At 34.1% G+C, this 120,135-nt stretch overlaps 2 protein-coding genes and 1 long non-coding RNA gene across 6 annotated transcripts; 1 reads left to right on the top strand and 2 right to left on the bottom strand.

Moving 5' to 3' along the window:
• Nucleotides 1-8,447: 8,447 nt before the first annotated feature.
• LOC129254710 (diacylglycerol kinase theta-like) lies at nucleotides 8,448-39,236 on the bottom strand. Of its 4 annotated transcripts, none has more exons than XM_054893224.2 (21): nucleotides 39,103-39,236; nucleotides 34,922-35,134; nucleotides 31,387-32,472; nucleotides 28,007-28,075; nucleotides 27,075-27,175; nucleotides 26,017-26,098; nucleotides 24,731-24,831; nucleotides 23,389-23,444; nucleotides 22,680-22,770; nucleotides 22,079-22,192; nucleotides 21,580-21,733; nucleotides 21,013-21,060; nucleotides 18,837-18,952; nucleotides 17,343-17,494; nucleotides 16,562-16,710; nucleotides 15,538-15,646; nucleotides 14,383-14,595; nucleotides 13,126-13,281; nucleotides 12,436-12,604; nucleotides 11,780-11,878; nucleotides 8,448-10,991 (listed from the first exon to the last, which is right to left on the bottom strand). In XM_054893224.2, the coding sequence occupies exons 1-21, from the start codon at nucleotides 39,212-39,214 to the stop codon at nucleotides 10,836-10,838; spliced, it is 3,546 nt and encodes a 1,181-aa protein (XP_054749199.2). In that variant the 5' UTR covers nucleotides 39,215-39,236; the 3' UTR covers nucleotides 8,448-10,835. The 4 variants fall into 4 exon arrangements, with proteins under 4 accessions (XP_054749199.2, XP_063951068.1, XP_063951062.1 ...); XM_064094998.1 differs by having other exon boundaries at nucleotides 31,942-32,472; XM_064094992.1 differs by lacking the exon at nucleotides 34,922-35,134.
• A 10,741-nt stretch (nucleotides 39,237-49,977) lies between these two features.
• On the bottom strand, nucleotides 49,978-73,431 carry LOC135153175 (diacylglycerol kinase theta-like). The gene is made up of 6 exons (XM_064095418.1): nucleotides 73,398-73,431; nucleotides 70,221-70,300; nucleotides 55,526-55,628; nucleotides 54,138-54,226; nucleotides 52,357-52,488; nucleotides 49,978-50,004 (listed from the first exon to the last, which is right to left on the bottom strand). Exons 1-6 carry the CDS (start codon nucleotides 73,429-73,431, stop codon nucleotides 49,978-49,980), a joined length of 465 nt encoding a protein of 154 aa, XP_063951488.1.
• Nucleotides 73,432-87,507: 14,076 nt separating this feature from the next.
• Nucleotides 87,508-94,299, top strand: LOC135153133 (uncharacterized). The gene is made up of 4 exons (XR_010292635.1): nucleotides 87,508-87,680; nucleotides 89,967-90,233; nucleotides 91,008-91,923; nucleotides 92,084-94,299. It is a non-coding gene; the product is annotated as an uncharacterized LOC135153133 (long non-coding RNA).
• The last annotated feature ends 25,836 nt before the right edge of the window (nucleotides 94,300-120,135 follow it).

Genomic DNA, 120,135 nt, shown 5'->3' with positions numbered 1-120,135 from the left:
CCGTTTCGTATTTCCAGCATCAAAACAGCTTTCCAAATCGAACTCATGTTCGCAAAGAAAGAAATTTGATGTTTCATCGAATGGCGATGATATGAGAGAGAAAATAAAACCCGGAAGTCAAATCTCGCAAAACTCGATATTTTCAAGATGGCAACTTTTTGGGGGATGTACGACTACGAGTGACAAGATCGTCTCTGTAAAATGGATTATTATGGACCGGCTCAGTACACGATGTAAGTTTTAAATGTAATAATTTTGTGTAGGCCTAGGCCTAGTACAAATATTATTTTCTTGTGCATGTCTTTTTTATCTTATAAAAAGTTTGATTGTAGAAATCATGTGCTTGATCTCGCCAATTTAACATGGTGACAGATACGAGAATGTCTTAAAGTCGAACCGGCTGTGATAGCTACTATCACTCTAGGCGACACCCCAATACTTACCCGTGTTAATAAACTGGGACTCCACTCACGCACATTTGGGCCGCCCTAGCTTAGAACTAAGCATCAATATCAATTTAAAATATATATCTACAAGTTATGTATAACCTATTTACTACTTTGATAATGTTTAATCGGTACTCACCAGTTCTTTTGATGTATTTTCTCAAGAATTCCCACGGATTTGTCCCAAATCTTGCGACAAACGACGTCGCGGTAGACAGCTGTACATTCTTTTTTATTTATAAATAGAGCGCCCCTTACGATAGTTGTTAAGAACGCGGCCAAATTGTTAGGTTTTTTGCACTGTGTCCAAGGCGTTTTTATTTTGTTTGATTTTTTATTTTTTAATAAATATTTTGTTAAATAGCGATTTTTACGTCAAATATTAAATTCGTATCACAAAATATTTTTAATTGTAGATATATATAATATCATGCAATTATTTATTCTATATATATTTTATAATAAAATTTATAATTGTTGCGGTCTTTAAAAAAGGATAGTCGATCGATCAGGTGATGACTACTCGTATCACGTGATCTGAAAATCAACTTCGTACCGCTTTGATCGCACTCGACGGGACCGGACTGACTGCCAAGAAAAGATCGAAAAAGGACTCAAATGTAAGTTTCCCTTTATTTTATAACATTTAAAGTATGAGTAGGATTTATAGTTAGGCCCTAATGGGTAATTTTTTAATAAATGCTAAACAAATGAGGACAAAGCTTGCATTTTTCGAGTAATAATCACTAATATCATAAAAATACTTGGGTGCAGGACTTCTAACCTGTTTTTAACGCATTGTCGCCTATGAGGTCCATACATGTTAATGTTTGGACCTCATTGGTACTAGGAGTGGCTACTATCAGTATCACATCTCATGATCTACAGCTCTACAGTCTTACATTTTACAGACACAGTTTTCTATGTTTGGGACTATAATTAAGAAAAGGTTATCTTGGCCGGGTGAATTTTGCGTAAACAAGAGACTTTCATGAAAGAGAAAAACTTTTCTTACGCTTATTCGAAAATCAATGTGTTCTTGAGCAAACACGATCAAAAAATGCCTCATAGCTGCCATATTTTGTAGAAGTTTCATTCCTCTTCTCCAGACCTCCACTCCGTCTCCAGTCCAGTGGCCGTTAAGACAGAAGACGCCGCAGCACAGGCTATGGGCGACCGGCCAGAAATCGAAGCCGGCTAGGCGCGCCGGCCGACGCGGCCGGCCGGGCGTACACCTTCGTACCGGTATGAAAGGGCATGAAGACCGGTGCGACAGAGTAGTGTGAGCAAAGTGAGAGAGTCTGGTGAGATCGAAGAAAGAAGTGTGAGAGAGAGAATTATGTAGGAGACAGCATCGTGTGCATTGAGTGGGAGATGAGTACGTGAGAGGGGCGTGGGTGAGGGAGGATGCATGAATTTTCTTTTCTGATTTCTATCGGGCGATCTTCTTTACTATATGTTGGAAAAGCATTAACATTATCCTGGAGAATTTATAAATTCCCTTAAGTTTGTACGTATATAATCTTATTTATGCATGTGATACGCGGGTGACAGTAATGCTTTATTACAAATGTATATGTGAGCAAAACGAATTTCCATAGGATGGACAATAAAATGAAATTGAATTGAAAGTGTGAGAGAGGTGCAAAAGAGAATAGTGTGTGAGAGAGGTCAGTAGTGTGTGAGGGTTAAGTGAGTCTTGAGTTGTGTGTAAGAGAGAATATAGTGTGTGAGGGAGCCTTGAGAGGAGTGTGAGAGATAATGGTGTGTGAGAACGAACATTGTGTTGGAAAGAAGTGTGAGAGAGGGAAGTGTGTGAGAGAGAATAGTGTGTATAAGTGAAAAGTGGGCGAGAGAATAGTATGAATAAGAGAGAAGTGTGTACAAGAGAGAGAATAGTGTGAATAAGAGAGAAGTGTGCGAGAGAATAGTGTGTATAAGAGAGAACTGTTAGAGAGATAAAATGGTATGAGTGTGATAGAGAAGTCTGAGAGGATAGATAGTGTGTGAGGGAGAAGTGACAGAGAGCAGTGTGTATAGGAGAATAGTGTGAGATGGAATGATGTATGAGAGAGAATGTGATTGAGAATAGTGTGTGAGAGGGAGAGAGTGAATTATGTTGGAGATCGACGAGAGAACTGTGTGTGAAAGAGATGTGCAAGAGAGAGAATAGGGAGGGAGAGACTTGTGTGGGTGAAAGGATTGTGTCTGTAATAGAACTGTGTGTGTGAGGGAGAATTGCGTGGGAGTGCCGATGAGAATTTGGAGAATAGTGAATTAGAGAGAATGATAATTTATGTGTGAGATATATTTGTATATCTGATTTATGACTTTATGCAATATTGTGATTTTCCTTTTAATGTTACTCCATTTATTATATCTCTTACTTTGACTGATTTTTTTTTTTTAATCATGGCAAATCATCATTTCAAATCTAGCTTATTTCTTACCATCTTATGTCGTTTGATCACTCTGGCGAGGTCTCATTGCATTTTTTGTTTAATTGACCCCGTTATTTCAGTTTACTGAGAGAAAGAATGTCTACAATCAAAGTCAATATATCATTTTCAAATGATCAGCTTTCAGGATTTTTATTGATGTCATTCCAACCCTTTAAAAAAATTGAAATTTTCATACACACACATCACAATATATCATCATCACAAAGACAGCTTGCAAAGTTGCAAGTATTCAGAAATCACAAGTATATTAACACATTCATATTTCTATTGTTAGCAATTCAGTTTTATTTCATGTTTGAAAGAAACAGAAGAAACAGGAGACACACACAGAGAAAAATGCTTTTAGATATTTTTTTTAATCTGTTATGTCATTAAACATGTGTGGTATACTTTATAGCAGTCAGCTTGCCTTGCACTGGTGAGAGTGAGTGCAGGAAAGAGAGTAAGATCATAATTATATATATGATCATCCTACTCCTTCTCTACAATAATTATATACAAGTTATACACCGAGGGGGCTAAAAAAAGATATGTTACTTCATGTGTGTGGGTACAATCTACTTACAAAAACAAAAGACATGACATCATAATAAATTAACTTAACTACCCAAATTTAAACATTACATTGTAAAGGGGATATAGGATAATTTAAACAAAGAATTTATCGGATGGTTCACTGATGTTGAATTACAATATATATTTAAATGCAAGGATCTGTAAATTGATATTTAAAAAAAACTGCTGTAATTAGGAAGGATATTGTCAAATCAACGGCAAAGCTAAGAACCAATTAAAGGCCTTGCAAATTCACACATAGTTATTAAGAACTCTGTCAACAGTTTAAGTGGAAACTATTTTGCATATTGACTGATAATTAATTCTTTTCTTTGAAAATATTTAAGAACCACTTTCTACTAACTGCAGAGCAATGTAAATGAAAAGATAATGTAGGACTGTACTAACCAACTTTGATAAAATATTGAAAAATATAATTAATTATATGGGGATAATGGGAAAATGCCATTCACTCTAACTCAACTGCTGATTTAATAAATGGCTATTGTCTTTATTTTTAAGGGTTAGCTGTAACTGAACTTGATTGAAAAATGTTTTTCTTCTGTAGATTTGGCAAACAAAAGAGTAAATAAATAAATAAAGAATAGTAGATTTAATCATTCATGAGGGATTTTTTCTGTATAATGATATTCATAATATAGATATTTTTAATATACCATTGAATTACAAATTGCCTATAAGCAGTTGGATAGGCCTTGTGTAATAAAATCCCCCATGATAGTTATCAGTACAAAAAGGATTGGGATAATTACTATAATGAACACACACTCATACACACACATGTTAAATAGTTTTTAAAAGTTATTTAGAATAGTTCATTTACTTTCTTTCCATGTACTAAACTATATCAACATGTAAACAAAAATGAAAGTGCCTGAAATTGAAATTAAATTTGTGATAAATGTGATCATACTATAGAGTAAAATAGAGATAAAGGCAAATTAAGGGTTCATTATTTCAATGAAATATAATGAACATCCTTGGGTCATTTTATTTTTAAACTTAAATTTGTTATACTTAATCATTAAATAAAACCCCATAATCGATAATAGCATGTTCCTTTGTAATGTTCTTCCACATTACTTACTGTATTAAAAAATAAAATATCATGAAACCAGAATTGAATTACTAAATATTTGAGATTATTCTGAGGGAAAAGATAGCATCGACGCTAAGTCATCATTTATACAGAGAAAATTACCACAAAATTAATGTTTCAATGAAGATAATTGAATATGAATTTTATCAAACCTTCAATATCATGAAATCTGCATCATATGGATAACATTTCTTTGATCAGTAGTGATTATTTTGAAATCACTTTGCAATCGTAGCTTCGATATCAATTTCAGTTTCCACAATTGAAATTACAACTTTCAGAATTATCCTTGCCATTTTTCAAAAACTCTGTAAAATCAGCTGAATGACCTTAATCAACAATTACATAATTTTCTGTATAAATTGAATTAGGGAAAACATAGGTGTCACACAAAATGGTCAAATTCCTTCTACATACATGTATCTAAAACCAATTCTTGAATTGATAAAAAAAAATAGACCCCAATGTTCTTCTTAACATTCAACCAGGCCTTTCTCCTTTATTATGGACATGAAAGGAGGAGATTCTTTTAAATAAGCTTGAAATAATGAACAATATCATATCTTTGTTCTTAGATCACATCTCCACATCATTATTTAGGACATTTTTGTTTACAACTATTATAGTGCAGTTCTACTTTCATATAGCTTGTTTTACTTTTCCCAATGAGCAGCATTTTAAAAAGGTTTGAATGAGTTACAAATGGCAGCGTATTGTGTTTAGCAGTGTCTGTGCCAATCTAGATGAAAGGTACTTGATTCTAAATATCACACTAATCACATATCTACTGAATGAATGGGTAACTAGTATACAACATGTGTCCGTGACAAGTCCAATATTTGCCTGGAAAAAAAGAAGTGTTAAACACCAATATTAATTTTTTTCTGTGTTAAGACTAGGCTCTTGCTTCAGTGAAGAATGGAATTTAAGCTTGCAAGAAATAATTACAACAAGTGTTGGGGGAAAATTTGAGCTGTTCTGACCATGCGGCTCACTACATCGCAAGCTTGAAAAAAAATTGAAGATAATACTGGTATATATATATAAATCACAAATTTTTCCTTTTTTTCTCAAGAAAACAATATTTGCACCATGAGGGTTCTTATTTGTTCCCTTACTCAATGGTGACAAAGTCTTACAACAAACAAATTAGCGGGACCAGCCCATGGATTCTATATTGTATGATATATATATATGTATATATTTATATATTAAGCATCAAGCATCTCTTGTTCTTGTGTCCAATCGACAAAATTTATCCTTAAGCATCAATCAATTTACGATATCTTCAACAAAGAAACAATATCTGCTTCATATTCTGCTTGTCCTACTCTAAATATAGGCAGTAACAAAATCAAAGAAAGTTTTGTTCATCAAAACAAGAGGTCAGAGGTCAAAAGTAGATACTCTTACAATTCTGAAAATTATACATGATAACATCCATTCTTACTGCACTATCTGATAAGCACAATGACATGACACATCACATCTAAATGATGCAATGTGAAAAGGGACTTGAAAAGAAGTATTCCTACTTACAATAATCAATTAAAGCATACTTTCACATGGTTAGAATGAAATAAACAAAGTTAACATAAATAGAGATGCAATCCTGATTAAACAATATAAACTAAAAAGATAATTACACCAATATCAATATTTTAGAATTGAGATCAATAAATAACAGAAACAAAAAAATATTGTTGAGAAGAAAAAGTGAGCACACACTATTCCAAGCTAACTTCAAATGACTGTAGAAAATAGATTATATACAAAGCTTCATTTCAATTTCTGGCCTAAAGGTAGATATGTACTACTTTCAGCTCAATGTTAACAGTAAGATTAATACATGTATATATAAGAATGTGACTTTTATATATATATATATATATATATAAGTATATATATATATTTTTTCATATATTTATATAGGATTAAAAAAAATACACAATACGTGTTCCTTACACTAGGTTCTACCAGAATGTACCAAATACAATGATGTACATCGTAGAAGTGCTGCAATTTCTTCATCAACAAGAGATGAAGGACATTTTATCATTGAATTGTGCAGAGATTCTTCTGAAAGTCATATATATGTTACTACAGCAAACTAACACAAGTCTAAATATTCTACATGCCTTATATAATCATTGCCACTTTTGTATTCAATATATTAGTCTACCTCCAGCCCTCCACATATTCATATCTTCTTTTTTTAATCATATATGCATAGAAAACCTTGTGAATTGTAAAATATCTTCTGAAATTTGGGAGAGCTAATCAATGCTGATGTAAGGGAATTCATCTTTTTTATATGATAAATCTCAATCCAGTTAATTGATTTACATAAGATTAAATTCCTGAAGGGTGGAGTGAGGCTACTAGATGAATGAGAAAAGTGTCAAAGTCATACATTGTACATGACTCAAACTGCAGGCAGAGGTTTCATACATTACTATTATGAACAGTTTTAAAAAAGAATAAATTTGGAAGGGGTGAGGCAAAATTCAGCCCCTAGATATATTTTTGCAATAATTTCTTTTACTCTCCCATATCTATTGAGACTTAATTTGCAATGGCCAGAAACATGAATGTGAATATATGCCAAATTTTAATCACAAATGTAGGATTATTTGTTGTACTTCTGTTTAAAACAAATTTGTTTTAAGACCTCATAATAATATAAAAATTTCAGCAACAAAAAAAACACAGAATTAAAACAACAAATACATGATGAATCTAAATAGAAATCAAAATATGTAAGAATTTTAAAACTGCATTATAAATGACAGTTAAAAGTTGGAAAAAGAATGCATGACCAAACTCATGACATGTTAATGAAATAGGTTTATTTCAAAATGATTAATGAGGGAACTACCATAAACAATTAGGAAACCTCTAGCTGCAGTTAATTCTAAACTAGAAAAAAATATAAAGCAATAGATTACTTGATATCTGAGAAAAGCATATATGAAAAAAGAAATGCCCCCTTATTGAAAGCAAGAGATAAATACATTCACTAGCTTAATTAATATTAAGTTTTTCTTAAGAATAGTTCTCAGCCATTGCTACTAGTACTGCACGGTTCTTCAAAGACGTGCAATTTTTAAATAAATTTCAATAAAATATAATTTTAGTCACTGGCAGTACACAGTGGTCAAGAACGTAAAGGTCTGATCAATAATGTGTGAGTCCAAATATCATACACTTGTCCTGTCTTGTTTCTTTAGTTTTCTTGTTCTTTTGTCTTGTCAGGAGACAACAGTAGTTGCTCCAGTTCAAAAAAAGATTCTTCAAAAAGTCTATGACGTGTCTAGACCTGTTATCAAGGAGGTTAATATGACAGGGAAAACTGTAAAGCCAATTTTTTTGTCATTTTTAAATTTTTTTTTTTTAATATTAATTGCAGATATCTGTTTTAATTCATTGTAGCTACTCAAGATATCAATGATTGGTGATAGATTGAATAATATTGAGTGGTTTCTGGCTGATTAATCACTTACCCAAAATCAAAAGACAAACATCTTTTTTATCATTCCAATCCAATTAAAGAAACCCCCAAACAGAAATTCCTTATACTAGATTGTGTGAGATAAGAGAAGGCAGCTATATTCAAATCAACACTGTGGTAGATCTGGAAACAAGAATATTGAGTTTTGGTGAGATTTTAGACAACAGGCTAGTCAGCGTCCTATACTCTTTTAAGTTCAAGTAAACATTGCAATTTGGATATTTACAAACAAATAATTCATTATATATTCCTTCACCAAGGAAATATGAATCTTCAAAATCTTGAATCACAAAGTGACATAGTGCTAGTATCTATATAATGTTGATCAGCTAGTAAAGTAACTCGAGAATCCCTTTTCATGTTATTCTGCACATCTTTTATTCACTCAATAATATTCAGCTAGTATCTCTCTTTTTTAATGTAAAGACCCTGTTTTTTAAATAGAAATGCAGTTTGCATTCAATTATATACAATTTGCAGCCACACAGTGTTTATGACATTCGTTTGAATTTCAAGAACAAAATATAAGCTGTTTCTCTCCTATATTGAACTAACTCAGACAAAGAGAACACACGATAAACACAAACTGCCTTGCTCTTACTCCTTTCAAATAACAAAGAATGATTTGCAAGGCAAAAATAATAGCTGTTCTGACATGCTCTTTTATCGACCAAACACTTTAGCATAATGAGATTGCGCTCCAAATTTTTTAATTTTTATTTTACAGGAGTTATATGAATATTAAAAAATCTCTGGCATCTAATCTATACAAATTTTAGTGTAATTGCATCAGTGTGTTAAACATGAATACATAAATATGTAAGACAGTGACATTGTACAGAAAGAAATGGTAATATTTTTTTTGTCAATTTTGTATTCAAACTGACAGTAAGCACACACAAAATGTCTTCATTTCTCTCTCAGTGACAATCTTTAAATGATTGTTTCTATTACATTAGTTTGATCATAAAGTCAAGTATAGAAATGAAAGATTTCTGGGAAATGATCCAAGTTTAAAACTCAACCAAGATAACCTTTTTTATCATCCCTCTGTCCGATATACTCTCAGATGTGTAAATGCTATTGAATGATGTCTCATCTTAATATAACCCTTAACTCAGCTCATTAAGAAGTTGTAATAAACTCTTTTAAATCACTAAACAATAAAGAGTTGATTCTCTTCTTTAATTAAAACTTGAATCATTTCCTTATCTTTTCATTTTGAGTTGGGCAGGACATATATATTGTGCTGTGCAGAGCATTCTAAGATACACACATCACACTAGTATTGCACATCATCATAGTCATATCAAAACTGTCAAATATTCTCATCATTTGCCAGAACTCGATCACATGGTTTGTTAAGCTATCCCCATAGGGATATATACAACACAAAGTAGGCATATGTTAATAGAGAAAGAAACGAGTCAATACACAGTAATGATGAGAGAATTACACCGCTACTCCAAACAGAATATCCTTTCTGCATGAATTACTCATTATCATTCTCAAATTCTTAAAAATATACAAGTTGCAGTATTGTTTGTAAGTCATTTCATTTGCACACTGCACAACAGTGGCATATATATGAAAAATGTATCAATTATTTGTCATCGCATTAGAATAAAAGCTCACACGTCTCATTTAATTCTCTTTTATACACAAGTCATACTTCTTCTCTCACTCTTGTCACTTATAAGAATCGTAAATTTATAGAAAAGCAATAATGAATGACTTAAAGCTACGCATTATGGTGCAAATATCCAAGACAAACGAACCCAGAAGATCAGCTTGTGACTCTAAGCAATTCTACCATAGGGACTACTATGTCTACATTGTTCATATCAATCAAAGTGAGGATATTATGAATGGAGGAACCTTTTTCATACCTTCTACTAAACTCTACATCAAAGGTTGTATAGGGACAGTGTTCAATACCCCATCATGGTCTAATATCTCTTTAGGTCATACCTAAATCACACCCGAGTCATTGGCTCTGAAAACAGCTTCATTAAAGAAAGACAGTCTAGACAATGACGAGATAGGTGTCACCAAGGTCAATCATTCAATGTGGAGAGAACAAAGAATCTCCTTCGTAACCATAATGCAATGTCAAATGTGAAAGACAGTCTTTCTCTGTTCTCCGATTAGAACCACAGGAAACTTTGATTATCATAATCACAAACTCATAGCAGTCTACAAAACCGCAATTATACCAATTTCTTGGTGGCAGAAGATCTCAGTTAGCTTCCTGGGCATTCATTCAAACTTCTTCATTCAAGCCTCATCAAATTTATTCACTCCATCTCCAAATGATGTTAGAAGATTGCATCTTTGTGTCTTCATGGTAACCACCATTCAATATTATGAGAATAATTGTGACATCATCATGGCTCATCAAGAGCTCACATAAAGGCTTCATTAAAAAAAACTTACTACTGTCTACATAGGCAGAATGATTTATACTTTATCTTACAGTACTTTTGTCTAACAGGAGAAATAAACATCTTATTATGACTACAAGGAAAGAAAGATGTCTGAGGTGACACAACTCCTCACCATCTATGCCTAACTCATCTAGTCTCCCAATATAATTCAGACTTAATCCAACTTGGAATTCTTTATGTTGGTAATCAACACTACTTTCAACAATGATGCAAGCATATTATAGCGAGGAATGGATTCTACCATAATCTGAGGAAAAGGGAATAAAATAAAAGGGATCTAAAATATGGAGCTGCTCAAACTTGGTTCGTCGTCTCGTCACTCTTCATTGCTGTCAGACGACCCTGCTGATCTCGTTTCTGGCCAGCAGCGCCACCTTCCTGACTGTTTGGGAGTGCCGGTTCAGTGTTCCGACGTTTGATCTTTGATTTTGATTTCTTTAGCATGGTAGCCTGAAAAAGAAGAGTGAAAGAAATATTCATGAATATAGGTGAAAAATATACAAGTGAAATGAACAACCATACACTTTGTATAAACACAACTGATTTTGAGGTACAAAAAAACATTTAGTTAGTTGAGAAGTAAATGTAGGCATAGGATGAACTCTACAATTAATTGTCTTTGGATCCAGCAGGTCAGTATGCAAATGAGGAGACTGATGACGTCGTCCACTCACTATTTCTTTTGTATTTTATTATATGAAATATGAAATATTGTAATTTTCTCCTCATTGTCAAGTGAAACAGTGATTAATTCCTCCCTATACATGTGGAATTAGCATTGTTTAATACTATATGTTTAAGTCAAGTCGGTCCCTACGGTCAAATCTGGAAAAATTAAATATTGTATAATTCAGACAATAAAAAACAAATGAAATAGTGAGTGATGGACATCATCGACTGACTCATTTGCATGTCACTGAGTTGTGCATATCACTGTTTTGTGAAAAATAAGCGAAACTTTAAAATGCCCTAACTTTCTTATTTTACATCCGATTTTGGTGAAATTTTCAGTGTTATGCTAGTATAATTTTTCTCTTTTTATTCATATCAACATTTTGCTGGGGTGAACTTGACCTTTAAGTAAAATACATTTACTGCAAAATGACAGAGGTAAATGTAATGTCCTTTGTATAAGGCAATGACTGTAAGAATCAACTTTTCATAATTGATTTTTCAAAACATTAACTCCCTTGAGAGAAAAGAGACATCTACAGATGTTAATGCTGACAATATTTTACCTGTAAGGCTGACCGACATACCACTACTTGACCAGCAAGCTGCATCCATGGTTCTCCATCTACCTGTACTGGCATGTCAGTGTTCATAGTGATCCGAATCTGAGTAATCAATTGGAAATCATTATAATTCAAGATATCTCATAGAATCAATATCTTCTGGTTTTGAATAAAGATAATAAACTTCAATTCTGTTTGTCCAAATGGAGTAAACATTGGCTTAGCTTGGGTTGACTTGGAAATAAAGTGAATGATATACAAGCCTTATCTGTATACACACTGGCTTAAAATTGTGACCTTGAAATTAATGTTCATCTTCAGATCTGACTTTAACTCAGATCAAATTTTTTGTGTTGAGAAGTTCCTCTTACCTTTCAATTACCTTTTAATACAATAACGTTACCTACGTAGCCAAGTTTAAATTCCTAATGATAAAAAATACAAATTTTACAACTACGAAAAAATACATCATGTTCTTACTGTTAGTTTGATTACGTTCAATAATTTACGAATCAGCTAAACTCTATATTTCTCTTTTTTCTTATAAAATATGTTTCAATATGGGTTGGATTCCCCCCCCCCCCCCCCCCAATTAACAACATGTGAAATGCCAACTCTTCTTTTCTATTTCTATGAGCAGTAATTTTGACTCCAGTTACCTGTGCTCCTTGAGCAAGACGAACCCCTGACCGAAGACCACTCTGGATCTGACCCAAATGGACCACACCTGTTAGTCCTACCAGCTCTAGCATACCATCGTCATGACGACACTTACTAAATGAGTTGTCCTGTCCATCTATTCCCCAGGCATCTGCACCTGATCCCCAGCTGAAAGAGACATCATCTCATTTTAATTTCAGTAAAAAATACATCACAAATAGCTTATTGATCTGAAATCAACATTATTTTACAAATAAGAATGATTCAGCTTTATGAATTATGAAATAAATTCCCTAGCACACTTACAATAGACCTACACATGTCAGACAAGTGTAATTTTCAATGAATTTTCATAAATAATTGAATTGCACCTTATTGAAATGAAACCTTCATGTAATTGAGCAAAAACTCTATATTCTATAGCTTATTTTACATCCTTTAGTTTATGATAATAAAAATAATATGAACATTTTTAACGTGCCGGCATCCATCATGTAGAGATGCTCACGACATGTCAAAGAAAAAAAAAGGAAATGGAAACATATTACTTAAGAGATCCTTAACTGACAAATAAATGATATTTGGAACATACACTGCTCAAATATATAGATTGGTGTTGATAATAATTATAAACAATTCTTGTAATTTTATGAGCTTTATAACATGCTTTACGCGTTATACTAATATACCTTGATATATTCAAGATGAGTATGCCCTCTAGTGTTGGTAAGGAAACAGGTTTACCATCGACCTCAATCTTTATCTCTTTGTTGAGCTCTTTGCAAGAGGTCCTCCTACCTAGCTTCTGCATACCAAGTCTGAAGTACACACTCTTGTTGTGCAATCTAAAAGAAAATAACAGGCAGACAATGGTTCACATTCCTTAGCATCTAAATAAAAAATATTACCTGTACTTATTCTCATCTTTACTAAAACTATTCATACAAACTAGTATCGCCATTACCCCCACCACCACCATCATCATCATCACCAGCATCACCACTGCCACCACCATCATCACCACCACGATTATCATCACCACCATCATCATCATCATTATCACCACCACCATCACGATCACCACCACCACTACAACCACCACCATCATCACCACCATCATGTTAATAATTACCACTCTGAGTGGGCAATTCAGCAATTCATAATGTATTCATTGTGTATTTAATGCTGTGATTATAACTGATTTAACTTTTGTTTGTATTTTTATGTGTTTGTTATGCATGGAATATACATGACGAAAAACTTCCATTTGAGAACACTATACCACAGTTTCCCTTCTCATCAATTCTCTTCTCCAAGTACGACAAACCCTAACTGCCCCAAGCAAGCAATTTAAGTATCAAAACACCTGTTTCTTGACGTCGGTCCGAAGATAACACAACAGCCCGGCATATACAGTCACAGCAGGGGGCCACACACGATGGGATGCATGCGCAGCGCTGAGCTCGGTCCCTGCAAAACATGGCGTCATTTTTATTCGCTTACTTTCCTTATTTCGAGGTCGATTTTCTTCGTTCGTAATTGAAAATGGACTAACGTTGGATTACTGAATACAATATGCCTTTGAAAACGTGATTAAATATCGAATACAATAATTTCATTTCGAAGGTCCTACTACAGGCAGAGAAGTCTTACGTAATAGCACAGCTGTTGTTTATCTTTTCGTCCTTTGCTCAACGCTCATATACTGGCCTGTGGAGGTGAAATTGAGACAGCGGGGATTACCCCCGGATTACCTGGCCAAGCGCGGTTGATAAGGGCTTGGAAATGATTTTTGGGAGATCCAAATGGAAAATGGGGTATAACACCGCAGTTTGCAATCTGAACTGCGGTCTTTCTCCAAACGGGGGTTTGACGTAATGCATATACAATACAACACAATCATCACTACCACCACCGCCAGCATTATCACTATCACACCAACTAACCTGCTATTAAACTTCTCTGGCTTTTCTTCTCTGGCCAGATGAAATCCTAGGCACAAATCGGCATCAATGCCCAAACTAAAGTAGTTATTCATGACAAACATATTGGGCATTTCATCATTGCTAGAGCTGCTGTTGGATGAGTTGGATTTGTTGTCTGCATCAATGTATTTGCCTCCTGGACCTTGTTCACTTGGCTCAAAGATTACTGTCCATCTATAAGAATAGGTATATAGTTAACAAGATAAGAAATCGAATAGTATTACTAGGAAAAACGTTTCCAGTAAATATTTCATTTTCCTTGCTCATGTCACGCATAGTATATACTTTACCCACGAAAGAAGAGAATTATTTGCTTATCTGACCCCCAGCCCCCCCCCCCATACGTGCACTGCGCTCAAAGTCATATTGTCCGCATCTCACCGTTGCCCCTAACTGGGCTCTGCCTGTCAAGCTAGAGAGCCAAAAAGTTAGATGAAAATTCTCAATTTGTGATGAACTTTTTTATCCATTATTTCTAATACGATGTGATGAAGAATGATGCAGGCGGAAGGGAAATAAAACAAATATGACTTATTCTCGAAATAAGCTATAACTATTTACACTCAAGAGCAACAATAGAAGGGTATTAGTGATTTTCCTTCGATGTGAATGGTTTTAGCCAGATCCTCAAGCATCATTGTATAATAATCCCAGCTATGCTATATAAATATTATCACTCATTATTATCATCTCAATGTCAGTTAACACTGTTTCAGATTGTGAGGAATACATTAATCATAGGACAATTTGTTCAATCATAGTCAATGGGGGGGGGTCATTCCTGGGGATGTTTCACAAAGATTTTAAGTATAACTTAGAGTCGCACTTAAATGTATAGTTGCGTGCGGTATAATAGACATCACCACATTGGTCAGATCATGCCAAGAGGACGCACTACTGTCTATTGAGCAATAAGATTGAATGTTGTGTATCATGTACGCTTGGGCTTTATGTACGAATCTGTGAAACACCCCCCCCCCCCCTGGTCTGAAATAATCCCATACGTTACATTCGGTTTAAACAAGGTCACCATATGGCTAACATTTATTTGCCCATTTATCAGTTACTGTTGTTACAAAAAACAGTATTGTATTATGGAAAGTGAAATGTTTTTACCTGTCTAGTTTGACTTCTTCAGCCTCTAACACACAGTTGAGCATAGCAAACAGGTCTTCTCCTTGCTGGTAACCACCACCCCACTTCAGCACTCTCGCTAGATCATTACCTATATTGTTATAGAAATCATACATTGTTGTTCTCATTTATCATTCATTAATTACATTTTATTGCATCTTTGATAAACACACATGTCAGAAACAGGTATATGTAAGAAGTGCACAACCAACATACAATTATATCAATCATAAAGAAAGCAGAGACCAATTAATATATATTGTAAGATTGTATTAGACTTGATCAGATAATTTTAAAATAAAGTAACTTGGAAACTATATTCAAACTTACAGATTTGAAAAAAGTGGATGTTTATGTGCATGTAATAATAAAATCCTTGTTCACCCAGAAAGGGAGAGGGTGACAATTATAACAAGTTTGAATTCTGATGATATTTTCATTTTTTATGACATTTAAGAGACAATTCCATTCAATATTCCACAAAATTTGTTTAAAAAGAAGATCATAATATGTAATATTTGAAATCTAATGGGTGGTACCGTATTCCCATAGCAAATTTAAACCAAGATTATCTTTTACTACACTTTCATTGAATATCAATGGAAAATCCATTCACCAATGAAAAATTATTTCAAACCATTGGTGAAAGTTTGTCAAAAAAATGTTATTATGGACTGAGAAGAGAGAGAGAGATAGTATGAGTATAATATGAATCTCACAGAATTATATGGGAAATCATCATGAAGATGATATCAAGGAGTCTATAGAAGTGTGGTCTAAAATTCCTGTTGGTCAGAACTTGGCTTTGATTATCAGAATATCACTTAATACGTTTACATGAAGCAATTATCAAGAATACATTTCATTCAATTCATTGATTCAACCATTTAAAAATATTCAAATGTGCGATACAACTAAACTTCCTATTGAGTAAACAAGGTTACAGAGGTTAGAAGAAACATAAGCTAGTAGGAAAGGGTTCCCTACAAGTAAATAAGATACTGACCTGTTCCTAATGGCAGTATTGCGATAGCTGGTGAGCTACAGACTGATTCTTGACCGATATCATCTAGACATTGAAGTACCCAACCAACTGTACCATCACCACCACAGATTAAGATACGATACTCCCTCAAATGACTGTAAACATGGAGGCTAAATCAGAAAAGGGCTTTCATTTAATAATTCTTCCTCTTATCGCAAACAAACATGTATAGGCGGAAACATTTCAATAAAAAAAATTTGTTTGGCATTACTTGTGCCTCCGAGGTGAGAAGCGAATTGAATCACTGTGACTCACAGGACACTCCTCCAGATTGACTGTCTTGATTAACCAAAGACAAGTGATTTATGGCCGAGAAAATGTTTAAATTCACAATAGTAATATGAGGATTTGCATTAATGCTTGGATTGGGATTTGTTTTACGTTTGGTTTAAAGTGCAGATTTGTCATGGGGTTAAGTACCCTTGCAGCACATTTCATGCAACCAATACTTCATGGTACTGGATCAAACAAACATTTCTTCATCTTCTTCCTAGACTGTAATTAAGTAGGGCAACCTAAGTACAATACAATAAATAACAATGCACTTATTCTTCATGTTCATATGAGTGCTTCATTGACAGAAAGCAGTAATTGAGAATCTTATTGGGTGTGGGGAAATTAATTCATAATGGGTTGAGGACATGCTGCATATGTCTATCAAATTTCAGGAATAAATTTAGGTGTCTTCTGTTAACTTGTATAGATCTGCCCCCTAGGGTGCCCCCCCATTGCTTTGACCTACCCTGGGAGAGGTCCTCCCTGGTCAAGATCAAAGACCTGGAGTGGATTGAGCATCTTCTTGAAGCAGTCCATCACCTCAGCTCCTTGACAACCACCACTCTTAACGTTAACAAAGACTAGTAATGGGATGGCATCCTCACTTAGCGCCTCACACTGTGGAAAAAAGAAAAAATAATGATACACAACAATCTTCAAGCTAGATATAATGATAACGGTGATGACAACAACAACAATAATACTTTACTTACTTTACTCCAATGATGTAGTAGGACTAAGCCTGTTCATCGATCAATAAATAATGTGACTAATAAACCACCAAATCCACACTACAGAGTGATCAAGGCACATAAATAATTTAATATAAATTGGTTTTGTGATACTCAACATAGATATAATTATGGAAATCTTTAAGAAGGCTATTCCACAATGGGGCCCACATGAGCAAAACCCCTCCTCCCATTTTTTAAACAATAACCAATAACCAGAGTAAGAGCAAAACAGTAGATAATAGTAATAAAAAAATTATCAGATCAATCATATAAGGCAATAACTAGTCTTCAGATTTCATGTACCACTTAAGAGCAGACGTTTTCTCATAATAAAGCTTCATGCTTGATTAAAACAATTGTCAATGAACTGACAAAAGAAGTCTGCTCACAGCCATTAACACCTCCATCCCCTCTCCCTATTCATCAAAACCTAAAATTTTCTAGAATCTCTTACAACTTTTTCATTGTGCTATTTCACAAATTATATTTTTCTTGAACAACTGAACATGAAGAATCCTATATCCCTTTCATGTTCACTATGGATTGAGACAAACATCAATGAATATTATGAAAGGGTACATAACAAAACAAGGCAAAAGCGATTTTGTGTTTGCCCACTTTTGAAATAACCAGAAATATTGTGATTTGCGAGGGCATGCAACAGAATTGTATTGAAACTTCATTGTGAAATGACTGGGATGGAATAACACTTGTCATAAGAGTCTTGCACGTAGACTTTAATGTTGACCTCAAAATGAACTTTGGCCATACCATGTGACCTCCTAACACAATAGCAATCCAGGTCCCCTAAGTTCATCTACCATCTAAGTTTGGTTGAAAAGTGATTTACGGTTGCAGAGTTATGTGTCATAAGAGAGTCTTGCACAGAAACTTTAACGTTGACCTGAAAATGATCTTTGACCTACCTCCGACTGCAGCATAACAGGATTAATTCCTTGAATGCATGAGCGCTGAAAGGCAGCTCGAGCTAAAGCCAGGGTAATAATAACAACGCGCCTCGGAATAGAATATTTCTAGATAGATGGCGCTATATAAATGCCTATTATTATTATTATTATTATTATAACATGCAGGTCTCATAAATACATCGACAATCCAAGTTTTGGATCAAAATGAATAGCAAGGTAACTGATTGCAAAAATCTTTAATGATATAACAAGGCATGACATGTTTTCTGGTCTTGATAGTCTTTGCTCAAGTCTTACATGAATTTCTGGAATGAAGAGGACTGTGAGTGGCCTGTCATCATATGACTGATCCTTGAGAACATAGAAGGCTTTCATCGCTACTTCAGGGTCTTTGAAACAGACTATTGCTGCTCCTGTATCAGAAAAAGAGGATATGCTACAATGAGGAAATGAAAGTTTATGCAGAGTAGGCAAGGTGCCACGGCGGAGTGGTCTGAGGCGCATGACTACATCATGGAAGACTGGGGTTCAATTCCCTGCATGGTCCTTGAGCAATGCATTTTATCATAATTGGCCTTTTATCTGGTATCAAATAAATGAAAATACCATGAGCATTATTGATACCAACATGTATATGTGTACAAAAAAAGAAAAGGCGCAGCCAAATACCTATTCCTAGGGATTAATAAAAAAACAAGTGGAATGCCTCTGGCGGTCTCACCTGCATCACGCGATTCAATATAGCAGCAGTGCTGACTTTGAAAACTACTATGAAATAATTATTCACAAAAAACATTCATATAATGATACAATACTACGTTCATTGACATTTGATCTTGATCATGTGACCTAAAACTTGTCAGTGAAACTTGATTACCCCTACATCCACATTTTATACACTATATCTATAAACTTTGAAAGTTATGGCATCAATCTAATAATTACCTCTAAAATGGCCAAAGTTCAATGACCTTAAATGACCTTTGACTTTGGTCATGTGACCTGAAACTCGGACGAAATGTTCAAAGATACTTGATTACTCTTATGTCCAAGTTTCATGAATCAGATCCATAAACTTTCAAAGTTATGATGGTAATTCAACAGATATCCCCCACATGGCCAAAGTTCATTGACCTTTGACATTGGTCATGTGACCTAAAATTTGCACAGGATGTTAAGTGATACTTGATTACTCTTATGTCCAAGTTTCATGAATCAGATCCATAAACTTTCAAAGTTATGATGGTAATTCAACAGATATCCCCCACATGGCCAAAGTTCATTGACATTTGATCTTGATCATGTGACCTAAAACTTGTCAGTGAAACTTGATTACCCCTACATCCACATTTTATACACTATATCTATAAACTTTGAAAGTTATGGCATCAATCTAATAATTACCTCTAAAATGGCCAAAGTTCAATGACCTTAAATGACCTTTGACTTTGGTCATGTGACCTGAAACTCGGACGAAATGTTCAAAGATACTTGATTACTCTTATGTCCACGTTTTATGAACTAGACCAATAAACTTTTAAAGTTATGATGGTAATTCAACAAATACCCCCAACTTGGCCAAAGTTCATTGACCTTAAATGACCTTTGACCTTAACCATGTGACCTGAAACTTGCACAGGATGTTCGTGATACTTGATTAACCTTATGTCCAAGTTTCATGAACTAGGTCCATATATTTTCTAAGTTATGATGACATTTCAAAAACTTAACCTTAGGTGAAGATTTTGATGTTGATTCCCCCAACATGGTCTAAGTTCATTGACCCTAAATGACCTTGGTCATGTGACGTGAAACTCAAGCAGGATGTTCAGTAATACTTGATTACCATATGGCCAAGTTTCATGAACTAGGTCCTTATACTTTTTAAGTTATGCTGTCATTTCAAAAACTTAACCTTCGGTTAAGATTTGGTGTTGACGCCGCCGCCGTCGGAAAAGCGGCGCCTATATAGTCTCACTCTGCTATGCAGGTGAGACAAAAAACCTATTCCTAGATTTTGGTTAATATTTCTATAGCACAAATCAGAAAGATCTTGCAAAGATCAACATATTCACATGAATATAATATGTTTTCTTCAAGAAAGAATCAAATATGGTATCCAACTCATGATGTACTGGATTAGCAGCCTCTTAAAATGAAGGAAATACACTTTTTTGATCTATCTGGCTTTGTGATAAAAAATTTTATTGCACATCATCTGTGCAAACAACAAATGATCATTAAATTAGACAATTAATTGCAACTTTCATGACTGGTATGTAACATCGATTACATATTATTTTGGGGGGAAAACCATACAAATGACACGTGTCAATTAGCTGTCTTTCAAATATGGAACAAATTTAAATAAATAATCTGTAAGTGATTTTGCAATCAACAAGATAAAGTAAACATTTTCCTTTTCAGTCATTATTTTCTCTTCAAATCATTATCCATGATTGACAGCACTTACCATATTGCTCATATACACTGTTCACTGCATTGAAGACCTTGCAATTGGCTGAAATAAAAGCAAAAACACCTTGAAACATGATAATGTGATGTGAGTGTGGGCTTTAGAAAATATAACTCAAGCCTTTACAGTGATCAAAGCTTTGAAAAATCATAATACCTAACATTACATACAGGAAGGCTGTTAAAATACTGTTGTATCACAAGTTCAAGAATTTTGAGGACAGTTCTGGAAAAGCTTTATATTAGATTCATGACATAATCAGCAAACTTCTTTTGCCTACAAAGAGTTCTCTACAGGAATTGGGAATATGTGACATATCATCTGATATTCTGCTCATGAATGTAAATTTTTAACAAAATAATTCAAGTGATAACCTTCTCAGTCCACCTATTGCTCCAGTCATTTCAGGGGAAGCTACCATTATTGATAGTGCATATCATACAGAAATCACATTGATTCTATACACAAGTGGCTCTTTAAAATACATACCCTTTTTACAATTTGTTTATATTCAATTGTCCCCCTGGGATTCAGTGTGCATAAGCCTTAGAATAATGTACTAACCTTCTTCTAGCAGGTGCCTGATGATGTGTGCATACTTATGTTCTGATAGATTGATTGGTAGGTTACCAACAAACATTTGAGCTCCTTGATGACATGCACACTTATCCTTCTTATGTAGGTAGTATCGAGTCTTCTGCATCCTCCGTAGAGAGTTCTGGCAGAAAAAAGAAAGAAATCAACTTAGATTTTATACAAAACTATACCATATCACTAAGAGGGGCACTACACAAGAATAGCAAATTATTTGTAATGTCAAGATGGTTACATACAAATTTGCAAAGGGGAAGTCTACTGTGACATCTAAAATGACTTGTACACCTTTATATAAAACTGAACCCCCTACTCACCCTCCCCCCTCCCAACAAAAAGTGGCAAAATTCATTTAAAAAATAATAATCGCTGTATAAAAATGTTGACTCATTTTGTGCAGCAATGATTCAATGAAGACCCATTTTGTAGTTAGGAAAATAAAGCAGATTCATCACAACTCTGTACTGACCTTGCGTGCTTTGAGAAGTTGAGTCCATGGACATTCATCTCTTTCCATAGCTCTTTCTTGTAATTCATGATCCATGATCATCTCAACTAAAGAGTACTGAACTGGTTCTTCATCCTGAAAAAAAGATAAAGGAAGGTATGAATGACTGCATCATGCATGAGTGACACTACACTTTAAACTTGTTTTCTCCTCATTCTTTGAAGTTCTCGCTGAATGTCTTCAATCAAGTACTTGTGTGGGTCGACTATGCTTTGACAAGTATTATCTCACATATCATATATCTAATCATATAAAGCCAGGGTAATAATATCCAAGTCCTTTGGAAGCGCATAGGGACGTTATGACATAATGTGATATGCGCTATGCAAGAACTGCGTTATTATTATTATATCACAATATTGAGCCTATATTCAAGCTCAATAAAAATCTAAACAATTATTTGGGTTGACTTATTGTTGGTTTTGGGGTGGCAAGTCACATTTATTCATATTGCCAAAGTTTAAAATGAAGAATTATAAATGGATTTGTATAGACAATAAAAATACATGTTGTTACTTCCTTAAAATAAAATGTGAAATATACATGTTGCAAGAATCCATACCTCAAGGCCAAATTTATGCAAGGACATATCAATGATCTCCTCCACTGAAATATAACTGGTGATAGAGATTGATGTAAACTCAACAGGCACTCTGGGGGAAAAAAAGAAGGAAACACAACATGGGTTATTGAGATTGAGTCAACTAGTTACAAAGTTTCATGAAAATAAGTCAGTCTATTAGGTTTCATGATCACAGGCTATTTTTAGCAATGACCTGCGACCTTTGTTCCTATAATCTCAAATCTAATTAGAGCTGGGGGTGTTATACCAAATGGTATACTTTAATATTTACAATTTCATACAGGTAAAGTTGTATCCCACTGCTGCCAACATGTTGTAATATGTTTATTACTTGGATGAATCAGACTCTGTCTTGGAGGATATATAAATAAATCTCAGTGGAGTCAGTCTTGAGGCGGCCTTTACAAATGGCCATGTTAATTGTTACAAAGTCTTCCACAACGTATCATTTCTTCTGCATTACAATAAAGTTTGGGTATATCTCAACAAATTTTATCTTACATATTACATCTCAAATCAAACACTGTGTACTTCATTAAAATATGGCAAAGCATCATGCATTTATTATAACGACTTTTGAATAGGATGACTCCTATGGAATCTTCAATTTTGATTGGTTACCAAGCTATGTTACCATGGTAGTTACCATTATAGCAAAATGATTGACTGTTTAGAAGGATTAACTTACGGAGAATCTAAATTGCCAGGATACACCTTGATTATACCCTTCTTTGCGTCACCTCCCTGAAAAAAAAGACAAACAACAAAATAATGAAAAATAGTAACATTAATGGACAAGAGATGTTGAAAACACTGGGTGATTTCAAGTTGTGTTGGTGTTGAAGCACCATTAAGATTGTCTTTCCCATCCCAAACACCTAAAAATCCAAAGCACAATATTGATAGCTGAACACCTGGAGAGAGGAACAACCTCAGTTATAACTTTGGTGCTCTGCTGATCTAACAATCAGCGCGACATCAACAACAAAAGGTCCATGCCAAATTTGAAATCTCCCTATTTTTCAGCATATAAACATATGATACCAAAATTCAAGCTTCAATTCTCAGAGAAAATTACTATTGATACAGCCATGGTAATAATAACAAGGCAAAAGCGATTTTGTGTCTCACCCACTTATGAAAATAACCAGAAATATAGTGATTTGCGAGGGTACGCAACAGAATTGTATCGAAACTTCATTGTGAAATGACTGGGATGGAAAAAGAGCCTTGCACGTAAACTTTAACGTTGACCTGAAAATGACCTTTGACCTTACCATGTGACCTCCCACTGCAGCATAACATGCAGGTCCCCCAAGTCCATCTACAATGCAAGTTTGGTTGAAAAGTGACTTATGGTTGCGGAGTTAGGTGTCATAAGAGAGTCTTGCATGTAAAATTTAACGTTGACCTGAAAATGACCTTTGACCTTACCATGTGACCTCCAACTGCAGCCTAACATGCAGGTCCCCCAAGTCCACCTACCATCCAAGTTTGGAGAAAAAAGTGACTTAGGGTTGCTGAGTTAGGTGTCATAAGAGAGTCTTGCATGTAAACTTTAACGTTGACCTGAAAATGACCTTTGACCTTAACCTGTGACCTCCGACTGCAGCATAACATGCAGGTCCCCCAAGTCCATCTACCATCCAAGTTTGGTTGAAAAGCGACTTACGGTTGTGGAGTTATGTGTCATAAGGTTTGTGATGGACGGATGACATTTGGATCCCTAAGTCTCGCCTTCACCTCTGGTGGGCGAGACAATAATAATGATTGGGGCATTGAGTTCTCTGCATGCTTGATATGAGCAGTAAAGTTGCTTTATCATTATTATTATTCATCATATATCAAGCTATGTAACAATATTGAATATTCTGCTACAGAGTTGAAAGCATTCTTTTTTTAATAACACAAACAACATGCATCAATGGATTCCCTTCATGTGTCTGAACTCAGTGGATATTTGACTCGTGAGAGGTTGACATATATGCATCTATTGAATTCTCAGTCACTGCAGAGCTGTAATGTCTTACCTGGTATTTGAGTATGAATGATGGAATCTTAGTAGGATGATGTTTACAGAGTTGATGAACTGTCTCATTGTCCCTGGGTCTTCTCTCAATAGTCTGGGAACCTACATCAATCATACATATGAAAAATAGCCCCTTCCTTTTTATCAATAGTCCACTGTACAATGCCAGCTACATAAAAGCTTGTTACTGTAGGGTTTAAAAATACTGGTCCTGATTTGCCACATGGAGCATAAAATGCCCTATTGGACTAATTATGGTACAAAGCATCCTATGGCCACAGTAAATTGTATTTTGAAATGAGCTTTTTAAAATATTGCCTTGTTATGAAGGTTAGCTAAAATGGCTTTTAACTTGTCAGGGTCTAGAGCTGTAACAAGAAATCTTGAGCATTAGTACAATAGAAAACATACTGAAATGAACCATTTTACTGCCACGTATGTCACAATTTGACTGCTGTGTATTCAGCTCAGCGCTTGCCAACCGCAACTCTGAGAGGGTTAAATTATTTGTTTGGTTTATTTTGTGACAAACTTTGCGCGAACTTGCGAAATAAAATTGGACTTTCAGGTCATCCATGTAAAAGTTACAGTATCAGCAAAGTTTTTTAGTATAATCAGGAATTCTTTTCAACCTTATAAGATTTCAACTTGTCCTTTTCGTGAATATCTAAATTTCTGAGATGTTGTACAACACAAATAGCAAGTACTTTCTTGTAATGGCTTGAAATTTTACATTAGGTGAGACAAACGGACATTTTTTTTAACGCACTTCACATCATAGAACAGATAAATTACTTTCTCACCCAAGATAAATTTCATGCCACTGCACTCATGTCTCTTTGCAATTTTATCCTAAATTATGAGAAAATTTTCCACGTTTTGCATGACTTACATATGGTGCGTTGTGGCTTAGTGAATTAGTCTCCAGACTTTGAAAGTAGGATCATGGGTTTAAATCCCATGGCGTAATTTCCTTCAGCAAGAAATTGATCCACACTGTACCGCACTCAAGCAAGGTGAGTGCACTGAGCACTGCTGATAAATCAATGGTACTAACAGTTGTGTTTGGTATCCTATGGCAAAAAGTGCTATATTAATCCAACTATAGTAGTATCACATGATATTCAGAATCCAATAGGGTACATGTACTTATCATTTTTTCTTAACACATGGTACACATTTTCAAAACATTACTGAAGAATGGTGAAAAATTCGGAGGGAAGGAGGGGGGGTAGGAGGTACACAGACGGTGGATAGAGTTTGAGTGTTACATGTACATGTATTTACCGTTTTGACCTGATTCTGCTACTTCTGTGAGGTAGTATAGAGCAGCATTGTCAGCAATGTAAAATGACCTCATTGCCGTTTCCTGAATAAAAAAAATGAAAATAATCATTGTTGTTTTCATTGAATACGATAAGGGCAACACAGACAAGACTACAACATAAACAATTGTTCAAGAGTACATATCATTTTAATAGATCAGTCAATTAGATAATCAATAACTCTCTATTTCTTTCAAGGCATCAAGGTTTTAGGATTCACTCATTTTGAATTTTGTATATATGACAGTAATATCTGCTCTCTGGAAGAGAAATTTAGATAATCAAATTGAATAAAGATGTTGAAAGAAGGTATGATTAGTTATCTAGTGCATAAGTAGTAAAAATCTAAACATGATTAGGTTAATACTTTGTGGTATGCTTAACAATCTAATAATTATAGCCTCCTCCTCACATGGCTTCTGCACAAGAATACAAGTGATTATCATCATGACCAAAAATGGCTTCTTCTTTCTTCTAAAGAAAGTCCATCCAAACAGCAACTTTATCATGTGATTACCATGTGATACAATAGCCTTAGAAGGTACTAGCAATCAAATGCAAGTCAAAATGGCTGCATCTGAGTGGGGAAAAAAAATTGTTTTGCTTGATTTTTTTAGTTGCCTTTAACTCTTTTCGCGCTGATGTTGCAATTTTGCACATTTGTACAATTGAAATGAACAATCGTAACAATTACTTTTCTCCCCTAACTTCAAATTAGAGAAGCTAATAAAAGGCAATTCTTGGATAACATCTATATAATGATCACAAGTATCAATTGTGCGATATGGAAATCTTGATTTAAAGAAAATAACATGGAAACAATTGTCATTATTATCCCCACAAATTTAATTCAGCATGCAAAGAGTCAATAAGAGCTCTTTCTGCAACAAACCCAGTTCATAATGATAACAACAGCCAAAATCATCATTTTTGACAGACAAGTACTGCAAAGTCCCAGATGAATTCGTTGTTCTCAGAATTTTGGGGTTGCCAACACATTGAATAGTGTAATGATCTTACTGTCAGCTGTTTCATGGTGGTATCCTTGGCAACACAGATGAGATGATATGAACCTTTCTCTAGAGAGGCTGGTCCATCAAACAATCGAACTAAATGACCATCTGAAAGATAGAATATACGTATAATTCAACAAATTTATTTATTTATTTCATTTTTATTTTTTTTATTTATTTATTTCATTTCCAGGCAAGAAAACATGACAGCAATAGAAACATTACAAAAGAAATGTAAAATTGAGCACCAGCCAATGCCTGGGGATCACCTAAAAGAATTGAAAATTCTGTCGAGAGGTTCTCCACATTGGCTGGTGTAATCTGAATGTGGTACAAAGATTGCTTTTCTCATAGAAAGTTAACTTGATATTAATTAAGACTACGCTTTTATAGATTGCCATGTGCTAACCAATTCACCAAGTAGACATCCTATTAATACTGAGGGCCATTTCATAAACTCTTTTAAGTTACTCACAATATTTTACAAAAAAACTGGTTACATTTCATGTAATATACAAGATACCCCAAATATTTTGTTTTAACATAATGGAGGTCAGTTCTATAACTCTACTCAAATCTTGACATGTTAGCACAGAGAATTTAATCTAAAAATATTGGATTTCATCTATAGTTGATTGGAATATGACTTAATGATAATCTGATCTGATAGGCTATACATATATGTAAGTCTGACAAGAGGCCTGTAGAGAGGTGCAACACTGGTAAATTTGCCATTTAGACAATGATCATGTTAGCAGGACTCAGCAGCCAATTACAATCAAGACTTCAATGGTAGCAACAATAATGACAGAATTAGAATAATTGTAAGTCTAAATGATACAGGCTCAAGAGCTGCATTTTTAACACTTCAGTTTCTAATCTAAATTTTGATTTTGTTTTAATCATAAATTCTTGAATACTGTTTAGAATCCCACCCACCTTCTGAACCATATTCCTCCTTGAGTCTAAGATCAGAGTTTCCATCTTGTGCAGATGAACCTATAAAGTCTGTAAACACACAAAATATTCATAAATTAATATCAACTTTCATCAAGAAAACCCATATATTCATTTGAGTCAGTGCTAATAATTATTCTTATAATTATTATGAGAATTATTCTTTGGATGTACACGTATTATTTGAAATTATACTATATATATCACATTCAAAGTATATCAAGAATAAGGGTCTATGTTGATACATGTAAATTAATATTCCTGTGATTATTATATTTTTTCAAATCTATCACCAACAGTGAAATACTATATGGTTTTGGGAAAGAAAAAGAATCATAAGATCCTCAATCTTTAAGAGACACAAGAATAACAATTGAAACCTAGCCATAAAATACACTTTAATATATCTTAAAATATGGAAAAGACTTAAAATAATAATATAATTCTACAGAACTTATAAAGAAATTTGTAATTGCTGATCATTTTGGAAAATCATGTTCTAGATTGTTAACAATTGTAGAATATATTTAAAGAATTACAATGGCGCATACTGAAATCAATGCATGAAAGATTTTGTAAATCAAATCATTATTCTAGTTCAAAATTCATAGCGGAATATCATGATATAAAAGTGTAATAAAGAGTATCAGCATGTAAAGTGTAGAGTAGCTCTTAAAACATTCTTTGGCATTTATAATGAATGCAGTTATAAAAACCATATGTAAAATGATAACATTTGTGAACATCATTGACAAACTGAATCAAATGAAAGAAAAATTTGTAATGTTATTGAAAAGAAAAAAAAGTTAATGGTTAGGAAAATAATAACAGATTATACATGTATATGTGATTATTTTCAAGAAAATGAAATAATAATACATTATCCTTGATTTTTCTCCCAACAAATGAATTAAGCAATAAACATGGATATCACTTACAATATGAATTCTGCTCTTGTGAAAGACAATGTTAAATAAACAATGGTAATAATACACCCAAACTACTGATCACGGAGGAGTGAAATGATGTAACACCCAATTGATAAAATACTCATACATATCCCAATAATGCAGCAAGCTTTCCTGTATTTTGTCAATTCTTTGAATACTCTCTCTATATGCCCCTGTATCTTGATGTCAATGTAAGCTGTACAGTGCTCTTAATTGTAATGTAACTATGGATATCATTTTGGAAATGAGGAAAATATTTAGATTTGGAGAGAAAATGTTATTCTTTCTTTATAACATATTCTCAATATCAACAAGTATTCTTAAGTTAGCACTGTCTAATATTTCTCCATCTTCCCTTTGTTGTCAATACTTGTGAGTTCATGTGTATAATAGCAAGATCATTTCCAAAATCTGAATCAGCCAAAATCACATGTACACTTTATAGAATGATACAATTATTAAACCCATAGTGATGGTATATGAATTTCATAAGCCTTATACAGTTTGAAATGAATATGACAAGGAGCTACAACAACAATAACAAAAATAATTATGAGATAAACCAGAAAGAAAGAAAAAAAGAGAAGTGGTAAGTTATTTATTTCAGGTTAGTGAGATTAATTTTTTTTTCATTATACTGCAACAACACAGATTTTTTCATATTCTAAAATGCAATTTTGTTAATAATCTGCATGAAACATTAAAGCATTAGTGTGGAAAACAAAGAAAAATAAAGCATAACATTATATGCGATTGAAACCAAATTTAAATATACAAGCAAACTGGATATAAATAAACAAACTCATAACCATAGAGACACCTAAAAAATAATGTGTAAATAAATTTAAATGCAATATGAAATGACAGTTGTCCACCAAATGCATCAAAGCAATAATAAAAACGCATTACACATGAGAGAAACTCAAAATGAAATATGAAAAATCAATATGAATATGAGAACGCAAACATTATATAGAACCAGCTGACAGAAAATAAAAAAAACAAATGAATACAAGGCCATGAGAAGCTGAACAAAAGATGTATAGCATGCAAATATTATGACAACTCCACCCAGTCTCAAACTCATTCTGAATATACATTCAAATGACAAGTGACCGATAAAACACCAGGCAGGAAGTTTATAGGACTGAACATTTCATGTACATGTACTTCAGACAAAGAAATCAATTATGATGTAATTTATTTTTGCTTTACATCATTTTTCTTATCCATCTCTGTCTCTACTTACTATTATAACTTGGGTCAAGACCATGAATGAAATTCCTAAACCATCAAACAGGCTTTAAAACAATAAAGATTCATATAGTTTATTCACCGATTTAGAATTAGTGTTCAAGAGAAGTAAAACAGCTTTTAATATTATTCAATTTCAATGCAAATATGTACATCTTCAAGGTCACTTGATCATACTGATGGGAGTGACATATTCTATAATATATTTTTTTCAATATATGCAAATTCAACAAGTAAGATTTTCTAAGGGGATTTCTGTTAAAAAGTAACCAATCCAATCATCTTCAGTTCTTATATTACATGATTCAGTCTGAATAATCATATTCACATGATTTTTCTCTTTTTAAAAATAATTTCTGTCAAAATATAGAATAAATTCTCAGAAAATTTTGGATCCAAAGCTAATGGACCATGCCAAGATTTTTCATGAAAAATTACATTTCAACATAAAGGCCAATGTTTATTTTTTTTCTTAAATAAATTACTTAATATTTCATACCATGTAAACTGCATATTTTCAAGTTTTCGTCGTAAATATTAAATTACAATAATAAAGAAACAGTGAGCATTATCCCAGCTATTTCATTCAGGGTCTTGATATATACTGGTATATTGAATTTCTTTTATTCCCTTCAACATAAACTGGATGGCACCTTGAATGCACCTGCATAATTTCTTTTTTTCAAAGCAGCAATTGGAATGATGAAAAACAATAAAGATTATATCATTAAGAACTTATGAGCATATAAAACATAATTCATAAATGACATGGTTATGAGTAGGTAACTTGCATCATGTTTTCAGACCTGAGCTGGTTGAGAGATACTACAAGAGGGTATTACAGTGAAATGGGGGAATGAAGTCAAAGAAAGAAACAACAAAATATGAAAACAATTACAGAGAGAGGGGATACATTAACAAAGGAGAGTAGAATGTATCCACAAACACAAAATGAGAAAACAAAATATAAATGCAGGTAATTTCATAATAAATGTGACTGTGCAATGGAGCAAGAATATAAAATGATAGCAAGAGCATTTTCTTTCCTTGTGAAATGGTCATGCAATAAGTGTACTGAATGAGGATTGTACAGGATGAAATCATGCATGCATGCTAAAGGTAATTGAAACGTATGAAAGGGAAGAAAATTGTAAAGACCTGAACAGATAATTTGAGTAGACAGGGGCCTGCCCCGCACTGCTCCATTCCGTTGCAGTAGGCATGCATCACCATCATCATCACTATCACCATCACCAAAATCAGGGGTGCTTGGGTCGAAACCAGACTCGGAGGCAGATCGCTGCCCCTTGGATCGATACATTGACACAGATGTACGGGTAAGAGGGGGGTGGGTTGGTATAGGTGCTATGGTCGGGGTGGGAGGGGGGCTAGGGTTAGAGATGGAGGAAGGAGAAAGAACCATCATCCCAGGAGAAAAACATGCTTCTGATGGGGTTACAGAATCAGAGATCCCTATGCCATTAGTAGGTCTGGAGGAAGGGTCAAGTGTTTCCATGGTTTGGGAATCTTGACTACCTGGGGTGTGTGAACATGACATACTACCCATGTTTGAAGTGACAGGGGCTGCAGCATTTGAAGCAGAGTGTGCACTTGTATTAGTCATAATACCACCTGATAATGAGCTTTGATTGTTGTTTGATATTTGGTTTTTGGTCATGGCTGAACTGTTCAAATCCTCAGAATCATTCTCACCAGTTTTGTGTTTATTCAGCAAGGGTAAGGCTTGTGAGAGTAACGTGGGCTTAACAGAGCCTGCCTCCTCATGGGTTGGTTCAGACAAGTGAGGATTAGACAGGGAGGTAGGCTTAGAGGAGAAGAAGACATCAGGAGAGGTAAGACCTCCATCAAAAGATTTAGATGGCTTCATCTTGCCACTGGATCCCTTAGAGGATGATTGCATGCAAGGGACAGCTGATTTCGGTCTCGGCCCCTTAGTGGGTGAGGAGGACTTGGGAAGATAGATGCTTGGGGACAGGGTTCTAGGAGATGTCGGAGATGACCCTTGGGATTTACTGACAGGATTTAGGTGGGGGAGTGTCAACTTTGAACGGTGGGTGGGGGATGGATCTAATGATCGAGAAGAGGAGGGGCTACCTGACGATGGGACTGGGGATTTAGTGTAAGAGATAGAAGGGGCTGTACTGAGGGTTAGGGAGTCTAGACTATGACGGGAGTTTTTTAGATTCTGGTAGTTTTTATTCCTTTGTGTAGTGGCCAACAAATCTGAGGAGTGTGAAAGAAATAATGAAAAAATGCAGACATTCACATAAACAATTAATAAAATACCACTTAAAGTTGTTATCTCCAACATTAGACAATACTACAACTTCACAAGAATGATGACAAAAAACTGTGTTTTGGTTACATATTTGAGTGCAGAATATTACAATCCATCCAGGCCATACATTTGAAGCACTTATGGAATTCTATTTACTAATACATTAAAAAAGTCAATAAATTCTTCACAAGCTTTTTTTAGATGTTTCTTTAAGATAAAAGCTATGAAGTAGTAGCATTCTCTCAAGGCAAGACAAGTCAAATGTGTGAGAAAAAAACAAATACTGTAAAAAGAATACAAAGAGCTAACAAATACAGGTGTATATGTGCCTGTGTATGTGCAACGGGATATTAAAAAAAAAAAAAAAAAATATGTTTTGAAATTTAAACTATATTGAAAGGTTATATGTCTAATTTTTCTATATCATGGAACAAAATTTACAAGGAAAGCCAGAGACACATACTTTGAAAAACACAGTAAAAAATTGAGAGATTGCTTAAAACACATTTTAAAAGAGATAAAGGATGCAAATATAGATAAGGTGGTGATAATTGTACTAACAGTAGTTTATTAAATAGTGAACATTCCTTATAACATTACAGAAACACTTCAATGTCAAGAAAACTGTCAAGCAAATACTAATTATAATCCCTGTTAACTAAAATAAAATTCAAACAAATACAAAATTACATTAATATAAGCAATGGCATGCAATTGCTATTCAACTTTGAATGTGTCTCTCAATGTTGCATGAGAGAATAAAGAGTTGAAATATGAAACACTGTAAAAAAAAAGAAATGTAGGACAGAGATCTGAAGAGGTATGACAAATATATATTTTTTTTATGACATACAGTATATATATATGTAGTAGATATTTTTGTCCATGCAGGGTATTAGTTTATTACAATTTCTCCCTCTAGGAGGAATTGGTGGAGAGTGTTTAAGTTCTGATGGTTATCAAAGTCTGACTATTGAAATATGTCACTGAACATAAAAAAAACTTCTAATCGTAAAGAGTTAGTGTTTAATATTTAAAAAATGTGAAATTTCATGCCAAAAAAATATTTGAAATCTAAAATTGTTGGGGGTAAACTTAATACATAGATGAAAAGAGAAACTCATATCAATAAACATGTATCATAATTCAAATCAGGCTTTTTTTTTTTTTTTTACATTTGAAAATCATTTACGAAAGGAACACTTAAATTAGAATATGATTGTGTCTTCTATTGTTAATAATAGTCAAGAAGAATTCTGAAAAATAAAACTGCATAGCAAAAAAAAAATCAATGAAAAAAAAAACAATGGAAAGCACCATGCATGCAAGAAGAGAGTCGCAGACGACTCTGTTCTGTTAGTGACATTGCCAATTTGCAACAATGAATAAGAACACGAAGAGGACAGTGCAGTTGCCCTCCTTCCATTTCTAAGAAACCCTCAGTCATTTAAGGACAATGTCCCATCCCTCTATACCTTCTAATCAAGTTGTGACACCCTCTCTATGTGTATACATAAGGGGTGGATTAAAGCAGGACATGACATACAGTGTGTGGGTCCACACGATTAAAATAGCAAATGAGTGTTGGGGGAAAGGGGGTAGCTACTGGCTAATCAGCTAGCAAATATGTTTTATAGCCATATTTTAAACATCATTTTCATAACTAATTATCATTATCAACCTTTATTTGCTTTTTTTAATTTGAAATAAAGAAGATTTGTTATTTATTCATCCTATAGCCAAGTTCATCTCATACTATTACACTTTTTTATTTACTGTATCCAAACGCAATTGACACTAACAAATAAAACCTTACAAAACAATGGATATGAAGATGAAATGAGGAGACAAAGGTATGGATTAGTGATCGGTTTTGAAAACAATTAGAGTCACTGTATACTGCAAACACAGCAAGTGTGTGAAAATGAGTTGAAATTTCTTGAAAGTAAAAAGGGGGGACCTACAACCTATAACACAGGAATTCTCCCCCTCCTTGAAAAATCAAGACTAAATTTTGATAAAAGATTGAAGTCTTTATAAAGCATATCCCCCGTAATGATTTATAAACATTGAATTAAAATGAATACCAATTTCAAAATTTTATTCTTTAAAACTACATTCAAAGAGGGAAAGAGAAATTTGAAACTCTTTGTTTCTTTGTGTCTAACTAACTTGATATAACAATATTCTTGTATGAAATGTTGAGTTGAAGTTGTCAAAAGGTATATTTTTAGTTACAAGTTCTACTTCGGCTAAAAAAGTGATATTTATAACTCTAAACATGAGGGGCATCAGCACATCAAATTCTTGAATACAAAAACAACAACAACAAGAATTATTAGTAAGAAAAAAAAAATAACCAAAAGTTAGTTGATTTAGAGCATTCTTTCATACTTGATAAGGATTCGCTCCGTTTGAGTTTGACTTTTAATCTGGATAAGACCGGTGATGCACTGCTAGACCTTTGAGTTAATCTTGGCACAAGATACTGCTTCTGACCGGAAGCGGAGTGCGCCTCTCTCCTAGCTCCATTGGGAGTCGTCGTCGTTGGTGGTGTCAGGCGACGCCGCCGCTCTGTTAGCTGATTGTGCAGGTCAGTTTTAAGAGCTTTGGTTTTTGTCAATGTTTGAGAAGCATTGATAAATGACAATGAGAAGTTAATAATGAGAGCATGCATGAACATGAGATGTGAACATCACTCAATAGTAATATTAACAAATTTAGTAACCAGACAATACCAATAACATGCCTACATTAGGAAATAGAGAATGTGTTCTGAACTCTACTTTAACTTAAGCCATTGCACAAGTCCATGCTTTTCACCGAATATTTCTTATGCTTCCAGGGCTCTTTTCTAGAGGGGACAACTACCTTATTCCTAGACAATTTTAATTCAATTAATTGGTAAATGTAGTAATAATACATGAAGGGACTTGTCTGCTTTTGATACCATAAACATAGCTGGAAACTGCAGTATAAGTTAAATGTGAGTTCAGATTAAGGACAACGGGTTAAAACAGTATCACAATTTTCACATCATGCCACATAGTCAGAAGCACCTCACATCTGAGTTGGAAAAAAAACTTAACTAAACAATCCCAAATTTAATGGAAAATTAATTGTACATGTATTCTTTATATTTTTCATTTTCCTTTTGCAAAATAAATATATGTGGCATATGCCCCTATCCTTAAAGGACAAGTCCACCCCAACAAAAAGTTGATTTGAATAAAAAGAGAAAAATCCAACAAATATAACACTGAAAATTTCATGAAAATCGGATATGAATTAAGAAAGTTATGACATTTTAAAGTTTTGCTTAATTTCACAAAAAAAGTTATATGCACATCCTGGTCGGTATGCAAATGAGGAGACTGATGACATCATCCACTCACTATTTCTTTTGTATTTTATTATATGAAATATTCTGAATTTCTCCTCATTGTCAAGTGAAACAACAATAATTCCTCCCTTAACATATGGAATTAGCATTGTTAAATAATATATTGTTCAGTCAAGTTGGTCCATATTGTCAAATTTGTAAAAAATGAAATATTGTATAATTCGAACAATAAAAAAACAAAAGAAATAGTAAGGGACATCATCGACTGTCTCATTTGCATGTCACTGAGTCGTGCATATCACTGTTTTTTGAAAAATAAGCGAAACTTCAAAATGCCATAACTTTCTTATTTTACATCCGATTCTGATGAAATTTTCAGTGTTATGCTAGTTTGATTTTTTTCTCTATTTATTCAAATCAAAATTTTCCTGTTGTGGACTTGACCTTTAAAAGTACTTGAACTGAACTGATATCTAAAAATATATATTCAAAGTTCCAAGTTCCAGGGATTATTATCCTATCTCTAATGGAGATTATTTTCAAACCAAGACTACAAAAAATATTCTTTCATGAGCAATGGATAAACTACAATAAAAAAAAAAAAGTTTATTTGAGTGGCTGCTCACACTTATAAAGTTATTATTAAAAATTTTATTCATATTGAAAGTTAAAACTAAAACTAAACAATAAAAAAAAAAACAATGGAAAGCCATAAAAGGAAAATCACTTTTCCAGTCTTAACTCTCAACATTAACATTCAAATCATAATGGCTCACACAAAACCCTAGATTCCACCATAAAAAAAAGAAATTAACATAATCAGAAGACAATGAAATCACACTGTAAGAGCATTGTTCAGTTTATTAGAAGTTGATATAAAAGAGAACTAAAAATACTAATGGAAAGAATTGTCAATTTTGCAGTAAGTTCAGTCCTAATTTCTTTTAGGAAATTTTGATTAGGGTTTCAATTACATACTAGTACTTAAAATGAGACAATGACTTTGTCAAAGTGCACAATAAAACCAAGAAACATTTTAAGACTCTGATTTCTACATGATTTCTGATTTCTACACACCCCTTTGCTATTACCATTCAACTATTCTCATGCAAGTCTTCCATACTACCATCAAGATTTAAAGGGGTAACTTCTACATCAAGGACTGGGCCATGCCAAGTCCTTCAAAAGTAATATCATAACCCATGTTAGACCAGCCTACTTTCTATCTCTGCTCACACCAGTTAAGTTGACAACCTCTTTGCACAGACGGCCTAAATTTGAAAAAAAAAATTAATTGCTTTCACACCAAGATTTAAAGGTCAAGTCCATCCCAGAAAAATTTCATCAAAATCGGATGCAAAATAAGAAAGTTACAACATTTTAAAGTTTCACTTATTTTTCACAGAGCAGTGATATGCACAACTCAGTGTCATGCGAATGAGTCAGTCGATGATGTCCATCACTCACTACATGTATTTCTTTTGTTTATTATAGTTTGAATTATACAATATTTCATTTTTTACAGATTTGAAAATAAGGACCAAGTTGACTGAACCATATAGCATTAAACAATGCTAATTCCACATGTTCAGGGAGGAATTAATCGTTGTTTCACTTGACAATAAGGAGAATATTAGGATATTTCATATTTCATATAATAAAATACAAAAAAATAGTGAGTGGATGACGTCATCAGTCTCCTCATCTGCATACCGACCAGGATGTGCATATAACTGTTTTGTGAAATAAAGCGAAACTTTAAAATGTCATAATATTTTACAGCCGATTTTGATGAAATTTTCAATGTTATGCTTGTTTGATTTTTCTGTTTTTATTACAATCAACTTTTTGTTGGGGTGGACTTGTCCTTTAAGCTTGTCCTGAACTGGTGAGCTTGGTCAACTTGTTCGGGTTCAGTCAGTTCCCCTTGGACCAGTCAGCACACTCTTTTTATATTAAGTGGGCTGGTTTGGTTATGGGAGAAGATATACCTCCTGCTCCTCATATGGGTATTCTTATCATCCTATAGCAAAATTACTAGTTACCACCCTCATTTGCTTTTTAATAATCTTCAGAATTCAACTACAAGATAAAAACATGCTTGGTGTACATTTTAGAAAGACTAACATGCATTTCCTGTAAGCATATACCTCTGTATTCAGTGTTTTCATAACACTACACCATTTAGATGTAAAAAAAGAAAGCATCTAAAAAAATAATAAACCTCATAATTAAATACCAAATTCCTATGCTGCTTGAACTACACTTAAGAATTCTTGGTAATTCCTTTTCAAACGCAATAAATGCATGTATAAGTAGTGCTGAACTAAATTTTAAACGAGGGTCACTCTATAATATTCATGACACCAATTTATACACAGTGGGATTGATGGTGGAAGGGGGAGTGGAGACATGTACTTTGACGGTTAATTTGATAACAGCTGTTGGTAGAGGTAAAAGGTGTGAGATCTAACACTCATTCTATCGCTACAGGGTTAAGGCTATGAATGATAAAAGGAGGACCCTCAGATCTTATGGTTGTTATGCATTATCATTAAAGTATGCTTAGAATATCAAGTATATAAGCTTTAGTGGGAGCTGATATGCAGGTTGGAAAACAAACCAATATGTTCATCATCATGCAAATGGGTAAGGAATATTTACATGTATGTTAAACTTGCTTTATAGGAGGTTATAGAAAAAAAAATATTTCGAATCAAGGGGTTATTATCAATGAACTAAAACAGATGAATTCTACATTAAGGATAAGCTTAAGAAAGAATAAATATTTTTAAAAAAATGAAGAGGCTATAACTATACATCATTAATGCACAACAATTGATTAATTTTATACAATTAAAGGATTTTATAGGAAACAAGTAATAAAAACTGGAAATAAAGAATAATGAAACATTTCAACAGCAAGCATGCTTGCCTGATTGTATTTATATACATACATCAAGAAAGTGCACTTCAATTTTTGAAAATGCAATGAAAAACACTTACAAAAGCAAAAGATAAAAATACAACAGTCATCTTACCTAAATAGTGGTGATGTAGCATCATTGTGCATGAATTCATCACTTTTGTAAAACTAAAACCTACTAGCAACAGGAGGAAAGATTATTCCATCATCGGTATTAAAGAAACATAATGATTTAGTGATGGATCAGTACACTGATTGGTCAATTAACCATTAGTCAGGCCTGTGATTGGTCAGTTTGAATCTTACCTTGTATCCTGGATACAATGTCTCCTTTAACCATGTTCATAGTAACAGGCATGGATACAGCCCATGGGGGTATAATAAGCTCACGGATTGGACCCATATCACACTCCCTCATTAGAGATTTGTAACATCCCGAATGTGCCTAAAAAAGAAAGAAAATACAAATGTTTTTAAATTTCAAATGAAAAAGAACAAAGAAACCAAAAGAACACTTATCATATCTGTATGACATACCCTAAATGTAGAGGTACTTTCAGTTTATAGACTGTTATCAAATTCATATGTGACCCTCCGCCCTTAAACTAAAAATAAGTCTTCTAAAATGAATATTGATATTTTGATTAGTTTCAAAAGAAGATCCTAAGCTTTAAAATTAATGATAACCCATAAAAGTGCTTGATTGAATGTAGAAAAAAATTCAGTGGGAGATACAGAGAATTAGAAAATAAGATTTGAAGTTTGGGGTTCACTCAAGCATGAGGTGTTCTGCACAATGTGCAATCTTGGCGAAACTCTCAAGTTGTCCAGGGAAAATGGTGTCAGATAAACAAATTTTTACTCTTTGAATCAACTTACTATCATGGCCATTCAAAGAGAAACTTGTTCTAATATACCTATCAACTCCATGGAGGGCAATTCCTACTACGTATCATCAGCGGTCATCCATTGTTTTAATTCATTGTAATGATGCATTGTGCATGTGTTGCTTTAAGTGAAAGGACCACAGAAAAAGAACAATGGGTTATCTGCCATACTATGTACAAACTATTTAATCATGTATATTTATGTTTTCACATGAAATGAATTCAAATAATCTCTCAATGTGTAATCATTTTGATGGATGGAGTATGAACATACTAGAGAAAGTATCAGGTGATGATTTGAACACTAACTAGTGCTCTTAATAGTCTCCTTTGACATACTATACTATCAAAGAGCCTGCCTGTAACCTCACTGTATTTTATCTAGGCCTCTATATAGATCTGTAAATAAACATGCTGTAGCAGCTACTACTTAACAATTGGATTTCAGCTCATATAGTCTATTTCTTATAATGGTGTCTAAAAGTCATCTTACAAGTGGAAAACATTATATATAATTAATAATCATTTTATTCACTTTTTAATGGTGATCTCAAGGGGGTGTGAGGGGTGATCCACTAAAAAAACACCCTAACTTAAAAAAAATTACTGAATGCTAGAAATATCATAAAGACATTAATAAGGCTGTAATTATCCTTAAATTGTTTTCATCAAACTTTCATATGTTTCTGCATTCATTGAAGAAGCAATAGTCACTGCGGCTTTTCCCTTAGAAAAGTTTATTTCCCAACTACTCTAACCCTTAACCGAGATAAAGCAAAATGCTTCAAACAGAGAGTATCACCATGCAGCAAAAGATAAATTATCTTGCTGTCAAAATACTGATCTATCTTGAAAAGAAAATGCTCACTTGAAACTTTCTGCTCACTTCGGATTAAGCTTACTTTGGATGGGAATAAACATTTTGGTTTCACTGTCTATACAACCGATAAGTGATCAAATTGAATGAGAAAGATAATTATTTAGAACTTCCTTAATTACTGGAGTGTATTCCCAATCTATAGAAAGTGAAAATGAACCTATACCTACCATACATATAACTAGTTTTAATTTGGTATTAACATTGATTTACATCAGTTCTTATGGCTAATGACTGTAACGATTGCATTGGAACAGGAAAACATGATAGATGTAAGCAGGAAGCGGATCCTGGCTTGGGGTGAGTGGAAACTTCTGGTTGTGGGAGCCGCTTTGTACTTTGCTTCAGCTATTTAACTTTAGAGAAAACATTAAAGTTGAATTAAGAAGACGATTCCAAATATTGAGATATTTACATTAATAGCAACCTTACAACCCCCCAAACACTAATAGGTGATTCGACCCCCCATTTTCTTTTTTCAAAATAGTGAATTTGAACGATTTATCCCTACCCATTTTCCCTGAGTTCGCTCCTGCAATGCCTACCGAGACGGGTGTTCTTTGAGTGTGACGTCACCGGGGGGTATTCGGTCCCGGTGGCAGTGCCGTTTTGTGTACTATGCACGTACTCCTTCATATGGAATAACTGCAGTTGAAGTTGTATCTGCGAGCCATAGAACTTGCAAAGAGGAAATGATTAAAATATTTGTGGCCGTACTATTATTCCAAATATGTTAATTCCCTCAGAATGATACCATAGACCCTAAAGGAATAATTTCAAGGTGAATAATATGAAATTTGATCGAGATCTTCTCACCAGTCGATAACGTAGCAGACGTGTTATTATGACATATTTATCCGCGTGTGACGCGGCTCTTGCAAAAAAACACAGTTGGTTGCGGAATTGCTTTGTGCCGACCGGCCGCCCGCTCCGGCGCAGCTATATAGCTGTCGAGCTAGCTACCGTACCGTTCTTGTTGTCTTCAACCATAGAGATGTATACTAATTACTATATATCTTTCTGTCTTCAACTCACTTCCGAATTGCGTTTGTATGTGTGACGGTGACCCCTAGCGTAATTAAATATAGAAAACAACTCAGAAGGCCGAGAAAGAATACTATACGTTTGGTTCAAGATTGTTCTGTGGAATGAGCTATGAGTGGAAATGATCCAGAGGATATAAAAGTGGAGTCAAAGACAAAAGAAAAGAAGAAAAAACGCCAGGGGATCGCTGCACGGCCATGAACTAAGTCGACATTCCAGACCATAACAGTACACTCAATGCCTGGGTGTTGTGTGTACTAGTATTATGCGTTCAGCGCGCGCTGAGCTAGCCGCCGGAATTACTTTCCAGCTACTCACTTGATTGAACATCGTGATAAAATAAATGAGAAATAGTGAAAATATCATTCAATAACTCACTGTTTGCTATCTTACATCATGATTGAAGAGTTCATGGTGGTTATTCATACTGTTTTTTATACAGGGAAAGTAAAGATTTGTACATATCAGTCCTATTTGTTTGATTTGAGTTGCTTTGAAAAAAAATTGTAAAATATCTTTCTCTCTCTGCATAGCATTTCTGTATGACATTCAGGCACCTCTTATATTAAATTCCCCCCGGTGACGTCACACTCCGAGTGACTTTTCTGTACACTCGTCTCTCGGGCTCTGACAGGTGGCTAATTTCATAGACTTTCAAAGCAAAATATCGAGAAGGCAGAGGATTATTGTGACATGCTATGTGTTTGAACAACTTATATATACTATATATTGTATGTAGAACCTATATTTATGGAAACTCACCCCCTTCTTAATTCAACTTTAACTAATTCAGAAGCACAGAGACTGCTTTTGAACAGTCAAAGAAATTGAAATTTAGGCCTCCACCAACTGCAACTTTGGATCATCACTACAGAACTATGCATACATTCAACTTTGAATTATTTTTGTTTGCCATAAAGATCTAGACCAAAAAATGATAATAAATATTGGTGAGAATCAAATAAAACATTTCAATTATTTACCCCAATGACACTTGCTTGACCTCTCCTTTGAATCTGTGACCCCTCCAAATCTGACCAGAACATCATCAATTCAATTGAAAATATTACGACAATAGACCATTTTCATATGCACTTTGACCTCTATCTACGACTATTGATAAACTGACCCTAAATTATCACCTGGGTGAAATTTCATAAAGCTGTTTTAAGTTAAAAGGGAATCCAGCCTTGGTAATAAATTAATGTGTAGGAAAGGAGAAAAATAAACAAAACAAAATGGTGAAAGCAGGGCTCCACACTAACCCTTTTTTCTACTGGTCCAACCTATTCATGTCGGACCAGTAGATACCCAGTTTTTCAATTTTTTACTGGTCCGAACCTAAAATCTACTGGTCCCAAAAAATAAAGAAAACATAAGAAAAAGGCGTGAGTTTATTTTGCTGTCCTTTCTTGTTACCCCCCCCCCCCAAAAAAAAAATGAAGGAATGAATGAATGAAAGACAAAAAGAAAGAAAGGAAGAAAGAATAAAAGAAAGGAAGGAAGGAAGAAAAAAGCAAAGGTAAAGAAAGGATAGATGTGAAGGAAGGAAAAAAAGAAAGAACTAAAGAAAGAAAGAAGGAAAGGAAGGAAAGAAAGAACAAAAATAAGAAAGAAAGAACGAAAGAAAAAAGGAAGGAAAGAAAGAAAGAAAGAAAGAAAAAAAAAAAAAGAAGGAAAGAAATGATGCAAGCAATAAAGAAAGAAAAAACAAAAGACAGAAAGTAATGAAGAAAGAAGGAAAGAAAGGAAGGGAGGAAGAAAAAAGCAAAGGTAAAGAAAGGATAGATGTGAAGGAAGGAAAAAAAGAAAGAACTAAAGAAAGAAAGAAGGAAAGGAAGGAAAGAAAGAACAAAAATAAGAAAGAAAGAACGAAAGAAAAAAGGAAGGAAAGAAAGAAAGAAAGAAAGAAAGAAAGAAAGAAAGAAAGAAAGAAAGAAAGAAAGAAAGAAAGAAAGAAAGAAAGAAAGAAAGAAAGAAAGAAAGAAAAAAAAGAAGGAAAGAAATGATGCAAGCAATAAAGAAAGAAAAAACAAAAGACAGAAAGTAATGAAGAAAGAAGGAAAGAAGCAAGAAAGAAAGGGTAAAAGGAGAGATGGAAAGAAGGAAAAAAGAAAGAATAAAAGAAACGAAGGAAGAAAAAAGTAAAGAAAAAATGTGAAGGAAGGAAAAAAAAACAAAGAAGGAAAGGAAGGAAAGAAAGAATAAAAGAAAAAAAGAATGAAGGAAAGAAGGAAAGAAATGAAGCAAGCAATATAGAAAGAAAGAACAAAAGACAAAGTATTGAAAGAAAGAAGGAAAGAAGGAATAAAAAAAGAAAGAAAGGGTAAAAGGAGAGATGGAAAGAAGGAAAACAGAAAGAAAGGATTGAAAGAAGGAAGAAATCAAGAAAAGGGAAAATGATAGAAGGAAAAAGGAATGTTGGGAAGGAATAAAGAAGGAAGGAAGCAAGCAAGCAATATAAAAAAAAAAAGAAAATGTAAAAGAATAAATGAAAGGAAGAACAAAAAAGAAAGACCAAACTTCAAAGAAAGAAAGGAAAGGAAGCAAGCAGTAAATAAAAGGAAGAAAGAAAAGGTAAAAGGATAGATGGAACAAAGGGGAAAAAGAAAGAACAAAAGACAAAGAAGAAAGGAAGGAATGAAAGAGAGAAAGGGCTGCAAGAAGGAATAAAAACAAGAAAGGGTAAAGAAAGGATGGATGGAATGAGGAAAGAAAGAAAGTAACAAAGAATGAAGGAAAGAAAGGGGAAAAGAAGGAAGGAAATGAAGAAAGAAAGAAGAGATAAATATAGGATGGATGGACTCAAGAATTAAAGAAAGAAGGAAATAAAAAAAGAAAGAGCATTAGAAATAGAGAAAAATATTAACAGGACAGAAAGAATGAAAGAACAAAAGACAAAGAAAAAGGGAAAATTAAAAAAGAAAGACAGTAAAAGAAGAGAGGGAAGAAACAAAGAAAGAAGGAAAGAAAGATTGAAAGAAAACAAAGGAAGAAAGCTAAAACTATCATCATAAATAAATTATCAGTTTCTTTTTGGCTCAATTAAAATATACTAGTACTAGCTACGAAAGAAACCAAGTGTATCAACACACACACAAAGGCATATGTGGGGCTATCATGTATTCAGACAATATCACTCGAAACCCGATCTCTTTGAACTAAAACAGAAGTGAAAATTTCTCCTTTTACTGCTTTCAAATGACAGAGTTACCCCAATTTTGGCAAATTTTTAGGAAATATGGACATTATAAGAGCTTTTCATTAGTGTGAAATGTGAATTTTGACAGTTCTGTGAGAGATTTCTGGCAGAGGTTAGCCAAGCTTCGTTAGCAGCCAGTAGGAAATTTACCATGTGGGCTGTGTGGCTGGCTAGCCACGTGTACACTGTATGTTACCCTATCAAAAATTGCATGCGATTCATTCTGTGTGTGTTCTGTGTGTGAATGCCAGAATTTAACGGGAGGAAAATGGTTCGCAATTTGAGTCATGGAATATTTTTCATGTTTATGTTGGACTAGCGAATTTGACCATTTCTGAAAAAGTTACTGGCCCAACAATAGTTTTTATTACTGTTTATGTCGGACCCATAAAGCTTGCTATTTTTGGAAAAATTACTGGCCCGACAATGATATTTTTTACTGGTCATGTCGGACCAGTAAATCTTGCTATTTCTGAAAATCTACTGGTCCGACAGTGATTTTTACCGGTCTGGGACCGTCGGACCGGCGCTAGTGTCGAGCCCTGGTGAAAGTTTGAAAAAAAATCGGACAAGCAATAAGAAAGTTATGGCTGCTTTAAAACTGAGATCCCTAAGACTATGTAGATTTCAAATTGGCAACTGGGTAAGTAAATTATGACAAGAGGCAAAAAAAAAACTTTCTCATAGGCCATGTACTTAATTATAAGGGATTTGTGTTTTCTCCTAAGTACCCATTCCCCAGAGGCAGTAATCTAAATATAACCCAGGTATTATATTGTTTTATGTCCTCATGAAAGAAATAAAACTTTTGAAAAAAAAAGAAATTTTATGTCGTTTTATGTATTGGTAATACATGGAAGAGTATTCCTTGCCTTACAGGGTCATTCTCAGAAAAATGCTACAATTGATGGGGGGAAAAATCGTAAAAATGAAATCTACAAAATGGGTTGAAAAATACAGATTGTGAAAGTACCATGTATGAGAAAGTGGCAACAGAAAAGGGGCATGTCGCTGTTGCGTCAATTTGAAGTACTGACCGGATTAACTCAAGCACTGTATATCAACGTTACGGAGGTTAATCGTTAGCATTGTTCACTTATGTTACTCAATTAAATCACCTTTGAAATGATTGAAATAGAAATGCACACCATTAAGTTTCAGTGTGGTATCAACAATTTTATTTACTGAAGCAAAAATGTTTGCAAGATAGAAAAAATATTCAATATTCTTTTTCAGAAGCAGGATTTTACCAAATAACATTTAACAAAAAGAACCATAAAAATCATTGCACATCTTTCGTTCAGTTTAATGTTCATAATTTGAATGAGGCAACCTTGAAATAAATTCCATCCATAACCTGAGATCCTAAGCAATGCTTGACCAATGCTGGGAATCAAAAGATAGTTTACCATTAAATCCTCTCGATGGCATTTAACCATGTCAACCTTCGTTACGGAAGTTAAAATCAAGTTACAAATTGCACTACTTATTATGTTACCTTAGGAACATCCATATTAAGGTATTGGTATAACATTTTTTTAAAAACTTATTGAAGATGAATGTGGAACGCATTGCTTAATTTTCCCACCCCCCCCCCCCCAAATAAAAAATGTTAAAAACAGAACAGGAAACGGACAACTGTCATTTTTGTTGTCGTTCTTGTTCACAGTTGGAATAAGAAAACCGAATAACCGGGCCACAGAATTGCAGTTCATCTTAAAAGTTTCTGGCACTAAGTAATCCTAAGCAAGATCCTAAGCAATGCATGACCAATTCTGGGAATCCCAAGATACTTTACCATCAAATCCTCGAGTGGCATTTACCCTTGTCAATCTTCGTTACGGAAGTTAAATGAAGTTACAAATTGCAGTATTTATTTGTTAGCTTAGGAAAATCCATATTTAGGTATTCGTATAACCTTTTATTAATAAATAAAGATAAATATGGAACGCATAGCTTAATTTGCCAATCCCCCCCCCCTTAAAAAATGTAAAAAACATAAACAGGAAACGGAAACTGTAATTTTATTGTCGTTCTTGTTCAAAGTTGGAATGAGAAAACCGAATAACCGGGCAACAGAATTACAGTTTATCTTTAAAGTTTCTGGCAATAAACAAAATATAACAATCGCAGTCCCGTTACCAGGATGAGTTCTCTGGGTTACGAGGAATCCCGCCGCCTGCCAATAGCCAAAAAAGATAGAAAAAGAGGGAAAAACATTTAAAAAAGGACATGGGGAAATGAATAATAAAAAAGTAAGGTGAATGAAACAAGAGGCTAAAAAATCACAAATACATAAATTATTAATGGAATCTATATTATCTAATCGCGATTTTATTTTCATCAGTTTGTTATATCGAGATACACAATTACGCATTCTATTCGTGATTTTAAAAAATGATGAATAGCCAAAATGTTTGATTATCGAAATACGTATTTCATTTATAAATTCCAACAAACCGTGAGAGTTTGAAATACCCCTTTCCATGTGTTCATGTAAGTAGGCCTATATCGATTATTCAAGCGCTTTTTATGCACGTTAAAGGGGTCATCCAGGCTGAAAAATATGATCTGAACAGATAATAAGCAGACAAACAAAATACTGCAAATAAGATCAAAATTGAACAAGGAATAGCGGAGTTATGCCATTTTAAAGATTTGCATTATTTTAGTGAAACAATATAGTCTATGCATATCTTCATGAATATTAAAAGAGTTGATTGATGGTGTACATACATGTAATCCCCACTTGTTTTTGTTTGTATTCTATTGCATGAAATTATTTTTTATTCAATTTATATCCTCTTTATTTGAAAGCGTGCTTAAGATGTCTGGTTTTCATATTGGAATGACACATATTTTCAGCTAGCGCTTCGCACTCACTGCGCATCATTTCCTTAGCAAGACACCCATCCTTTTTATGATTACAAAAAGTTAGTAGAATGTCCCGTTTTGGGGACTAAACCTAAAAAAGCGCGCGTTTTACCTTTGCAATAATTGTTTATTGGATATATATCTTGTTCTCAAATTACAACGTCAAAAAATTATTGTTTTCAGATCAACATATAAAAAATTTACAGTCGCATCAATTAAGATACCCATCCTTGTAATTGGTACAAAGAGTGTTTAGAATGTCAAGCTTTCGGTCAGAATACGAAAAACAAATCAGCTAGCACTTTGTACTCGCATTAATAGTTTATTCAGATAACATCCTGATCATTTCTACAAAAAAATGCTAGAATTTCAAGTTTTCAGGTTAGACTATTCACAAGTTTTAGCTCGCGCTTTGCGCTCACATTTTTGATCGGTGATACATTAACCCTCCTCATGAGTCATTGCAAACAGTTTTTCTGTCTCTTTCCTTGTCCATGAAAGCTTAATTGTTTCTCCTTCTTCCCTTTCTCTATACCATTTCTGCCGACTACAGCATTAGACAAAGCCATGTCACCTATTCTGGAACTAGAATCGTGCTATCAATCTTAGCAAAGTACAGCAAAGAAGTGTATTAACTTCCGTAACAGTAATTGTTACGGAAGTTAATGCACTTTATATAGCAAAGGAAATTAGAAATCTTAAGTTCTAAAGAAGATGCCAATATTTAAAATTTGTAGTATGTATTATTCAAAATTCTAAAAGCATTAAATATCATATATAATTCTCGGGAAATTGTTTTCGCTGGCAATTTTCCCTCTTTTCAAAGTGATGTTAAAAATAAGGTGTGTAATAATAATTTGACAAGGATGAATAGCTATCATTTTTATGGGTAAGTAGGTGGACGGTACCTTATATGATTTATATCTGTATGATCCGGAGTGATTCAGTATAGCACAAATTTGTAGCATATTCAAGAAAAAATGTTACGGAAGTTAATGCGTTACGGAAGTTAATGTCTTTATGCTTTATGGTCCAACGTGGTCCTTATTTAGCAGTCATACCTTTGAAAATTGTATTTATTATGAAAGGTGTCTCTTATCCTATAAGATACTGAATCCTTAACAGAACTGCCAAAGTGCACATTTTCTTAAGGTGCGTTACGGATGTTAAAGCTGTTTAGTCATACATTTTATTTTTTAAGAATAGTCCTTTATTTCCGTGTAATACAGGAAACACATATGATAATTCCCTATCAATTATTTATTAATGAATATCACTCTACTTGTAGACACATTATCATATAATATCATTCAGTTTGAATGGGAAAAAAAACTTGTGGCAGTATTCGTTACGGAGGTTAAAATGAATTTGGGACAAAGTTAAAAGTGAAATTAATCACAAAGGGATCATCAAATACTAGGATAAGCGCAGTATGTCGGACGTTTACACCAAGCTGCCCTAACCAGACATTAATGTAGGTAAGAAATACAGACTACTTAGGAAAGAGAATGATAGTAAAATCTAAAACTGACCCGAGACAGCGTCGATTCTAACAAAAAGCAAAAATAAAAGGCTTTTGTAATAAAATTAGAGCTTTATTAGTCACTTGTCGTTTATGCTTTGTGGAGCTAGTCTATTATTGTAATTCTCTTGATAATATTTTTGTAGAAAATGTTCAGGGTTGTGAAGCTAGCGGCCATAAGATAGTCGAGACACGTTTTTTGTGAATTGTAACATTTTTTTGAGAATGACCCTACATCATATGACATCACATATGCGGACAATTTGAAGTCTCCATGGGTACAGTGATTACCAATATTTACAACTTTTACAAATTCATAACTTTTGTATTGTTTGTCCGATATTTTTCAAACTTTCGCCTAACCACTTGTCTTATTTTTCTCTTTCCTTTAAAAACAAGTTTTTATTTGGGTTAGATTCCCCTTCAAGAGTGACTTTAAGAACGACCGGTGAACCATTCTTACAATGCAGGTGCTAAACCATTGCAAATGAACATTTTGGTGTATACCATTTACCAAAAGAAAGGATCACCAGTAATTTTTAAAGTCGCTCTTAACTTAAGAACAGCGTTATGAAACACTAACCAGGTTTCAGTGTTTGCAATCAATCACTACAGAATAATGACCAAATAAAAGATCATTAAAGCGTGCAAATTTTGTTTAGAACAGACCTTCATGGTATAGAACGAGTTCGTAAGATATGAATTTGCTGGAACCTTGACATGAGTCCCCATTGCATTAAAATTAACTTAATCATTAAATCTTAACTACAATTGGTTACAAATTTTGACCGCCATTAAAAACCTAGGATTACATGGCAGTTATAAAAAAAGGAATATGAAGATGCAAATGGAAATTCAAAATATTCTTTTCTTGCATCATTTGGGGAAAAGAGGTACTTATTTGATACACTGAATATTGCATGAATGTGCATTTATATTTGATCTAAATTATTATATTTTTTTTGGACATTTATTAAACATAATTATACCACAGATATTAACACATGCAAGATGAATCCAAAGCCAGCTAAAATAGGGCCTACATGATGTACAAATGTATAGTAACTGCATAGGAAAAAAAGAGCTGAAATTATTGGAACATACATTTTACAATGTAACAGTGCTGGGCGATAATAAGATATTATCAAAATTATATGATATTGAAAAAAAAATGAATACATATGATTATGTCAATATATTGCAGTAACACGATATGACTAAAATATGTTGATAAAAATGAATCACTATTTTAGTGAATACTGCTATGTATTGTTTTACACAAACTAAGAACTTCATATTCAAATTGGTACCCAAATTACTGTTTTTCATGGACAAGCCTTACTTCCATTTCCGCCTTCCCTGCTCTCACAGAATTGCAGCTCATAATGAAAGTAAAATGGATTTTCAGACTCTGCAATATATCGTGTTATCTGCAATATTTCGCTGGTGATAATCAATCAACTACCATTGAAATCGACCAGCACTACAATGTAAGCCAAAGTCCTTTCTTCTAAACAACTGAATCAAATTACTTCTTAACAAATCCAATTAAGCTAGATCAGGATGATGCAATAACCCATGTGATTTACCTTTTGATAAAACATGTTAACTATAAATTCAAGTTTACAATATCCTCCAAAGTAGTGTGTTATGATTAAATAGGAAAGAATACATGTAGTTCTTGGATGAGAATGTCATAAATCATTGACTTTCACTAAAAATAAAAACCTACCCCCCCCCCCCTGCCACTCTCTCAAAAAGACTCATAGAAAATGCATTTATTATAGCTAGGAACACCCAAGTCACACACCCACCCAGCCAGAGAGACTGTATGCAGAGAAAGCCTATAGATGGTACACCACCTTTTACAATCCACACTCTACTAGCACATCTAATATGCCTCTTACTTAGCCTCATAAGCTGAAACGCAACCCGACTCTCATTTCTCCAGGCAATTTGAGCTAAAAATAGACATGGGGGCCAGATCTCGGAAGCTCACAAGAAACAAACTAAGCGCCATGGCAGAAAAGAAGGTCAGGATTGGCAACGAGGAATAAGGAGGAGGATGAGGAGGAGGAAAGGAAGGAGAGAGATGAAGAGAGAGAATAAATGGTCTGCTTGTTTGATTTTGTCAAGATCGATTTTATAGCTGGCATTCATCTTTCTATACCATTCAGATGGGTTACTATGACAACCACTCACAAGGTGCAGTCTGAGGCTATATGTATATCAAGATGGCTTCCTATGACTTAATTTATTAAAAGGCAACCTGTTTCTTTCTTTAAGAATATGCTTGCATCTCACCCCTGGACAGCTCAGCAATAACTGGGAAAAGCATGAAATTACTATCCTTTTATAACACAGTGTCAGACTCTAGTTTTTAATTTCATTTTCTAATGCACCATGGTTGATATGATGTAATATTAACCTTGTACATGTGTTTGCAACATAGAAAAAGAAACCATTTTAATTTGAAGAAGAAGAAAAATAAATCAAGCATCTACATGTAGTTGGTAGTCAATTCAATAGCATTTGAAATTATTACTTTAATAACATCTTTACTTTGATAAAATAATTTTTCCAATGTTCACTTACAAGGTGCATGTGAGTTGTGATTTTCGCAATGTATTTCACACAGAAGTTAAGTTATGTTTTGTATGCAACTTCCGGAGCTGCACAAAACAAAAATGTAACACTATATTTTGTGATGTCAGAGTGATGTCACAATACTTCTCAATTTCAGTTTCATGTTATAGAGCATCATATGAATATGAATTAAGCAAATTCTAAGCAAAGCATGTTGGTGTTTATAGAGCCATGGACATGTATGTTTTAGCGATGTGTATGAAATGTAATGTAGAAATATATTCCTGTCATAGTTTACATAATCCCATTACATATATAAGAAAGTATGCTATTTACATACAGGTACATTGGTACTTATTCATAAAAAACATTATTACCTCTCCTAGCAATTTTGAAGTTGAGAAATTTGTTGGAGTAGGTGGATTTATTTCAAAGAATGACAAGAAGTTCTCTTTGGGGGGATGTAGGTGGGGATAAGAATAAGATTGTACACATATCGTATGTGAGGAATAAGATGTTTTCATCCATCAAAATGAAATAAAAAATAAGTAATATTATAAGGACGTACCGTTGCCCAACACCATTCACACTTCATACTAGCCAGACACTCATGGGTTGCACAAGACTTCTTGCATACAAGACATCGGCTGTTGGTTGGTAGATTGCCTTCCCGCCAATGGTGATATACTGTGATTTTATCCTGTAAAAGACAAATGAAAAGAGTCCATGACTTTCTTAGTTAGGAATTGATATGTTTTCTCTTTTCATGAGATACAGTCTTACAATATTAACAATTATCATTTATATAGAGCGTTTAAGCCATACATTAAAACACATATTTTGGTCTGCATCAGTTGCATGTGCAGTATCAGAGTGTATCCCTAAAATAACCGAAATCCGACGAATATCCCATAGGCTCCTGCACAAAATTAACCATTGAGTATGAGACCATATTCAACAGTCTAGTGCTCATGCGCGAATGCATTAAAGGGATGGTCCGGGCTGAAAGTATTTATAGCTTAATAAATAGAGTACAATTCACTGAGCAAAATGCCAAAAATTTCATCAAAATCGGATAACAAAGTTATTAAATTTTAAAGTTTAGCAATATTTTGTGAAAACAGTCGTCATGAATATTCATTAAGTGAGCTGATGATGTCACATCCCCACTTGTTCTTTTGTATTTTATTATATGAAATTAGATTTAATCTTTTTTTTTCCTCCAAGAACTAGAAAAACTGGCTTGACAACTGATCTAGTGCATTAGATATTCATTGCTGCAACTTATTTCATTATAAGGGAGACATATTATTCACAGAAGTATGAAATAGTGAAAAAATTATGATTTTATGTAATAACATAAGAAAACGGAAAGTGGGGATGTGACATGATCAGCCCACCTAATGAATATTCATGACGACTGTTTTCACAAAATATTGCTAAACTTTAAACTTTAAACTTCAAAGTGGGGATGTGACATGATCAGCCCACCTAATGAATATTCATGACGACTGTTTTCACAAAATATTGCTAAACTTTAAACTTCAATAACTTTATTATTTGTTATCCGATTTTGATGAAATTTTCGGCATTTTGCTCAGTGAATTCTACTCTATTTATTAAGCTCTAAATACTTTCAGCCTGGAACATCCCTTTAACTATACAACGCATACAAGAATGAAAACAATGCGATCTGCAGCATAACTATCACAATTCCGCTCAATGAAGTCATAATGAACTACATGTAAGTCGCATGTCAATGACTAAAATTGATCCTAACGTGATGATGCACTAATGTGATAAGTGATATGACTTGTTAAATCAAATTTCTCCCTCTTTTTTTTTGGGGGGGGGGGTTGTATAGATGATAATAATTATACTGGATGGCTTTATTTCATGAAATACCAGAAATATTCCACTTGTTAGGGACTTTTAATTCATTGAACTCAAAATGGAATTACATTATATTGGATGGCTCAGAATGGAATACCAGAAATATTCCAAGAGTTTGGGAAAATATTTCACGAAGCAGATTCGTGGAATATTTTCCCAAACTCTTGGAATATTTCTGGTATTCCATTCTGAGCCATCCAATATAATGTAATTCCATTTTGAGTTCAATGAATTAAAAGTCAATAATCATGATGTATGTAACATCTATGTTTCTTTAATATGGGGAACTATACATGGACAAAGTAATAAAATGAAACAATAAAATCAAGTAAGCATTGTTTTGTCTCAGTGTGTTAAGTATAATACTGAGCTAGCCTTATGCACTGAGGAGCTCTAAAGCTATACAGATATTTCAAAAATCCTACATGAAATTAAAAGAGCATCATATTGTCTTACCAGTTCTTTACTTTCGTCATAAGCAATGAAACGTATGCAGTTGCTTACAACAAAATCTAAACAACCAAGGTGTGTATAGTATTCACAGGCTAAAGGGAAAAAAAGAAAGAACAATAAAAATACATGAAAATAAATTAGAATTCATGATCATATCAATAAATATAATCACAGGAATTGAATTAACAAACAATCCCTTATTTATAGAACTTTTGTAGATCAGGCTTGCTATAGATTCCATAGAAATTGAACAAGAAAATGATGATTACATCAGTGAACACATACATATTCAAATTAATATGATTAGTGTATAAAACCCATTAAACTTGGCAATGTAAATGCATTATCATACTTTATCCATTCCAAGTTTACACATTAATGGAGTTTCACAGACCTGTTAAAAACAAGGTCAGCAATGGAAAAAGACAAACTTTCAGAGTAATAACATTACTGTAATCCTATCGTTCAGGCAAAGCGATACCGGCAAAGTACATTAAAAGATTTTTTATAGGATAGGCCAGAAAGAGTGTGCATCATTTGCTAAGAATGTTAAAGTCTTGTTGCATATTCAGAAACTACAAAAATTCTTCAAGTTAAGGGAAGGTGTGAATGCACAGATATTAATATTAATGTGTCTGATAAATAGATGTCTTCTTTTAAGCATACTATTACCAGCAAAATTACATTATATATGTGAGGCGAGGCCAGAAGGAGTGCATATCATTTGCTAGAGGAATAAGAAAGGCTTGTTGCATGTTCAGAAACTACATGAACTTTTCTAGTTCAGGCAGGTATGAATGTATGCGTTATCAGGAATCTAGGACATTCACATTTATAGGTATTTTTGCCAAATGGGGGGTGTGTAAACAGAGCTCTAGACCCAACCCAGGGGGTGTTTCACAAAGATTTAATTATGACTTAAATCGCACTTAAATGCTGACGCGCATCTGAAATACAAAGCGCAATCTAATTGATCATTACGCAGTAGTGCGCACCCTCTTGCATGATCTGGGCCCCGTCTTACAAAGAGTTGCGATTGATCCAATCAATCACAACTATGGAAAGCCAGCAAAGTCAACATATAAAATGCTTTAAAATTTTTTTTAAATCTAGATATGAATGCATATCAATAAATTCATTGATTTCTTGACAATTTGGTGTGATCTCCTTTGTTTACAAAGGACATTTTGTGAATTTCCTGTAGAAAAGGTTAAGACACTCATGGATTTTAATAGAGATACCCTTGATTGGATCAATCACAACTCTTTGTAAGAGGGGGCCCTAACCAATGCGGTTATGCCTTTTATAACGCACGCAACTACATGTAGGTATTTAAGTATGACTCTAAGTCATACTTAAATCTATGTGAAACACCCCCCGATGTAGCTTACCTTCACAGTGAAGTGACAAGGCATCATCTAATCTTCTCCTACAAACATTGCAGAACTTCTTCCTGAAGTGCCCTGGATCTGACCATGTATGTGGTACAGGATCCTATTAGGGAGAGGGAGAAAGAGAGAGAGAGAGAGAGAAAGTAATGGAAACAAAGTGTAACTATAATATTTCATATTATCATCCAAGTATAGCTTCCTGTATGAGCCGCAATAAGGATTACTTCATCAAGTATCAAGTACACGTTTACACTACATTTTATATGATACATTTCAAATTCCATAAAAATCCCTTTCAACAATTCTCAACAGAATACATGTAATTTGTTGCTGATTAATGTATGATATTGACTACCAGCAAGCAAGGCTACACCACAGAAAAAAATGATTGCAACTACATGTACAAAGGCCAAATGATCATTTTGCATTGTAAGTTGCATATTGAAGGGCCCAGCAATTCCTATTTTTCATTATTAAAATTGTAATAAAATTATAATAGCAAGTGGAAAACCTCTGTCAGTCTCGCCTGCATTACACGGTTGAATATAACAGCAGTGCTGACTTTGAAAATAACCAAGATGAATTACAAAAAAAAAAACATTCATATGATAATGAAATACTAAGTTCATCAACCATAAATGACCTATGACCTTGATCATGTGACCTAAGGCTTATGCAAGACTTTACTTGATTACACTAAAAGCCAAGTTCATACACTAGATCCATTAACTTTTCAGATTAAAAAGGCATTTTAAAAAAGAGTTCTTGGTTAAGATTTCAATGCCACCGCCATTGGAAAAGCAGCGCATATAGTCTCATTCTACTATGCAAGCGAGACAAAAATATGATTTGCATTCAAAAAATTTAATATTCAATAAGAAAATAATAATGAAATATAATATTAACATCTTCAAATAAATTGTATGCATACCGGTACAGTACTTTACACATATTTTTCTTCTAAATTGTTCTATGTACATGTATGGTATTTCATATTACACCTGTATATCCTTATGTGATATTTTCTCTTATTGCTACATTTTTTCTGTCATTTTTTAAATTTCATTTTAATAATAGAGGTATGTACAGATTGGTGGAGAATCTTTACAAGGTAAACAATTTGAATTTGCATCAAACTGTGAGTTTTGAAATTTTATCAATTTTTTAAGTGACTGTTTTTACTTTAGAAAAAAAATGTTTAAAAAAAGGGTACTGATGTGTTTAAAATAGGTCAATGTATTTTGTTTCTTCTTCCTTTTGGTGTACTTTGCAAGATTTTGTCAGGTTTTAGATAATCAGTTTATTTGGCTAAACAACAAAATGTGGTATCAAATTGTCCTGAATAAAAAGATGTTACAAAATCAAAATTAACAAGTTCTAGTATCCTACTATCATCAAATCCCATTTTAATAAAAAAAAATCACATATCGTTTATGAGCATTCCATATCATTGGTACAGTGAAATACTTGAAGAGTGATGTGATTTGACTGATAGTGATTGCATCAACAATGCTTGACCTCAATTGAGGACAAGGCTAGATTCATTCACACAAATAAAACAAGTGTGATTTTAATTTGAGATGGTTCATTTTATTTAGAAATCACTCCCATTATCCTTAAAGGGATGGTCCGGGCTGAAAATATTTATATCTTAATACATGTACATAGAGTAGAATTCACTGAGCAAAATGCCGAAAATTTCATCAAAATCGGATAACAAATAATAAAGTTATTGAAGTTTAAAGTTTAGCAACATTTTGTGAAAACAGTCGTCATGAATATTCATTAGGTGAGCTGATGATGTCACATCTCCACTTTCCGTTTTCTTATGTTATTACATAAAATCATAATTATTTCATTATTTCATACTTGTGTGAATAATATGTCTCCCTTATAATGAAATAAGTTGTACCATAAATATTTAATGTGCACACTAAATCAGTTGTCAATCCAATTTTTCTAGTTCTTGGAGGAAAAAATTGAATAAACATAATTTCATATAATAAAATACAAAAGAACAAGTGGGGATGTGACATCATCAGCCCACCTAATGAATATTCATGACGACACTTTTCACAAAATATTTCTAAACTTTAAAATTCAATAACTTTGTTATTTGTTATCCGATTTTGATGAAATTTTCGGCATTTTACTCAGTGAATTCTACTCTATTTATTAAGCTTTAACTACATGTACATGTACTTTCAGCCCGGACCATCCCTTTAACAACTTCATCCAGGACATGATAAGAAAACTAGAAGTATCGCTAATAGGATTCATGCCCAGGCTTCCCTACCATCAATGGACTTGAGTGAGAAACATGTTTACATATTCAAAAATGTGTGTTCATGTCTTCACTAGCTAAGACCCTGTTCTTATCTACTTTTCTGAACTGGTTTTCACCAAACACTTCAGACAAAAATAGCATAGAAGACCCACAGAAGACCACTTCACTAGCGTTCTCATGACAATCTTGTACATGTAAACTGGTTTCCAATTTCCAAACCAGTTCATACTATAGCCATCTTCTTGCTATGGCAAGCTCTCAGTTGGTTTATATTTCACACAAAAATTACAAATTGTAGATAAGTGTAATTACACAAACTCAACCCAAGACAATGCAATACATAACTTTGAGCAGAAATATGATAAGTGTATCTAGAGGCATATTAACAGTTCATTGTTGTACTGTATGTACAAATATTCTCCATTCATTAAAAAATCAAAAACAGAAACATAATTGAAATCAATTATAATATACAGCATATTAGCATAATGAATGGCTGGATTGCCCACTCAGAGTGGTAATCATTACCACTCAGTTCTGCCAAGGGGTCCAGAACATAAATGACAAATCATAAATCAAACAAATTGGTATACAATGACAGATCATGCTGTACATATATATACAACACTCCCAACATACATGTACATGTACATGTATATGTACAAACATGATAGTACTTCTGGATAAAAATTGCTTCCTGAAAAATGGTTGTGTGATGTCCTCATCTACTAGTATTACATGTAAGCTAAACCAATTTAACTTATGCAAAGACGTCTTGACAAACACAGACCATGCGTACTAAGTCTTAGAAGCATTGGATAAAGCAGAGGAAGATGTTCGATCAACAAGATAGCAACTGACCAACTAACTGTACACTGATTCTACAGTGAAATTTGTCAGTTAAACTTATTTATTTATATCATTTATGTATTCTCCATTCTTGGGCTGGATGGCCCTCTTCAGCCACAGTCTGTAGCCTACTGTAGACTTGCATTAAAAAGTATAAAGAGTATAAAGAGCAGTGATATATGCACTTTTAATATCTCAGACAAAATCTCATTAACTAATGTCACATTTCAAGTCTGGTTTCAAAAGAAGCATGTACAGCATGTTACAACAATTAATTTTATCAAGAAAATGATCATGTCATTATACTCCTCATGTAATAATTTGTACATCTAGACGAAAAGTGTTTAACCAGACTACATGTATGACTGGCTAGCTAGTTAGTTGGTGGAGAAATAAGTCAGTCCCCCTTTCAACAAGTAGATTGGTCAGAATAATGAGAATCATGCTAGGCTTGCTTCCCATGCATTCCTCATGTCGTTACTCATTTCATATGAGAATACATATCTATTCATTGCTCTCTAGGTCTGGATAATGCGTTCTGTGTTTAAACGCAATCACCAATTCTACTTTATTCAAAGGCAGCACTTGGATGAATACAGAGGGGATACTCCAGAATGAAAATGAATATAATTTGTTGTTTGTTTGTTTTTATTTCCATACAAAAATCTTAAATAAAATACATGAAAATCAAGAAAATATTTACAATGGAGGATAGCCCATTTCAGTGATATTTACAAAACATCACTGTTCTTCCATGGGGTCCTAATTAAAAGAAAATGACTTAAAAGATGTGTAAGATTGAAAATTAAAAAAGAGCATACAACACAAAACAATAATTAACATAGTATTGAGCAAAAATAAAATAATAAAAGTATATTTGGGACTAAACAGTGAAAGAAAACAATAAAAATACGTTTTCATCAAATTTGGTTGTTTGGTTGAAAAATAACGAAGTCACTGATTTAGAAAGTTGTGGATAGCTCCACTGCCTCCAGTCTTAAAAATGTCCTTGTATTTCGTGTGTGAACTAAAGATTTATATTTAGAGTACATGAAACCATGATGTGTAATATTTTTTCTTAAAATGAAGGAAAACTAATTTTCTTCCTTGAAATAACATAAGTTACAGCAATTTTAATTTTGGTGAAGGATTTGCTTCAAAACTTTCCCCTTACTTATTTTGCATTATCTTAATAAATATCTGTTTGAGTGTAAACAACAATAGGATAACATATCTAACTTTTGTTTTCATTCCAAACGTATTCATTATTGATTAATATCAATAAATCCTAGGCAGGGGTCAACGTATCACACAACAATTCTCTGTTTAACTTCAAGTGAGGAGAAAAAACCCCATCGAGGGTAACCTTCTCATCAGAGCCCTTGCAACTTTCACTGTAAAATTACTAGCCGATCTTGCATTTTGCAATTTATAAAAGCGTAACTAGATTATAAACTGCTGATGGAACTGGAACACATGGAAAAATAAAAGTAACCTCTCACACACAAATATGAGCATGACATGGCAGAAAGAGGAGAGAATAGTGAGGAATATGGCTGCCATCAATATTTGTAAGACTTCACAAAAGAGTTTACTACTTTCATAAATGTAGGCCCTACCTTTATATGGTTACAAGTACAGATTGACAAATAACCATTTACTGTATGACTCCACCGCAATTCAAGGTTGAATTGATTGATTTTGGGGGTCTTTCTTCTACTAAGCTCTTCTTTACAATTACTGTAACCCCAGACCTACATGTACATGTAAGATACATCATCATGATTATGGTGATTACATGAGTAGCCTGAATGAACACCAGAACATCCTTCCTTTACACACAGGACGTGTGTGCAAACCACTATAAAGTATCAATATTGATTAAAATGTTTCACACATCAATCTATTGTATTCGAGCTGTATGATTCAAATTATTTCTATATCGTACTTTTAAGTAGTTGCAGTATTGATGTTTTTGCCATTCATATTTGTTGTTTACCGCACATTGCATATTTGTTCATGTTGTTTACTATGTACACATGACTTCTTTGCACCATTCCTACTTGGATCTTTAATCTATATTCTTCTTTTCTTGCAACTTTTGTATATATACATTTAGGCCTAATGGGTTTAAAAATTTTACGTAATATTATCATTAACATTACACAAATTACACAAATGTAAGCACACATAAATCAAATGATCGAAATTTGACTAAATTACAATACCAGCATTATTAATCAGGATCAGTTTCAGGTGTGTGTATGTCCACGAATGAGAAAACATCAATTTTGAAAGAAGATATTTCTTATCGGGCAATAATTCACATGAAAAAGTCATCAATTCAGAAACCTTCTTCTTGACTGAATCGCTTTTGTGTAGGTCAAGTCAAATGTCTGGCCAAGTTCTCAAAACAAATAAAGTGATTACATTTACACAATACCTATTCATAACCATGCATAAAAAAGAATAAAAATTATCAAATGGAATCAACTGATACATCAAAGCTTTTCATGCATCTAATGTAGGCTGATAGGCTTACTCAATGAAATGAGAGCTACAGTACATGTACTGCTTGAATGATATTTTTTTCATTTTGGCGAAAGCAGATTTTGTAAACCCTGGAGAAAAAAAGGTCACTATAGTATGTACTGTACATACATGTATAGTCATGCATGAACAAAAATTCACCTTAAGGTGTCATCTGATACATAGAGCCTTTGGAACATCTATCTACATTAAAAAGTCTCCTTCATATTTATCAACATAAAACATGACAGCCCCCCAACAAAAAAATAAAAATAAATAAATAAATAAAATAAAATAAAGATAGAAATAAAATAATATTTCATATTATTTAGCATGGATCAAGAAACACAGTTGAAGATGTGTCATTGGGTTTTTTTCAAAATGTTAATCACCTACAGAACTAGACAATTTAAATATGTCCATGTTGTATCCATGTAACATGTAGTCTGAACACTCACAGGTCTGGTTTACTTTCACCTCGTTTAAAGTAAGGAATTCAAATGACAAGAATTCCTAAGAACTGCTTGAAGGGGAAAATTTATGAGATTTGCCATTATTTCTTTGATGTTTCAGGCTTTATTGAAAATGGGATTCCTGTGTAATATTGATTGTACTGATAGGAATGGCATGCTGCAATGTTGGCCAGGCCTTACACTGTATATATATGTAATTATCAAATCATCTCTTTTGCTTGCAAGTACTACATGTAGATTCAAAGGCTTCAACAAATCGCTTGAATGTGCTAGGCATGCAATGTGTACACACATGTATGCATCCTAGAACGCGAGGTGGGTTCTCATGCCTGTAATTCAGCAATCATTGTTAATGATATGTACAAATGGTTAATTGCAGTACAGTGCATCTATAGACTGTACTCGCAGAGGGGAATTCAAATGACAAGAATTCCAAAGTAATGCTTTTCGCATTAGGTGACGTAGGTTGCTTTGGCAATTAATTGTGACACAAATTTCCATAATGAAGTAAATGAGATGAGGATAATATCATGTCTTTAACACTTCCGTAATCTTTGCACAGACATGTACAAATACTCCTTCACATTCTCTTATTTCTTATATTATGATGTTGGTTTTATGTAAGATGGCCCTACATGTACATACATACATGTATGGCCCATTGTTCAGACCTTGCAAGAAGATACTCCTAGATTAGAACCAGGACGTATCTATCACTTAGCACAATATTTGATTATTCCTGCACCAATAAAAAATAAAAACACTTCATAAAAATGCATTCAGATAATTAGTGGTGATGAGACACCTGCACAAGAGTTCATGGAACATTTTTACCATAATCATAACATAAACAATCCTAAGTGTGGTAATTTGGTGGCAGCGGTGGGATACATGTAAGCCAGTAAAATATCTGATGCCTAATACCTCAGTCACATGTCATATGGGGCAGCCATACGGTGTCAAAAATAGCTGTTTCATTAATTTTCATTCAAGACATCTATATGTACATGGACATTCATGTAGCTGGTACAAAAAAATGTATGTTTTCCACTTGACATACGGCCGCCGTAGGGGAAATGTGACTGAGGTACTACTACATGTAATGCCCAGTCATCCAACATGTACAGTACTGTACCATTCATAACTATAATGCAAGAGCCCAGTTCAGTAATTAACCCTACAATATCTTCATTTATCATCATTAATATTACATTGTTTTTTATGACCCAAATAACTGACACCCATAATTTCCCAGACATTATACCCAAAAAAAACCAGGAAAGGTTTGTTCAAGTGGCATTTTTATTTTAACAGGCAATTAATCCTAATCATTATACCACTGAACAAAAATAATGGGGTCATTTTAATCAAAATAACTGAATGAATTTGGGTAAAATTAATATTTTTAAAGGGTAAAGTTAACTTTAATACCAATGTTTGTATTTTCCAGCAGAATATATTGTGACCATAATATGGTTGCGAACAGGAACAAGACCAATTTTGGAAGGGGCTTCAGATGTTTTATCTTGCCATTTATTCTATAATGTGTTATTTTTATTTACTTCATGATAGTTGCAGAGTATTTCCCAGTATTTTGTTTTGTCCATTTTTTTTTTTGGGGGGGGGGGTATTATACCAGTATTTACAGGTTATACTAGTATTTGCCACCCTAGTATTTACCAGCAAAACTGAGGAATATATACTGTATATGCAAATATAATGACTTGCATTCAAGTACACATAATTAGTTACATTATTCATAAAATGGCAAATATTTCATAACTGAAATTCAAAAGAAAAGTTCACTGACATCTGAATATCAAAAATGATTTGGGGCACAGATTGCAAGTTACAGGCAGTTCACCTTTACGATATGACACAAACATGCTCTATATAGAAACCTGTTCTCAAAATCTACATGAGTTGTTACTTGTTACAATGGTAAAAAAAGAGGTCTTTAAAAAACTCTGAATTCTGTTAAACAATTTGTTTTTGCTTTCAACTTGATAGGGAATATTTAAGTGAAAAAAGGAAAAATAATTCAAAGCCAGATGATGTGCCATATAGTAAATGAATTCTTACATTGAATGTTCTTGATTTGAAGCAGGTCTGCCATTATCGCTAGATTCACTTTAATAACATTGACGAACTATCTTTGAACTACAATATATACAGTGGTTCCCACAAAAATGAAAAGAAGAATATAAATGATTTATTGTAACTTAATCACAACTATATTCATTATAAAGCTGAGAGTCTCATTTTTATCTGGTATAACTTATTCTTCATTCACACAGGAGTAACAACAATTGGAAGAAAGGAAACAAAAAAAGTCACAGACAGTAATTGAATTGTTAAAGAAATTAAATATCTGCTCTTTAATGTGATACCCCAATCAAATAAATCTGATATTGATGATATTTTCAGTGTCTTGTTTGTTTCATTTTACTTTATCTTTTCAAATCATATTATTTTCAGTCTAGAGTACTGCTTTCAGTCAGTCAGCTAACCTGTAAAAATGCCTTCATTTAATAAAATTAATGAAAATCAAGTGTCATTTAAAAGAAACAAAAACGAACAGAAATTGAATTTTGTTATTCCTTTATTTTCTTTGAGTTTGATTGAGATATCATAACAAAGATAATGAACTGAGGGAACTTGTACCAATTAAGCCATAAAGGCCTTTCTTTTCTTACAGGTACACAGAACTTAACACAGATGTAATATGGTCTACCTTGTAAATATCATTTTATTAAAATCAAATAGGAGTTTGTGCAAACACTTGCTCTATTCTGATTTAAGACTTAATTTATCATTAGCCAATCAGCACTCAATATTTTGCGCCAGTCTGATTATGTGCCTTTTGTTAAAGTGAAATAAATGGAACAAACCAAACAATATGAGAATGGAACATTTTTTAGACATGTTATTTTCCTTTTTAAGGTCAGATACCATCGGCAAAATGATTTTTTGCACACTTTCTTCAGAATACAGGATTTTTACTCTCAAATCTCAACATGTATATCAGATGTAAGAGGAGACCCTCTGCTTTACAATGACAGATCATCTGTCTATCATATTTGTAAAAATAATAAATTTTTGGTTTCATTTTTTTCTGGGAAGCGCTGTACAGGTTTATAGACCACCTGTCTGTTTGAAACCCATTTTCAATGTCCCTTTGATTTTTTGGCCTCATACATTTAATAACATGTATAAAAGGACAACCTGTATTATTATGACAACAATGAATGTTTCTAATAAGAAGTCTTTAGCCATACATTTAGATATCTTGGGTAGATATGAATGTTGCAGAGGAATCAAAACATGTCCAGCAGCAATCAAGGGTACACTTCAGAACAATTCTAAACAAATATTCCATTACCATGTTGGGGTTCTTTACAGGGTGTTGCTAGTTTATTATTATAATTCAAATGCCTTGTAATTTGTATGATGTACATCCTTGGCCATATGTATTTCAAAATATGCAGGACTTATTTTTTTTTATCCTAAGCATTATAAAGATGAAATAGAAAATTACAATAGCTCTGAATTTATTTCCAAAAGTACCCCATCACCTCTCTCCTCTCATTGTATTGATCACACCCAGGAACACTTAATTTCGGTTTTCTTTTAAGTCTTTGTCACTATGAACACTTCATTTGTGGCCTTGTCTCTAGATATATGTAGATGTTCCCATTTTTATAACAATCTTCCCCAGTGTTTTTTAGAGCTTCTTATTCTCTATCCTTCCTTTTCATTATTCCTTTTGCTACCTGTATCATTGAGTGCGCTCTACATTGCAGATATGTGCTTAGCTACTTAGCATGTCTATTTGAGCAATATACAGGCAGGCATCAGAAGAAAAGGGATGGAGAGAGAGAGACAGAGGTCTTAGAGCATTGTGGGTATGTATGTATGTAGCTCCATGGCATGGATCCAGCATGATGTATATATGATTGTGTGTTAGCTGTACCTACATCCAGTCTCCAGTGTATGTGAGCCCTTTTTCTTCTCCTCTCTCCATCTCTCCATCTTTATCTCCCGATACCCTCTGCATGTACACATATCAGGGGTGTGTGTGTGTATGTTTGTGTATGCATGCTTACTACAATGCATGTATTTTAATGTGTGTGTGGGGGTGTCTGTGAGAAGGGAGTGTGTGTACTCTGTGTGACCACTACTCCTTGGCATTTGCTAAATAATGCAACCTTCCAACAAGACACCAAGGGTTGCCCGCATCTATTTACATAACGTACAGCGTGCATTGATTTTTGTGTGGGTCGCTTGCGCCTCATCACAAGGAGAAAAAAAATGATATAAAGATATACATGTAGTGTGTACATCAAGATGTTGAATGTAATAAGGTGGGACAGACCTACCAACAAACCAGTGAGTGCATGATTGTTTTCCCCTAATTAAGATGACTAAAATAGAGAGGAAATCAAAGAAGATATTATTTCTGATACTAGATGATAATACATGTACAAGAATAATACCAGATGATAATACATGTACAAGTATTCATCAAAATCAAATGAAAACAGAATGTGTCACTTTTAGGCTAAATGAAAAAATAGTATCGAGATAAAACAGGCAATATGAAATGTCATATTGTTTTCATCATTACATGTACTTGGATGATTGCAAAGTCAAAACTCATTGTAAATAAGGCGAGTATATATCATTGGAAATAAGAGATCGCTACCTTACCTGAATTGAAAATATTTTGTCAGTGTGAAGTGACTACATTTTATTTGGGTTTTTTTTTTGGAAATGTAATACATTCATTTTATGTTCTATTTTTCATGTTTTACATTTTTGTTTTCCTAATGTTGTAACATGTTTTAAGGTTTATGTGTATCATGTTAAGAGTTATGTGTTGTGTAATACATGTATGTTATGCTTAGTTTACATGTTTTATATTTTGTCATCTATTTATATCTTTTATTTTACATATCTGTTTTAAGTTTTGTGCTTCATGTTTTATACTTTATGCTTTATGTTTTAGGCTTTCATATTTCATGCTTTATGTTTCATGTTTTTAAACATTTTATGTAGGTTTTCTGCTCCATTTTCCAGGTTTAAGGATATTGCATGTAGAACTAGGAATTATAAATCTGAAATGTCTTTTACATTACCAAGAAACAATATAAAATTTTTAAAGTAGTTATATTCTAATTATGTTGCTTTAAATGTCAAAGATAATCATAAGACCACGAAGATGCACCATTTTGAATTGCATGAGTTAATATTGGTGGCAGCAGTGGGATAAGAACCCAATGAAGTTTGAATAAAGGAAAGAAAACCATGTTTTTCTGACTCAAAACAGATGACAATTTATAACCACACCAAAAAGCAATTCAGACCAAACTCTTTGACATCAATCTTGTGAATTACACCTTTGATACAAGTATATAAAACAGAATAGAAAATCTTCCAAATCCATGACATGTAGTGTATCGCCTAATTCTATGTGTTGTTCAAGCAGATGAATTACTCCATAGATATAGGACTCCATAGATATAGGACTGCATAACCAACTAAAATATTGCAATACCCAAGGTTGCCAACAGACAGATGAGTGTAAGATAAAGTACTATATATAATGATGATTAAACATATCTTGCCTTAATAGTGAAAAGCATCTTTTAAAGCTACTTCATAAGATATCTGTATATGAAAATATAAATTTGTTCTTCATTAAGACAAACATGTAAGCTACGTGTACCATGAAGGTAGAGATGGAATATGGCAAAAAATAAAATGGAGAGAGCTTAAAATAAAAGGATCGAAATGGAGAAGATAAAAGGGGAAGGAATTTGAACATGATTCATATTATAAGCAACTAGGTGACATACTTGCTGTATCATAATATTTCCTTTAGTCTTAGTATCTACTATCTATATTATTGTTTATTTTATCAGTGAGCAGTACCAGATGGAATTTATATACCAAATATGATTTCACACATATCATAAGGAGACTTAGTCCCATTTTTCTCCTTATTTGGAGCAGAGAAATTGACAAATTTGAGGTTTAAAGATAAAAACAGAACAAAATTTTCAACATCACACTATAGTTTAATATCTACTATTGATCTTCTATTGAAACAAACTACGGACTGTAAGTCCATGAACAAACTAAACTGCTGAAAATATTTTTTTCCAAAATTGTAATCATAGCAGAAAATAATCTTATTCTATTTTAAATCTTCAAAATGTAATCCTCCTTCCTTTTCATTTTGAAAAGTTAACATAATCGTGACTTAGATATCAATCACATTAGTGCAGAATGCATGTACAACTGTCGAATATCATAAATAATGAAATTCATGATGTTCCATGCAGCTTCAATAAAAAATGTGATAATCCAAGTAGGTAAAATAACCAATGGCATAAAACCATAAAACAAAATAAAGGCAAATAGCAGAATAAAAATATAACCCATAATTTGAATGTAAGAAATACAACCACTAAAAGACGCCTATGTTTCATGAACAAAATGTGCAAGCAAAAAGGAAAATGAGTGTGTTAGGGTTACAGTGGGTGTGTGGGAGTAAGAGGGTGTGTGTGTGTGTGTGTGTGTGAGGTGGCTGGGTTTGCACAGTGTCATATTGCTGCCTATGCCGCCGTAGTGCTGCCATCGCTCAGCCACCACTAGTCAAATCTCCCGAGCATCTCCTTTTACTGGGCAGCTACAAATATCTCCCTTCCATAAATATCAGGTCTATTTTTAGACCTCGCTGCTCGAGTCTTTTTATAGCTGCCGTGTGTGATCACTTGGTCTGTCGTCAAGCTAGACCACATGAGGCGGTGCTTCATTGTGGTAGAGTAGCGATGAAAGAGAGAGGATAGAAGTGGGTCTTTGTAATTGTTATCACTAATAGCCGGCACTGTAAGCTTTGGCATCGTCTGGTATCTGGCTTTGCGATGACAGTTTAATAAACCATATGTAAAGTCTATTTAGGCTACCTGTAAGAACAAACCTGCCAGCCAGCCAGTCTGAGCTGAGTTGAGTTGAGCTGTGAGAGAGCTTCAGGGTAGATTTGGTGTGTGTATTAATGCAGACATAAATTGCAGCCATAATTAGTATGCTTGGCAAATAAGCTACAAAAGGCCAATATCAATTTGAACACACATTGAACTGTGATCTATTCATTTTGTATTCCAGTCTTTTTTTGTAATAAATTGCATTTAAACTTACCTTTTGGTTCATCTACAGAGTGATAATACATGTACGTGTTTGAACACTTTAAAGCACCTTACAAATTTAGTGGTTGCTTATCAGAAAGCTCCAAACTAATGTGCATCCTTCAAATTTCAATCCATTCCATGATTGAGAATTTTTTTTTTTTACTATAAAAAAATCATTTTTTATTGTGTTTTTTTTTTTACTGTGGAGAAGTTGCAAGGATCCCAACCAAAATACACATAAGCCTATTTTCTTTTAAAAATACATCACTGATCTGCTAATAATACAGAATACATTCAGACGATGGACATGTATTATCATCATTAACATCAAAAACACATACATGTACCAATTTTTCCCACTGTCTCTCTCTTTCTCACTCTTTCCCCACATGCATCTTTGCACTATAAAAGGCTAAACAGATTTCCAGGAAAGATGTGGATCAATGTTGTCCTGTCAGTGAGTGATGATCTTTTGCTGGTCTTTTTGGGGGGAGGGGGATCCTTCTTGTCCAATCACATTTTTATTTCACATCTTATAATCTGGTAATGAATTTGAATATTAACATGCAATTTTCAGAGATTTATCACAGGTCTAGCAAACAAACATGTACAATGTGTATTCATTGCCCCCTATAAGTCCAAAAAAATGCTCAGCATCTTATACAAGAAAGCAAATAAGCCTTTTTGAATTATGATACAAATAACTCAACCTGAGCTTTGATTCCATTACTTTCTGTTCATGAGGTGAAACCTGAACCAACATCCTACAAATGATTTCTCCCTCTCTGCACTCACAAATTTCTTTCTGCCATCATTACACTTCTCCAGTGAAAAGGTTTGAAAAGGCTTAATCTAAAGGTATGTGTAAGCTTTTGTCATTATAGTCAGTTCATTACAACACCTTCTGTAGAATATTTGGCAACAGTGAAAGAAATTAGGAAAGATACTTTTAACATCAAGACTCTGATATCAAAGTCTGAAAGCAAATAAACTATCCATTTTTTCTCTCTCTCATGCACTTACATGTAGCATCACAGCAAAATAAAAATAAGGTGGTTGTCTTCTTCCTCACCTAAGGAAAAGTTGAAATGTACTTTTCAATGTACAGTGTAATGGGTTACCTTTATTTCTTTCATCTGTATCATTTCCTCTTTCATACAGTCATATGGCTTTTGGAAAGTAGATGTAAAAGGGGGTCCAGGCTCAATACTGACAATACACATTCCATAATACTGCCCTAAAATTATTTAAAACCTTTTTTTTTTCATCCTGTACATGTACAGTATGTGTATCAATTTCAATACCATATTTTTCTACAAACTTAAAACCATGATTTCATTTTGTACATTTTGGGATGATCATACCTTTATCCTATCTGCTGCTATTGTTGCACATGGTGAAATACCTGCTTCCGTGCATCGATCATGGCTCACAAAGTTACAAACTGCAGAAACAAGAAAGAAAACATCAAATCCTGGATGTTACTGTTAGTAATGCTAAATTTGGTCTAAGTTTGATACATACAATAGCATAATAAGTGTAAGCATGAGATGAACATCATTTCATAATGCAATGAATACATAGTATGTAATTAGCAAAGTTGTCTGATACAACTTAAACTGCAATGGTGTAAATGGCAAAAAAAAAAATGCTAGCCCAAAACAGCATCTGTGATTCTTATTGTTTTACAAAATTCAATTCAAGGTTTATTAAAAACATGAGTTGCAGCTAAATTGCTGAATTGGTCATGTATACAAAGTACAAACAATTAAAAGACTCATTCCATATTTCAAACATTAAAAAGCAGTAACCTTTGTAAAAACTGACATGAGAAATATGTGTATCTATAGTTAATAAGGCAAGAATACTTAGGCAATGGAAATTAATATAAATGTACATAAGATAATGAGGAAGTGGTAAATTAAGAATAATAAAAGAAAATAAGCCAGTTGTAAAAGATCATTAAAATATATGGATATTGAATAAAAGTGTCGATTTCCTCATTCATTAAAAAAAGTTTATTATTGCAAGTACAATGTAGGCATATTTATGGTATTGCTTTCAAAAGAGTAGTGGGTTTATTAATTGGGCATGTCTTTATTCAGGAGATCTATGAAATATGGTATGGGGCTATTGCAAAATCTATTTGTTTTACATTTGTAATATTGTTGATATCTAGGAGCATGTCGGAGATTGGTGGTAAAGTTTTTTGGAGGTAACCAGGCACTAAATGTTGGATATTTGGTTAAAGACATTGCAAAATCCAGGCTGAGTTTCTCCCTTCTGTATTCAAGAGTAGGAATTTCCCATGATAGGCAAGCACTGGCATAATCTGTGTACTGTGCATGTAGTTTGGGCCCAACATGTTTCTACAAGCTTTTTTAATTTATTCTAAACTTATTGTACATGCTTCATTGTAAGCCCACCATTAAAAACTGGGGTGCAATATTCCGTAACAGGACGTAGCCAATCATGTAAACCAATTTCAGGTTCGATAGAGACAGCCAATATCGCTTTAAAGTCTAAACATCCATGAACAACTTTCTGTTATAATTTTTGATGATTCCCATGATTTGTAGGTCCCATTTTAGATTGGATTAGATGATTACATCAAGAATTTTAACAGACTAAAGTTATTGAGTTATTAATATAAAAGCTCGGCTCAGCAGGAGGATATTTTGAGAAGTTAGTGAAAACCATTTTGAAGAGGTTCAACTTTATTGAAACAAAGTCCCAAGCAAGCGAGCAACAATTTTGACCTTTTCAAAAATGAAAATCTAATTTTGTGACAGATTTTTGGCATAAAGGTAATATTAAGAAGTAACATCACCGTTTATCCCTTTTCCTTTCCTTTTTTTCTTGGTCATGAAATGGGGGGGGGGGGAGGGGTGACTGTGGGCCATGCCCACCATCTACATGTATACGCCAAACTACTGGCGAAAGATAACCCTCATAAACTGTGTTAAAATTACATACTGTATGTACATGTATATAAGATTGATTTAATCATTTTCAGTAAAAAGTTGATATTCTTTATGTTTATGTACACATAAAGGTTAAAATCATTGCTATCACTCTTAGAACCAACCTTTTACATTGTTTCTGTATACAGGCTCAAGCGTTGTTTCCCTAGCAATTTCAATCGATAATACACTGCATAGGATTTTCAAATGTATGTACATGTATATTTAATGTACAACTCAAATATCGCTTTCTTGCATCTGCTATTAGAAATCAACATGTACATACATTGTACCTGTATGTTGTTGACTAAGAGTAAGGCCCCCATTCCACAGAGGGAGAGACATTTGAAGGACTTCTGAAAGACCAAAAACTGGCAAGGTCTTACAGCAGTCTCAAAGATCACTGAAATTTGTCATCTTGTGAAATGGGTGTTTAATACATGAATCTGGATTATCTCAACTACTGTACATGTACATGTAGGCCTACATGTGCATGTCAATTCATGTAAAACTAAAAATATGTACTAAGCATCTCAAATAAATATGAGACATGTACTGAAGATGTTTTATCATTTCATTCAGTACTGGTAATGTCTAGAAATTCTATAAAGCTACATGTGCACATGTAAGCAAGACAATGGAAACATCTCAGTCTTCATACATCATATTCACTGAAAACCCTACCCCCCTCCCCTATGTAGTTGGAATAGCCAACGTATACATTGCACAAGTAGAAAAAGGTAATTCCAATAAGATTTATAATATCCTCTATCTTTTCCCTTTCTTCTAATTTCAGCAGTGACCTTTCCCAGAGTAATTTTCATTCTGGACCATGCTCTATAGTTCAGAGGCATGACTACATTCTAATAAACTATGCATAATACTGAAGCTGTCTCCTAGAAAGAGAGAGAGAGTAGACCTAATCATACATGCCCATCCATCGCTGCTATCAAAAGGTCAGGGGTCAAGCAAGGCAAAATTAATGAAATTAGGTTGAATTTAATTTGGATATTTCGGGAAATGCACTTTTCATCAAATCTTCTGACATTATTTTGTAGGAAAAATATGATTGAAGCAAAATAGACTTGTATAGGTGAGAAAAAAGTGGAAAATCAGAATGCATTTCTTTTTTACTTTCAGATCAACCAATTGAACATGCCAAAAGAAATAAGTGTAGAGCATGAAATAAACTATGGGGAAAAGGTGTTCTGATTTAAATCATACAGGAAGTTTGGGTCAAGGACATTCATTCACATTGGCTATGATTAAAGTTGTAAGCTAAAAAGCACAAAATCACTAAATTCACAACAAAAATAATGCATCGAAAATGTGAATTTTGCAGATATTCATAAAACAATATTTTCAACTAATATATGTAAGACTATTTCACTTAAATAATGCATTTTAACTCAAATAATGCAATACTTTGAAAATTTATAATTTTCATCTGCTTTTCATGACATAAAAAAGGGATGATTTGTATTTATGCTTTTTTTCCTTTATCAATAATTTCAGCCAGGACAAACTAACCATAGTGTAACTAGCCAACCTTGATTCATTTATTGTATGCTATCTTACCCAAACTGGACACGAAACATGTACGTGTGGCCATGTCCACAAGAATATATAAAGGATGATAAAGAGAAATATGATGTATGACCAGTACTGTATTGCACTCAATTTTAAATTGTCAGAGTTTGATTTTATCCTCCATTCAAATCTGAGTTCTTATTTATAAAATTCACAAAAAATAAGATTTTTTTTTCTTTACAGATGTACATCATGTGCACTAACTTCATTCTACAAATATTCAACAACTTCTCAATTTCTGTCAGTTATCATCATCCAACTAATAAAACTACCAGCATGAAACCTCATTTTTATGAACCCAATATTCATAATTTCATTACAATAAAAAAAAGCAGGGCAGACATTGTGATTTTTATTATCTAGATGTGGGCTTGAGTTAATGACTCTCATGTTGTTAATATCTAGGTCCCTTACCACTCTGTTTGTAAATTCAGAATGAAAGAAATGAATCATACAATGTTTAAATTTGATTCTTAACAGGTCGAGAGTTTACCAATGAAAACCAAAGCAGCTTCATCTTGTCAATAAGGTGGGGGTAAACCCAACCAAATTTGTTGTTTCATTATCCATTTTTATTCAGTCGAGTTTACTTTTCTCCAAATTCTATTCCTCAAAACTTCTATTTCAATTTCAACCATACATGAAAAAATACATATGTGACCAGGCACCACAAAACTCACTTAAAGTCATCAGGAATGAAATGTTAGTTAAAGGAGAATGAAACTATTGGAGCAAGTTAGCTTTTGTGAAAGCAGAAAAATCAAAGAATAAGATCAACAAAAGTTGGAGTAAAATAGGACTAGCAATAGAAGAGTTATGAGCATTTGAATGCCGAGATCACTAATGCTATGGAGATCCTCCCATTGGCAATGCGACCAAGTTCTATGATGTCACAGATGAACAACTCTCCCCTTTTGGACACTGAAAATATACCCCAAAACATCTCTTTTTGCTCATTCTAATCATATGACAAACGATTCATTAATGATATGATGTTGTGAAACCTCTGTACTTGTCCTCTCATAAAGAGAACACCTCACCTTGTGATAAGACTCTATAAAAGCGAGAATATAAGTGAAATAAGTACTAAAGTAATGAGGGAGTTGTACGTGTGTGACATCACAGATCTTGGTCGCATTGCCAATTGGAGGAACTACATGGCATTAGTGATCTCAATATTCAAATGCTCATAACTTTCTTACTATTCATTCAATCTTCCTCAAACTTTCAACAATATGTTTCTTTGATTTTTCTCTTTGATATGGATTCAGCTGGTTTCAAGGGTTTCATTCTCCTTTAAAGGTCAAGTCCACCCCACAAAAATGTTGATTTGAATAAATAGACAAAAATCAAACTAGCAAAATGCTGAAAATTTCATCAAAATCTGATGTAAAATAAGAAAGTTATGACATTTTAAAGTTTTGCTTATTTTTCACAAAACAGTGATATGCACAACTCAAATGAGACAGTCGATGATGTCCCTCACTCACTATTTCTTTTGTTTTTTATTGTTTGAATTATACAATATTTCATTTTTTATAGATTTGAGAATAAGGACCAACTTGACTGAATCATATAGTATTAAACAATGCCCATTCCACATGTTCAGGGAGGAATTGATCGTTGTATCACTTGACAAGGAGGAGAAAAATAGGATAATCCCTATTTTATATAATAAAATACAAAAGAAATAGTGAGTGGATGATGTCATCAGTCTCCTCATTTGCATACCCAACAGGATGTACATACAGTTATAACTGTTTTGTGAAATTAAGCAAAACTTTAAAATGTCATAACTTTCTTATTTTACATCCGATTTTTATTAAATTTTCAGTGTTATGTTTGTTGGATTGTTCTCTTTTTATTCAAATCAACTTTTTGTTGGGGTGGACTTGTCCTTTAAATAGCCCTTCTGAAATAGGAGATTGATTCTAAGCTTTATAATGATATATAACAATAATTGATCCTTATCCTAACCCACTCAAGAAAGAGGAGAATGTTCATGAGAATGACAAAAGGGGGAATTACTACATGTAGTCTATTGAAGAGCACTTAGGCCTACTCTTCCATTAAATTTGTAGACAAAAGGAAAATTAACAAGTGGAATGCCTCTGGCCGTCTCACCTGCATCACGCGATTCAATATAGCAGCAGTGCTGATTTTGAAAACTACTATAACTTGCACAAGATGTTCAGTGATACTTGGTTACTCTTATTTCCACGTTTTATGAACTAGACCAATACTCTTATAGAGATATGATGGCAATTCAACAAATACCCCCAACGCGGCCAAAGTTCTTTGACCTTACATGACCTTTGACCTTGATCATGTGACCTGAAACTCGCACAGGATGTTCAGTGATACTTGATTACTATTATGTCCAAGTTTTATGAACTAGACCAACACACTTTCAAATTTATGGCTGTAATTCAACAAATACCCCAATTTGGCCAAAGTTCATTGACCCTAAATGACCTTTGACCTTGATCATGTGACCTGAAACTTGCACAGGATGTTCAGTAATACTTGATTACTATTATGTCCAAGTTTCATGAATCAGATCCATAAACGTTCAAAGTTATGATGGTAATTCAACAGATACCCCCAATTCGGCCAAAGTTCATTGACCCTAAATGACCTTTGACCTTGGTCATGTGATGTGAAACTCATGCAGGATGTTCAGTGATACTTGATTAACCTTATGTATAAGTTTCATGAACTAGGTCCATATATTTTCTAAGTAATGATGACATTTCAAAAACTTAACCTTAGGTTAAGATTTTGATGTTGATTCCCCCAACATGGTCTAAGTTCATTGACCCTAAATGACCTTTGACCTTGGTCATGTGACATGAAACTCAGGCAGGATGTTCAGTAATACTTGATTAACCTTATGGCCAAGTTTCATGAACTAGGTCCATATACTTTCTAAGTTATGCTGTCATTTCAAAAACTTAACCTCAGGTTAAGATTTGGTGTTGACGCCGCCGCCGCCGCCGCCGTCGCCGTCGCCGTCGGAAAAGCGGCGCCTATAGTCTCACTCTGCTATGCAGGTGAGACAAAAATCAATAGAATTTCAATAGAAGGAATTATCAGATTGACCCCAAAGTTCACAAACCATATAATTACGTACATTCTGTCCATTAGTTTGAACAAGTACCAATGTTAGAACAAATTTATAGGGGTTTAGATGAATATTCAGGTTTTCGTGAAAACAAAATATGACCTACAATTAACTAAAAAAGACAAAAATAGTTCTAATATAAAAACTCAAAAACTACACTTTACATTTGATTGGCACACATGTATCCATTTTTTTTATAATTTGAACATTCTGACCAAAATACATGTACTCTCAATTTGCTCCAATTAAAAATAATACAGATCACACTTTTTGTGGGTTTTGTGGTGCTGGTAACATAATACAGTAGCATGAGTATAGAACATGAACACAAACATACATCTAGAGCATAAGAAAGTAAGAAAATAGTTTAGATTAAATTACATAAAAATTAAGCTGTCATAATTGCATTCTTTATTAAAAGGTTGAAGGCCTTCATGTACATGAGTGGATGTGTGTGCGTGTTTGTGGGTGTTGGGGATGTTTTATACATGTATGTTACAATGGAGAAGTGCCATGTAACTGCTAATACATGTACCTGAAAAAATATTTTTCAAGAAAATCAGGGAAGAAAGTTACCCATACTACATGTAGATGTACATGTAGGTGTCTTTATGCATTATGGTAAGGAATATTATTTCAGTAAATTGGAAATCAGTTCTGTCTGGATTTGGATTATTGGTAGAACCTTGAAGTAGAATTATGAAAATCAAATATATAAATTGAGATTTTCCATATGGCATGTAGTACTTTAACAGTTATTTGAACTTGTACAGTAAAGACACAACCTTCTTTTATTTCTAAAAAAAAAATCTTCTCTTCTTTTCAATAAATTTCTGTACTTATCATCCACTCACACACAGCAAGAATCAAACTATCGAAGATCCTCAAAACACAAAATTAATGAAGTCCACACATAGAAACATGTGTAAAATACATTTCATTTTAAGTAGATATGTTGCTAATGTACAGTATACATGTAGCAATAAGGTCCTTGGCTCTTGATAAATTTCCAATTTGTATGTTGATCCTTTGGATCTGGTATTTCAAGGATTCGCATCTTACCTGACTCACTTTACTTTCATCTTTGCTAAATTTGGTGGTGTTTATTTTAACTCTATAAGAAGATTGCAAAATTATCACTCCACTTCTTAAACCAGAATATCATACTTGCTATTCAGACCATAAAAATACGCTAAGAAATCTGTACCCTGTGAATCCCAAGTTTTTTGTGATTTTTCAGATCGCGTTTCAATCTCCTACTTTCTTGAACTGGTTTCCCTTAAACCAGTTTTAAAACCTGTTTTGAAGATCAGTTTGCTAGCATTCCCCTACATGTACAATGTTTTCCAGAACCCACTTTAGGTATTGGTCTTGCCATGGGCTTGCTCTCAGTGGGGTCACACGTTTCATGCTAAACATTACCATTTCTAGACGCCATGTGCACTCAGCAGCAAACCCAACATGTATACCAACACTAGTTACTCCCGGGAAAATGGCTACCCGAAGACCAGTTGTGCCCTTACCTACCTATGTAATTTTTAACCAATTTAACAAAGTAAAGCGCTGAAATACAAGGGGAAAAAATTCATCAAAAAACATAACATAACATAACAAACAACACCAAAAATTATTCCTCAAGTGTGAATATCTGTATTTTACAAGAGTACCGTAATAGGACATTTGATGATAATTATTGCAATAAAGAAGAATTAGTGTGATGTAAACTAGTACACACCCTGTCAAGATGATATGAGCATGTTATACACATCTCAGCTATCACTTTTGGTGGTAGTCAATTGCTTAGTACGCATTTTGATCACCTACCAAATTGACTTTTCTGTTCAAACAATTCTGTTTGAAATATTTCTTGAGAACCCCTCCAATATTACCAAATATTGAGGAAACAATATCTTGAATGCTTAAGCCTTTAAGACCTGGAAAATGCTTATTACCACTCTTACCCAAACAAACATAAACTGACTTCATAAATGCCATAATTTCTACATAATACATCATATTATAATAACTTCATAACTTCATAGATAGATCAAGGTACCAGTAAAATGAGTCATAAACATATAAATTCATATTAAATTAATTCAATTGATCCATTCATTTTTCCAAAATTTTCACTGGAAGAAATTTTGAAATATGAGAGAGACAATAAAGAAATAAAAACAATTGGAGTGCCTCTGGTATTCTCGCCTGCATTACGCGATTTTGAATATAGCAGCAGTGCTGACTTTGAAAACTAAAATAATAATTCACAAAATGAAAAAACACCATTCATATAATAATACAATACTATTTTCATTGACCCTTAATGACATTTGACCTTGATCATGTGACCTAAGACTTGTCAGTGATACTTAATTACCCTTACATGTATGTCCACATTTTATAATTATATCAATAAACTTTCAAAGAAAGTTCAATAATAATAATTCAACAAATACCCCCAACTTGGCCAAAGTTCTGTGACCCTAAATGACCTTTGACATTGGTCATGTGACCTGAAATTCAGGCAGGATATTCAGTAATACTTCATTATACATATACTTTTTAAGTTATGATGGCATTTCAAAAACTTAACCTTGGTTAAGATTGCGATGTTGATTTCCCCAACATGGTCTAAGTTGATCGACCCTAAATGACCTTTCACCTTGGTCATGTGACCTGAAACTAAGGCAATATGTTCAGGAAAACTTGATTGACCCAATTTCCAGGTTTCATAAACTAGGTCCATATACTTTAAAAGTTATGTCATTTCAAAAACTTGACCTGCTTAGGTTAAGATTTGATGTTGACGACGCCAATGCCATTGGAAAAGGGGCGCCTATACATGTAGTATCCCTCTGCTACATGTACATGTATGCAAGCGAGACAACAACAAAAACACACCCACACATCCCACACACAAAAAATAATCATGTCCCCTCCTTCCCCACACCATCCTCCCCTCCCTGCCCCACCATAATAAACTCACCATGGTACATGTAAAATCCCAAAGGAATTATCTAAACAAAACAAAAAAAATTAATGAATAAAAAAAGGCTAGATTTAATCTCATCTTTAAATTTTGCAAAAAAGTAGAGAAAATTTTGTGTTAGGATCATTAAATATCAACACTGTGAATCTAAATGTAAATACAATACTGAAACATATAAATTTCTCCCTCTTTTGTTACCCTCCATTGTAGACAGGAATGCAAAGTGATAATTTTTTAGAGGATAATATTAATATCACAAAACTTCCATTGAAATGTCCAAACAGTTTCATAAAAGGCCTAGTCATTTCCCTCTAAAAACATGTAGCAAATCTTGCTTGGTAGCTATGCTATCTCGCATGAATAATTATAGTTTTGTTTAATCATAGAGCTCTATGGTTTAAAGTTATGTCAAAGGGAGGAATTTTCTGAATAGTTCTGAAGATGAAGGCCTGTTCACATAAAAAAAACTGTGTTGAAATTTTCATACAATACTGTTTGTTGAAACAGCATTGTATAAAAAAATAAAGTTTTTAATTTGTTACTTCTTATCTATCTACACTGTAGTATCAGGCTAAAAATGTATTACTGAAAAATGATTTGTAGCGCAAGGCATAAGCGATGTTGTGTCTCGCCCACTTATGAAAGTGTATCAACAGTTCATTGTAAAATAACTGAGATGGAATAGCTAGAAGAGTCTTGCATGTAAACTTTAATATTGACCTCAAAATGACCTTTGACCTTAATTACCATGTGACCTATTAACACAATAACATGCAGGTCTCCCAAGTACAGCTACATACTGTACAACCTAAGTTTGGTTCAAAAGTGACTTATGGTTGCAGCGTTATGTCATAACAATGACCTCAAAATGACCTTTGACCTGTATACCATGGGACCTCTGACTGCGCCATGATATGCAGGTCTCCTAAGTACATCTACAACTCAAGTTTGGGTGAAAAATTAATTACGGTTGCGGAGTTACTGTATGTGTAATAATCTTGCACGTAAACTTTTATGTTGACTTGAAAATGACCTCTGACCTTACCATGTGACCTCTGACTGGAGCATAACATGCAGGTCCCCTGTACATGTACATCTACTGTACCTTCCAAGTTTGGTTGGAAAGTGACTTACGGTTGTGGAGTTATGTGTCATAAGAGAGTCTTGCACAAACTATTAACGTTCACCTGAAAATGACCTTTGACCTTACCATGTGACCTCCGACTGGAGCATAATATGCAGGTATCCTAGGTACATCTACCTTCCAAGCTTGGTTGAAAAGTGACTAACGGTTGCAGAGTTATGTGCCATAAGAAAGTCTTGCACATATAAAACTTTAACATTGACCTGAATACAAGCCCTTTGTACAGGTCCAGCACAATTTAGAATTGATTAACATATTGACCTCATTTCGCCTTGCTTACAGATACATGTACATTGACAGCATAATATAATAAGTATCATTTTGTAGTTTTGGTTCTTTCTCAATTCACACACAGACAAAGTTGGTATTGTTTACTATTATTACTCAATGCACTGTTATAAAGACATCTTTCCCTTATAATGTACTAACTGAGTAACAGTATTTTTTCTAAATTGATAAGACTTCCAACCCCCTTCTCTTTCTGTTTTGAACTTTTTTCTCTTTTTTTTCTCTGTCATGTAAAAATAAGTTTTATTGCTCCCAGAACATGTAAAATTACTTTTGTGGTTGGGTCAAGTTGGTCCTTATTGTCAAATCTATAAAAAAAGAATAGAAATATTGTATTATAATTCAAATAATAAAAAAGCAAAAGAAATAGTGAGTTACACGTAGGGACATAATTTGACTCTCTTATCACTGTGTTGTGCTGTGAAAAATAAGCAAAATTTGAAAATGTCATATAAACTTTCTTATTTTACATCCAATTTTGATGAAATTTTCAGTGTTTTCAAATAGGTACAGGTTTGTTTGATTGTTATAGTTATTCAAAGCAACATTTTTCTGGGATGAACTTGACATTTTAGCATGTTTTCATGCAACTTTTTCTTGACCATGCATAACTTACACTTAAAGTCTCATACCTAACAAAAAAAGTATTACGTTTACATTGTGAACTTTGTTTACGAATAGATAGCAGCAAAAGCCAGAAAAAGAACACTCAAAATCAGAATTTGCTTGTGCAAATGAAACTTTGGTTGCATTGATCACTTTCTATTGTTCTAACTCAGTCATGAAAAGAGAGGAATATCTTCCCAGTAATGTATATACATGAAGCAAATTATGATTACCGGTATGATCATGATAGCAAAAAAAATACACTGAATTACCTGTACATTTCCATGTTTTCTGGGACACAAGACGCAAGATCATCACTGTATATGTGGACTTTTTTCAAAGCACCGACCAGGGACCAATCAGAGTGGTTCTTTCATAACTATTTGCCATTCTACATAAACAATTATGTTACAGGTCCAGCATCAATTTGGATTTGGAAGTTGCTGAGTGCAATTACAACCTTGTACACAGTAGGCCTATATCTGAGCAAATATGGACAGTCTATTTTCTTCCCTGTTTATTTACCTACAGGCCCAATCACACTGACAAGTGTCTTGATACATAATGTAAAGAGATAGGCCTAGTTCTTTAAACAACCTAAAATAATCAACTGTATTTCTCGGTATTGACTCATCACATACATACATGTACCAGGTTATCCTGACTCAATACAGGCCTACAATGTAGTTGTAGTTACATAACTCATTTTCTTTATATTTACATTTCATCGGAAAAAAAATATAAAAACAAGTTTGTGTTATGATGCACAAATGCCCCATCACATCACATCACAAGTATCAGGTATGGAAATGAAGGACTTCTCCTGTAGGTTTTTCCAGTCTTTACTTCTGGTAATTGACAATTATCTAGACAGTTTGAACTTGTGAAACTTTAAATGTATGTTCATTGAGAAATGGAGGTTTTAAATCTTCCAAAACTTGTCCAACAGATGATTAAACCTTCCACTGATTTGGCTTCCACTACTTCTAGGCAGTCTGTTCCAATCAGAAATTACTCTTTGACAAAACAAATTTACTCTGAAGTTCCAACCGAGATCGTCCTGTGAAAACCTATATCCCCTCCCACACTCCTCAGTCATAGACGTAGAGTATAATCACACAAATTATATCACCCTATTACTGGATGTACTGGAAAAATGTAGAAAGCTGCAGCAAAGTTTCCAGGTCTAGCTTTTGTCCAAGCTCAATCTTCTTCCACAAAGCACAAGTATAATATGTATGATATATGTATTCTAATATTAAAATTTAATATCAACTGCATGTGAACATGTAGGGCAATATTACACACACCAACGATGTTACTCGTTGACAGTGCAACTGATCTTATCACATTTAATTTAGGTTGCGATTTATAGTCAATTAATTGTAGCTACACAGTGTAGACTCGACATCTGTGTACAATTACAAATTTATGAAAATTGAATTTATATCCTCTCAAACTTTATTGCAATGTTAATTGTTATATATCATTAAAAAAACAGAATCATATATAGATTCAGGCAGTCACGTAGCTCTAACTTTTTTTTTACAATGATTTCACCTAAACTAAACCAGAATAGTAAGGACATATATATACTACATACAGCAGTGTAAATCAACCAATAGTATACATACTGTATACGTACGTACCTTCGCATATGTAACCCTGTCCAATGAATCCCCACAACATATCCGTACAATGGTGACAAAATGTTGGCTTATGAAAAGTCTTTTTCACAAATGTGTGGCCATGTGCATCCATCCCACTGTCTCTTACGGGATTCAAGTCCACTTGACGACCAAAAAACGAAGTTGCCGGTGTGGCCATCTTGTGAAAATTTAGTAACAGGCAATGTTGCCCGACTATATCCGTGCAACCTCAATAACAACACAGCCTCTCAAAGCTGTACGATTATCGTCCGTACGGTATACGGCTAGCTGGCTGGTCGTGATCGTATACATAGTAAATACACACCGAACTGACACACGGCATTACATGTATACACTGTTGGGCAGAGCTCCAGAGTAGAGTGTCGTCGGATCTGAGCCGGGTCGGTCGTAAAAGCGGTGAGAGTAGACGCGAACTAAACCGTTGTACATTGTTCGTGGCACTTGCCGGGTTCTCTCAGTTTGGTTTGACAGTTTCACAGCAGTTGTAGCTATAGAATTACTATCATTACATATAATTACCCATGAAATTATCTAAGTGGCATCTTTTGGATACAGTGAATTCAGAAGTAAATAGAGAAATTATCACTCTTTTGCTATATATAGTCCGGGGATATTTTAGGGCTAAAATAATTGCATGTCATGATGAATTTTGCCATCATAATCGTCATCTCCCTTATAAAAAAAAACCATGGTTTTACAACCGTAATCATGGTATAACCATGGTTAGGGGCGGTTTTACAATGGATCGATGGTAGTCCATGGTTTTAAATTCATAACCAAGGTAAATGTGTGGCGGAAGTGTGGTAATACCATTGTTAAAATACCATAGTTATAATAACATGATAAAAATGTCATTTTATGACGATTTTAAAACCATGGTTATTAAAACCATCATTATACCACAGTTTTAAGAAAGTTAAAAAACAATAGTTATAAAACCATGACAAAATCATCGTTCTACTTTGGTGAAAAAAACCATAGTAATTTAACCATGGTTGTAACCATGGTTTCACAGTAGTATAAAAACAATGGTTAGGAAACCTTGGTTTAACTCCCGTTCTACTAAGGTTGGAAATCAATGTTATAAAACCATGATTTAAACCATGGTTTTATGATAGCATAAAAACAGTATTTATAATACCATGGTTAAAATTCCGTTTTACCAAGGTTGAAAACGACGGTTATACACCATGATTTTAACCATGGTTTTAAGATAGTTTGAAAATGATGGTTATATAACCATGGTTTTAACCGTGGTTTAATGAGAGTGTAAAAACAGTGGTTACAAAACCATGGTTAAATTTCCGTTTCACCAAGGTTGAAAACGACGGTTATACACCATGATTTTAACCATGGTTTTAAGATAGTTTGAAAATGATGGTTATATAACCATGGTTTTAACCGTGGTTTAATGAGAGTGTCAAAACAGTGGTTACAAAACCATGGTTAAATTTCCGTTTCACCAAGGTTGAAAACGACGGTTATACACCATGATTTTAACCATGGTTTTAAGATTGTTTGAAAATGATGGTTATATAACCATGGTTTTAACCGTGGTTTAATGAAAGTGTAAAAACAGTGGTTACAATACCATGGTTAAATTTCTGTTTTACCATGGTTGAAAACGTCGGTTATACACCATGATTTTAACCATGGTTTTATGATAGTTTGAAAATGATGGTTATATAACCATGGTTTTAACCGTGGTTTAATGAAAGTGTAAAAACAGTGGTTACAATACCATGGTTAAATTTCCGTTTTACCATGGTTGAAAACGACGGTTATACACCATGATTTTAACCATGGTTTTATGATAGTTTGAAAATGATGGTTATATAATTATGGTTTTAACCGTGGTTTAATGAAAGTGTAAAAACAGTGGTTACAAAATCATGGTTAAATTTCCGTTTTACCAAGGTTGAAAACGACGGTTATACACCATGATTTTAACCATGGTTTTATGATAGTTTGAAAATGATTGTTATATATAACCATGGTTTTAACCGTGGTTTAATGAAAGTGTAAAAACATTGGTTACAAGACCATGGTTAAACATTCGTCTTAGCAAGGTTGAAAACAACGGTTATAAACCAAAATTTTAACCATGGTTTTAAGATAGTTTGAAAACGATGGTTATATAACCATGGTTTTAACCGTGGTTTAATGAAAGTGTAAAAACAGTGGTTACAAAACCATGGTTAAATTTCCGTTTTACCATGGTTGAAAACGATGGTTATACACCATGATTTTAACCATGGTTTTATAATAGTTTGAAAATTATGGTTATATAACCATGGTTTTAACCGTGGTTTTATGAAAGTGTAAAAACAGTGGTTACAATACCATGGTTAAATTTCCGTTTTACCATGGTTGAAAACGACGGTTATACACCATGATTTTAACCATGGTTTTATGATAGTTTGAAAATTATGGTTATATAACCATGGTTTTAACCGTGGTTTAATGAAAGTGTCAAAACAGTGGTTACAAAACCATGGTTAAACATTCGTCTTAGCAAGGTTGAAAACGACGGTTATAAACCATGATTTTAACCATGGTTTTAAGATAGTTTGAAAATGATGGTTATATAACCATGGTTTTAACCGTGGTTTAATGAGAGTGTAAAAACAGTGGTTACAAAACCATGGTTAAATTTGCGTTTTACCAAGGTTGAAAACGACGGTTATACACCATGATTTTAACCATGGTTTTATGATAGTTTGAAAATGATTGTTATATAACCATGGTTTTAACCGTGGTTTAATGAAAGTGTAAAAACAGTGGTTACAAAACCATGGTTAAATTTCCGTTTCACCAAGGTTGAAAACGACGGTTATACACCATGATTTTAACCATGGTTTTATGATAGTTTGAAAATGATGGTTATATAACCATGGTTTTAACCGTGGTTTAATGAAAGTGTAAAAACAGTGGTTACAATACCATGGTTAAATTTCCGTTTTACCATTGTTGAAAACGATGGTGATACACCATGATTTTAACCATTGTTTTATGATAGTTTGAAAATGATTGTTATATAACCATGGTTTTATCCGTGGTTCAATGAAAGTGTAAAAACAGTGGTTACAATACCATGGTTAAATTTCCGTTTTACCATGGTTGAAAACGATGGTTATACACCATGATTTTAACCATGGTTTTATAATAGTTTGAAAATTATGGTTATATAACCATGGTTTTAACCGTGGTTTTATGAAAGTGTAAAAACAGTGGTTACAATACCATGGTTAAATTTCCGTTTTACCATGGTTGAAAACGACGGTTATACACCATGATTTTAACCATGGCTTTATGATAGTTTGAAAATTATGGTTATATAACCATGGTTTTAACCGTGGTTTAATGAAAGTGTCAAAACAGTGGTTACAAAACCATGGTTAAACATTCGTCTTAGCAAGGTTGAAAACGACGGTTATAAACCATGATTTTAACCATGGTTTTAAGATAGTTTGAAAATGATGGTTATATAACCATGGTTTTAACCGTGGTTTAATGAGAGTGTAAAAACAGTGGTTACAAAACCATGGTTAAATTTGCGTTTTACCAAGGTTGAAAACGACGGTTATACACCATGATTTTAACCATGGTTTTATGATAGTTTGAAAATGATTGTTATATAACCATGGTTTTAACCGTGGTTTAATGAAAGTGTAAAAACATTGGTTACAAAAAGCATGATTAAATTCCCGTTTTACCAAGGTACTAACTTTGTTAGTCTGGGCCTATAAAGCTTGTCACGACTAACTCAGCTGTGGACTAACGAGAGGTTTTTCATTACTCGTATTTCGTAAAAAGACAGGCTTGACTAACACCATTTGTGGTTTCTGACTAACTAACTTTCGGCCATCCAAAGGCATGACTAAAATTATAAAGGCCTGCGACCTGAATTACTAACTAAGCAGGGCCGTTGTTGTTGATCTTGAAGGTAGTCGGGCCGGGGGTGGCCGCTGGTGTTTTTTTTTTTTTTTTAATAGGACTATATTATCTTTTTGTATAATTTCAAAATATGTCTGCCCAGTCACTAAACATTGTCTGTCTATACGTATATATATATCATTTGTCATTTTGAACCTGTCTACTTTATAATTGTGTTCAACACGAATTTCGCGCATTCCCCGCCTGCCCCCCCCCCCCACCCCTCCCGCTCATTTTCGCGCCCTTTTTTTATGCGCGTCGATGTACTAGTAGTACCACCGAGTACCACATGTGTAACGCACAACCCGCACATGTATGCTATACACACCATAGACAAATGCACACACACACGTACGCCGGCCGTGCAGATACAATCAGCTTAATGCTTCGAAGGCCAAGGGCTAGCTAAGCTTCAAGTTCATGAAATTCAGGCAATTAACTGCATTCAACTAATTTTTTAACTGAAACTATAGGAGAACAGACAAATTATGGAACTGTCAGGAGATAGTTAACGGTAAGTAAGCTTATCTAATCAGTAATCTGTTGGGCATTCTCGTGAATTAGTCCACTCCTGGCACCTCCTTGGCCTTGCATGACTCGGAAATTGAACACTCGGCGGATTGTGCGCGTACCGTACCAAGCCCGAGTAGAACCGTACGGTACTGCACTCTGCAGCAGGCAGTGTCACTGTCAGTGCAGTGGATTATTTCAAGAGTTTGCCTTGCCCTTAGTCTGTAATGTTGCTGCATTTATTTTGATTAGGAGTGTTGCATGGGTCTAGAAATGTATTCTGACTTCAACTTGAAGTTGAAGCCAGGCATTGGGGCTGGCTACATGTAGGGCCTAAAAGTTATTTATGGCTATATATTATAATTTATAGGCTTGAGCTTGCCTTGGACTTTGCCTTTGGACTAGATTTATTATTATGGTGGAACACGTCGTACTCATAGCCTAGTCCCGGCCCTAGCCTAGGCCTAACTTAGGCTAGCGCTTGGCCTACCTGAAAAAAAAACTTGTTGGCTGCCATTGAGTATGAAGAAAAATTTTGTACTAGATCTCCTACTGGCTTAATTAACGTTAGACTATCGACTAGGGTCTAGATCTAGATCTATACTTTAACTTTTTAAAGTTTACGTTAACGGTTAGAGTACGGTGTCGGTGGTCCTAATTAATGTTATACTTTTGAACGGCAACAGCATTCAGTCCACTGATCTGTATTCTTTTTTTTTGATGGGTCTAGTCTCTAGGCATAGGCTACAGACTCTGCTACTGCGGGTTAATTAGTCCTCATTCAATTAGTAGTAATACTTGATCAATGGATCAGCTAGCTGCAAAGTAGTATGTTTTAATAAATCCTTTATTTTTAAGCGGGAGTACAATTCATATGTCTGTAGGCCTATATGTTTTTCCATGTGAAAATCTGTTTTTTTTTTGGGTAAGTTCAGAGTGTGGTTGTGGGAACGTGGCTGGCTCCTTGTTTCGACGATTTCTACAGCATGCATGCACATTACGATAGTAGATCTACACAGTTGTACACAACTGAAAGATATGCGCATTTTCCTAGCCATAGCGGCGATGATTGTTACCAAAAGAAAAGTAATGCCAATAGTTCTAGTGTTTACTTTCGAGTCTCCTTGGTATTTTCATATAGGCCCTACAACTATTCATGAAAAATCCGAGGCCAAACCACGTAATGTGGAATTTCGTCACAAATGGGTTAAGTTATTAATTTAGGAAGTGTTGTTCCATATGTGTCACTAATAGTGGAATTGTCTGAAATTTGTATGAATTTTAAGTATGGTTGGTTATTATGAAATGAATGAATTTTCATGTGATGAAAAATGGAAATACCATCGCTGGACCGTTGTGTCGTAATAGTACTGTATCTTAATTTCAAATCAAAATTTTTAATAGACTACAATACAATTTTCTTTCCTGGTAGCGGGAAGTTAAAGGGATGGTCCAGGCTGAAAATATTTATATCTAAAAGTATATAAATGGAGTAAAATTCACAGAGTAAAATGCTGAAAATTTCATCAAACTTGGATATCAAATAACAAAGTTATTGATTTTCAAAGTTTATCAATATTTTTTGGAATATGCACATCATCATGAATATTCAATAGGTGGGCTGATGATGTCACATTTCAATTTTTTCTTATGTCATTACATGACATCGTAAATTTTTCATTTTTTCATACATGTGTAAATGATGTGTCTCCATTATGATGAAATAAGTTGAGGCAATAAATAACTAGTCCACTTAATCAGTTGTCAATCCAATTGTTTTAGTTCTTGGTAGCAATTTTTTTTATTAAACCAAATTTCACATAATAAAACACAAAAGAACATGTGGGGATATGACATCACCAGCCAACCTAATGAATATTCATAAAGACATGCCTAGAACTGTTTCACCGGAATAATATCATTTGAAATTCAAAAACTTTATTTGTTATTCGATTTTGATTAAATTTTTAGCATTTTGCTCTGTAAATTTTCTTCTATTTATTGAGATATAAATATTTCCAGCCTGGACCATCCCTTCAATTTTACTAATATTCGAAGACAGGAAACTAATACTAGAAAAAAAGATAAATGAATGGAATATGTATCACCAAACCCAGACAAACATTGGAATATGTCTTGTTTGCCTCTTGCATCGAGGCAAAAGCTGAATATTTGTGTCCATGTACATGCAATATCTTTTGATTACACACATTTATCCTGAAAGCTCTTTGCATACATTATTTATTCAAAATTCAGGTTTAGTAAGAAAATCAATTACTTTTCATTCCAGGTACAAATTTTTATTGATATATGGCCAAAATCAAAGAAGGGTGTTGGTAACCAACAAGTTAGAGGAGACCTCAAAACAGGAGCTGCTTAGGGTGGTGTGCACAACATTTGGAGTGAAAGAAGAAGATATTTTTCCTGCAGACATGGCAAGACAAATTCTACGATTTTGCAGACATGGAAGAGGACGAACTTGTGACAGGGCCATTGAGAGTAAAAATTACAAACTACCTGTGGTCCTCGGTGCACAGCAACTGGTGAATGGTGGAGAGTAAGTATCTGGTACCAAACAGAAACCCCAATTAACTCTCAATGTGCCATAGTCTTGCCCAAGTGCATGCCATTTAATTTCTTTGGCAATTGATTCATCCTTCTAGATAAATATTTTACTTGATAATGGCCAAACTTAAAGGCATTTCTCTTTTTCACATGACATAGTTATATATGAGACTCAACCAGAAGGATTATTAAAGAGAATTAGAACTTGGCCAGTAAAAACGCTTTAAACGTGTATGGGGCACCTTAAGAGTTGATGAATTAAGTAAATGTGAGTAAATGCATAAAATATGAGAATATTTCTTGCATTATAACTTACTAATGTTTGAGTATCACTATTGATGCAGGAATCTTACAGTGGCTACATTGTTGTGACATTTTGTAATGCATTTCTCTGTTAGATTTTACCTAAAGTTAATTTTTTAGTCTAACTCGCATGTATATGGTTCTGCTATGCATGTCTTTCACCAAATGTTAACTGGTACAGTGTGTTTGTGACAGATAGTCGCAAAGTGTGACCAAGTGGAGCTTTTCTGTTCTTGTCTTTGGCAACAAGACTGGCGTGTCGTTGCATAAAACTTGCTATTATAGTAAAATTTGCTGTAAATATCTATTAAGGACTCGGATGAAAAGTGATTTGACAGAAACTAAATGAATGAGGATTCTAAATCTATTTGTTTTTTCTTTTTTAAGTATAATTTTTTATTCTTTGTTTTTTCTTTTTTTAAGTATAATTTTTTATTCTTTCCAAATCTGACACTGTTGCAAGGCACATAGAGTGGATGAGCACTGAAAAAAAGGCAGCCAGACTTCAAGAGAGTTGAGTTCTGCATGCAGAAGACACTGGCAGACAGAAGGGCATGGATCATAAATTCTGTCCCTCGGCCAAGGATCACTGATGACCGACTGAAGTATCCTTGGCTCTTTGATGAGGATCAGGTAATCTATGCAGAGTTTTCTCACCAGATTTTGAAATATACTGAATATCCCGAGATTGATTGAATGCTGACGGACGTTGATAGAGTTGCTTACTCAATGTTTCCCTATTACAGTGATTTACAGAATGTATTGGAAACTTCTAACTCCACATGGATTATCCAAACTTGCTCATAAACTTAATTTATTCAAGACTGCGTAAGGTGTGAACTTCATATGTGGTCCTTGTATGTAAAATTCAGGTTATTTTCTTGTCAAAGCAATATCACCTAAACAGCTTGAGGTATGGATGTAAAAACTTGGTGTTTAACATGTACCATCATTAGGAAGACGATTTGAATGGATTTTGGAATATGTAGGTCAAAGGTCAATTTGTGAAATTTATTTGTTTAAACACATGGGCCCGTATTCTGATAGCAGGTTTAATTTAACCCTAGTCTAAAGTTAACCCTAGTTTAATTAAACCTCCTCTAAACCTCACCTCTGGTCCAAGTGTAGTTTAATTATTTTGGTATTCTGATAGCCGGGTTTAACTAAACCTGGGTTAAACCCGGGTTTAAAATTCTTTTTGAAAATAATAACCCTCTTTTAACCAAGACTAGCACCTTTTTGTTAAATTACTGCTGCAGGGGTGATTGCAACAAAGTTGAAAAAATGGCACTAAAGTCGTTTTTTCTTAAAAAAATTGATATTATGGAAACTAATAACAACTATTGTAGTGAAAGAAAAGCATTCATCACCCATATATGGTAAGAAATTTTCATTTCAATTATATTTATTTTTGTTAATTACTAAAACATTTCAACCCCAAACCGAGTGACCTGCACAGTTTTTTGAGTATCAGTCCCATTTATTTATTTTCATGTTTGTCAAAATCTAAATTGAATAGATTCCCCTCAACCACTCTAGACTAGAGTCTAGACCCTAGTCCTAGATCTAAAACAATAAGCTAAGAGGTCGACGTCTTTATTCTAACTTTAAGTAAGGGAATTTTTTATAACTTTTGAGAGTAGTCTTGGGTCTAAATAGGCCTATAGTTAGATCTGGCCTAGGCCCAATTGTTTGGAGGAGAATTGAACATAGTTTTTACTAACTAAGTTAGGCCTAGGCCTATTTGATTTTTTTTTTACTTTCCTGAAGCAAAACATAGTCTAGTGAGTTAGTGGAGCAACCAAGACTGAAGATAAATATTGGTCTAGGCCTAGAACAGCATTCATGACTTAGGCTGGCTTAGCTTAGGGACAGGGATAGATTATAGTACTATTCTAAAGTAACCTTAGGCATAGGCTAGATCTAGTGGAATGGATCTGATTTGTCTTAGACAAAAAGCTTTGAACAGTCTCTGTATTGGTTGTTCCGCTGAATTATGACACTCTACGTTGGCCTCTCTCACCAAGGCAATGTTATATGACAGTAAAATGTCAGAATTTTTAAAATAAATCCCCAGAAACAACGGTTATTCCTGTCTACAGACAGTACAGTGTTAGATCTGATTATCGCTGCATTGCTTGCCAAGTAACTGGGCCTGGCTAAATTTAGAATTAGTCCAAGACATCTCTCTACTCCTGTTTTAGGTCCATATCTGTTTCTTTGAAGAGTTTTTTATTCAAACATTTTTGGGGACTCGTTTAGGTTTCCAGATCCAGGACTAGAAAACAGGCCCAAACCTAGACCAACAGCTCAGTCTTGACTAACCCAGGGAGCTCCCTGGGTTAAGTCTTGACTAGACTAGGCCTGGCCTAGATTTATGTAAGAATTTAGATCTAGGCCTAGGCCTAACGTTAGTCTGTGCTATATATTCATTCTAGATTTCTAGCCTAGCCCTAACTGGCTGATCTAGTCTACTGTATGATCTAGAATCTCTAACGCTGGCCTAGATCTAGACTAAATAACTTAGACTAAAAGTTAAACCCTATCTAGACCTAGAACTAGATCTATATCAATGTAATACATGTAATAGGTCTAGATCTAGAGATTTGTAGACTCTCAACATGCTCAATGTAGATTCTAAATAAATAAAAAAGTAAATGTTGGCTAGTCTCGAGGCTAGTCTACAGTAGATCTAATCATCTAACGTTAGGCCTTAAAATAAAGTAGGCTGGAGATCTAACGTTGGATTATTTCTATTACTAGATCTAAAGGATCTAGACCTAGATCTAAAGCTAGGGACTGTAGTGGGACTGTAGTTCGAGATCTAAAGTTAGAGGTCTAGCAACCCCCTTAAAACTAGTACTAAGCCTACAGCTACATGTTGTTCTCTGTGTAGCCAAACAACAGTTAGCATTGTCTTAATCTTATTTTGGTTTGTGTAGTTACCGTACAAACACATATTTTGATGAATGAGAAAATGTGCCTTGCAGATTATTTTACCTCAAGTCAAAACCTCGTGTTCTAAATTTCATGAGCATACATGTAGGCCTATGTCATAAAATGAAGAAGCAGTTCAATCCATTAGATGTGTTTACACATTTATTGATTTAATATGCTGTCACCATGGCAACACAGTTTCCAACACACACAAATATATGTCTTGCAGATCTATACCTCAAAACCAATGTGTGAGCCAACTTTTATAAGAATTAGTTGAAAACTAATGAAGGAGTTCAGATTTTCACCTAATTTCATTATGTAATATGTTGTTACCATGGCAACATGATTTCTCATACATACAAAAATATGTCTTGCACATCTTCAACTTAAGACTAATGTGTGTGCCAAATTTTATGAGCATTGGCTGAAAAAAGATGGGAGTTCGAACTACCAAATTCTCACCTTATTTTCTTTATTTGATATGTTGTTACCATGGCAACACGATTTCTGATACAGACAAAAATATATCTTGGACATCTTCACCTCAACATTAATGTATGTGCCAAATTTCATGAGAATTGGTTAAAAACTGAGGAAGTAGTTGGAACAGCAAGATTTATACATAGTTTTTGCCATAATATACCGTTACCATGGCAACACAATTTCCGACACATGGAAATATGTGTCTTGCACATCTTTACCTCAAAACCAATGTGTGAGCCAACTTTCTTGAGAATTGGTAGAAAACTGATAAAAATATTTTAAACGGCAAAATTTTTGCCATAATATACTGTTTCCATGGCAACACAATTTCCAAAAAAGAAAAAAAAAATTCTTACACCTCCTTACCTTGAGAACAATGTGTGTTCCAAATTCCATGAAAATCGGTTAAAAACTGAGGAAGTAGCTTGCAATGCAATATAGGCATACATTCTAAAAAAATTGTTGGCCATGATTTGTTGGATTTAAACCAGGCTTAAACTACCCCCAGCGCGAGTTTAACTTTTTGAAGATTTATTACCACACTTAGACCAGGGTTAACTTAAACCTTGCTATCGGAATACGAAACTTAAACCTAGGTTTAAATATGGCAGTTTATTACCACACTTAGACCAGGGTTAAGTTAAACCACGCTATCAGAATACGGGCCATTGTCACCTTAACAATTTGAAATATAAATGTGAAACTTGGTGCTAACATGTACCACTATAGGAGATGATCTGGATATATTTTGGAATATATAGCTCGAAAGTAAATTTGTGAAATTCAGGTAATATCTTTGTTAATGCAATGTCACCTTAACAGTATGAAATATGGATGTAAAACCTGCTAGCATGTATCACTGGGAAGAGGATGCATTGAGTAGTGTATATTTCATTGACTGATTTTGAAAATTTGACTCAATGTCTCTAATCTTCAAATTAAAGGTCTAGTCCACCCCAGGAAAATGCTGATTTGAATAAATAGAGAAAAGAATAAATAGAGAAAAATCAAACTAGCATGAAATTTTAAAGTTTCGCTTATTTTCAACAAAACAGTGATATGCACAACTAGGTGAGCCAATGATGTCACTCACTATTTCTTTTGTTTTTTATTGTTTGAATTATACAATATTTCAATTTTTACGAATTTGATGATTAGGACCTCCTTGCCTGAAGCACAAAATGTTAAAATAATTGAATTCCACGTGTTCAGGGACGAATGAAACTTCATTTCACATGACAATGACGAGAAAATCAAAATATTTCATACTTCATATAATAAAATACAAAAGAAATAGTGGGTGAGTGATGTCATCAGTTCCCTCATTTGCATACCGACTGAGGTGTGCATATAAGCGTTTTGTGAAATGAAGCAAAACTTTAAAATGTCATAACTTTCTTATTTTACTTCCGATTTTGATGAAATTTTCAGTGTTATGCTTGTTGAATTTTTCTCTTTTTATTCAGATCAAGGTTTTTTTTTTTTTTTTTTTGGGGGGGGGGTGGACTTGTCCTTTAATCTTGCCATATCTGTGTTACCTCTGTGTGTGAAAAGTACATTAATTTATTTAGTTTATTCAGGGATTTTTTTTTGTATATACATATAGTCTTTCTACCTTGTCTTCTCAGTCAAACCAAATCTTATAAGATCAACAGCCCAAACAAAACAGTTTTCAGGAGTATATGACATCATTCTGCATTCCATACTTAATTAAGCTTGACATATCTGTGCTAACTCTTAATTTATTTAGAATATTTATGATTGTTTAATGCCTCCGCCAACGAAGTGGCCGGAGGCATTACGTTTTCGGGTCGTCCGTACGTCCGTCCCGTTTTGTTTTGTCGAAATCTCAAGAACCGTGGAGTGGTTTTACATCAAACTTGGTATGAGGGTATATCCTGGGGGGATAATACTTTGTTTTGATTTTATGGTCACGGGTGAAAGGTCACAGAGGTCGTTATATACCTTAAAATGTCCTGTTCTTGTGATAACTTAACCATTGGAGCTAATAACTTCAAACTTGGTACATTCTTTATATACATAATAGAGGGAGAATGATCTGATTGGATTTTGGGGTCACATGGTCAAAGGTCACAGAGGTCAGTATGCCTTAAAATATCTTGTTCTTGTGTAACTAAAGGAATGTTAGAGGAAGTAACTCCAAACTTGGTACATATATGCTTGATATAGGGGGGGGGGTAATTTGGGGGGATTGCAGGGCCAAGTTCAAAGGTCATAAAGGTCATATACTTACAACTTTTTTATCCATTTAGTAATTTTCTTGTGTTTTATGAATACTAAAAATTATTTTCATATATCAAGTTTGATTGTAGGTCAGTGTATGCATGAAATTGTTCTTGTGATAAACCAAAGAAAAATTATAAATTATTTAATATAAAAAGAATAGAACAAATTTGAAGATTTATGGGAAATTACCTGTGCAACATATTTCTGATCTAGTGGCAATGGCGGAGGCATAAATTTCGACTGTGTGCAGTCGAGAATCCATCTAGTTATTTTCTTTTGTTTTTCGTATAAAGTCTTTCTAACATGTCTTCTTGGCCAAATCAGTTATATGAAATCAGCAGTAATAAAACAGTTTTCAGGAGTACATGTATACATTCCTTACTTAATTTAGCTTGCCATATCTGTGCTAACTGTTTGTGTGAAAAGTACAAAATTTATAAAGAATGTATTAAAATTTATGTGGGTTCTTTTATAGATATGTATTCAAACCTGCCATGTATAAAGACTTGCCTCTTTTGTCAGCTAACTTGGGTAATGTTTCCAGAGCTGTACATGTAGTACTGTATTAGATGTGTTTGACTTTATTTTTATTAAAAGTTTTCATTGCGTTGTTCTTAACACTGATTTGCATTTTGTCCCTTTTTAGGTCATTGTGTGATCACTCACTGATTGATACAATAAGTGGCGATGTGTAGTGTGGAATATGACCTCTGTCATATTATCTGTCTGACTGACCTACAATTTTAAATGTAATTTCTTATTATACCATCACCAATGTGGCTCTTTGATGATGTAGCCGAATGTGTACATTGTAACTGTATTTTAATTGACTCTTTTCTTTCGCTGATACACTAGAAACTCAATATACAGAGATTCCCAATATAACAGTCAAATTTGCCGGTCCAAGGTCCTTTTGTTTTTGTGCCCTGGTGAAGTTAGATTCCAGGTATAATAACAAGGTTCATGATCCCAAGGTCCTCCTTATACTGAGTTTCCACTTTATCTCATTTCAGCAGATAATATGATAGAGGTAAAAAGCAGACAGCTTGGATGACGTGTATGCTGTGTATGACCATACGACCATGGTTATACTCTGGTTTGGGTGGTATAGCAGTTGATGGTTATACCAGAGGTCGGTTGTAAAACCATGGCTCTACTGTGGTTTGGTTTGTAGAACCAGGGATTTATCATCGTTTCTGGCTGTGAAACTACAGTTAAACTTTGGTTTGAGTTTGAGAACCACGGTTTTATTGTCTCACTTGCATAGCAGAAGTGAGACATAGGCGCCGCTTTTCCGGCGGCGGCGTCAACACCAAATCTTAACCTTGGTTAAGTTTTCGAAATGGTATAATAACTTTGGAAGAATTTGGTCCTATTTCATGAAACTTGGGTATAAGGGTAACCAAGTATCACTGATCGATCTGCTATACATTTCAGGTCACATGATCAAGGTCAAAGGTCATCTGGGGTTACTGAACTTAGGCCATGTTTAGGTGTCAATATAAAAAACTCAAAGATTTTGAAATATCATAACTTTGATCGTTTTTAAAATCGGTGTTTGATCGATGTCATCGAGCGCCGGTGCAGATTTTTGCGAAATCGGTGCATCGAAAAGAAAAAAAAAATACGTCGACCGGCCGATTTGCTTGGTTAACACAATCATCAAAATAAACAGTAATGTCCAACTTGACTACTACTTACTTGATCTACATTGCCCCCAAAATAACACCTATTGTGTAATTATGATGCCTATTCACCACTAATTCGAAGTTTATTTCGATCATAGTTCGAGTCTAAGTCGTCTGCTCGTGCCGAGATAATTTATGCACGATGAATTCATGAATGGAAATGGTAATACTGTTGTAAATCCTTTCAAATTTACCATAGTGAAATCACAGTAACTGTAGTACGATCACGGTTGAAGGATGTCCAAACCATGGGCAGACCAAGGTGCACCATGGTTTAACCATCATCAGACCATCATGCACCATGGTTAAACCATGGGTATGTCGCACAATGGATCCAATATTAACCATGCTTTTACCATGATTTTGAGGATGCAAGACCATGGTAATTCTATGATTGGTTTGTAGTGAAACCATGGTTATACTTTGGATTTCATTGCATAACCATGTTATTATCGCCGTTTCTGTTTTAAAATCATTGTTTCACCTTTTCTTAACCATAGTAAAGACACTTTGAAACGATGGATTTACCACAATAAAAACAAGGTTGTAACCACGGTTAAACCATGGTAGCCATGGTTTATCTACAATGAAACCATCGATTAACTGTGGCACATTATAGTTAAACCGTGGTATACAATGGTTAAACCATGGTTAGACAGTACTTTGACATGGTTTAACCATCATCATACAATATTGCACTAATGGTTAAAAGGTGGTTTTACCATATGATTGATCATGGTTTTACCGTGATTTGGGTTGTAATTATGTGGTTTGGCTGCTGTAAAACAATGTTTTCACCGTTTTCTAACCATGGTTTCACCTTCGCTTTACCATGGTTTTACCTACCCTTTACCATGGTTTTATACTTTCTTAACCATAGTTTCACCTTTTCTTAACCGTGGTTATGGTACGGTAAAAACACAGTTGTGACCATGGTTATGCCATGGTAAGTGCGTTCCAATTTAACACCTTTTAACCATGGTTACCATGGTTTACCCATGCTAAACCTATAGTTTAACCGTGGTACACCATAGTTAAACCATGGCTAGACAGTACTTTGACATGGTTCAACCATCATCATACAATATTGCACTATGGTTAAAAGGTGGGTTTACCATACAATTGATTATGGTTTTACCGTGATTTGGGTTGTAATTATGTGGTTTGGCAGCTGTAAAACAATGGTTTCACCTTTTTCTAACCATGGTTTCACCTTCTCTTTACCATGGTTTTATACTTTCTTAACCATGGTTAAACTATGGTAAAAACATAATTGTGACCATGGTTATGCCATAGTAATGTCATGGTAAGTGCGTTCCAATTTAACACCTTTTAACCATGGTTACCATGGTTTACCCATGCTAAACCTATAGTTTAACCGTGGTAAACCATGGTTAAACCATGGCTAGACAGTACTTTGACATGGTTTAACCATCATCATACAATATTGCACTATGGTCAAAAGGTGGGTCTACCATACAATTGATTATGGTTTTACCGTGATTCGGGTTGTAATTATGTGGTTTGGCAGCTGTAAAACAATGGTTTCACCTTTTTCTAACCATGGTTTCACCTTCTCTTTACCATGGTTTTATACTTTCTTAACCATTGTTAAACGATGGTAAAAACATAATTGTGACCATGGTTATGCCATAGTAATGACATGGTAAGTGCGTTCCAATTTAACACCTTTTAACCATGGTTACCATGGTTTACCCATGCTAAACCTATAGTTTAACCGTGGTAAACCATGGTTAAACCATGGCTAGACAGTACTTTGACATGGTTTAACCATCATCATACAATATTGCACTATGGTCAAAAGGTGGGTCTACCATACAATTGATTATGGTTTTACCGTGATTCGGGTTGTAATTATGTGGTTTGGCAGCTGTAAAACAATGGTTTCACCTTTTTCTAACCATGGTTTCACCTTCTCTTTACCATGGTTTTATACTTTCTTAACCATTGTTAAACGATGGTAAAAACATAATTGTGACCATGGTTATGCCATAGTAATGACATGGTAAGTGCGTTCCAATTTAACACCTTTTAACCATGGTTACCATGGTTTACCCATGCTAAACCTATAGTTTAACCGTGGTAAACCATGGTTAAACCATGGCTAGACAGTACTTTGACATGGTTTAACCATCATCATACAATATTGCACTATGGTCAAAAGGTGGGTCTACCATACAATTGATTATGGTTTTACCGTGATTCGGGTTGTAATTATGTGGTTTGGCAGCTGTAAAACAATGGTTTCACCTTTTTCTAACCATGGTTTCACCTTCTCTTTACCATGGTTTTATACTTTCTTAACCATTGTTAAAATATGGTAAAAACACAGTTGTGACCATGGTTATGCCATAGTAATGTCATGGTAAGTGCGTTCCAATTTAACACCATTTAACCATGGTTACCATGGTTTACCCATGCTAAAGCTATAGTTTAACTATGGTTAAACACTAGTGCACCATGATTTCACCATAATTAAACCATATCTTACTATGGTTAAACTATGAAATTACTGCACGATGGATCCAATGCAAAACCATGGTTTTACCTTAACATCAAACCATGGTTTTTTTTTACAAGGGCTATCGCGTTGGATCGGGCTGTCTTGACTACCTTAATTTGCAGCACTATGACAATCTACTATACCTTTCTTAAAGATCAAGTCCACCCCAGAAAAATGTTGGTTTTTAATCAAAAGAGAAGCATAACGCTGAAAATTTCATCAAAATTGGAAGTAAAATAAGAAAGTTATGACATTTGCTCATTTTTCACAAAAGAGTTACAGGGCCAGGGGCGTATTCAGGGCCATAGGCAGTGGGAGGGGCCCAAAAATTTCCCAGTCATAAATTATATCATAATTATGGTGATGTGAACAGGATTTTCAATCATTGTACGCGAGCGTTAGCGCGAAGCTCTAGGCGGCACTAGCGTCATGAGTAAAAAAAGTAATAAAATACTTAATGATAATAATTGATAAAATCCCTAGTGAGCGAGAAGTTTGTTCACCTTTTCGTTAATTTTACTTCGTGGTAGAAAATAAAACATCTTACATTTTTTTTAAGAAGTTTTTGGGGCCCACCACTTTCATTTGCACGTACGCCAATGCTGTGTTGGAGGGGTCCGAGTGCGGAGCCCCTGGATCCTCTCGAGAGTCAGCCATAGGCCTATAGGTTTTACACAACACATTACTTCAACGCAATGGCGTAATGTTATTAATAAACCAAACATTTTGAGGGGCACAACATAACAAATGTGAAAAAAAAATCTAAAACGCAGCGAGCCAGCGAAGCGATCGAAAAGAAATTGAGCCTTCTAAAATAAAATTCTGATTATGTCATTAAAGGGGCATGTCTTGACTATAGGGACATAGAAATGCTTCTTCAGGGGAACTGGGCAAGGTTATAGACTTCATGCACATGTGCCATCCCATTCATTCTTCCCCGTTCTTTAGTTTTAATTCTCGATCGGCAGCCAAGCCGTGCTATCTTTTTTATCCGTTTTATCTTTCTTCTCATTATAGGCCTATACTTTCTTTTCTTTTTCCTTTTCCATTTCCTTTCTTTTCGTTTTTCCCCCTCTTTCCTCCTTTTCTTCTGATTTCATTTCCCTTTCTTTCTTTATTTCTTTCTTTCTTTCTTTTTTCTTTCTTTCCTTCTGTTTTTTTTTCTTTCTTTCTTTCTCTCTTCATTCTCAGTCTTTCTTTCTTTCCTTCCTTCCTTCTTTTTCTTTCTTTCTTTTTTTAATTTATTTCTTTCTGTCTTTCTCTCCCTTCCCCCCTTTCCAGTTGAATGCCCTGACTTTCACGTAACTGAACAGTTATGCACAAAGATAAGCAAATGAGAGGGCTGATGATGTCCTCCAATCACTATTTTTTTATTTTTTGTTTGAATTAAATGAGCAACTTGACTGAATCGCCAAAATGTTAAAATAATGGTAATACCACGTGCTCAGGAAGGAATAAAACCTCATTTCTCATGACAATGAGGCCAAATTAAATATTTCACATAATGAAATACAAAAGAAATAGTGAGTTGGTAATGTTATCAGTCCCTGGCGCCCCTTATTTGTATATCGACGTACCAGGGTGTGCATATCTTATGTTTGCGAAATTAAGCAAAACTTTAAAAAATCTTATTTTGTATCCGATTTTGATGAAATTTTCAAAGTTTATACTTGTTGGATTTTTATCTTTACATTTAAATTAACTTTTTCTTTTTGATGAAATTTTTAGTGTTATACTTGTTGGATTTTTAAGCATATCCAAGAAGAAGGAGAAAAATAAGAATAAGAAGAAGAAGAAAAAAAATTGTATACACAATTTATGTTGTCCTTTTCATATTTAGAATACATTTTATAGGGGTGGCGCATCGTCTCATGCGCCATGTTGAATATTATATGGCTCACTATACAATCACCTATTTTGATTGGGACAATATCGGACTCTAATTTTGATTGTTTGGATAATAATTTACAATAAACTATGGTGATTTCCTCTTGAATTTAGCGGGAAATCCCTACTCACCACTAACTCATTTCAGCTGATTAACGCAACGGGCTATTAAAGAAAATAGCTAGTTTGGAATAATTATGGACAATGTTTTCACTGGATATGGTAAAGGTCTCATTGCAAAGAAACGCCGAACTTGCTCATACTCATCTAATTCTTGATCTCCGGCCACCTCAGAAAAATCTTACGTAAAATAAGAAAATTATGACATTTTAAAGTTGCGCTTATTTTTCACAAAACAGTTATAAATCATACACAACTCAGTGACACATTCGTAAAATAGTTGGGCAAAAATGCCAAACATTTACCCAACCCTGGGTAACATACTGTCCACACAAGTATTGGTTAAAATCTGTCCAAGTTGCAACAAAAACTAATAATTGGGTAATATATATATATATATATATATATATATATATATATGGTAATATATATATATATATATATATTACCAACATACATTACCCAACACAGTGGACAGTATGTTGCCCAACATTATAAGTGTGCATGCAAATAAGAGAGTCGGTGGTGCCCATCACTCACTATTTCTTTTTTGTTTTAATTGATTGAATCATACAATTTTTTTTATGGAACAACTAATTGAGTCATAAAATGTTGTAACAATGGTAACACCACATGTTCAGGGAGGAATAAAACTTTGTTTCACGTACAGGATAATGAGGAAAAAAATTGAGTATCTCATATTTCATATAATAAAATATAAAAGAAATATATAGTGAGTGAGTGATGTCATCAGTTCCGTCATTTGCATTCCGACCAGGATGTGCAAATAACTGTTTTGTGAATTAAGCGGAACTTGATAACTTTCTTATTTTACATGTGATTTTGATGAAATTTTCAGTGTTATGCTTGTTAGATTTTTCCCTTTCTATTAAAATCAACTTTTTGTTGGGGTGGACTAGTCCTTTAATGAGAAGAAAGGTAGAAAATGAAGACAATTAAGAAACGGAGAGAGAGAGAAAGTGAGATAAGGGGAGAGAAAGAGGGGAGTGACAGAGTGAGATAGCAAATGAAATCTTTTTTTGTTGTTGTTGCTGTTTTGTCATGGTTGTATCGAACTTGCACATCTTCCTTCACTCTCAACAATCAAAATAGTTCCGGCTTGGGTCGCTCGTATTCAATGATTTTATACAACATTTTGGTGTAAAAGAAAGTAATACAATTGCTTTGTTTGTGAAAAATAATTCATATACTTTTGAAAAGTTTGTATGATCTATTGATTTTTTATGATGATCATAATCCTGCATAGATAGATAATAATCTTACCGTAAACATGGCAAAATGCTCTTCCACCCCCCCCCCCTTTTTTTTTTATACATATATAGTTCAAGACAGACCAATATTTATACATTTTCAATTGTTGTTATCTTATCATTTATTGTTTTGGGGAGTCTCCTATATATAATTATAGTTGTAATTATAATTGCGCAGGTGATTCCCGTCTAGCGAATAAAAGTCATCAAAACCATAAGATGTGAGGTGAATTCAAATTATATTTTATTATACTCAGATTAAATTAATTATATTCAATTATTCTTTTATGAAGCCAAACAATACTGGTACCATCAATATTAACTTGGCGGTCAAACTATTAAACACATCTCCCTACAGTACCAGGGGTGGATATTCTTTTTCAAGATACATTGGGGGAGAAGAGCGGACCGATTATGAAGAAAGATGTGTCGCACAAAATGCATATTCATAGCCAGTTACCACTTGCATCCAGTCATTTCGATGGCATATAAATTCCCTTTTGTAATCTATTCCTCCTTCTTTCGAAATTCCCTTGTACCACAAGGTGGTGAATTGGGATGGCCTCACAGGAAACAAAACTTAAAAACTTGTTTTGTCGCTTTCTCTCTCGCATTTTCTTCTATTTCCTATAGTATCATTCATGTGCGTTCTCATCGTTTAATAATTTTGTACTCATACTAGGTTTAGTTAACAGTGATATGCAATACTGCAGAAAATATTCATGATAGGAAGGATTAGGTCCATAAAGATGGCAAACCGTCTTAAGCACAAAGAACTAAGCATCGATTCTCCATGGCAACAACATGTAGCAAAAGATGGTTTCTGATGAGGTAGTGGTGATGACTACGAGTGTGGTGGTGGTGGTGATGTTGTTGATGATGATGCTCCATTCAATTTCTATATTGGTTTATTGAAATAAATAAAGAATCCTTCCCCCATGTCAAATTACCTAAGATTCGACAATCTTAAAAGACTGAAATAAATTGTTCACAATCAATAGTCGGATATGAAATGATATTGGTGATCAATCATGTCATGATGATAAAGATAGTAATGACGGGAGTGGGGAGATTATTCTCATGATACGAGCGAAGATTTTGATTACGATGCTGATAATGACGATAAAGATGATGGCGGTGATGGTTATTTTTACGGTGGGTATGACAATGATATTGAGCATGGGTTTTTAAAGTGTCGGTGATAAATTTGATAACAATGAGATGATACTGATAGATAAAAGACATGAAGATAAAGTTGAGGATTCTGCGTCATCACACACTAGGCGGCGCTATTCTCCTCTGGCGGACTTTGATATTCATTCACCGTCTTCATGTTCACTCTAGATCCTGAAGCGAAGACGGCCAGTCAACCAGCCCGAAACGTCGAGTAACCTCTCTTCACTTCAACCTGCTAGTACTCAAACCATCGCTACTCAAGCCATATTCAGCCAGGCGCGTGGCCAGGGGGGGGGGGGGCGGTGGGGGCGGTCGCCCCCCCCAAAAAAACGTCCCCAAAAAGAAAAAAAAAAGGGGAGAAAAGGAAAAGGGAAGGAAGGAAAGGGGAGAAAGGTAGCTTTGTGGGTTTTTTTTTTTTTTTTTTTTTCTCAAAAGAGAAACTCCTTCACTCTTGCTATGAATTTTGCTTCCGCGCTGCGCGCGGTTGAATGATAATATTGAAGTTCTCCATTGTTTCCCCCACCCTTTCTCTAACCCTGTTTTTCCACCTCAGCTATATGTGTTTTTTGCCAGTTTAAGTTCAAATGTATACATTAGGGCATGGAATTAGAGTAAGGTTAGGCCGAAGTATATGAAGTTATCTTTTTTTTAATTGATCGCGCAACTTCTGGACGGGTCGGCTGCGGGAGGGTAAAATCTTTATATCAATTTCTGCCGTCACCTCCATAAAGTCAACTTCTCCCGCTTTTCAGCTCATTACTAAACAACCATAATTTTGGGGCAAACAGGTTCCTAATTTAAAAAGAGGAAGGAATAAAATTCGTGTCGTATTAAATAAAAAAGTACAATATTTATTATCAAATTCTATTAAAGTTTATGTCATTTCCCTGCATATTCATCCTCTGTCCTGTTTTGCGCACTCAGTTTGAAATTTTGAATGACACTTATGTTTCTTTATAATTCAAAATGAAGCGCTTCAGGATATAAGTCAAAGAAATTAGGCATCCTTTTTTTTATATAATTTCAATAAATCACAGAAGTTTCAACTTTTTGCGCACTATTTTCCTTGTAATGAAGTTCAATAATCTTAGAAAATCAATTGAATTAGAGCCGATGGGGTATAAGAGATATCTGCATTTGATGGAACGTCCGCCCTTTGAAATTTCAGAGTTTCATTGCTCTGCGCGGGGAGGAATATCTTCCTCCCGGCATAATACACTTTTTCCTCCCGGCATAATACACTTCTTCTCCTCTATTTTGCGAGTTATGCACTGTCGCTAATTGTTTGTAATCAAATCTGATCTTTCCAAGGGAAGTATTCAATATATCTTTGAAAATACCCTTTTATCGGGACCCTTTTCATGGCAGAAAAAAAATGAAAAAACGCTTTAGCTTCCGCGCTTCGTTATTATTATTTTAATTTCCTCCATTGTATTCCTTTTTTATGCGGTCGCTCACAATCACTTTTGAAGACAAGGTTCATGAAAAAAAGGTTCAAAATCACAATATTGTCAACTGAATTGGAGCTGATATAGGTACTAGAGACAAGAGAGACGGCTCCTTTTCATTTTAATCTATGAAACACCAAAAAGCTTCGCGCTTCGCGCGCTCTGTAAGAGTTGGCGCGCTTCGCGTGCATTTACCGCCCCCTCCAAAATGAAATCCTGGCTACGCGGTTGTATTCAGCTCATCTCATCTGGTGTACAGTCCCTTTCAGGACTTCAATCACTTTCAAGAGAAGAATACTTCTCATTTTCTCTTTTCATCCTATCTCGTCTTTCCATTTCAGTCTTTCTGCCTGTATTTTCTTCCCGTCTTCATATTACACATGGTGAACCGTAAACCTTTTCCACGTTAAATACGATAGTAACTTTTACGCGCAGGGCAATAATCATCGCCTCTTCATGTAGGCCTGGGGCCTGTTGCATGACGAGATGAGCGATACGTAGGAACGTCCTAGGACCATTCTTCCGAGATAGGAAGATTGGCGACAAATCAGCGCTTTCCGTTTCACGAAGGCAATTTTGTCTTCCAAGTCCGCGACATCGTTTGATATCGATAGTATCGGAAAATTATTTAGAGATTGGAGTATGACCATCAACGAGTAAGGACGTGCCGCGTACCCTCTCCCGAGCTGTTTTAATCTACATAGGTATATGTCGGGCATTCAGCATGAGCAAACACGCATCAACGAGACAATCAGGAGCTAAGCGGCCTAGGCCGTCGGCTACCCCGTCCAGGCGCGTAGCCAGGGGGGGGCGGTGGGGGCGGTCGCCCCCCCCAAAACGTCCCCAAAAAGAAAAAAAGAAGGGAAAAAAAGAGAAGAGAAAAGGAAAAGCGAAGGAAGGAAAGGGAAGAAAGGTAGCTTTGTGGGTTTTTCTTTTTTATTCTTTTTTTTCTTCTTAAAAAGAAACTCCTTCACTCTTGCTCTAAATTTATATACAAGGATTTTGCTTCCGCGCTGCGCGCGGTTAAATGATATTGCAATTCCCCTTTGTTTCCCTCACCACTTCTCTAAACCCTGTTTTTCTACCTCAGCTATATGTGTTTCTTGCCAGTTAAAGTTCAGATATATACATTAGGGCATGAAATTAGAGTAAGGATGGTCCGAAGTATATGAAGTTATTATTTTTTTTAATTGGTCGCGCAACTTCTGGTCGGGTCGGCTCCGGGCGGGTAAAATCTTTATATCAATTTCTGCCGTCACCTCCATATAGGCAACTTATCCCGCTTTTCAGCTCATTACTATAAATAACCATAATTTGGGGCAAACGGGTTCCTAATCTTAAAAGAGGAAGGTATAGAATATTCGTGCTGTATTAAATAAAAGAGTACAATATTTTTTTTCAAATTCTACTAAACTTCATGTCATTTCCCTACACATTAATCTCCTGTCCTGTTTTGCGTCCTAAGTTTGAAATTTTGAATGACACTTAAATGTCTTTATCATTAAAAATGAAGCGCATCAGGATAATTATACATCATCCTGTTTTATATAATTTCAATAAATCACAGAAGTTTCAACTCTTTGCGCATTATTTTCCTTGTAATGAAGTTCAATAATCTTAGAGGAAAAACAATTGAATTAGATGGGGGTATTAGAGATATCTGCATTTGACGAAACGTCCGCCCTTTGAAATTTCATTGCTCTGCGGGGGGAGGAATATCTTCCTCCCGGCATATATCCTTCTCCTCTGTTTTGCGAGTTAAAGATATGCACTGTCGCTAAATTGTTGGTAACCAAATCTGATCTTTCCAAAGGAAGTATTCAATATAACTTAGAGAATACCTATTCTCGGGACCCTTTTCTTTGCAAAAAAATTGATAAAACACTTAAACTTCCGCGCTTCGCGCGGGGTTAATTTCCTCCATTTAATTTCCTCAATTGTTTTGTGCGTTCACAATCACTTTTGAAAACAAGGTTCAAAATCGCAATATAGTCAACTGAATTGGGGCTGATATAGGTACTAGAGGCAAGAGAGATGGCTCCTTTTCATTTTAATTAATGAAACACTGAAAGCTTCGCGCGGGAGGGGGAAACTCCCCCTCCCGGCACCCACCCCCTAGGGAGCGCGCTTCGCGCGCTCTGAAAGTGATGGCACGCTTCGCGTGCATTTACCGCCCCCTCCAAAATGAAATCCTGGCTACGCGGTTGACCCCGTCTACCCCGTCCAGCCCTGATGCCAACTTGGGCGTGTCATCAGAAATGAAGTCATATCTAGATGACTATTTTGGGAAAATTAATGAACGGTTGTCATCATTGGAACGCCAAATTACTGTACAGAATACAAGACTTGAACATAGAATGGAGGAATTGGTTGCATCGCTAAATTTTCAAGCAAAAGAAATGGATGATTTGAAAACGAAACTGAGGAAAGTACAAGAGGAAAGTGATATGAAGGGGAAAAAACTTGAAGCTGAAATTGATAGACTTTCCGCCTACATATCGCGAGAGAACCTCGTCTTTTTGGGAATCCCAGAAAGTGGAGAGGGTGATGAGAATACGAAGGAAACTTTGAATAGATTTCTCGTCGAGAAATTGAAGTTGAGACAAGATTTTGTTAAACAAATTGAATATCAACGGGTTCATCGGGTGCAAGCTATACACAGACCACGCCCCATCAAAGCACGGTTCCTTAGATTTGCAGACAAGTTGACAATTGACAAGAATGCTAAATTGTTGAAGGGGAGTAAGATGTACATTGCACAAGATCTGCCCAAACGAATTCGAGAAGAAAGGAAAGCGCAGGCACCGGCCTTGAAAGCGGCACGGAACGCAGGGAAGCTTGCTTATTTCTCACGGGCGGAGCCGACTAAACTCTTCGTCGCTGGAAAATGGATCCCACGGGAGGACCAAGAGGAGCTCATCGGAATATGGGGGAAACAGAGTGGAGCAGGAATGAATAACGCCTCCCTGCAGATACATCGGGATCGGGATCAGGCAGGAGTTAGGATGGAGCGGAATGGAGGAATACAACGAGGAAAAGCAGGTGACAGTGCATCGTTTACAGCGAGGAAGATATGGGCAAGGAGTGACGAGGGTCTGACCGAAAACGGCATCGAAGCAATGGAAAGCATCGGCGCTGAAGCAACGCAACATGAGGGATATCTCGCAGGAGCAGTAGCCCGGAGCAGTAGGAGGAGAAAACGTCAAAGAATCGTAATTCTGTAAATATTTTCAGTAATAAAGGAAAATTAAAGCCGATAGGATTACTGGATGTGGAAGCTGTACGGAGGAGATAGGCCCTAAGGAATACAAGCAGTTACAGAAGCTAAGAAGGAGAAAGTGAAAGTTTGAGGAATAAACAGACCTGATGCCAACCATGCCATCGAAAAGTAAGATTTGCCTCATCTCTTGTTTCTTGTTTAATATACCATTCTCAGTTGCTGATAAATATATAACGAATTACACGTTTCCGTTTTCTCTATACTAGACGAGGAAGCATTCGTCGCTTTAAATGTTATTTTGATGACTATACGTTAAAAAGTCGATGAATTACTCATCTTATAACAATATACCGTCAATTCTCCTAAAGAAGAAGAGAAAAGAATTGTAAAGAAGAATTTGAGCTGAGTATTTGGAAGATATAGGAAAGCGATCATGAATTCGAAGCCAAAATATTAGTTCACTAACATCGGATGCAAGTATCATCATTTACTGAAGGAAATACGTCAACAACAACCAAAAAAAAAAATACGAAAAGGAAAGAAGAAGAACACTAAAAAGATAAGACGCTGTGTTGAGCGATGTTTGTGATAGTAATTCTTTTAATTTGGATACATTGCATCAGATTTATTTGGTATTGAATATAAGGCTTCACAGTATATAATGTATATGTTTTATTCAATGGCAAAAGTAACCATAGTTGTGAAAGGTTTGAATAGACTCCCCCCAAAAAAGGAGTTATATGGACGGTTGAAGGGTCGAAGAATATTGTTCCCCATCTCAAATTAAAAGTAAAGCAGAGAGAAGTCCTTTCTTTGTTGATGTGTTTCATTCTTCTCATCACTTTGAAATATTAAAGACATTAAACTGTGGCTTAAAGCCCATGAAATTACTCGAATCTATGATAACAATTGCTCCAATTTTATCTGGATTCAAGGCAATGCCATCTAATTCAAAGCTATAAGAATTAGTCAAACAAAATAATGATTTTTAATTTGTTTAAAAATTTTGGCGAGGTAGTTATTGATTGAATAAGATAAGTCACTTGTCCAAGAGGAAGAACACGATATACTCTCAAGGAATTATGCACACAAAAAAGTAATGATTAAAAAAAATAAAGGGTTTGAAGAAAGGAAGCACTTTTTTTTTTTTTTTTTTTTTTATAATAAATCAGAGAAAAAAAAAATATATGAAATACAACAAGAAACAGACTGGAGTGTAATTTTGACACAATCTTTGGTTCTTGTAAATGAATAAAAATGAGGGGAAAATTGAATGTCATGTCAGTTATAATTGATCATACCACATCAGATGGAATTTTGCTGTTTGTACGTTATTCGGAAAAATAATAATAATGACGAATGTATTTAGAGGACAAGAATGGACAGAGAAGAAGAATTTGAAGTTTGAAGATCTATATATTGGTCGATGTAGTAACTTTCAAGAAGTTTATTAATTAGCTTGAAAACACATTCCTCTGTGTATAGGCCTATGTGTGTGTGTGTGTGGTGTTTTTTTTTTTTTTTCATCATGTCATGCCTTTAAGAAGAGTTGAAGAAAATATGAAATATATTTTCTTGTTTCATACATAATCATTAATAGATCAGTTTATGTCATACATGCATGTAAGGCATGTTTATTTAAGCTGGATGAAGCCCTTTTTCTTTATTTAAACCTGCAAACAAACTGAAGCTTAAGCTTATATTTTAAACACACACACACACTACATAGGAAAGTTATTGATTCATAACGGTTTTTTTTTTAAGACGACAGATTGTAACTGATTGGAATTTTGTTGCTGTTTTTTTTTTCAAACTAGGTTAATGTTGAAAAATAATGAATAGAAAACCTTCATCTAAAGTTTATTTGATCATAATACTACGTGTAAAATGGAAATAAAGGATGAGAGGAATGGAGGAAAAAAATGCCATTGATGACAATGTCGATTTTTGATACTTTTATGAAATATTGACTCATGATTTTTAGAAAAAGAAAAAGGTAATAGGAAGTGCATGTAGAAAATGAAGGAGGGAAATGAAGAAAAACTCATTCCCAAAATTTGTGGGGGTCTTTTCCGCTCATCATGCCACACCTGAGACGAGAGACGACACTTTCGTGTAAAATATGAAATATATTAATTCTGTTTCACATTATCTAGTTTGATGGAATATAATTTATGTTATTTATGTTGGCAATCAAACTGCATGTAAATTATCAGCAATTAAAGACAGATTAGTGTAATTCTAATACTACATTCGTTGATAAATAACAAAAGAAACTAGGTCAATTATAGATTGTAGTTGATAAGAGGTTGCGGGTGATTTGCATATCTTGTTACTTATTGAAGAAGCGCCTCTGATACAGCAATAACCTATTTGTAGGTTAATGCCATGTAGTTTGATATCAGTGACCTCATCACATTTACATGTTTCAAATGAAGCGTATATATGGACACACCCAGTTCAAAAGAATGAATTCTATAGGCCATAGGAAAAAGAGATGATACAACTTAAGAGGAATCTTAATTGCTCTTTTTAATTGCAGCGTATAGTCATTGATATCAAACTGCATGGTATTTATCAGCAATTAAAGACAGATTTGTGTAATTCTAATACTACATTCGTTGAAAAATAACAAAAGAAACTAGGTCAGTTATAGATTGTAGTTGATAAGAGGTTGCGGCTGATTTGCATATCTTGTTATATATTGAAGAAGCGCCTCTGATACAGCAATAACCTATTTGTATATATACATGTAGTTTGAAATCAATGACCTCATCACAGTCATGTTTCAAATGAAGCGTATATATATTATATGGACACACCCAGTTCAAAAGAATGAATTCTATAGGTCATAGGAAAAAGAGATGATACAACTCAAGAGGAATCTTGTTCTTCTTCTTCTTTTTAATTGCAGCGTATAGGTTTGATTATTCTATGTAATCAACGTATAATTGGTAGAAAATATTTTGATAGGGTAAGGAGAGGAATGGAAGGAGGAATCGCTGGAGTATATAATTGTTAATGTCAATTGCTACAGCATGACTCCTTTCTTTCTTCTCTCTCCCCCTCTTTCCCTTTTCTGCAAGATATGTTGTGCGATTGACATGCATATTTTAAAGAAAGATCCAATGGTTAGAGTGGCAATTGGTGTAATGTGTAAATTCCATTCTGTTGATTTGAAAAATTCAACTTGCGCTTACTTAAAGAGACATTCTTCAGAACTTTAGAATCTAATTTTGAACTGGACGTCTGGAATGAATGTTGATAAGACGCTAATACTTTAAAGGCGTCGTACAGTAAACAATAGTCCTCTGGTATGTTCTTTTACACGATTGTTTATTCTTGTTAATGTCATTTAGACTGCAATTTCCTTTATTCCTTGTAAATGTTTAAGATGAAAGATTCCAAATGATTCAGCATGTTCAATATAATCCGACAGTGTATTATAAGAAATAATGATATATGGTCGAGTGGCCACATTAACTCGATTGTAATGGCAATCAGTGAATCCACTGGTATTTTAATAGACATTAGAATGAAAAGGAATGAAAAGCAAATATTTCAGAGACAAAACATAATAATTCTTGTAAAGAGGGTGTGTTATAATACGCCTCATGTGTATTCAATAGATTGTTAAAACATAATGCAAATGATAAGTCTGTATAATGCAAATGAGGTGGGGGAGAATCTCGTCAAGCATGCGTTTAATTTAATTCGAAATAAGTATACGAAGATTCCTTTTCTCTTCCTACACCTTTTAGGTGAATGCAATGTCTGCTTAAAGATTCAGTGGTATATTTGATTAGATAATAAGTAACCATGATTACATAACCTTACTGATCATGGTTTGAAAATCTTAATTGAATCGTTGGTGGGATCTCATATACTCTTTTAAAATCAAACTGAATTAGAATGAATGTATCTTAGATGCAAATTTCGAAAAGGTTTAAGGTTCCAATAGTGGTCCTTTTGTATTATCCTTTTCGGTCTTAAAGGAGAAGGTTTTCAAAAGAATGTAGATATAGAAGTTGCAAATCAATTGGGTAAACATTTAACTTTGAATCCATATCTTAGTATGTGGGTCGCCGGTATTTAGGGCATGAATATAGTCGAGAGGCAATTTCCTCAGGATAATGTTGTAGTCCACAGGTTTTTTTTTTCTCTTTATTTTCCTTTGCTCATTATTGACTTACCTTCAAAATAAATCTCAAGTTATAGGGAGAGGGGTTGGCGAGACATCATGAAGATGTCTAAGACATGTAAGAGAGTTTTCGTTTTAGACACTTCCTTCATAGGAAGATCTCCCTTGATAGTCTTGCTTGTTGATGTTTGTTTTATGTGCACTTTGTTTTTCGTTTCCTTTTTCCTTTCAGGGTCAGTTGGCAGTGGCATTTTGATCATGATCAGATTTACATGTAGGCCGGGCGGACAGGGTGCGGCGCTCTTCCACTTCTCATCCCACGATTTATTATCTTGTCCATACCCCTGTGTTTAATTCTTTAATCTGCAACTTCATATCTTTAAATGTTAAGGGAATTCGAGAACGTCATAAGAGGCAAAATATATTTAAATGGTGTAAGGATAAAAAAGGGCATATTATTTTTCTCCAGGAAACTTTTAGCACTCAAGATATTGTTAGTAATTGGAGTTCCATGTGGGATGGCTTTTGTATTTTTAGTCACGGTACAAACCACGGTAAAGGCGTTATGATTTTAGTAGATAAAGGGTTTGATATCTCAATAAAACATACAATCATCGATACAGGAGGTAGATACATTTTTATTATTGGATCTTTGCAAAATCAGGAAGTAATATTGGGAAATGTTTATTTCCCTGTTAGTAGTAAAGTGCACGAGCAACTTGAGTTTTTGGATTCTATTATTAAGATTTTAGGAAGAAAGGAGTTCCAAAATAAACCTTTTATTATAGGAGGAGACTTCAATATGGTTAGGGATATTTATTTAGATTATGATGGAAAAATCGTAAACAAGAAGCAATCTAAACTTAGTTCAATGTTCGAAAATTTTCTTACGGATTATAAGGCCTTAGATATATGGCGTGTTAAAAATGATTCCAAGAAACAATATACCTATCATCAAGGAAATCCGTATATGCAAAGTCGATTGGATTACTGGGTGGTTTCAGATATTTTAGAAGAGAAAGTGTTGAATTGTAAAATAATACCTTCATTATCACCTGATCACTCAGCAATAGAACTCAATATTAATTTTAATCATATGGTCAAACCAACGATTAAGACTGGTTATTGGAAATTTAATAACAGTTTATGTAAGGACGAAGAATATGTTAAAAGTATGAAGGAGGAAATTATTCGTTTGAAACAGATGTTATCAATAGAGATTATGGACAGCAGAATTTTATGGGATTATGTTAAAATGGAAATCCGAAGTTTTACTAGGAAGTACTCAAAGAAAAAGGCAAAAGAAAGAAGAGAAAAGATTACAAAGTTGGAAAAGGAAATTGTAAAATTAGAAGAAGAACTGCAACAAAGACCAAGTAATAAAAATAAGGATTCAATTGACATTTTAACCAGGAAAAGAAATGAATTAAAAGCAATTTATACTTATGTTAATGAAGGTATAAAAATCAGATCTCGAGCGCCGTGGTTTGAAAGTGGGGAAAGGGAAACCGCATATTTTAAACAATTGACAGATTCTAATGGGAAAAAATGTGTAATTAAAAAACTTAAGGTGAATGAAAATATAATTAGTGATGAAATTAATATTTTAAATGAAATCCGAAAGTTTTATTCATCATTATACGCTAAATCTGAGGCAGGATTATGCGACGATAATACGTTTTTTCCCAATAGCTTACCCAAACTAACAAAAAATCAGAGTAATCACTGTGAAGGAAAAATAAACCAAGGTGATTGTATTGAAATCTTAAAAGAAATGCAACTTAATAAATCTCCGGGGAATGATGGACTGAGCGTCGAGTTTTACATTACATTTTGGTATGTTGTAGGTGATTTAGTTATTAACGGGCTTCATGATAGTTTGATTCATAAAGAATTATCGCCCTCTCAGAGGCAAGCAGTAATTACACTAATACACAAGGGGGATAAAGACCCTACAGTCATTAGCAATTACAGACCCATTTCACTTCTCAATGTAGATTATAAAATTCTCACTAAGATACTTTCTAAAAGAATAAAAGCGATTCTGAGTAACATTATTTCAGTTGACCAGGTAGGGTATTTAAATGACAGAAATATTGGTGAAGCAGTAAGATTAATTAATGAAATGATATTTCATACCTCACATTTTAATAAATCGGGTTATTTATTAGCAATCGATTTTGAAAAGGCTTTCGATTCAATTTCACACGCTTTTCTTCAAAAGGCACTTTGTTCATTCGGTTTTGGAACGATGTTTAGGGATTGGGTCAAAGTAATTTACACTAACACACTATGCTGCGTTTTCAATGGAGGGAGATCAACTGGCTATTTCGATGTTGAGCGGGGGCTAAGGCAGGGGGACCCCCTGTCCCCATATCTTTTTATATTGTGTATAGAGTGTTTAACTCACTCTATTCGAAACGATAATTCAGTAAGGGGTATTTGCTTTGGCGATACAGAAATTAAGCAGGTTCTTTATGCTGATGACATGACACTATTTGTGCAAGATTTAGACTCTATAGATAGATTATACATAATCCTTGAGAAGTTCAAGAAAATATCTGGACTGAAAATTAATAAAAATAAAACTTTTATTTTGCCTCTAGGGCCTCCTGTTCCACCGGGGAACAGCTTTCCATTCGGTAAAAGAGTTGATATTGTGAAAATACTGGGTATTTACTTTTCACTCAATCCTGATGTCGCTGAAGAAATGAATTTCAAAGAAATTTTGAGCATAATCAAAAAGTTATTAAATTGGTGGAAACAACGAGATCTCACTTTGATAGGAAAAATTCATTTGCTTAAAACGTATGCGTTTTCCAAATTGACTTATGTGAGCTCCCTATCTTCAGTTCCAGACTGGGTTTTCAAAGAAATTGATGATACATGTTTTGACTTTTTATGGCGGGGGAAAGACAAAATAAAAAGAAATACTTTATATCTGGATTACCGACAAGGTGGGCTAAAAATGCTCAATTTCAAACTATTTATAATGGTACAAAGAGTGATGTGGATTAAAAGATTAGTTACTGGTGACCAGAGAGCAAAATGGAAAAGATATTTTAAATTTCTCCTGAGAACATTTGGTGGTCTTTTAATATTTTACTGCAATTTTTCCCCTGATATGGTCGATGTTAAATTACCAAAATATTACCGAGAAATGTTATGTATTTGGTCTGATATGAATATTTTTACTAAAAAAGATACAAATAGTAAAAGAAATGAAATTTTCTTTAATAATAAGTGTATTTTGAAGAAAGGAAAAACGTTTTTTCATGAAAATCTGTTCCTCAAAAATATTTTTAAATTTCATCACATTACAGATGTTAAGGGGGCACTTAAGCCGGATAATTATTTCAGATGTATGGGATTGGACGAGGAGGAAGTATCAGTTATTCAAGAAATATTTGCACATACCCCCAGAGAATGGAAAGACAGATTAAGAAGGAATACTTCAGTGGACGGCTTGAATATTGAATTTGTCTTTTATGAGAAAAAAATTCAATTCGACTCGGTTACTTCCAAAAATCTATATAGAGGGTGTATAAAACAAGTTGCTGAACAACCAGTCAGTTTTCATAACTTAGCATTATTATATAATCTGTCAAATAAAGAAATTGAGAAAACATTTTATCGTCCTAGATTTAGTACGTTGGATAACAAATTGAGAGAATTTCAATTTAAAATGTTATACAATATCATCTTTCTGAATCATCACTTATACAGGTTTCATTTTATAGCAAGTGATAAATGTTCCTTCTGTAGAAAATACGAAGAAACATATAAGCATTTATTTTTTGAATGTGAAAAAGTAGGAGATTTGTGGGTACGGAGTAGTAATTTGTTTGGCCTTCCAATTCTAAAAAAACTAAGCTGGATGGAAATCCATATTGGTCTCGAGGAAACAACCGAAAACATACAATTACTTAATCATATCATTTTGCTAATCAAATATTTAATATATCAAGGGAGAGGGAAGGGTAAACCACCAACTCCTGAAGAGATAAAGGAAAAGTTACTTATTAGCAAAGAAGAAGAAAAGAAAATTGCATTAGAGCGTAATACGTTAACGCGACACTATAAAAAATGGGAATATTTAAAGGTTTTATAAACATTAACCAAAATAAAAAGGATGGGGAAGGGAGGGGTGCCCCTCGTCTGCCTGTGCATGGAATCGATCGATCACTGTCGCTGTAAACTGACCTCTGTCCTGTCTGTTATTGGTTCGTGTTTTTTTTTTTTTTTTTTTTAATCCTTTTAATTGTTCCTGTCCTGTCCTTTGCTTTTTTTTTTTTTTTTTTTTTTTTTTTTCTCTCTCCGTTATGTGCATGGTGTTTTTTTTTTTCTGTCTTTTTCTCCCGTTTCTTGTTGTTGGTGTGTTTGTTCAGCTTTGGGGTCTGATAGGGGGGGGGGGGCTCATGGGACGGGAGAATGCTCATATACATTCATTCATAAAATTTGCGTAGTTGTTACGTCTTTGTTTTATTATTTGCTTTATAGCTGCATACATAAGTTGTTGAAATGTTATTTTTGCATGAGTTCGGATTATGTCTCTTTTCTGATACAATTTGCCTGCTATGTTTATTACACTGTTATTTAATTTGTGTATTGCACTGCTGCAATTATCATTTTGTTCTATATTTTCTTGATTATGTATGTATGAAATTTATTTGAATGAATAATAAAGATCACTACAAAACAAAATTTAGTCTTCATCGTCACCTGAACCTTTTATTTCTGAATGACGACTTTACATAAAATCCGATATTTCAATAAAAGGAGATCAAATAATGTTTTATTTATTACTGATAGTAGAATTGATGTACGGAGCTTACTTTATGAGGTTAAAAGAGAAAAAACTTTAAAGATTCACAAACATAACTAAATAAAATCGAAATTTTCATTATTTCCCTTATTTAGAACACGGTGTCTTTTTAGAGACACCTTTTATTGATATTTCAACGAAAGAGACCATTGTCCGACATAAGAATTGATTTAACTAAGTAATTTCGACATTTATGAGTTCAATATTCTGTATTTTTATAGAATACTTGTATATAATGATAATTTTGCAAATTATGCGTTAATATGTTATTTGTTGAGGTAAATATAGGGTTTGAATGGAGTAAACAAAATCAACAGTGTCTGATTGTATGAGACTAAAAAGGAAAATATGAGAGGCTGCGTGTGAAAAATCTAATTTATTTATTTTATTTGTCAGATATAACGCAAGAAATACAAGTGTGAGTGTTTAGAGTATAAACATACCTCAGTTGCATGATGAGTAACAGAAGAAAATGAAAATATGAAAATTGCTGCCAGCATGTCCAAGTGGATAAAGTAGTACTTTGCAATAATAATTAAAACATAGAAAAAGGTGTGAATCAATCCGCAATGGAAAAATACTTTTACAGAAATAATGCTAAATATGACAACGATCATAAACGCTGGTCATATTTAAAGATGATCACTTAATTTATGGAAGTTTATATAAGAATATAAGGTTTAAGAAATAACATAAAAGATTTAAAATGCGCCTCTTCGTATGGACTTTCCATAATCTTTTCTTTAATGAACTTATCTTCATTTGTAATGATTGTGATGGATTCGTAAGCTATAGGCTTAATCTGTATCTTAAATTCAATATTAGCTGCAGGTTTTTTGTTTTGTTTCACTGTTTCAAATCCAACAATTAATTTTCATTGATTAAAATAAATCTCAGCAAAAAAAATAATTATAATGAAAATAAAATAAAAATAAATAAATGATTTAGCATGTTTAACATCTTAGTTTTGTTTGTCTTGTTTTTTTTTTTTGCTGAATGTTATTGAACCGTGACGTTTTTTACCTTACATAATTTCTTTTAAAGAAATTTGTTGTTTATCTTTAATGAGAAAGCATGACTGGGGTCGGCTAAAGAGATATAGTGCCGCCCATTTCAAGTATTTCAAGTTTTTTTTTTAATAGAAAAGGGGTGGGGATAAGACGGAGGGAGAATAGAAGAAAACATATTATTTTAAAAAATATTTGGCCCTATACATTACCCCCGGGAATAATACATGTACCCCGGAGAAGTTAAAATGACATCCGTTTTTGGTCGTCCTGCCGTGCAAAAAGACGACCTGAAATTGATGACAACTATAGCCCCCATATAAAACATAACTTGGCACCATCCCAGATAAAATGCATCAGAGTGCAACAAAAAAAAATGTTTAGAGGTGATATGTCAGTGTGGCTTGCCGTAAATGCATTTTCTCTCAATGCCGACGGTGGCGGGCGGTGTGCAAAGAAGATCATGCCTACGTAGGACATGTCTGGAGGTGTCTTTCCAAGGAGGTTTAAATGAGATGGAGTAACAGCAAACAAAATCCCTTTGAACAAGCTTCGAAGCCGCCAGCAGAAAGTATGTCAGGCATGCACTTTGCTCAACATCTCTGGCAATTGTG

This window comes from Lytechinus pictus, chromosome 1 (assembly GCF_037042905.1).
Source record: "Lytechinus pictus isolate F3 Inbred chromosome 1, Lp3.0, whole genome shotgun sequence".
Taxonomy (NCBI): Eukaryota; Metazoa; Echinodermata; class Echinoidea; order Temnopleuroida; family Toxopneustidae; genus Lytechinus; species Lytechinus pictus.
Note: the sequence above shows the minus strand (reverse complement) of the source record. Positions and strands in the feature narration are given on the sequence as shown.

Excerpts from the sequence above, each read along its gene's own strand:
- LOC129254710 (XM_054893224.2), bottom strand. The coding sequence starts at position 39,214 with ATGAGGGAGTGTGATATGGGTCCAATCCGTGAGCTTATTATACCCCCA. Across the intron at positions 18,953-21,012 it reads CAGTGTATATGAGCAATATG|GAGCAGCAATAGTCTGTTTC; the intron begins GTAAGTGCTGTC and ends TTTCTGATACAG. Across the intron at positions 15,647-16,561 it reads AATACTGCCATTAGGAACAG|GTAATGATCTAGCGAGAGTG; the intron begins GTCAGTATCTTA and ends ATAACAATATAG.
- LOC135153175 (XM_064095418.1), bottom strand. The coding sequence starts at position 73,431 with ATGGCCACACGTACATGTTTCGTGTCCAGTTTGG. Across the intron at positions 54,227-55,525 it reads CTTGTCACTTCACTGTGAAG|CCTGTGAATACTATACACAC; the intron begins GTAAGCTACATC and ends TTTTCCCTTTAG. Across the intron at positions 52,489-54,137 it reads ATGACGAAAGTAAAGAACTG|GATAAAATCACAGTATATCA; the intron begins GTAAGACAATAT and ends TGTCTTTTACAG.